This window comes from Artemia sp. Qi Xiang Cuo, chromosome 5 (genome assembly GCF_049724085.1).
Source record: "Artemia sp. Qi Xiang Cuo chromosome 5, ASM4972408v1, whole genome shotgun sequence".
Taxonomy (NCBI): Eukaryota; Metazoa; Arthropoda; class Branchiopoda; order Anostraca; family Artemiidae; genus Artemia; species Artemia sp. Qi Xiang Cuo.
The window spans coordinates 13,585,508-13,707,403 of NC_142798.1; the positions used below are offsets into that span (position 1 = coordinate 13,585,508).

Consider the following 121,896-nt stretch of genomic DNA (forward strand, 5'->3'; position numbering starts at 1 on the left):
CCCTACCCTATTCATTTTCTGTTCAATATATCAGGTAGGACTAATTTTTATATGGTTTCTTATGGACGAGGTGGTTGTATCATCTTTGAAGGAGGCTTATTTGATCGGAAATTAAAACTTCGAGTTCCCTTTTTAAAATTCTACAGTGATCGGAGGGTAACCAACCACCCCGCTCCCTCACACCCTTCAATCTTTAAATGCTTCTTATAATGATTTTTAGATAGCCATTTTGTTTAAAATAATTCAAAAGTCAAATAAACTATAACTCAGGGTTGGGCAATTCCAAAACAGCCTCCGTGCAAGAGCTGTCACTTAGGCAAGTTTCCCATTAATAACACATAATATCTTACTTATATAGGTATTATCCCGTCATCATCTATATAAATCTGTTTAATTTATTGTTACTTGTTATTTAAGGTCATTTAATAAAGACTGTCTTTAAAAAATGAAAAAAAATAGTTTGAACATGATTTGTTTGAACATGACATAGAAATAGGATTCATTTAAATCAAAATATAGTCTATGATCTAACTTCGTAGTGTTGAACATTGTAATATTTTTTGCTTTTACTTAGTAGTAGACAATAGAAAATTAAAAACCAAGCGGCTTCAATGTTTTCGTTTTCCTAAAGGTGCTTTAGAGGGAGAATTTCTGCTGAGGGGATTTTCTAGGGAGAAATTTCTCATGGGTGAAGGAATATTCTAGGGGATGACTCTTTAGCATAAATTTTATGCAGAGGGAATTTTCCAGAGTTCCTATACGATATTATTTTTGTTTGTCTTATTTCCCCTTTGCTGACCCAATTTTGTGTGTGGAGGTGTTAAAGGTAATTGTCCGAGGTAAATTTTCACTGGGGTTGAATTGTTTAGAAGATCTTACTCTGGGGAGGGGGACTTTTTCGTAGAGGTGGAGCAGGATATCCCGGAATTATTTAAAAAACGATCAAGAATTAAATTAAAAAAAGGTTTGCCAACTGAAAGTAAAAAGCAGCATTAAAACTTAAAACAGACAGAAATTATTACGTATATGAAAGGTGTTGCCCCCTCCTCTGCACCTGGTTCTTCTTGCTAAAGTTTGAATTTTGTTCCAATGCTTTAACATTGAATTCTGAAGCACAAAAGTCGTTTAATTGGAACAAGTCGAATTTTTGTTTGTTTTAAGTACTAAAAAACGTTAGTGTAATAGTAAGGGGCTGAAGAAGCGACAACCCCTTCATATGCGTAATTGTTTCTGTGTGTTTAAAGTTATAATGATGATCCTTGCTTTCAATTGAAATAAAAAAAAATTATTTAATACCATAACAAAGCGTCACATACCGCCTTAAAAATGTATTTTAGATGACTATTGTGACTTTTTGTCTGGTAAAGAGGGAGGGGGCTTCGGCCAACATAGATTTGCCTCAGGTTGTATATACCGCAATTAATTTTTTTTCTTTTTGGTTCAATAGGTCTAGCATGTAATGATTCCTCCATCACCCTGTATACACAGAAAAACGATTATTCTATCCATTCCTCTTATTGTTTATCTCCAGCAACGAAATTGCAAAAGACCTTTTAAATTTTGCTAAATAATTGAATAATAAAGATTTCACTAATAAATACACTTTTTTAGGCCACTTGAACTCTTTGTAAATCTGCCTTCTTATACTCCATATGCTGACATAGAACACAAGGACTTCGAAGAGACACACTTAATTGAACCCAGCATCAAGACTCCAGCCACTGCAGAGGGAAGATTTTTTCTACGAAGATCAACTATTACTTTAACAAGCACCATAGCAACCGTATGTGTCTGTTACCGATATTAACACAACTGTTTCTTACCTTCTTGGCATTTGGTTTTTTAAGTATAAAAAAAAACACTACTCTAAATTTTAATAAATGCAAATTTTTTAATTTTGTCTTGCAAGACAGTTTTCAATCCCACTTGTAAATTCTGCATATCAGCCAACTGGCCACCTGGTGTCTTTTTTTCAAAGATATGCAGAACTAGAATACCAAGAATATGAATAGAGTAATCCCATTCAACCTAGTATCGTGGGTCCAGCAGCTGTGCGAAAGATTTTCCCTGAAAGTACTCTGTTGCTCTGACAACTGACAAAACTAAGCATTACGGTAGTTATGTCAGTTGGTTATTATGTCAGTTGTCAGAGTAATGACCCTTACAGTAAATATCTGTTACTTTAAGGAATTATATAATAATGAAAATCTGATTTAAAAAAGAGCCACTGACAGAAGTTGAATCCAGACTCTACTGTGACTCATGGATATTCATAACGAATTTTTACTTTTTAATTTGAACCTTTCCCCTCATAATTATCAATAGAATTAGTCTACCAGAGTTTTAACTTATGCGCAAGAGTATTACAAAAGAATTAAGGAAATAATTTCCAGATTTATCTCAATTTACTGTTGAAATTATGAACCAATCTTAATGAAGTAATTAACGTAGCTGTAATTTTTAAATTTTTTTTACAAGTTATGTGTTCCACCTGCAGTGCACTAGAATAAAGCGCTTTATTCAGTCATTAGACTCTTCCAAATGACCTAAAATTAGGGGTTTGTCGTGTGGCAACGCAACAGCACTACCTAAATAAAGAGCGATGTGGGAATAGTTCTTTTTCGCCAAGGTAATTTCTATAGATGGGAGTGTCGTAGAGCACGATGGAAAATTAAAGGTTTCAGTGGTGTTTTTAAAGGCCAAAACTGATCAAAGGAAAATCAGCCTAACACATAACAGCCTCCGGGCCAGGGCTGTAAGTAATAAATGTGGCCCATTGTTTAAATATAGTATGCATTATTGGAAAAGAGGACATGTTTGGCCTTTAGTGTCCTAAAAAACAAATGCTATTCAATTGAAACTTTCATAGAATGTTGAGGAGGATGTTGAACTACACCAAAACACGGTTTGTGAATTTAGGTCGTCAGAAGCACATAACTCAGGAAAGACTGAGGGTATAAATTTGGAACTTTTAGGGAATAATGAAGAGGATGACCAACTGACCAAAAAGACAATATTTGCAGACTACTAATATTATTACTGCTTTTACTACTGCTACTAATATTTCTTATACTTATACTACCACTACAACTACTACTACCACTACTAATACTACTACTACTAATACAACACTGACGCTGCTACTGATATACTACTACTACTAGTACTGCTACTAGAACTGCTGCTACTACTACTAATACTACTAATACAACTGCTACTAAAACTACTAATACTACCACTGCTGCTATTACTACTACTACTACTACAACTACTACTGCTGCTTCTATAGCTAGGACTTTTATAGTGAGTACTGCTAAGGCTGAGGATATTGAGGTGGAAATTTAAGGAAATGTTAAGGGGAAAGTTGGCTAAGTCACTTCGGCCGGGAATAAATAGAGGTGAAGAGGTGACGTTATCAATCGAGTAGCTTTGCTTACCTAGGCAGGATTATTAGTAAACATAGTGAAAACAATCAAAATATATTATATTAATAAAGTTGATGAAAAGGGCGTAACTCAAGAGAGACTACGGTAAATGTATTGAGTTGGTACTTACAGGGAATAATGAAGAAGATCTCGAATTAACCAATATGACAACATTTACACGCTACTAATACTGCTTTTACTACTGCTACAGCTGCTATTCTTACTACAACTGCTGCTGCTACTACTAATACTACTACTACTACTACTACTGCTGCTACTACTACTACTACTACTACTACTACTAGTACTGCTACTACTACTACTACTACTACAACTACTACTACTAATACAACTGCTACTAAAACTACTAATACTACCACTGCTGCTATTACTACTACTACTACTACAACTACTACTGCTGCTTCTATAGCTAGGACTTTTATAGTGAGTACTGCTAAGGCTGAGGATATTGAGGTGGAAATTTAAGGAAATGTTAAGGGGAAAGTTGGCTAAGTCACTTCGGCCGGGAATAAATAGAGGTGAAGAGGTGACGTTATCAATCGAGTAGCTTTGCTTACCTAGGCAGGATTATTAGTAAACATAGTGAAAACAATCAAAATATATTATATTAATAAAGTTGATGAAAAGGGCGTAACTCAAGAGAGACTACGGTAAATGTATTGAGTTGGTACTTACAGGGAATAATGAAGAAGATCTCGAATTAACCAATATGACAACATTTACACGCTACTAATACTGCTTTTACTACTGCTACAGCTGCTATTCTTACTACAACTGCTGCTACTACTACTAATACTACTACTACTACTACTACTGCTACGACTACTACTACTACTAATACTATTACTACTACTACTACCACTGCCACTACTGCTACTAAAACTACTGCTTCTGCAGTGACCACCACTACGGCTGTGGATATTGAGGTGAAAATTTGAGGAAATGTAGATGGGAAAGCTGATTCACTCAGTAGGGCTAGGAATTAGTGAAGGGCAAGAGATGATGTTGTCGATCGAATGGATAGCTCTACATACATAGGCAGGACTATTAGTAAAGAAGGCATATAAAGTGAAGATTTTAAAAGTAGAACAGTCAAGACTCAAGGGGTTTTTCACAGTTGGGAAAAGTTTGGAAGAATAGTCTGAAAACCAAGATTAGATAATTTGAATCTACAGTGATAACAGTGGTAAAGTATGGCTGTGAAAGTTAGGTCCTTCAAAGTACAGAAGATGATGTGCTAGACTAGGAAAATGTGAATTTAATCTGTGTACAATTGATAGGTTTCATAATTGAAATGCCCTTCCCGATGATTTGGGGATCATCTTTCTCTGGAGACATTTTTTTCTATTTAACTTTAGTAAACTTCAGCAAAACACCTAACTCAAAATTGTATCTAGTGTCAAGAATGATATGGGAAAGGGGGACAAGTTAAAAGGATATATTATGGGATTGGCTTCCTAGCATTCATTTAAAATTTTCAAAGTATTAGCTAGGATTTTTAATTCCTGTTTTCACTCAAACTTTATCATTTCCTCTTCCGCTAGAATTTAACTGAACACATTCACTTCATGAATAAAAAGTTTTCTTTTTTCAATTCATTAGTTTTCTGTCTTTTTTGTTAATTAAAAGACTTACTTAGACGTCGACTTCCTGCCCCTCAAACGCCAGTTAGTGCATAAAGCAGCAAAGGTGCTTCTCAAAGACATCGTCTGAAGAGCTTACGGCCACAGGTGAAGTAAAGAAACACTTGTCAGTGTGATCTCCCTCTCTATGTATCAACCAAAGGAAGCTATATATAGTCCACGCCTTCTGATGCCGGGGGTAACCCAACACCAGAAATGATGAAGGTGCCTGCCATTGCCCATACGGACAAAATGGCCCCAGTACCACCATCTACTACTTCAAACTTTCTCAACTAGTAATGATTGCTCGGTTTTTTCACCTATGAAGCTGTTTGTAATCAAACCAGTGGATGCTCAGAATGTGCCGGAAGCAATTATTTTTGAAACTTTGCATTCGTTTTTGAAGCTGCTTTGTTAAAGCCCGTGTCTTGTAAATCTACCTTAGTAGCGTTATTAGTGGGTCAGATTTTGAGCTTTACAGAGTAGGCCTTTGTAGAATCTTTCCAGACTTTGCCTAGTTTAGTAAAAACATTGCTTGCACAAGTATTGTATGTAATGATCTCGTGGTTCAGGCTTCGACCAAAATTTATGACACTTCCAAAATATTCAAATTCTGAAACCTCCTCTAGTTCATCAGAACCGATCTTTAGTAGCTGGAATGGAGTTGATATGACTTTTGTTTTGCTCATGTCTTGTAACCATACCTTAGTAGTTTTATTTATGAGTTAGATTTTGAGCTTTAAAGAATAGGTAGAATTTGATGACAGCTGGTCTAGCTCATCAGGTTGCGTTTGCAAGCTCTGTGATGTTCTGCTGTAAGTTTTCTCTTAAATGAGAAAGGACCGCAATATCATCAGCAAAATCACCATCGAAGACAGTGTGGCTCTCATTCAACGGTATCCAACCAACAATGTGACATCTCCAGACTATGTAATCAACAAGTATCGTGAATAGAACAAGAGAGTTCGTTATATAGCGTAACAATTATGCTAATAATGTTATCCAGAAGCCTATAGTGTCGTAATTTTCTTTATAGAGATTTCCCTTGTGCCGAACTGAAGGCTTTTAAAAAAAAGTTAATAATGGCTACTAATATTTCAGTCTGCTATTCATTCAATTCAGCAATCAATATCATTAAACTGAATAATAGATTAGTACAAGACCTATTTCGTCAAGCCCATGTTTTTGATCTTTCAAGATTTCGCCGATACTCTTAGTTTTCGCCGATAACTCTTCGTTTACCGGATGGAACATAAGTTATTAATATCCCTTTTTCAGATTACAAGTACACAAGTGGCAGGAGCAACAGTGACAGATATTCTTCAATGCTTCCCCTCTGCTGGAATAAATGGACCTTTGTGCAGCCCCTCTGTTGCGGACCCTTGCCAATTAGATCCACAAGGTTTACAATGTCAATGCAAAGCTGTGAAAGTTGCTGATAAACCAGCCCAATGTCCACCGGCAGCCACAGATCCATCGCAAGAAATAAAGCTTTATTGTGAATGCCAAAATTATATCTTTTCAAACTATCTGTCGGGACGTCAATAAACGTGTGACCCTTTGTATTGGTTTTGGGAATAAAATGTTGCAATTCTGTTGAAATTTTGAGTGTTTAATTCAATTCCAAATTCAATTTCAAACATTTATCAATCAGGGGAATGGGACAAAGGACTGGTATGTCCTCTCCTCTTGTAAGCGTCCATGGTAGTTGTCCAGCTCACTGAAAGAAAATATGCGATACTTAGATACTCAGAAAAGACAAATTATTACATTCAAATAATTAGTTTGTACTACCAGTAATACAGTCTTTCTGTTGAAATTTCTTTTTTCATGCATGTAAAAGTTTTTCTTTTAGGTGCTTATATCGTTGCCAAGGGCGTATCAAGGATTTTTATTCGGGGGGGGGGGGGGCCAAATCTGCTACTTCCATCATAAACGCTCAATTTTCTTTTCTATAGTAATCCCCTTATATCTTGTTTCTCTCTGCCAAGTCTCTCTCCAATCATCTTCTATATAGTACCCATCCATTGCCTAAGTTCAAAGCTGTGAAAGTTGCTGATAAACCGGTCGACTGTCCACCGTTATCTTCAACTCTGGAAAGAGACCTTTATTGTGAATGCCGAGATTATATCTTTTCAAACTATCTGTCGGGACGTCAATAAACGTGTGACCCTTTGTATTGGTTTTGGGAATAAAATGTTGCAATTCTGTTGAAATTTTGGGTGTTTAATTTAATTCCAAATTTAGTCTTTTTCAAACATTTATCAATCAGGGGAATGGGACAAAGGACTGGTATGTCCTCTCCTCTTGTAAGCGTCCATGGAAGTTGTCCAGCCCACTGAAAGAAAATATGCGATACTTAGATACTCAGAAAAGACAAATTATTACATTCAAATAATTAGATTATACTACCAGTAATACAATCTTTCTTTGGAAATCTCTTTTTTCGTACATGCAAAAGTTTTTCTTTTACGTGCTTATATCGTTGCCAAGGGCATATCAAGGATTTTTATTCGGGGGGGGGGGGGCAAATCTACCACTTCCATCATACACGCTCAATTTTCTTTTCTATGGTAATCCCCTCATATCTTGTTTCTCTCTGTCAAGTCTCTCTCCAATCATCTTCCAAATAGTACCTATCCATTGCCTAAGTTCAGTCCCTTATTCTGAGCAAGTCCGTTCGCAGATACTTTTCACAGACACAGTCACTTGTTCACCTGTGAGTCCAAGGAAATGCTGTCCCCCTTCCCCTTTTGCATACTAGCCCAGTCAACATTTTCCGTCATGAATCAACCCAGATATATCCATCATTCCTAAAGTTCTATGACTATCTACCTTAGTTTTGTCCAAAGATGGATGGATGGATAATAAACTATCTATTACCAAGGGAAAATGACATCATTTTTATACATTCCTGAAAAATGTTTATGCCAGCGGTGCCTCTCGCTCAGAGTCTCAACTGATTTGGCTTTTTCTTCAATTAGGCACAAATGTTTTTACTTTTATAACTTTAATAAATCAAATAATATTAACATTTTGATTACTAAATATCAGTGTATATTAAATATATGTATATTAAACTGACAATGCACATTCATTCGTATTTTTCAGTAAAGTGCAAATTTTGTTCTGGCCTTGGGAAGGCATACGGGTCCTGCGCCCAACTTAAGTTAATTTCTGCTCGTTTTAGGTTTCATTTAGTTATCTATGCTGATTTGTGGTAGTTTCAAGCTTGGTAGATTATTTGATTTTATTTTTTCTAATTTTTTTTTAATGGAGATCTTTACTTTTCTTTGAAAAACTTATTTTGTGGAAAACTTTTTAAAAAATTAATTTCTGTTAAATTAATTTCGCAAATAAATCTGTTTACTTTCTTTGATAGCTTGTATACACTTACGATATTTTGATTTAATTAGATTCTCAAAGCAGAAATGGGAGGGTTGGTGGGGGAAGGTGGGAGTGAAAGGGCGATTAGTTGCTATCAAATCGCTTTCAACAATTAAAAAGGCCATTAGACCTTTCTATATACAATCGAATGAGCTCTTTTCGAAGTTCTCACGACAACTCCTTCGATTCAATGTGCCCTGGTCTAAACAAAAACAACAACAAAAAATAATACATTATACCCACTTCGATCTTTACTATAAAAATGTCAAGCCTTCCAATCACTTTCGACTATTAAAAAGAGCACTAGGGCTTTTGATTTCCAATCGAATAAGCCTTTTTGGAAACGACAACGCTTTCTATAAACACTTTATATGCCCCTGAGGCATAAATTAAAACCCTTACCCTAAGGTCTGTTAGGTTGGTTGTCATCCTCTAAGACCGAATTTCCAGAACTTTCAACTACGTTAAACAAAATGGCTATCTCAAAATTTTTATTGGATGTGTTTGGGGAAATGGTGGGCGTGAGAGGGGTGTTAGTCACCTTCCAATCACTTTCTACTATTAAAAAGGGCACAAGCCACTCCAATTTCCAATTGAATGAGCGCTTTTCGAAGTTTCTACCACAGCTTCTTCGATACGAAATGCCCTAATCTAAATGAAAAAATTAATAAGTAGCACATTGTGCCAACAGCGTTCTTATATGCCCCCAGGGCATAACTTAAAACCCTTGCCCTGAGGATTGTGGGGGAGTGTCCTCTTTACTTAGTCCCTGTTTCTTGTCTCATTCTCAAGTGTCCCCGTTCTTTAATTAGGCAGCGCGATGGTGCTGCCTGTGATTTATGCAATAACTTTCTATATAAACCTTATATGCCCCCAAGGCATAACTTACAACCCTTGCATTGAGGGCTCTGAGGGGGTTATCATCCTTAAAAACGTAATTTCCAGAACGTTCAACTACGTTGAACAAAATGGATATCTCAAAATTTTGATTGGATGTGTTTTGGAAACTGGTGGGCGTGAGAGGGGTGTTAGTTACCTTCCAATCACTTTCTACTATTAAAAAGGGCACAAGCCACTCCAATTTCCAATTTAATGAGCGCTTTTCGAAGTTTCTACGACAGCTTCTTCGATACGAAATGACCTACTCTAAAGGAAAAAATTAATAAGTAGTACATTGTGCCAACAGCGTTCTTATATGCCCCCAGGGCATAACTTAAAACCCTTGCCCTGAGGATTGTGGGGGAGTGTCTTCTTTACTTAGTGCCTGTTTCTTGTCTCATTCTCAAGTGTCCCCGTTCTTTAATTAGGCAGCGCGATAGTGCTGCCTGTGATTTATGCCATAACTTTCTATATAAACCTTATATGCCCCCAAGGCGTAACTTACAACCCTTGCATTGAGGGCTCTGAGGGGGTTATCATCCTTAAAAACGTAATTTCCAGAACGTTCATTTACGTGGAACAAAATGGGTATCTCAAAATTTTGATTGGATGTGTTTTGGAAAATGGTGGGCGTGAGAGGGGCGTTAGTCGCTATCCAATAACTTTCAACTATTATAAAAGGCACTAGCCCTTTCAATTTCCAATAGAATGAGTTCTTTTGAAGTTTCTACGACAAAGCTTTCAATAAAAACTATATATATTCCCCAGGGCATAACTTCCAACCATTGCCCTGAGGGCGGTAGGGGGAGGGGTTGTCATCCTTAAAGACTTAATTTCCAACACTTTCAACTACGTTGAATAAAATGGCTGTCTAAAAATTTTGATTGGATGTGTGTTGGGAAAAAGGTGGGTGTGAGAGGAGGGTAGTTGTGCTCAAATCACTTTCGACTATTAAAAAGGGTACTATCCCTTTGAAATTCAAATCAAATGAGACCTTTTTCAAGTTTCTACGACAAAGATTTCAATAAAAACCTTATATGCTCACAGGGCATAACTTATAATTCTTGCCCTGACGGTTGTGGGGGAGTGTCCTCAAAAATATATTTATATCTGGAAATCAGCTACGCTGAACACCATGACTTTCTCAAAATTTTAATGGATATGTTTGGGGAATGATGGGCGTTGGGAGGTGGGGGGGCTAGTTGCACTCCAATCACTTTCGACTATTAAAAAGGGCACTAGCCCTTTGAATTTCCAATCGAATGAACTTTTTTGAAGTTTCTACGACAACGTCTTCTTTAACAACCTTATATGCCCCCAGGGCATAACTTAAAACCCTTGCCCTGAGGGCTGTGGGAGAGTATCCTCCTCAAAAACGTATTTTCTGTCAGGAAATCAACTACGCAGAACAAAATGGCTAACTCAAAATTGTGATTGGATGTGTTTGGGGAAAAGATGGGCGTAGGGGGGGGGGTAGTTGCCCACAATCACTTTCGACAATTAAATGGGCACTAGCCCTTTGAATTTCCAATTGAATGAGCCTTTTTTGAAGCTTCTACGACAACACCTTCTATAAATACCTTATTTACCCCCAGGGCATAACTTAAAACCCATTCCCTGAGGGTTGTGGGAGAGTGTCCTCCTCTAAAACATATTTTCTGTATGGAAAAAAACTAAGCGGAACAAAATGGCGGTCTCCAAATTTTGCGTGGATGTGTTTGGGGACAGATGGGCGTGGGGGGGGGGCTAGGTGCCCGCCACTCACATCCGTCTATTAAAAAGGGGTTAACCCCTCGAATTTCCAATCGAATGAGCCTGTTTTGAAGTTTCTACGACAACGCCTTCTATAAAAACCTTATATGCCCCCAGGGCATAACTTAAAACCCATGCCCTGAGGGTTGTGGTGGAGTGTCCTCCTCAAAAACATATTTTCTATTTTGAAATTAACTAAGTTGAACAAAATGGCTATCTCACAATTTTGATTGGATGTGTTTGGGGGAATGATGGGCGTGGGGTGGGGGGGGGGGGCTAGTTGCTCTCCAATCACTTTCGACTATTAAAAAGGGCAATAGAACTCTCAATTTCCAATCGAATGAGCCCCTTTTGAAGTTTGTACGACGACCTCTTCCATATCAAGTGCCCTGCTCTAAAGGAAACAAACATTACATAGTACATTGTGCCAACATTGTTCTTATATGCCCTCAGGGCATAACTTAAAACCCTTGCCCCGAGAGTTGTTGGGGAGTGCCCTCCTCAAAAACATATTTTCTATCTGGAAATAAACTACGCTGAACAAAATGGCTATCTCAAAATTTGGAGGGGTTGTGTGGGGGGGATTGCGGGGCGTGGGGGGGGGGTAATTGCCCTCCAGGCCCTTTTGACTATTAAAAAGGGTACAGGCACTCCAAATTCCAATCAAATGAGCCCTTTTTTAAGTTTTTCGACAACTCCTTCGATACGAAGTGCCCGGCTGAAGAAAAAAAAACATTGTGCCCACATCAGTTTACATAGTTCGAAAGAAAAAAATATAGAGAAAACGGGTATTATATCTTTAAAAAAGGCAGTGGACAAAACAAAGATAGCAACATATTTAAATTAATTAAGAAATCCGAATATTTTACTTCACGTCGGGAAGCCTTTATGAATGGAAAAAGTGAATGAAGCAAAATAAAACAAAACATTTAGGGAAAAGAAAAACAATAAAATAAAGAAAACTCTTGAATTCCTTTTCTTCATTTATTTCATTAATTTAGACTAATTGATTTTATTGTTGATAAAGACTTCCGGAAATGAAGTCAAAATATTCGGATTTCTTTATTATTTAGTTTTTTCAGTTCACTGCTTGTTTTTAAAAATTATTCCCTTTTCCTCTATATTTTCAGTTGTGAAGCTCTTTAAATGGAAAAACAGTGTGGTTTACTATTATTTTATTATAGTCTATTTAATCTACTTTATTAAGTAAGTCTATTCATTTTCTTGCATAGTTTTTTTATCTTTTTTTTCTTTAGCTCTTTTCTCTTTGAGTAAGTAATATTTTTTTTCTCTGAGTAGGTTGCTTGTTTGTCTACCCCCTTCTTTATAGGTTAATGAGCCTTTGGCGCAATATTAAAATCCTTTGGGAGATTATTTTTTGAGAATTTAATGATGAATAAATCCTAGCATATCTTAGAAATTAGTAATGAAGTTTATTGTTACCCTTCAAAAGCTATTAATTGGGGAAATATTAAGACTTTAGTTTAAAAGTGAGGCTTTAAGAAGGGAAAGCGAATTTCTCTTCACTTTGTCTTAACGTTGGTTTGTGCTTTGACTTAAGTATTTTTTTATTTTATTTAACCAAATTGTGAGATCGGGATTTTAAAAGCCTTAAACTCTCTTTGTTCCCTCTCCTTTCTTTTTGGGAAGCCTACAACCTCCTACGGATGATATCTCAAGCCTAATAAAAACAAGTTGTATGTTATATTTTTTTTACGATCCACCCAAAAAACTTTTAAATACCCCAAAATAGTCATTTTCAATGAGTTGATAATTGTTCTCATTGTTTTTCAGTTGAATTCTAAACTCTCCCAGTCTAGTCTTTTATTTGCCGTTAATTTAATATCCATGATTCTACTTTTGTTTTGTAAGTCCTTGCTTCAAAGTCAGGTTAAGTAAATATTAATTCTTGTTTTGTTTTTTCAGGTTATGTTTAGCCTATGTTTTCCTTCTGCTTTTATTTCTTGTCTAATCAATAGGGTGTCTCCCAGTGAGGGAGTAACGACTCTTTTTGGATAATCCATTAAGAAGAAATCCTTACATCATAAATTTTGACGACTACAAAAGCAAAAAAAATCCAACCTGTTTCCAGCTTTACACTAACGAAATTCCTGTTTGTCAGAGATTGAAGAGACAGTTTTTTTTGGATAGTAATTCAATAAAAAGGAATTTTGGATATAGGCCAAAGTCTGCAGAGCTAAACGCCCTACTCCATATATTTACAGTTCAAATATTAGGTTTGACTAAATATTTGAAAACTTCTATAAGTGTTGAATGAGACTTTTTTGATTAAAAATTAGAAGTTTGAGTTATCTTTTAAGAGTCTAAAGTGATCGGAAGGTAGCCCTTCCTCCTCATTTTCTTCTATCCCCAGATGTTCCTGATCAAAATTTTAAGATAGCTATGTTATTTTAAATAGTTCAAAAATCAAATAACTGTAGCTCAGGGGCTGAAAAGCCCCCAACAACCGCTTGGCAAAAGCTGTCTCTTATACAAGTTTTTAATTGGTAACACATAACGTTTTTTTTATATAAAGGAAAGAGAACATATTTGATTCTAGATCTCTTGGATGGTCTGCATTTGTGCAGTTCATCCAAGATGAATCAGATAGGCTGCATTTGTGCAGCCATGCCAGCCCCGACCACCCCCTACCATAAACCCGACTCCCTAATATCTTCCCACTAGCAGCACTTGCGTATATGTTTGTGTGGGTCGGGTAGCAAAATATACTGTTTCTGCACAGTTTGTTTTTTCAGTTTGTTCAATTCATTGTCACTTGTTATCACTGGTCATATAATGATAGCTACTTTTGAGTAATGAAGGCAACTAGGCTACAATGCATCTATTGCAAGTAATTATAATTTGTTTGAATATTAAGTAGAAATAGGATTCATTTACGTCAAAATAACGCCTACGATCAAGCTTCAAAGAGTTGAACATTATAATATAATATTTCTTGTTTCACATTACAAAATAATATAGACTTCAATGTATTGTTTCATAGATGAGCTTCATATGAAGGGGTGGCTACACAAATTTTTGAATTGGTTCATTCAATTTTAAATCGATATTTCTTGTGTCTTTTGGGATGAAGCATATTTGATGGAAAAGTGAAAGTGTTATTTCCTTTTTAAGAGTAAAAAGTAACTGGAGGGCATCCAATCCCCCCTACGTTTTATTTTTCTCTATGTAAGCAATCGAACGTCAGAGATAACAAATATGTTAAAAATAGTCTAAAGACCAAATAACAGAGCTCTGGAGTTGACGCAACTCCCAGAACGGGCAAAGCTTCAAAAGTAAATGTAATAAGGTTTCAATGTTTTACTATTATTTTTAATTTATTTTTTACAGAAGCACTTCATATTGAAGGGGGGAAGTTTGAATTTCTTAGACAGCCATTTTGTCCAAAATAAACCAAGGATCATATAACATAGACTTCAAGGCTGTAACAACTCCCCATAGCCAAGGGGTAAGTTTCTTAAGCTATAGCCTGGGGGCATATAAAATTTTGTGGAATAAGTGGTCGTATATATTTCAAAGAGGACTCAGTGGGTTTGAAACTGAACACACTAATGCCCATTTTAAAAGTTAAAAGTGATCAAAGGGTAAGTATTCCCCCCAAACCCTATTAGCCAAAATGTATTCGATCAAGACTTTGAAATTGTTAATGTTCAAAATAATTCAAACATCATATAACAATGCCGCTGGGTAGACACATACCCTTATAAACCAAGAGCAAGGGTTATAAGTTATGCACCCTGGGGTATATAAATATCTTATTGAAAGGATACTCGTATATACTTTGGAGAAAGCTCATTTAATTAAAAATTGAAAATTGTAGTCCTTCATTTTAAGAGTTAAAAGTTATCGGAAGGCACCAGGCCACCCCCAATACCCTCTGTTTCCCAGATGCATCAAATCAGAACTTTTAGATAGCCATTTTCCTCTAAATAGTTTAAAGATTTGATAAGATGGCGTCCGAGATTGAAAAAAATACAGAGCAAGGGGGCAATAATATTAATTTCTGCATCGGGGAAAAATAAAGTTTTTATGGAAGAGGTGGTCATATAAACATTGGAGAGGACTCATTTGAATGAAAATTCTAAGTTATATTTCCGTTTTAAAGAGTCAAAATGGACCAGAGGGCAAATAACTCCCCATATCCTCTTTTTCCAATTTTATGGATAGAGGGGTCGTATAAACTATGCAGATGGATAGTTTGATTGAAAGTTGAAATTTTTGGTTTCTTTTAAAGATTCAAAAGTGATGAGAAGGCAACCAATCCCCCAAAGCCTTCCTTTTGTCGAATGCTTCCAATCAGAATTTTTTATAGCCATTTTGTTCAAAGTAGCCCATAACTTATATAACAGTGCTTCCAGGGCTTTTGAAAACCCTGCAGCCTGGAGACAAATTAGTTTCAGTCTCTCTCTTTATACCAATTTATTCTCACCAATTTAGTCGCAATTTCTCTCTTTAGACTCAAAATGCTCGTCTCTAGCAAGGCTATTCAAGATTTCAAATGTAGGAAAACGCGAATTATTTTCAATGCAACTCTTCACATACAAATCAGAAACAAGGTTCATTTCAAAATAAACACATACCTCCAAAATCACCTCCTGGCCACGCGGAGGAGGGTGTCGAGCTGTGACTATGGTACTACAAATGAATGATTCGGGTTGAAATTACCCGGATCCCTTTGAAGCTGCATGAATCATCCCTTTCTACATTTTCCAGGCTTGAACTAATTAGCGAATTCTTTCAAGACTTCTCGTAGTGAGACATTGGACTTGGGTTTATACATTGAAATTAAAAAGAAATAAACTTTAGTTTACAAAAAGGAAATTTTTTAAATAAAAAGGGTCAAAGGTCCCAAAACCTCCCTTCTAAGGAAAATGACTACCAAATAAACTCTATTTCATTTATATTTAATTTGAATAGTTAAACCATAGGCCAACCTATTACTTCAAGACGTGCTCAAAGAATCTGCTAATTAATTCAAAAGTGAAAAATGTAGACGGAAACGATTTCAAAGGGATCTGGGTGATTTAAATTTGAATCTTTCATTCACTGTGCCTTGGTCAGAGCTTGGCACCTGCCTCGCGGTTTGTTTTCCAGGCTACTGTTTCCTGCGTAATGCTTAGTTCATATAATCCATAAGTAAAATATTCGCGCGTTTACTCAGTTTACTTTCTCCTCCATCCCCAGTTATTTTCTTTTCGGAAATATATTTCACTCGTCGAAGACCGGTTCTTAGCAATATAGATTGTTATTCACTAATTAACTTTGAATATTCCGTAATTTATGAGATTAGATTTTTGAAGAGAGATTACCTCAATCGAGAAAGAAAATGTCCGTCTTCCGGAATCTAAAAGGTAAAATAGCTCTAAGACTGGTAGCTTCCACTCTAACCAAAATAAACAGAAATCTACCGTTTAAAAGGTTATACAGGAATGGAAAAAGAAAGAGCTGACCATAGAGAGGCAAATGAAAGGGCTAAAGAACCCCCTAAAAAGAGTGATAGAAAAGAAATAGAGAAAGAAGAATAGGTTGAGAAGGCCGTAGAGATGCAGATGAAGAGAGAGAGAACATTGAGAGTTTAAAACAACCATGGTAGGTCTAATAGAAGCCCGCTGAGGAATTCCATAGAGTGATATTCTATCAACAGTAACTTAGAAGAAATTGGATGATCAGAATAATTCGTCCAATGATCGATTGTGAAAAAATGATAAATATCCAACATTAAATGCAAAGACGAAAAATCATGCAACTTTGTTTACTAGGCTTGGAGGTTTACTGACCCAAAATACCAACTGGACGGCTAAGCTACCATGTCTGAAAAAAACGCAATGCTAGATATTCCAGTTTGAAATGATGATAATTCGTAAAATGTGTTAAACCAGAAAAATTTGCGAGAAATTGCCCCATTAAAGACGATGTTCAGTTTAGTTCAGTTCTGTTCATTTTATTTAACTACAAAAATACATTTAACTAATATTCCAATACCTGCCCCAAGAAAGATACAAAAAAGTACTTGCGACTGGGTGTGTACACACAAGTCATCTACTAACTAATTAATAACTATAAAAAATGGAACAACAAATAATAATAATAATAAAAAAAGCACTTGTGACTGGGTGGGTACATACAACTTATCCACTAACTAGTGTACCTAACTAGTGTAACTTCCAATACCTGCCCCAAGAAAGATACAAAAAAGTACTTGCGACTGGGTGGGTACAAACAACTCATCCACTAACTAATAATTAAACTATAAACAAAGGAACAACAATAATTAAAAAAAATATAATAATTAATAATTAAAAAAATATGAACCTTGACCTAAATAATAATTTTTTTAATTGTTTTTAAATAAACCAAGGTGAGCTGCCACCCGAATGCTCTCAGGAATAGAGTTCCACACATTAGGTCCGGAAAATCTAGTATGGAAGGTGGCCCTGATGCCACTTCTATTCGGAACAATGAAGTCACTAGCATGACGAGTTTTATAATAGTGCAAAGACCTATTGTCACAAAAATAATCCCAGAAAACCTCTGGACTAATAGCATTCTAGCAGTGATAGGCAAAAATTCCTATTTGGTAGTCTCGTGACTGGCCTATATTCAACACTTGCAACTTATTGAAGCAAGCGGAAGTGCTATGAATACATTTAATATACCCACTAATAAGACGCATTGCTTTATTTTGAAGAGTCTGCATACGTTTAAAATTCATATAAAAATTACGTGTCCATAACATACAGCCATACGAAGCATATGGGTGAATCAAAGCATGGTATAAAAGAAATAAAACTCTTTGGGGTAAAAAAAATTTTAAAACAACGAATCACTCCAAGGCCACGTGCTATTTTTGTTGCGACAACATCACTGTGGCGTTTTTACGAAAAATTACAATCAATATAAAAACCTAAGCACCGAATTTCCTGAACTAGAACTACGGGCTTATTATTAAACAGAATTCTACCATCAATATCACTGGGCTTGCCTACTCTAGAATATACAATAATTATTCTTAGTAGCATTTACTGATAACAAACTCAAACTAGTAAGCACATGGAACTTTCTCAGAACACAATTCACTTTCGACACAAGATTATCCAAACAACGACTAGAAAAAGTAACAGCAGTGTCATAGGAATTTGACGTCAAGCGACAATCGAAGTGAAGTTTTATGGAAGATAAAACCTCATACTATCCACATAAGCCAGATACAGAACTGGGTCAAGGACCGATCCCTGTGGCACACCACACGACACTTGACAAGGGGAAGAAAAAACATCATAAATCATGTCTTTAATAGACCACCCACACAAATAACTTTCAAACCACTTCAAATTTACTCCTTTAATACCTAAGCATTCTAATCTTTGCAATAAAATTTTAAAATCTACCGTGTCAAATGCTTTCCTTAAATCAAAAAATACTGTTAGTGGGATTCCACCATTTTCAAAACAATTGTCTAAAAAATCAGCAAGATGAATGGCAGCATGACTATTGGAATGACCTTTTCGAAACCCGAATTGGGTGTCACAGAGTAGGTTATATTTCATGAGATGGTCATATAGTCGGCGATGAATTTCTTTTTCCAAAATTTTTGACAATAAAGGCAGTATCGATATTGGTCTCCAGTTTCCGATTGCTGAACTGGAACCCCCTTTGTAAAGCAGGATAACTTTGGCTTGCTTTAACGCTTATGGAAAAGTCCCCGTTTCTATAGATAAGTTGATAACATGGAGAGCATATGGTAGTATATACGTTAAAACAGTTTTAAAAGTTCTTAGCTTCACCCTATCTATCCCAGCAGAATTCAATTTTATATTTTTCACTATTTCAATCATTTCATCACTTGTGCACTTTTCAAACTGGAATTCAACAGTATCTCCACGAGAGTCCACGATTTCCTCGCTAAGGAAATCTTCCCTGTCACACCTTACACTCTCTTGAACAGACAAGCCAACCTGAGAATAAAACTGGCCCAAAAAATCGTGACTACATTCTTATTACTCACATAACTTCCATTTATATCAATGCAAGGCGACTGACTACTTTTCCAATTTTCCATAAACTCATTAATAACCTGCCATGTGGCTTTGGTTCCTCCTTTACTATCAGAAAACTTTTCTTCAGAAATACTTCCTCTTTACTTGCCTTCTCATACTGTTCAATTTATTTCTCACTTGTTTGAATTCTGTAAAATCTGCGTCATCCTGACTATTAAGAGATTGCTCATATAACAAGTTCCTTTCTTCATCTTGTCTATTATTGCCTCTATAATCCACAGCTTGGGGAGATCATCCCTCTTGTCTTTTGTCAAACGGAAGGGGCATGTTTTCTCATAAATCGGTTGGAAAGTATACATGAACTGATTATACGTTAGAGAAGAATCACGAGAAATCTCCAAGACCGAGTCCTACTTGATACAGCTCAACTCTTCAGCAAAGCTACTCAAATTTTGTTTTTTCAGCTCACGTGTCAGTATTTTCTTAGCCGGGATACGGCGTTTTCTAAGATACGTTACATAAGCAATTACAGGGAGATGATCTGACCCTGGATATACTATCATATCTGAGTAGCTTTGGCTCAAATAGCTAGGTCCCACGAAAACGTTATCAGTTAAGGTCACAGAATGAGTAGAAATTCGGGTAGGTATACAAGTTAAAGGGTAAAGGTCACTTAAAACCATATAATAAAAATAAATCCAAATTTTCACTTGAAAGATCTAAAAGGTTATAATTAAAATCACCCATACAAAAAAAAATCCATTCTTGTAGACAAAACCAACCACATCAACTCATCAAAACCTGCTACAAACTCATCCAGGAGAAAATTGGGTGGCTTATACAGCAAACTAACTAAAACTTTCTTTTTTCCGAATTCAAATTCCAAACAAAAACTTTCAATCCTACCTTCTATCCATACACCCAAATGTTCCCTCACCATATACTTCATATTTTTTTAATCAAAAATCCCAGGCCTCCTCGGTTCATAGTTAATCGGTTCCTAGCTTCAAAATCATATCATGGAAAAGAAAAAGCCGAGAGAGATTGGTCAGAACTCAAAAAAGTTTTGCAAATAACCATTATATCAAATTTTGAAGAAGATATCTCAATCATCTGCAAAACATATAAATATCCTGTAGTGAGGTGGCAATTCCAAGTGCAGCGACACAGCGACATGTCTGAACTAACTTGCGACGGTAATATGTAAGAGCTCTGATGAATAGGCTTTGAATAAATAATAGGCAAATCCTCACTTCCAATTTTAGCCTCTAAATGATCTTCAATGCGGAGCTGATTACGAATAAATATATTCAATTAATAAATATCATTCATAATAAACAAATAAATTAACTAATTTCTATTTTATAAAAAAAAAAGGATAGAGATTACTACTAAAAAAAAATAACTAAAAAATAAAACAACAAGCAAACAATAAAACATAAATACTCAACTTTTATTAAGACACTAAAGGGTGTCAACAAGTGAGCGGATTCGTGCTGGGTGGCTATCACCCTGCTCATGTTTGTAAACACTGCCACGATCAGACCAAACGTTTCTTACACCATATCTGTCTCTTGAGCCTTCAAAAATCTCTTTTTCTATTTTTGTAAGACATTCCGTGAAAAATACGCCCGATTTTGCCACCTTTGATCTCACTCTGAAAACAGTATACGCCGTATCTTTAGTTGCAAATTTCACAATAACTGGCGCAACAGTCGCAGGTGTCTGGATATTCCGGGCAGCATTAAAAAGTCTAAGACGGTTCACAGACAACAACGGCTATTTCTGGACATTTACACCCATTTTCTTCACTATATCAAGAACATTACTACCCAGGTTATTTCCAGGGTCCTTATTCACTCAAAAAAAAAAAACAACTAAATAATCAAGTAAACTTTCTTTTTTTTAACCATCCAGCTTTTCCTAAATAGTATACACCCGAAGCTCTAATGACTGAATCTGGCTATCCAGTGATGAAAATATTTTTTCTATTTTCTTAAACTTTGTGTTGTATTCTAGAGTGATTGAATCATGTTTCCGAAACAATCAGTTCAGGGTTCAGAGCGGCGTGTTACAATGAGCCTGCTATTCCTGTCACAGAAACCACTTTTTCCTGAGATTTTTTTCTATTTCTTTTACTAGGCCAAATTTAAGCTTTGTAACTACATCTTGGGCTAAAGTATGCTGCTTTTGGATTGCAGATGATTTGCTCAAAGCAGTTAAATCAGTACACGCGCCTTTCGCAGTTTTCTTTTTCATAAACTGATAGTAAAGATCCAGAGAATATTCACATTCACAAAAAGCATTGTTAACGCCCTTAGCAGTTTTTTTTTCGAAGCTTCGGCATAATTTCCACTATAACAGAAGATGTTCTTCCACCACAATCTGAAAGTGATGGGAACTGTAGCAAAAAACAATGCATTTTGGCGTAGACTCCTTTGGTTTGTTATGTCAAAAATCTGGACTGGCCAGAGGGGATATCCCTTGAACTGAGCTACCGCTAAATCTCCCTTCTGAAACTGTACCATGATGAAAATAAAAATAAAAATCCAATAAATCGAAAATAGACTTATCTTTAGCGGACAGGGCCACGTAATGCAAAAGCAGACACCCTTATTGGAGGGGGACCAGTGGAACGTGGTAGCCTGTCAGTTTTTTTCCACCGTACTCCGACATCCCAAATTGTTGCATTCAAATTATCCAAATCAAATTATCCGTATTAAAAAGGAGGAACTGCCACTGCTATGACGTTATCTGGCAAACACTCCAATTGCACATCTTTTGTAATCACTGAATTAATTCAAGGTTAAAGAATAAGTTCAAACAATTCAAAAGTTCAAACAGGTGTATTCTCTTTCAGAGCTAGTTCAAGACTGAAATTCTTTATTATGAGATGTATTATTATGAGATGTAATATGAAAACGATGATGTAAAAGAAGTAATTGGGCTGTAGACCATAATAAAGGATGTATTTATGAATTTTCGAAATCATACAAAACTGAAGAGAATTTAACGGAAAATAAGGGCAAAATGGTAATTGACTTAGATAGTAAGCAAACTCTGATACTGCTAGTTCTTAGCTCAAATTAACACAATCAATAAGGCTAGCTGTCTTAACACCATGTAAATACTATGTTAACTTATGGGCTATTTAATGGCCAAATACTGTATTTGTCACAGCAGTTACACCTTATACCTTATTTCGTAGTTATACCTTAGTTATAACCTTGGTATAACTGTTACTATGTTTAATAATTAATGTTAGATATATGTGTTAAGAGCTTTGCCAGCACAATAACTCTAAAGCAGTTTGTTCCCATTGCTGTTTTTTTTCCTACACCAGACTTACGTAGTCTAAGATAGCATCAGTCTCGGTTTCTGCAGACCCGGACGTTAAAATCTCATAAGAAAATACCCTGTCTATTTTTGCATTTAACTGAAAGTAAAATTCATCTGAGCCACTACTTTTTTTTTCTTTTTTTTTTCCGGGTGTTTTTTTCGTACTCCTGAAAATAAAATAAAAAATTAGTCACATTTATTTCGTTTTTTACTTCTACCTTTCTAATTCCTCACATACCTAATTTTTTATCTCCCCATACATTTTATCCACTTTTTTCCTTAAAATATTTTTTTTTAGCAATTTCTCCATTAATACGAATCTCCATCCATTAATTTACGATACAATATTTTAAAAATTCACATTCTAGCTGCCCCCGACGGCAAGAGGCTGCTCCCGTTCATTAGGCCTATAACATTAACATTAAAACACAAATTTACAATACATATTTATTTTGAACTTTAAAATGCTTTCACTTTTGGTAAAACACTTTAAAACACTTTTCACTACATTTACTTAAATAAAAAAAAAACGAAAAAACACAACACCTTTTTTCGATACATCACATTTCATCATATTCTACTTTCACTGGATCTTGCGTTACTGGGTAGCTACAACAATCCTCGAATAAATTTCCAAAAAATCAAACATTTCAAAATCCAGGCGAATCGTATACCCCTCAATATATAAAATAAATTATATAAATACATAATTAACTCAATACATAAATTAACTCAAATCTTTCAGTCTACTAGTCATGCCGCTATTCACTTTGTTGATTTTATAAATAAATGTCTAGAAAGGGGTAAAAATCCTCTAATAGCATTCTTTAATTTTAAAAAAGCTTCTGATACAGTACATTTTAGTGTTTTATTGCACAGATTGGACTACATAGGCACAAAAGGATCATACTTAAATGGTTTGAAAATTATTTGAATGGTTTATTAATGTTATGATTGATGATGTCGCTTCTGCCCCATTTCCTGTGGCTTTTGGAGTCCCACAAGGCTCGGTGCTTGGTCCTCTACTGTATTTGGTATATTTTGATACGATGAGATTTTATCTGTCAGGTTCTTGTCTCATCTCGTTTGCTGATGACACTGCATTAACAATTTTCTAGTCTGTGTTTACATAGTTTGATTTTGAAGGTTAATCACGTTTTAAAAAGTTTCCATATTTTTGATAGCTTAAGCTTACTTTCTGTTAATATTGGGAAAACTAGTTTTATCTTATAGAGTATGTGAGCCCTAGGACATTAATGGAAAAATTTTATTTGCGAAGCAGCCAGTGAAACAAGTGCACAAAACACGATACCTTGGTTTCTACCTGGATTACAATCTTTCGTAGATACGACATAGTGATGTTGTTGCAACGCAACTCGCACAAGGAGTTGGAGCAATTCGACATTTGTAGAATTTTTTTACCACGACAAATTTTATTACTTTTATATAATGCTTTAGTCTACCCATACATTTCATATGGATATGTGTTGTGGTTAAGCACCTTTTACTCACATTTTAAACGAGTACACATTCTTCAGAACAAAGCTATACGACTTATTGGTGGATACTTAGAAAAAGTCAACGACACTGAGGCATGATATAATAAACTTAAAATACTCAATTTCGGGCAACTTCCTGACTACCAAGCAAGAATATTCTCGCATCAGTGTTGAAATTCTATCATTCCTGAGGTATTTCATGGTTTTTGCAAGGGAAATAAATTAATTTATAGTTATAGTACCGGCAATACTGACAATCTAGTCACTGAATACAGAAGTAGGACTAGAGTAGGTTTTAATGTCAGATATATAGGTCCCAAGGTTTGGAATTTTCGTCCAGTGAGCATTCGGGTGGTTTGCTTAAAAGAATAATGAAAATTTTATTTTGGGTCTTGGTTCATAGATATTTTTTTATGATTAGACATTCGTCATAATTTGGTTCTTTATTTATTATTATTTATTTCCATTTTTTGTTTTGTTCGTTTGTTAAGAGTTTTGTTTGTTATTTGTTTGTTATATATGTGATCGCCCAGTATCAAGTGCTTTTATGTCTTTCTTTGGGCAGCCACTTGGATTAATGTTATGTGTTATATCATGCTGTAATAAACAGAATTGAATTGAAAATCTAACTCTTCAAATGTAAGATTTCATATTTAAACACTATAATCTAGGTCTCAAAGACTTGAAATCTTAACTCTATAATTTTTTTTAATCATACAAAATTCTATATTATTTTTATATTCCCAAAAAGTAAATTAAATCCTAGACCCCATACATTCTAAATATTCAATTACATTTCAATCTTACTGAATATATAAACTTAAAATATAATGAACAAATCTTGAAGCTAACTATTATAATTGAAAAATTCTAATCGAACTATAAAATCAAACACTTCATTAAAAGTTTGAAATATCTAACTTAAATTCTAAAACTATTCCATAAATATGTATTCCGTGTTTATGTATACCAAAAAAAGCTCCCTTTTCTAATCTTCTACCTAAATTCTTACCACAAATTAAAAAAACTAAAATTATACAAATATAAAACCTTAAACCATTGAAACCCTATAATTTTTTCTCAACCTTTCTTTTATTTGTTTTATTTTTAAAAACACATCCTTTCCCACCATGACACAAAAACTATTCCCTTCTACTTTAATCCAAACACTTCCTCAATTTTCTTACACTTCATATTCCTTATCGTTTTCCATTCTGTTTCCACACGATTTATCACATCATAATCTTCCTTCTGCTTTTCTTTTCACCACCATGTGTAATAACAAAAAAACATTACTGTATACACTATTGTCCTTATATAGACCTCATCGTCTACTTTTAGAAACAATTTCTTTAAATTAACTTCATCTTTTTTACCTGTAACAATTGCTAGTAAATTCCTCAGTCCTGCTACATTTGTTTCTTGTTTTTGATATTCTAACATTACATGACATTGCGTTTCCAGTTTTTTCTTCCATAGCTTACATAGTTCATTACTACCACTCATATTCATCTTTACTTTCGACTCTTCTGTGGGTAACAAATTGTGCATAAATAAAAACATATGTTCTTTAACTTTTGGCGGCAACAAGCAACTTTCTAGTATATGAAACTTTGGTTCACCTCTTCTTCACTATAACTACCATTTTCAATGATTTTTAGTGAAGGAAGTTGTTCCTTTTATAAATAATTAATTAAAAAAAAACTTTCTGAAAAACAATTTTTTCAAAGAAAAGTAAAGGCAATTTTAAACTTAATCCCAGTTGATACTAATACCTGTTAAAATTCAAACTCAAAACTACCAGAAATTACTATTAAAGAATAAATTAAACCTAACATGAACATAAATTAGATAAAAAATCGTAACAAAAAACATAAAACAAGTAATAATATAAATGAATTAATAGATTTTAAAGCGAATAATGCTTAGATTGAAGATGAAAATCAAACTTAAAATGAAAAAAAATGTTTGCTATTAAAGCGAACAGAAATTAAATAAACAATCAATGCTAACAAACATACAATATATATTAATGTAAATGAATAAATAAATCTTAAAACGAGTGAAAGTTAAATAGAATATGCAAATCAAGTTTGAATCGAATAAAAATAACTACAAACAAGAGTTTGGGTATCGCTTCACTGCAGAAGCCTAAAACCTACTGCATCATTGGCGCTTTACTGAAAACGAATTATATTACAGATGTTTTCTTTTGTACTTAATATTGAAAATAAATATTAGAATTACAGTAAAATTTTGAACTGATGAGTTTTTAGCAATTAATATCATTATGCATCAAATATTGACCCTGGTCAAGTACCCTTATAATGCAATCCAAAAGCTGTGTAGTATTCTCCTCAAAATATATTTTCTATCTGGAAATCAACTACGCTGAACAAAATGGCTATCTCAAAATTTTGATTGGATGTGTTTGGCGGAATGATGGGAGTGGGGGGGGGGAGTTGCCCTCCGATCATTTTTGACTATTAAAAAGGGCACTAGCCCTTTAATTTCCAATCGATTGAGCCTGTTTTGAAGTTTCTACGACAACGCCTTCTATAAGAACCTTATATGCCCCCAGGGCATAACTTAAAACCCATGCCCTGAGGGTTGTAGGGAAGTGTCCTCCTGAAAAATATATTTTCTATCTGGAAATCAACTACCCTGAACAAAATAGCTATCTCAAAATTTTGATTGGATGTGTTTGGGGGAATAATGGGCGTAGGGGGGGGGGAGCCAGTTACACTCCAATCACTTTCGACTATTAAAAGGGGCACTAGCTTTTTGAATTTCCAATCGAATGAGCCTGTTTTGAAGTTTCTACGACAACGCCTTCTATAAAAACCTTATATTCCCCCAGGGCATAATTTAAAACCCTTGCCCTGAGGGTTGTGGGGGAGTATCCTCCTCAAAAATAACTTTCTATCTTAAAATCAACTACGTTGAACAAAATGGCTATCTCGAAATTCTGATTGGATGTGTTTGGGGGAATAATGGGCGTGGGGAGGGGGGGGCTAGTTGTCCTCCAATCATTTTCGACTATTAAAAAGGGCATTAGAACTCTAGATTTCCAATCGAATGAGCCTGTTTTGAAGTTTCTACGACAACACCTTCTATACAAACTTATATGCCCCTAGGGCATAACTTAAAACTCTTGCCTCGCGGGGTGTGGGAGAGTTCCCTCGTAAAAAATAAATTTTCTTTGTAGAAATCAACTATACAGAACAAAATGGCTATCTAAAAATTTCGATTGGATGTGTTTAGAGTACTAATGGGCGTGGGAGGGGGGCTAGTTTCCCTCCTATAACTTTCGACTATTAAAAAGGGCACTAGCTTTTTGAATTTACAATCGAATGAGCCTTTTTTGAAGTTTCTACGACAACGCCTTCTATAAAAAAACTTATATGGCCCCAGGGTATGACTTAAAAACCCTTGCCCGGAGGGCTGTGGGGGGGTGTCCTCCTCAAAAATATATTCTCTATCTGGAAATAAACTAAGCTGAACAAAATGGCTATCTCAAAATTTTTATTGGATGGGTTTGGTTAAAGGGGGGGCGTGGGGGGAGGGGGCTAGTTACACTCTAATAACGTTTGACTAATAAAAAGGGCACTAGCCCTTTAATTTCCAATCGATTGAGCCTGTTTTGAAGTTTCTACGACAACGCCTTCTATAAAACCTTATATGGCCCCAGGGCATAACTTAAAAACCCTTGCCCTGAGGGTTGTGGGGGAGTGTCCTCCTCAAAAATATATTTTCTATCTGGAAATCAACTATGCTGAACAAAATGGCTATCTCAAAATTTTGATTGGATGTGTTTGGGGGAATGGTGGGCGCTAGTTGCCTTCCAATCATTTTTAAGTATTAAAAAGGGCACTAGCATTTTGAATTTCCAATCGAATGAGCCTTTTTTGAAGTTTCTACGACAACGCCTATAAAAAAAAACCTTATATAAAAAAACCTTATATGCCCCCAGGGCATAACTTAAAACCCTTGCCATGAGGGCTGTGGGGGAGTGTCCTCCTCAAAAATATATTTTCTATCTATAAACCCTTAGAAGCCAGTTTTGTGACAAACATGGTGTGATGCAAATCCTGAAGGTTAGTATCAGCTTTAGACCCATAAACAAGCAGTGTGAGCTTTTCGCCTTGATAATGTTATAACAACCCAAAGCAAACCGTAGAAACAATTATAATACATCCAAGAAAGCTGCCTAAGACCCAAGGAACCGCCCAAGGAAACCATTGATTAGACCTAAGATGGAACCGGGGAGGAACAAAAGCTTTAAGTTTGATGTCCTTCGTACTTTAAGATTGGATCAGATATAGCCCTTTGGTTCAGACATAGTCATCCACACTCTTATAATGTTAAACATTAAGGAATACATTTTTTTTGTATGAAAATGTGAACCAGAAGCAATGCGATTAAACACAATTTTACAACAGAGAGAAGCGGCTACAAAACGTTTATTGAGTTACTCTAACTTTCCCTGTCAATGGCACAAGACCTCAGTGTACTTTTGCGTTATCCCCCTCAATGAAATCCGTATAATATTATGAAAACATATGACGCAGTATTAAAACATTTTTTATTTAGGAACTTCGATAGAAAGATAGAAATAAATAGCGATAAGAAAAAAATGTTTTATTTTGCTCATTAGTTAGAGTATTTAATTTTTTTATGACATTATATCATCTCAGAATGCGACAGTTCTTACTGCTTCTCCTAGATTTTACTTCCTTAAATTTCAAATCAGATGTATTTTACGTTAAAAAGAAATAAAATGAAAATCTGTATTATGAAAATTTCTGTCTCTACGCCCTAATGCCAAAATACATATTACTAGAAGAAAAAACAATAAACAGAAAACATTTAATTAATCACTTTACAATTTAGTCCTTGTTGTCTATGGGTTACTTCAGAAACATTCTGCAAAATAAAATGTATATTTTGGGGAGAGAGGGTTTTAGTTTCCATTAAAGCTCCCGTCTTTGCCTAAGTAAAAGTATATGAAAACATCAGTAGTTAATTTTTTTGAGATAGTTATAGATTAGTTGCTTGGGCTAAAGATCAATAGAAAATTTGAGAATAATTATGATTACAAATGTTCTGGTAATTGATTCTCCTTCAAAACGAACCACAAATTTTATTGTTTAAAACATACGAATAACAAAAAGTCCTATTGGAAAAAACAAACTACCATAATTAGGTTAGAGGTTTGTAATCATGACCCTTTTCATTTACAGTACAATTCCTGTTCATTTATGTTTTGATGACCGTCGTTTATTTCATTCAAAAATCCACTCCGTTATATTGCATTCAGACTTTTACCTTATGCTATATTTAGTTTCTTATACTATTGAAGCGATTAATTAATTAATAACAATATTTTCAGGACATAGGGATTCAGAAAGATCCTAGAAGATTACTGGAAAGAATGAATGAAGAACGAAATAATGCATAATAATGGCTGAAGGTTTAGAAGGATTGTAGTGAAATTTTATAAGTTGCACATTTTTTTAATAATGTCCTTTGCTTAGCAAAGGACTATAAAGAAGCTGTGGCGTTTTTTTTTGGCTTTTTTATTTTTTGTAAATATCTATTTTAGTTTTGACTTATTATGTTAAAGATTAACTTTAAAAACGGACAATAAAATTAGGTAATTATATGTTCAAAATAAATATATTTTTCATATTAATAAAAGTAAATTCGTTCAATGGAATAGGTTGGTTTCATGCTTTGTAAAAGATGCCATCTAAAAGGGTTATTTTTCAAATATAAACACTTTTTTGGAACACATTCAGATTAGGAATCATAGGTTGAAACAAAGCAATTTAGTCCATATTTTTGCGTTTTAATTCTTGTCACATTGTGGGAATTAAAAAGAAAATATATTTTTGTATATCCCCAGTATTTAATAAAATTTACATCTGACAAAAAATTTGTTGCATTCAATAGAAATAGCCTTTTTATAAGGTAATGACGTTGGATGCCAAATTAAATGTTCAAAAATAAGTGTTCAAAAAAAAAAACAGAATATTTTTTTTTGTCCTGTACTTAATTTCTCTTAATATTATTCCTTTAAATTAAAAATACATAGTTGTGACTAATTAGGCAAAGCAGACACAAATTTTATCGTAATATTACTACTCAAATCGATATTTTCTGACTTACAAAAATTCTCCGCACAATTTTTCTATATTTTTGTGTTAAATAAATAAATTATTTATGAAGAAAATGAACAAGCAAGGACATGCTCTTTGGATGAAATTAACTTTAGAAACTAGTTGATAACAGCAACAATTAGCTATAAATCAGCTAAAACAGTATAATGATTCGAACCTACTGTTTTTATGTTATAAAATACCAAATTGCTAAAGATAGCTTTAAAACAGCTGTGGCAAAGGATAAGCGAGGTTTTAGCTTCACAATTAAAATTTATAAATGACTCGTTTTTATTTTTATAAATGATTTTTCCATTTTATTAACTATCAGAATAACAGAGCAAAACTTCTTTAACTAAGCTAGTACAAGAACTTAAACATTTGAAAACCATCTATGATATTAAATGCCAAAAATGTGTTGAGAAGATTATAGTTGTAACGTTGTGAATTTGAGAATGTAAGATGTAACGTTGAGAATACGATTAAAAATTTTCTGATAATTGATTCTCCTCCAAACAAACCAGGAATTTTATTGTTTAAAACCGATACGAATAACAAAAAGTCTTAATGGAAAAAACAAACTAGCATAAAAAACTTCGAGGTTTGTAACTATGACCCTTTTCATTTGCAGGACAATTCTGGTTCATTTATGTTTTGATAACCGTTGTTTATTTCATTCAAAAATCCACTTCGTTATATTCTATTCAGACTTTTACCTTATATTATATTTAGTTTTTTTTTTTACTTTATTCAAACTTATGATGACAAATATTTTGGTTTTAAAGAAGCTTATTTCTTCCACTTAAAAAACTCAGTTTTCCCATTTTATATAATTTAATTATTTGAAAAAAACTACGTTTTCTAAAGAGTTAAAGAGGCTGAGTTACAAGGTTGAACCTTAAAACGTACAGGGATTAGGAGGCACAGTTGGGGGCTGCCGCCCCCAAACCCTCCGCTTTCGCAGCCTTTAAATAAAAAAAAAGTTTTTTAAACTGAAAATAAGGAGCGACATTAAATCTTAAAACGAACAGAAATTATTCCGTATATGAAAGGGGCTGTGCCCTCCTCAACGCCTCGCTCTTTACGCTAAGGTTTGACGTTCTCACAACTCTTTTTTTAAACAATAAAAACTTTAGCGTAAAGAGCGAGGCGTTGAGGAGGGCACAGCCCCATTCATATACGGAATAATTTCTGTTCGTTTTAAGATTTAATGTCGCTCCTTACTTTCAGTTTAAAAAACTTTTTTTTTATTTATAGGCTCCGAAAGCGGGGGTTTGGGGGGCGGCAGCCCCCCAACTGTGCCTCCTAATACCTGTACGTTTTAAGGTTTAACCTTGTAACTCAGCCTCTTTAACTCTTTAGAAAACGTAGTTTTTTTCAAATAATTTCTGCACGTTTTTGTACAGTTTATTACTTATTATTGCTTGACTAACTGTTTGATAATCGTGTCAGGAGTTATTTAAAAAAGAAACTGAGTTTCTTTTTTAAACTGTAAATTCAGTATATAAAAAAATTTTCTCTGACGGTGAATCGAACCCGGGTTTTCCGCCTGACAGTCAGGAGTCTTGACCGCTGGACTAAAGAGACACAATTATAATTTTTTTTAGTAAACGGAATCTATTTTATTAAGCAAGCAAATCCCCATAAAACTTGATATTTGGTTTTTGGAAAACAGGGAAGGAGTGACCAGATTGAGCTGAAATTTCGAGGATAAACTCCCAGGCCCCAGGAAAAGTTATCCTCTGAATTTCAGCCAAATCAGACAACGTTAACGGGGGGTTGTGGTGGGAAAAATTAACATGGGCTATTATAGGAAACCGAGGTTTTTCGTAAATGTAAATTCGGGGGATTATTTTTTCGGTCTGAAAATATCAAAAGGCCCTAACAGGTCGAATTCTGCTTCGAATGAGTCCTCATTCACCCGGATCAGCTGCCAACTGTGGCCTGTAGACATGGATAACAAAAAAAAGAGAAATGAATTTTAAGTGGCTATATTTGGTTTTTTGAAAACAGGGAAGGAGTGATCGGATTGAGCTGAAATTTCGAGGACAAGCTCCCGGGCTCTAGGAAAGCTTAACCTCTAAATTTCAGCCGAATCGGACAACGTCAAAGGGGGGGTGTGGTGGGAGGGTCGAAACTTCCGGCCCAGTTTACCTCATGAAGAAAAAGTCGGAGGAGGATGAAATTTAGCACGTTTTTTTGTTTGAGCTTGGGCTACAAAATGCGATCACTGCCGTCTCAATGCGGCCTCTAGGACATGACATCGCTTAACATGGTGGTGGGTCGCCTATTTATAGAGGCACAAGTGTGCCTCCTTGATAAAGTCGGAGGGGGGGGTGAAATTTTGCACGTTTCTTAGTTTGAGCTTGGGCTACAAAATGCGATTACCGCTGTCTCTCTGCGACCGCTAGGACTGGAAATCGCTTGCGGGCTCTTATAGGAAAACAAACCCGCGTTTTCGCGGGCTAGCCCGCTTATAGCGGGTTCTTATAGGAAAACGAGGTTTTTCGTAAATGTAAATTCGGGGGATAATTTTTTCGGTCTGAAAATATCAAAAGGCTCTAACAGGTCGAATTCTGCTTCGAATGAGTCCTCATTCACCCGGATCAGTTGCCAACTGTGGCCTGTAGGCGTGGATAAGAAAAAACAAAAGAGAAAAGAATTTTAAATGGCTATATTTGGTATTTTGAAAACAGGGAAGGAGTGATCAGATTGAGCTGAAATTTCGAGGATAAGCGCCCAGGACCTAGGAAAGCTTAACCTCTAAATTTCAGCCCAATCGGACAACGTTAAAGGGGGGCTGTGGTGGGAGGTTCGAAACTTCCGGCCCAGTTTACCCCATGAAGATAATGTCGGAGGAGGATAAAATTTTGCACGTTTCTTAGTTTGAGCTTGGGCTACAAAATGCGATTTCCGCCGTCTCTCTGCGACCTCTAGGATCTGAAATCGCTTAACATTGTGGTGGGTCGCCTCTTTATAGAGGCACAAGTGTGCCTCCTTGATATCATTATTAATACTTTATTTAGGGTTGTCCTAAAATAACAGATATCTCTCCTCCCTCAATATACCAATATTTACTAATAATTTGAGAACAAAGACTTACTTAAGGTTATAACAAAAATTGAACTTTTTTTAATTATCCGTTTCAGCCTTCAAGGATAATGTGTTCCACAATTTCTGACACACTGCAGCTTTTAAAAACACAAGGACAGAAAGTAAGATTCAGCGAGCCTTGTACTACTCTTAGTCACCCCCCCTGTCTACGATTACTATTCATCTGAAACATCTCAAATAGGCAAATTTAATCATGTGGCACCATTGACGGCTCAGGTACTATACCTTCAAATTTGGAATCCACACCACTTCACGTTATAATTTTGCATCAGTAACCAGTTGATTTTATTGAATAAACAAATAAAAAGACAACTTTTTTCAACTGACAATAAAGAGCAAGGTTTAAACTTAAAATCATCAGAAGCTATTCCGTTACAGCCGCATTCTCAATCCTCGCTCTTTACTCTAAAAAGCAAGTTATTTAAAAATACTTCAAATTCGACAGCCCTTGTGTTCTATGACTCATTCCGAAAGGAACGAGTCATAGAACGAAAACGGAAACTAACTAGCGTAAACAGCTAGGGTTGAGAAATGAGCCGCTCCACTCATATTTAAAATGGCTCTTGTTTCTCTTAAGCTTAAAACTTGGTTTTATAAATGGAATTTCTGATTGTTTTTCAAATTTTGACAAGAAATCCTATCCTGCTTTCTGTGTAAAATTTGCCACAGAAATTTTCTTGAATCTTACCATGCAAAATTATTCCCCCGGAAGGGCTTTATACCACTCAAGGACCCCCTTCCCACCAAAAAATACCACTTCTCATTATAATTTTTTTCCTATTCTGCAATGAGAAATACTATATGTGAACGGTGGGAAAACTGCGTAACGTGTAGTTCCTTCTTCTGGGACTATAAGGGATCATTTCCTCCCCAAAGATAAATTATTGGACCTTTCTACTGTTTAAATCAAATTAATAATGCCAAATTTTGATATGTCATTATATGGGTAAAAAGAGGCGTGGAACAATTGCTAGCTACCCTCCAATCTTTGGTTATTCTCAAAGGTCAGTAATATTTATGATTCACGATCAAATAAGCCCTCTTCTAATCTTCTAGGTTTGGTTTGCTACAATTGGGCATGGGGAACAAAACATATAAACCCGTATCTCTTCTGGTAAAAAGTACACAATTCAAGATTTTAGATAGAAAAGAGGAGTTAAAAACTTCTACACTTACGCTCTCTAGTATGCTGAATATTAACGTGCTTTACCTTTCGATGCTGTTTCCTCCATTGTCAAAAATCAAGGGAATTTCATCAGTCTCGTAGATTCTGAGGAATAAATTTTATTTTTTATTTTGATTGTTGTTGGACCGAGTCGCTGTTTCCATAAAGATCACAAACACCAAAAAATTTATATTTAAATAAGTTATAATAACACACAGGCTAAACATGACATATTAAACTCAGAGAGGAAACAAAATAAAAAAATGAAAAATAAAATCAAAACAGCTGAGAAAACAAGGATTTTGTCAGCCAGTGGCAAGCCATGATGACGAAGAAACAAGCAAATATTTCTACAAGGACCTCCCTCAAGTCGTCCTCAGTGCTAAACAAAAAAGAAAGAAAAAAAAAACAACGACAATTTAGCTTTTCGAAGTTTACCCGACAACGACAAAACAGACACTCAAAGTGTCTATGGATTTGACAGTGGAAGAAGAAACAACCATGTATTTTGTAAGATAATCTCTTATTTAAAATAAAGTATTTATCGATTCAATGTTTCTTGTAATTTTTTTCTATATGAATGAATACTAGATAGGAATGACACAAAAGGCTAAGTAGAAACAGAGTTGAAGGTATAGAGTGAAAGGATATAAGGATAAAACAATAGCTCCAGAGGGAGCTATTTAGAGGGTTAGAATCACCCCTTTCCAATGAACATGGCCATTTAAATCCGTTTTAACAAGAGTCCCACTTGATATGAAACCAGTGATAAACAAAATTTCTTATTTTAACGAAAACCATTAAAAAGTTTTAACTAAATGTTTTATACAATCTCCTTCCAAAAAATATAATTTATACATAAAGGAAACAAATATATTTGCAAATAAAATGTCTACTTTTATTTTTGTACATTCTATACCTTAGAAGTAGGTATTTATAAATCCTAAGTTGAAAAGACATCCCTTTTTTAAAAAGGGGTTTATCTCTTACTGCCATCTTTATTTCAAAGTACTTACTCTACCACTGAATTCCAGCAATCCCTTAATTATTCAATGCAAATGAACTTTTGCCATTGGTTTCATATTAGCTTATAGAACAAAAACCAGTTTTTTGACATGATGCCTATACGTGCCACATTTCGATAGAGTCGTTGTTGGTTTAGAATTGGCATGCCATCACCTTCGTATTAGTTTAAGAAACAAAACAAGTCTTGTGACGTCAGCTCTTAAACATGCCCCTTTTCGACAAGAATTCATTTTTGTTTCTATGCGGCCATGCCACATAAAACCTGTTTCAAACATGCCACAAAGCGGCTGATCCTGTTTTCGACCGACCCCAAAGAAAGAAATATTTTGAGTTAGACTAGGTAAAAGAATATACTCAAACACCTTGCTAATATTGCAAGAAACTCTTTTTAAAATTGAAGTCACGCTGCCACACAAAAAGCTTTCCGGGACGAAAGAAGACGCCAAGCACTTTTGAAACAAAAGTGCAAGATGTGACACAAGTTCAGCACATTGAGGAGTTGATGATTTTTAGAGATACCATCAGCATCAATAGATTTCGACTTAAGATGATTCAAAGCATTCAAAACTTCACAACGCGCTATAGGCAGAACAAAACGCTGACTTAGAAATCTAGGGACAGTTTTAACAATCGCTTCGCCAAACTTTCTATGAACATAATAATTCAAAACGGAGAATATCTTCCAATAATGTGCATGCCCACACCCCACACCAGATCTGAAGCCAAGTTGATTTCCACCAAAGAAAGAAATATTTTGAGTTAGACTAGGTAAAAGAATATACACGAAGACTTTGCTAATATTGCAAGAAACAGAAATTGGACGGTAGGAAGAGCAATCTGTTGGCGGTTTACCTCTTTTAAATTGAAGTCACGCTGCCACACAAAAAGCTTTCCGAGACGACAGAAGACGCCAAGCACATTTGAAACAAAAGCGCAAGATGTGACACAAGTTCAGCACATTGGGGAGTTAGATGCTTTTTAGAGATACTATCAGCATCAATAGATTTTAACTTAAGATGATTCAAAGCATTCAAAACTTCACAACGCGATATAGGCAGAACAAAGCGCTGACTTAGAAATCTCGTGACAGTTTTAACAAACGCTTCGCCGAGCTTTCTATGAACAGAATAATTCAAAACGGAGAATATCTTCAAATAATATGCATGCCAAGAACTTGGTGGAATAGCATCACTACTCACATAAGAATCGTCTGTTTTACTTGAATTAATTAGTTTCCTCCATTCTTTAGGCGAAGAGGCAGAAGATAGAGGCTACTAAAAATGTGTAACAATGCTTGAAAAAACACTCGGGTATCATAATTTACACAACTCCAAACATTGAATTAGTTCTTCTTTCCGAAAGTTTTCACTGTAATTTGCTCTTTAGCTTGTTTTTCCACCCCTCAAGGCACTGGACCCCTCTAGCCCGCTATATCCGACTCTCGTTTCTAGGATGATAAATATTGTTGATTCCGAATATTGGGGCACACTGGCTTACAACACTGTAAAATTGATCTATTTCTGCCTACATTCCAAAAATTGGCCAAAAGAACATAATTTCACAGCTTATTTTCTAAACCTCGAAAATTGAAAAAGAAATATGACTAACTAAATATACTACTTTCCAGAGCAAGAGCTGTAAGTTAGGCAGTTCGTTCATTGTTTACAAAGAGTACATGTTATTGAGAAATGTGTGCATGTTTGAACTTTCCTTTCTAAAAGACGAAAGGCATATATATATATATATATACTCTTTTATATACATATATATATATATATATATATATATATATATATATATATATATATATATATATATATATATATATATATATATATATATATATATATATATATATATATATATATATATATATATATATATATATATATATATATATATATATATATATATATATATATATATATATATATATTGGAGAAAGTGCATAAGTACCAAGGGCACTAAAAATGAAATATGAAATGTGATTCTTTTAATTGGTCAAGTGGAAACTTGCACAACTATGGACGTCTTTAAACATTAGAATTCTTACAATGCAGCTCAATGAAAAAACAAATGAAAGAAACCTAATAGACATTTAAACTTCTAAACGAATTGCTTAATGAATCGTCAGGTTTTGATCAGTATATTAGTTTATTCTGATTTTAAGGTTGTTTTAGGATATCTAAACATAAACTTAAAGAAAATGATATAGATAAGTTTTCAAAAACCCCACCCCACAACCCGGCTTGTTAAGTACTTTTAAATAACTGGAGAGTATCTCAATATTTAACTCGAAATACGAATTTATTGTGATTAAATTCTAAATGAAATCAAATCTGATTTTAATGAATTTTAATATTGTTATTACAGGAAAATCTTAATGACGTTGGTGTTTTTGAGACGTTAGGGAACCAGCAGAATCCAGACGTAGTGAACCTTAAACCGGGTGTTACTTCTCTATCAGAGGAAGATTCTCTAACTAAGTCTATTAGTGTTAACATTGATGATAGTAAGTTTTTTCATTGCTTTGTATTTCTTTTTTGTATATAAATAAAAATGACAATCTCATAAATTGTTTATTTCTGATCGAAGAGTGGCGAAATCCAGTTGGCTCTGCCATCCAAAAGGATCAGATTGCGTTCTGACCTGAAGACCTATTTGTTCTGATCCTGTCTTGTTCAGTAAGGACCATGAGACCTTTGTATACCTTCTGATTCCAACCAAAGGAAATTCAGCTTAGTTAACGTGGTCCACACATGCCACGGTCATTTTCAGGAGATAAACCCCCCAGTATTGCTATTTTGGACCAGTGCGCTGTCGCAATGTCAGTGCTTATACACATATATGGCGGGTGCTAGGAACTGTACCAGAAGTCCTAAATTCGAACCAGAAGGATCGTGCATTTGATTGCATGAAAGTGGTCCTATGACATCACTTTCAATCAATCAAATGGGTTTTCCACTAACGTAAAGTTATTTAAAGGGGAAATGATATTTTAAGCCTTTAGTCAAAGTGCCATTGACAGGCAATGAGAATCACACTTACTCGAGTAAAATCCAAATTCCCAGCTGCTGTTAGTTAAAATTTGAGACAGATGGCCAAAATATATTTTGATACTCGGGGGATATGCAAATGAGATTGACAGACAAGGTTTATCACTCTCAATCTTGTCGGCTGTCCTCTCTCAAAATCTAGCATTTGCATTTTTTACGTTTTGAATGATCTACTGAACGTAGATACTAATCTGTGTCATTTTAATGTGTCTGTTCTAAGTATTCGCTATGGGTAATTAGTGAAACCCGTTTTTATCTCCTTCAGATTCCAGCCCCAATCTCAGGACATATAGTAGATAAAATAAATTCTGACTCTTCTTTCGGATTCGCCGTGCTAAGATCAGTGGAAGTCCATCCTTTATTCAAAATATAATTTTTGTGTAGATACCGGGTAGAGGAATGCCAATGTTTGCCGTATGGGGCATTTAGTATTCCCTCATTCAGCCATTCTTTAGTACATTATCTAGGAAAATACAAAAATGTAGGAAGAAATGACTATGGAAATCCTATAACTCTTAATTTAATGTTTTTAAATTTATATTACTAGTAGATGTATGTCAAATGTTATGTAGGAAATGTTTATATTCTTCATTTGACCGTGTAACAAGTGTTGTTGAGTATTATTTTACCAATCAGTGATGTTAAGTTTTGAGACTTCGAATGGAAACTGAATAGTTTTGCGAGTCATTCATAATTGTCCTGAAGTTAACATTTAGCGAAGTTCGTTTGGGTTGGTTTATTTTTTTTAAGTATTGCTAAAATAATAGAAAGTGTGTTGTCACCAAAATTGTCATCTCTGGTTCTAATATACCATTGGACATACTTTTATGGGCTTCTCAAGTATTCATCGATACAAAATGAATTTTTCTATGCCTGCAAATAGATGTTACTCACGTGGATAACAGAAATTTAAATTCTATTTCAGTATACCCAAGGCTGTATCCAGGAGGAGGGTACGGGGTTTGACCCCCACCCTCCCCCTTGCGGAATTTTTGTCCAGCTCGTGAAAACGTAACAAAAATTCATATAAATAAATTTTGTATGCGCTTTTAAAAGTTTTTACTGTACCCCCCCCCCCTCTGGACAGAAATCCTGGATGCGCCCTTGATTATGTGGTTGTCTTTTTTATGAATATAGTGATACTGAAAATTTTAGTTGTATGGGTTTTTACTTTTCAAGTTTAATGTTAAATATTTAATTGAAATATTAAATTCTAATTTTATCTGCTATAGTGTTGACGAAAAGGTTTTCCAGGTGGCAATATTGAATATGATAAGTCATTTCTTTGAGTTAGTCGCTTTAAGTTGTGTGACATCATGTTAATTTGTATAAAAAGTTTTTCTATATATTAATGAATTCAAAAAACGCAGGAAAATAACTTTTTGTTTCTCCCCCTTTTTTATCCCCCCGTCATATTAGCCTATAATTCTTCGACTTTTATGCTAATGGAAATATTCAACCTTCTCTTTTTACGTATCAGGCCTTTTAAAAATGAATTTCAGCAACCGTTCCATCAACCAGTATTTCGGATCTAAAAAAATAAAATAAACAGATTTTTTTATGGAGGCATTTGAAAGCATTTCGTTGCGCTTAATTCAGGCTTTCAATCTGTGGTAAAGCTTTCTAATTTAGTTAGTTATTAATTTAGTAAAAATATATATGACGCAAATATGAAGTTTTGATATACCACTTTTTTATTAAGAAAAGGAACATATCCTGCTAATTTCTGTTTAACGGGAAATTGAGAAATTGCTATATCCTAGCGAATACGTGGGAAGGTGTGGTTGATAAAAATGTATAAAAGATACATTTTATCGAAAGGGAAAATTTTATACTAACTATATGCCGGACTGACCTCTGGTCCTTTTTTTTAGAAATACTTTGGAATTTTGTCTTATCCTTGTAAGTGTCTAAGTATCTTATTATATATTATTGTTCTTTTTGAGACTTGTGGTCTACTTGGGACAGCCAGTCCCAGTAGACAGAATATATCCGATTATATTATATGTTAAATGAATAAAAGTATTGTATTTTAGACAACCTTTCTACGATCTACTTTTAGCCTCTCGAACATCCCCAGTCGGTACGCCTCATTAGTTCGGTCATAGCCTAAGGCACGCTACCAAAGTTTAATTACCTTAGGGCCAGAGTTTATCTCCCCTATAAAGGGAGAATAAAGGCATCTACGACTACAACCCCCAAATAACAACAAATAACGCTTCACAACAACTGGTGGTCGCTAGAAAAACTGGGTCGAGAAGGCTATATAAAAAATAGTAAATTGAAATAAAATGGCTTTACCAGAGGAAAAAATGATTTCCCTATCAACAGTACTTGAAATTGCAAAAATTGTACCAGAATACGCGGGAAATTCAGATATAGATGAGTTTATCGAAAAATTAAAAATTTTCGACGAACTAACAGAATTGTTTGAAGATAAGGTCAAAGAGCAATGCGTTGCAGCCAGATTAAAGGGAAGCGCCCTTAAACATTTTGAGGCAATCAAGGAAAGAGAGCCCAAGGACATCAGTACTCTAATTGAATCTTTTAAAACAAGATTCATAGAGACAAGCATCACCGAGAGGCTAAGAACAGAGGTAGTCACATTCGATACCTCAACTAGTATCAGGGAATATACAGAAAAAGTTTCTAGATCCGTGTGTTCACAATTAGACAAAGCTGGAAATGACGAGACAATAGAGAGTATACAACTACATACTTTTACCCAAGGGTTGCCAAAAAAGTTATTAAGACTAATGTTATCGCGAAAACCTGAAAATTTAGAGCAGGCTATAATACTAGTCGAAACAGAAGTAAAAATTGACGAGGCTATGAAAAAGTTTGACCAAATGTCAACAAATAACACATGAGACCAAGAAAGTTAAACATATGAAAGGTGAGGAAAAAGGGTGAGTATAGAGGAGCCATCTTGTAAACCAAAAAGACACAATGGGGGCCGAAGGTCACCATCTAGGAATACAACTGAAACATTACACAACCTTGAGAAACTAGCAGCTAAAACTATAGAAAAAATGGGCACCCTCCCCCACTAACGACAGATAGTTTGGGAGCCAACAAGAATAGATAAAAAACATATAGAAATAACCAAGAAACAAACCAACAAATTAAGATAAAATTTTATTGATATTATTGTAGCAAACCAAACCACTATGCAGCAGATTGCTGGCATAGAACACGAAAAGAAGGCCAGACGTACAAGATAAGACACCAATTCAGAACGCAGGGGGACAGAAATTTAGGAAGACAAGGAACAAATAATACTTGGCAAACACCTAATAATATTCCTGAATTTAGGCCTAGAAGGCAAACAGTTAACAATACCCAGGGTCAAAGTAGCAGCGCTGAAGAAAACTGGGATAATCCCAGAAATTTTTGGCCAAACAGTGGGCATTTGAACGGAGAAACCAGCCTGTAAGGGTCGGCAGAGCTGTTTCCTTACAGAGACCCCTATATAGTTTAGAATGTTATGATACAAATGCAAATAGTAATAATCTACCAATTCTGCGTTGTTTTAAAATTGAGTGTTTTCAAAATTTACCATGTTTACTAGATACAGGCGCATCTAAATCCTTAATTCGAGAGGAAGTCTTTAGTAGATTTCCTCCTAGTGTCAAAAATCAAGTAACCAGATGCCAAAATACCCTAACATCAGTGACAGGGCACAAGCTGACAATTTTGGGAGAATGTCCACTAAAATTTAGTGCAGGGGATAAAGAAATAACAGTAACAGTAATAATATGCAAGCAGCTACCTTTTCCTTGTATTCTAGGAGTAGATGAAATCAGAAAATATGGGATTGTATGGGAACCCATATCCAATACAATCACAATAAACCAGGCAAATGAAAGTAATAAGCAAATTTGCGTAACAACAAATAAAGAAAGTGAAGATTCGATTTATAACCTAAAAATAAGCGGAAAAATCACAATAGAAGGGGGAACGACAACTCAAGTTCTATCTACACTAAATCAAAAAGATTGAGAGGTTAAAACAATGGATGCAGTGATAGGGGGGTACAACATAAAAGAATACTCAATGATTTTCGCGGAAAATAAAGTTATAAAAATTAAAAATTGTAGAAAATAATTAAAACTATGAAATCTATTTGATGATAAAATAAAACTGAACCAGGTAGAACTTGGATCAGTAGAAAAGATTTCAAATTCAAAAATAAAATCTCTAAACAGTCCAGAATTAAGCGTAAACTTCACTTCTAGCCACGAACATTTATCCTCATTAAAACCGCAACCACAAGAAGAGTATGCAATGGCTAAACGGATTTTTGCAACAATTTTATTTAAAACATTTACCGGAAAACGTAAAAACTAGGGTGGAAAATATTCTTTGGGATTTTAAATGGACTTTTGCAAGACACAAATCAGATTACGGATTAACTCACTTAATCAACCACAAGATATCAACAGACGGCCCTCCAATCAAAAAGTCACCGTATAAAACACCTTCTAATTTAAAGCCATGGCTAGAAAGACAAATAAAAGAAATAGAAGATCAGGTTATAATTAAAGAAATCATTAGTGATTGGTGCTTTCCATTAGAAATAGTCAGAAAAAAATATAACACTTGGAGACTATGTATAGACTTTAGTTCACAAAACGCCGTCACGATTAAAGACGTGATGAAGTTACCAAGAATTGATTCGATTTTAGATTCCCTAGGGGGTTCAAAATATTACACTAGTTTTGATTTAATAGCAGGATATTGGCAAATCGCTTTAGATGCAGAAACTAAGCATAAAGCTACAGTAATCTTCGAGGATGGGAGAACATTCACATTTGAACGGATGCCATTTGGCTTATCATTTAGTACAAATTGTTTCAGTAGGCTAATGAATTTGGTGTTAAAAGATATCGAACCAGGGAGGAAAAAAGATACCTTGAATTATTTAGATGATGTAATTCTGTTTAATGAAAACTTGGAAGACCACTTGGTCTGACTTAGAAAAAAATTGGAAAAGTTTTAAAAAGTAGGGATAAAATTAGAACGATAAAAGTTAAAAATAGTGGTACCAAAATTAGTATTTCTTGGACACCTGATAAACCAAGGTACTATTTCACCAAAACCAGAAAAATATACAGTCATAGAAAATTTACAGCCTCCTAAAGATAAAAAAAGCTGCAGATCAGTTTGTGGGTTATTAAGCTATTTCAGACGATATATTAAAAATTATGCCACAATAGCACAACCTTTGACGAACCTTTTAAAGAAATCAGGTAAATTCGAATGTCCAGAGGACGCAAAACAAGCGCTAAATGAAATAAAAAGGCAATTATTACTGGCACCAATACTAAAACTGCCAGATTTGTCACAAGACTTCTGTTTGCAAACAGATGCTTCGGGGTACGGTATAGGGGCCATATTATTAAACATTAATTCTGAAGGAGTAGAATCAATAGTTCAATACGCCAGTAGGTCACTGACGGAAGCAGAAAAAAAATACTCGACAGTTGAAAGGGAGTGTTTATCAGTGGTAGTATTTACAGAATATTCTCGAAAATTTTTACTTGGAAAAAAAATTATTTTAAGAGTAGACCAAAAATCATTAGTTTGGCTACATACGATGCAAAATACTTCAGCCCGGCTGACACGCTGGATACTGCGTCTGCAAGCATATTCATATACTCCAATATATATAAAGGGCCGTACAAATATTTTACCAGACTATTTTTCACGAAATCCAGATAAGAAAGAAAATGTGATAGCAATCATCCATAACGGACTGGAAGGAGTAGAAATACTGTCTAATGAAAATATTTCGAAGCATCAAAATAAAGATGATTTTTGTTTAGCAATGAAATCCTTTTTATCAAAAGGAACGGAACTGCCAGAGCACTTTAAAGATTTTTTAAAGGACTTAGATAATTTTGATCTGGACGAAAGTAAAAATCTTCTAGTAAGATACCATAGACCATCGCAAGAATATAGAAAAAATGAATTAAAAATTATTCCAGTAATTCCAAAATCTCTGGAAGGAGAAGTTTTACAGATGGCACATACAACGATTGGCTATCACATGGGAGAAGCAAAAACTATGGGGAGACTGAAGGGAAATTTTTATTTTCCAAAAATGTACTCAAAAGTAAAAGCTTTCATACAAAGCTGCCAAGAGTGCGCCAAACAAAAGTCACCACCAAAGACCCCTAGGGCTGAATTAGGTCAATACCCCACCCCTTCAGGGGTAGGAGAAATAATTTCAATAGACGTTTGGGGATCCGGGGGAAGTTTACCAGTTTCCAGGAAAGGAAAAAGGTGTGTACTAACCATAGTAGACAATTTTAATTCATATTTATACCCTTTTCCAAATAAAGATGAAAAAATAAAACCATTGCGAAATTTTTGGTCAATCGCCTATTTTTGGAACACGGGGTTTTCCCTAGTTTTACTTAGCGACAATGGGCCATGTTTTAGAGCCAAATTATTAGACGAAATCACAGAATATCTGAGGGTTAGACGATGGTTTACCTCGTCTTACCTTGCAGCAGCTAATGGGAAGGGTGAACGTAAGCATTGAGAATTAGCTTACATGCTTGGAATACATGCAAGAGAGGAAAATGAAGATGGGATGAAGATTTACCATTTATAGTCTTTGAAATAAATACGGCTTTTTCACATGCCTTAAAAGAAACGTCATTTTTTTTCAACATATGAGAGATCCCAGAATTTGTTTAAATGAAATAGCAAATGACAGAATATATTACAACTTAGACCAATATAAGCAAGAGATGGTGATGCGAATGAAAAAAGGTATGGAACAAGTTAAAGACAATCTGGAAGATGCGAAAACAGAACAAAAAGAAAAATATGACAGAACAAGCAAAAATAAAACGAGTTACTGTTTAGGAGATTTGGTTTATGTTTACAAAATGAATCTGGAAGGAACAAAAAAGTTAAAACCAAAATGGGATGGACCGTATATGATTACAAAAATTCTACCAAATAACTTAACATATGTTCTAAAACATCAGCATAAGGAAAAGGAAGAAGTAATACACCATAATAGAATGAAAAAGGGATATTTTTCAAAACCGTAGAAAACAGAGCCTTTACTTTCAGAAGAAGAAATAGAAGAAACGATCTCACCAGTATATATCAGAAGACCATATGAATTTTATGACCTTTTTAACGACCACAACAGTTGGGTGAAGCGGAAGGAATATTTAGCTCAGACTTTGCTGCGAACTTTCCACAACAAACAAGAGAAAAAAAGAAAAGTTCAATATTCATTGGATACAGGCGATGAAAATGACATAGAAGAGCCTCAAACACAACATACTGGTTTATGACATAATAAACCAGAGGTTAGGTCCAAAGAGGAAGAAAAATTGAAAGAAACTAAAGAAGTATTGTATTTTAATATCCTCGACTCACCTATAGTCCTAGCACAAAAAGGCTCTTGGAACAAACGCCATCGACCAAACGCAAGCTAGAAGAGTCTGACACTGAAAATTCATGGACAAAAACCGATATAGATAGACCTGGGCCATCGTCAAGAAAAGCGTCTTTGAGAGAAAAATTATAGAGATCAGTAAAAAAACAACAGGAGCAGAAATAAATTCTTTTGTGAGCCGCACAAGTCGCTAAATCGCTTATGAAAAAGGCCATACATTAAGAGAAACAAAGATCGGATATATTTGACGAGGCAACCAAAAAACACTCGGACTCAGAGCCTTGTAAGCCACACTTTAGAAGCCACGGAAAAACTTGCCAATATTATAAAGAAAAAAGGCAAAAATTTGGAGTCCAGAACTCGGACCAGGAAACGGAGAAAGGCAGAACAAGCCCAGCCCCCAGCAGATTAATATTTGAATAAAACAATAATAAAAAAATATAAATATTAAATAAAAATCAAACGAGTATAAAAGCCACTAATGAAATATCTATATTTTCTTTTTTAATCGATACATAGATAACATCAAGTTTTCCTTCAAATATATATTTGAAGGGGGGGATAATAAAAAAAGAACAAAAAAAACGAAGAAGGTTAGTTTACTGAAATAGGGTCATTGGAAGCTAGCAAATTTAGAGTTGAGCTCAATCACTGCTGGTCTCTAGTTGTTAAGTACATGCAATGCATCTACTGACCTTTGACTCTCTGAGGTGACACTTTCAGTCGAATTTGAAAAAAATTATTTTGAAGAAATTTAAAAATAGTTATAATGGGAAAGGCAGCGAGAGTTTACATGAATCGCGACATGTACAAGCTAGCTGTAATCTTATTAAAATTAGTTATAGTCTAATAAGATATTTTTTTATTAGTTACATATGGTAAAAAGAAAACAAAAAGAAATCTTAAAGAAGCGCTATAAAGGGCTAAGCAACACTTAGAGTAAGCTTAGAAAGCAAAACGAGTGGAAAGCGATATAAAAATAAATTATAACCTAAAAACTTACCAGGAGGTAAAAGCCAACGACAAATCCATTAAAAATCAGTCTATAATTAACCCCATTATCACAAGCAAACCACAGTTCATAGTTCAAGATAATAATTTTAACTCTAGCGATGTATTGGATCTGAGAAAGCGAATTGGCACAGGAGATCCCTAGTTTAAACAATTGGTTTTCACCTGTGCCAACCCAAACACCCAAATCCCAAGCCTCAAACCCTAACAGAAACTAAACGTATCCACATTTTATTTGAAAATAAAATATAACCTTTCACAACAAAAAAACTCACAGTAATGAACATATTGAACATAAATTCATTCTTGTAATTCTCCCAGACTCAAGCTTATCAGTAAACCGCAGATACGGAGCACCGAATTCAAAGTTGTTTAGCCTTACAATGGAATTATTGCCTCTCTTTCTTTGGCAAATAAAATAGTAATTAAAGCTAGGATAAAATTGGCAACCAATATATCATAAAAAACTTGCATTTTAGGGAAGAAATGAGAACTAGCAAATGCAAGGCAAAACTTAATTAAAAGTATTCAAAAAAAAATTTATTAGCTGAAAAAATTTAGTGCTTTTCTAACACAAAAACTTTAGAAGAAAAAATTTGAAGAATTTCAAACAAATACAGGTTGCAAAAATTAGACAGCTACTGTCTAAAAAAGGTCATCTACTGACCTTTGACTCTCTCAGGTGACACTTTCAGTGGAATTTGAAAAAATTATTTTGAAGAAATTTAAAAATAGTTATAATGGGAAAGGCAGTGAGAGTTTACATGAATCGCGACATGTACAGGCTAGCTGTAATCTTATTATAATTAGTTATAGTCTAATAAGATATTTTTTTTATTAGTTACAAATGGTAAAAAGAAAAAAAAAAGAAATCTTAAAGAAGCGCTATAAAGGGCTAAGCAACACTTAGAATAAGCTTAGAAAGCAAAACGAGAGGAAAGCGATATAAAAATAAATTATAACCTAAAAACTTACCAGGAAGTAAAAGGCAATGACAAATCCATTAAAAATCAGCCTATAATTAACCCCATTAGCACAAGCAAACCACAGTACATAGTTCAATATAATAATTTTAACTCTAGCTATGTATTGGATCTGAGAAAACGAATTGGCACAGGAGCTCCTTAGTTTAAACAATTGGAGTTTACCTCTGCCAATCCAAACACCCATATCCCAAGCCGTCGAACCCTAACAGAAAATAAACGTATCCACATTTCATTTGAAAACAAAATATAACCTGTCACAATAAAAAAACTCACCGTAATAAACATAATGAACATAAATTCATTCTTGTAATTCTCCCAGACTCAAGCTTATCAGTAAACCGCAGATACGGAGCACCGAATTTAAAGTTATTTAGCCTTGCAATGGAATTATTGCCTCTCTTTCTTTGGCAAACAAAATAGTAATTTAAACTAGGATAAAATTGGCAACCAATATATCGTAAAAAAATTGCATTTTAGGGAAGAAATGAGAACTAGCAAATGCAAGGCAAAACTTAATTAAAAGTGTTCAAAAAAAAATTATTAGCTGAAAAACTTCAGTGCTTTTCTAACACAAAAACTTTAGAAGAAAAAATTTGAATAATTTCAAAAAAATACAGGTTGCAAAAATTAGACGCCCCCCCCCACCTCTTAAAAATATGGAGATAATGAATTTGATCATAAAGGGCAATCAGCATAAAAACTTGTTAAGGTTATTAAAAAAGAACATGGAATATATAAATATAGGCTTTAAAAAAAAGAAAAAAAAAACATATTTTACTGAAAAAGCGGGATTCACCAGATTTGTAAAATCTGGTGAAAATCTTGAGGGGACAAAATCTGATATAATAAGGATTGTAAATTAAGTATTTTATTACTAAGAACGTATCTTCTGGATCTATGGTCGTTTAAAATTTGTGTTAAAGTTTTGAAACCCATTCTCTGAATAAATGGGCCTACAGATAGTGTGCCTAAATGTAGGTTGTAACCTAAAGAAGGTGGACGAATTCGGTGTTTTTTACAGGTTTCTGAGAAATTAAACTGACAAATAAGATTTGCATGTTTCTTAACACAATTTAAAAAAATCTAAAACAATATTGGTCCAATGCTCCCCGTAAGCTTGACACAAATACATTCTCAGACCACACTGGCTATACATGACAAACGAAACTCAGAGAGGAGAGAAAGTAACAAAATGAAAAATATAATCAAAAAGGGTGAAAAAACGAGGATTTTGTCAGCCAGCGAACCATTAACATCACAAAATATAAGCAAATATTTCCACAAGGACCTCCGCCAAGTCGTCCTAAATGCTAAAAAAAAAAAAAAAAAAAAAAAAAAAAAAAAAAAACGAAAATCTAACCTTTCGAAGCTTAATATACAAACACATAACAGACACAGAATAAAAAACAAGGCAGGAATCAATTAAAATGAATTTACCAAGATGATTGGGCAAAGATCTTTCGTCTTGCAATAATTTTAGCTGGTCTACAATTTCGGTTTTTATTAGATATGCAAATAGGTTCGTTTAAGTTTTTTCGGGTGAAAATATTGATTGAGTCCTTCAAGATTAAACTGTCGTAAATTGGGCTTAATGAAATATCTCCAGTATCTCTATTTATTGCTAAATTTTGGTTCATATATTTTTTTATCTCAATTACCTCCTTAAAAGTTTGTGGTATGCCATTAACAGTTGATATTAAGGTTGCCTCGTCAAACAGAACTAGATGGGTCGGGTTTACGAAAATATGCGAAGCCAATGCCGAATCAAAGTTGTCATTGTTATTTTTTAATCTCAGGGACTTATCTATTGAAATTTTGTGCTCATGCAAACGCTCACCTAGTTGTTGATGGGTCCTACCAATGTAAGACTTTCCACAAGAACTCGGGATTCTTTAGACACCACTACCCAGTACAGAGTCTGTTTTATCCTTTCCTGAGTTAAAATAATGTTTAACCTTTTGTTCAGTTTTGAAAGTAACAAAGAGATTATGTTTATTTAAAATTTTTCCAAGTTTATCGCCAGGTTTCGGGATGTATGGTAAAACGATGAAAGTTTTTTTTCTCAATTGCCGGTGTAACTGAATCACGGAGGATAAGCTCCCTATTTTGTTCTTTTATCTTTTTTAATAGTCTATCTATTATATTTACAATGAGTTTGATTGGGTAACCATTGGAAAAAAGAATATCCTTGACATAATTTAGTTCAGAATTTATATGATTACGGGAACAAATTTTTAAAACTCTGTCGACTAAAGAGATTACTACCCCTCTTTTCACAGAAGGAGGGTGATGGGAAGAGAAATGTAGATATCGATCATTATGAGTCGGCTTTCTATATATAGAAAATTCAAGACTAGGATTAGTTTTTATAATCAAAGCATCCAAGAAAGGCAGCTTACCTGAATCTTTGAATTCCTTTTTAAACCGAAGATTCAAATCAAAACAGTTCAAATATACCGAAAAATCTTTTAGAGAGTCTTTTTCATGTTCCCAAACAGAAGAGGTACCATCAACGAAATAAAACCAGCCTGAGTGCTATTAGTGGAAACTATTTAAGGCAGACTGTTCTATGAAGTCCATGTAAAAATTTGCCAAATAAGGAGACAAGACAGTGCCCATGGATAAGCCCATTGTTTGAAGAAAAAATTTGTTTCGGAATTTAAAATGCGAGGAGTACTTGTTGCAAAGACGGACAAGGGTTATTATTGTATCAATTTCCAAAGTTTTGTAATCCGACCAAGCTGAATTTTCCTCTAATTTTCTTTGTAAAGCCTGCTCACATTTATGAACATCGCATGAAGTGTACATAGAAACTGCATCAAAACTAGATAAAACGGTTTTTCTGTTGAACTTCGATTTTTTTAACTTCTCAACAAAAACTAGGGAGTTTTTAATATAGGATTTCTTTGTGCTTAAAAGAGGCTTAAAAAATGGTGGCTAAGAAACTTCCTATACCCTTAGTTGGCGAACTATAACATAATACAATAGGACGTAACAGAATATCTTTCTTATGGATTTTAGGCAGACCATAAAACTTAGGGGCTGAACAACCTTTGGGATAAAATTTTCTGTACATTTGAGGGGTAATTAGTCTAGTATCTTTTAAAATTCCTAGTTCATTTCTCAACTTCTGTGTGTATTTGTCCGTGGGATCAAATTTTATTTCTTTGTAAATATTTTTATCCATTAAAAGGGTGTTAGCACTGAGGACGACTTGGCGGAGGTCCTTGTCGAAATATTTGCTTATATTTTGTCATCTTCATGGTTCGCTGGCTGACACAATCCTCGTTTTTCACCCTTTTTGATTTAATTTTTCATTTTGTTACTTTCTCTCCTCTCTGAGTTTCGTTTGTCATGTATAGCCAGTGTGGTCTAAGAATGTATTTGCGTCAAGCTTACGGGGAGCATTGGACCAATATTGTTTTAGATTTTTTTTAAATTGTGTTAAGAAACATGCAAATCTTATTTGTCAGTTTAATTTCTTAGAAACTCGTGAAAGACATCGAATTCTTCCACCTTCTTTACGTTTCAACCTACATTTAGGCACACATTCTGAAGACCGATTTATTCAGAGAATGGGTTTCAAAACTTTAACACATATTTTAAAAGACCATAGATCCAGAAGATACGTCCTTAGTAATAAAATACTTAATTTAAAATATTTATTATATCAGATTTTGTCCCCTCGATATTTTCACCAGCTTTTACAAATCTCACAAAGGTTTTCCAGATACATATTCCATTTAGCAAAAACTCGTTTATCGGAAAAATTCTCAAAACTGGAATTTCAACAGTTTCAACAAACACGGATTTTCCTTCCTAGATTTTGTCCTGGTCCTCTGGAAAATTTATCCTCTAAGGTATTTACATCCAAGGAACTAAGTATTCTTTCAAAAGGACCAAAATTTGCAATGGCTCAAACACACGTAAATACTTCAGAAATTATTACGGGCGTGGAGTCTGCTATTTTTAGCTCTCATGGTGAAGTCGAAAATCCAGACCTACTCAGAGGTGAAATTGTAAGGAGTATTCTTGATTATAGGCCATCTTTGTCACTTTCAACTCAATCAAAGGAAGAAATTAAAATCCTCCGAAATTTAAAAAAAGACAAAAACACAGTAATTACGAAAGCGGACAAGGGAAACACAGTTGTAATTATGAATTCTGCAGATTATGAATTAAAAGTTAACACCTTTTTAATGGGTAAAAATTTTTATAAAGAAATAAAATTTGATCCCATGGAAAAATACAAACAGAAGTTGAGAAATGAACTAGGAATTTTAAAAGATACTAGACTAATTACCCCTCAAATGTACAGAAAATTTTATCCCAAAGGTTGTTCAGCCCCTAAGTTTTATGGTCTGCCTAAAATCCAGAAGAAAGATATCCCGTTACGTCCTATTGGAGCATGTTATAGTTCTCCAGCTACAGGTATAGGAAACTTCTTAGCCACAATTTTTAAGCCTCTTTTAAGCACACAGAAATCTTATATAAAAAATTCCATAGATCTTGTTGAGAAGTTAAAAAATCAAAGTACAACAGAAAAAACCGTTGTATCTAGTTTTGATGGAGTTTCTATGTAGGCTTCATGCGTTGTTCATAAATGTGAGTAGGCTTTACCACGAAAATTAGAGAAAAATTCAGCTTGGTCGGATTGTAAAACTTTGGAAATTGATACAATAATGACCCTTGTCCGTCTTTGCAACAAGTTCTCCTCGTATTTTAAATTCCGAAACAAATTTTTTCTTCAAATAATGGGCTTATCCATGGGCACTGTCTTGTCTCCTTATTTGGCAAATTTTGACTTGGATTTCATAAAACAGTCTGCTTTGAATACTTTCCACTTAAAACACTCTATCTGGTTTCGTTTTGTTGATGATATCCTTTCTGTTTGGGAACATGGACAAGACTCTCTAAGAGATTTTTTGGCACATTTGAACTCTTTTGATTCGAATCTCCAGTTCACAATGGAACTCGAAGATTCAGGTAAGCTGCCTTTCTTAGATGTTTTGATTATAAAAACTAATCCTAGTCTTGAATTTTCTATATATAGAAAGCCGACTCATAATGATCGATATCTACATTTCTCTTCCCATCACCCTCCTTCTGTGGAAAGAGGGTTAATAATCTCTTTATTCGACAGAGTTTTAAAAATTTGTTCCTGTAATCATATAAATTCTGAACTGAACTATGTCAAGAATATTTCTTTTTTGCAATGCTTACCCAATCAAACTCATTGAAAATATAATAGATAGACGATTAAAAAAGATAAAAGAACAAAATAGGGAGCTTGTCCCCCTTGATTCAGTTACACCGGCAATTGAGAAAAAAACTTTCATCGTTTTACCATACATCCCGAAACTTTGCGATAAACTTGGAAAAATTTTAAATAAACATAATCTCTCTGTTTCTTTCAAAACCGAACAAAAGGTTGAACATTATTTTAACTCAGGAAAGGATAAAACAGACTCTGTACTGGGTAGTGGTGTCTAAAGAATCCCGAGTTCTTGTGGAAAGTCTTACATTGGTAGGACCCATCAACAACTAGGTGAGCGTTTGCATGAGCACAAAATTTCAATAGATAAGTCCCTGAGATTAAAAAATAACAATGACAACTTTGATTTGGCATTGGCTTCGCATATTTTCGTAAACCCGACCCATCTAGTTCTGTTTGACGAGGCAACCCTAATATCAACTGTTAACGGCGTACCACAAACTTTTAAGGAGGTAATTGAGATAATAAAATATATGAACCAAAATTTAGCAATAAATAGAGATACTGGAGATATTTCATTAAGCCCAATTTACGACGATTTAATCTTGAAGGACTCATTCAATATTTTTACCCGAAAAAACTTAAAAGAACCTATTTGCATATCTAATGAAAACCGAAATTGTAGACCAGCTAAAGTTATAGCAAGACGAAAGATCTTTGCCCAATCATCTTGGTAAATTCATTTTCATTGATTCCTGCCTGGTTTTTTATTCAGTGTCTGTTCTGTCTTTGTATAGTAAGCTTCGAAAGGTTAGATTTTCTTTTTTTTTTTAGCACTGAGGACGACTTGGCGGAGGTCCTTGTCGAAATATTTGCTTAAATTTTGTCATCTTCATTGTTCACTGGCTGACGATATCCTAGTTTTTTCACCTTTTTTGATTTTATTTTTTATTTTGCTACTTACTTTCTTTTCTGAGTTTCGTTTGTCATGTATATTAAGTGTTGTCTAAGAATTTATTTGCGTAAAGCTTAAGTGTAGCATTAAACTAATTTTTTTTTATATTTTGTAAATTGTGTTAAGAAACATGCAAATATTATTTGTCAGTTTAATTTCATAGAAACTTGTAAAAAACATCGAATTCTTCCACCTTCTTTACGTTTCAACCTACATTTAGGCACACATTCTGAAGGCCCATTTATTCAGAGAATGGGTTTCAAAACTTTGACACATATTTTAAAAGACCATAGATCCAGAAGATACGTCCTTAGTACTAAAATACTTAATTTAAAATCCATATTATATCAGATTTTGTCCCCTCAAGATTTTCTCCAGATTTTACAAATCTCACATAGGTCTTTCAGACACATTATCCATTCATAAAAAACTCGTTTATTGGAAAAATTCTCAAAACTGGAATTTCAACAGTTTCAACGAACATTAATTTTCCTTCCTAGATTTTGTCCTGGTCCTCCTTTGGAAAATTTATCCTCTAAGGTATTTACATCCAAGGAGCTAAGTATTCTTTCAAAAGGACCAAAATTTGCAATGGCTCAAACACACGTAAATACTTCAGATATGTTATCAAGGCACAGCCCATTAAACATTTTATTTTTCTCCCTATTATTTATGTTATCAAGGCACAGCCCATCCGATGTTTTTCTGTTTTTCGCCACTGCAAGCCGAATCTCCAAATTTTGTCTCTTTTTTACACTCCTCTTTTCGTCTCTACTTTTCTCAATTTTGTCATTCGCGCAAAATAATAAATCATCGTTAAATCTGATTTGGACTCCAGTGTCCACCATCTTTGACTGCATCACTTCATTGTAGCTCTGTTTAATATGTCTTTTCTCTCTGTTACTTCTCTTTACTTTTACCGCAGAAACAAATATTTTGTTATCAAATGGGAACTGAATTCCGACATTTGGTTTTTCATATTGTACTAAAATTTTCCCAATTTTGCGAGGAAATCGCGTACAAAAAATTTCGTCTCCTTTTTCTTTGGTACAATCAGTGTTTCATTTTGGCAATTTTTTTTTGGCGTCTCGCACTCATTAAAGGTGTTCTCAATTTTTCCATTATCTGCAAATTTTCATGAAAAATCATTTTCGCGCGTCTTATTTTCAATATTATGTTTTCTGTTAACTTCTGCATCCCAAATCTGTGGATTATCAATATTTCGAACACGCGTATCAAGTATTTCGCTATTCCGACAGGGTGGCAGAGCCTCCCAATTTGTTTTATGGGCCGGTCCTCCTCCCCGCCTTGTCAACAAAGTAGCATGATTTTCCGTTTTAGTATTTAATGTGTAATAAATGTCTGATAATCTCTCACTCATTGACATTCCCTTACGGGCTTCAATTTTTTCCATATGAGCCTGATGAAGTATTTTATTGGCTTGTCTATCTTTTTCAATTTTATCCATACGGGCCTGATGAAGTATTATATTGGCTTCACTATCTTTTTCAATTTTATCCATACGGGCCTGATGAATTATTTCCTTGGCTTGACTATCTTTTTCAATTTGATCTATCTCATCCTGTAACTTTTTCATATATTCTAGGTGCTTTCTTTCGTCCACCTCTTTTCTTTGTTTCCTTTCTTTTTCTCTTTCTTGTCTATCTCTCTCCCTTTCTTGTCTATCTCTCTCTCTTTCTTTTCTATCTTCCACCTCTTTGGCTATTCTTTCTTCCTTTCTCTCTTTCATGTAATTTAATAAATATTGTGTCATATCTACATGAGTACTTTTTCGTGAACCCCTAATGGATCGCTAATCAAAACTGCTTCTTTTATTTGGACTACTTTGATTCCGTCTGTCATTCTTTCTTCTTAATTCATTTTCTTTATCTGTTCGTTCTCTATCCGTATTGTATCTTTCTTTATAGAGTACTCTAGCCCCTTCGCACTCTTTTCCATTCTTTCTAATTTCATCTTTCTCAATCTGAATTTTTTTCTTATATTCTCGGTGCTCTCCCTTAATAGCCTCCCTCCATTATATCCTTTATTTGTATTTTCTTACTCTTTCTACTGGCTTCAATCACCCTTCTCGGTCTTGAGTCAATCTCATCTCTGTCCGACATAATTTCAAAATTCTGTTAACTTCAAATTACCTCTTCAGTCTAAATGAAAATTCTTTTATCCATGTAACTTCCGGTTTCTCGCAAAAAGTTACTGCGTTTCAATTCGCCTTATATTTTGCACACTAATTAGTTAGGCGATATATTGATTCGTAAATTTTTCAATTATGATCTAACAAGGCACAGCCCATTATAGATCATCTTCATAATTCTATTAACTGATTCCGTATTTTTTTCTCTTTATATGTAATCACAATAGGCTACTCTTGTAGGCTAAATTACTTGTCTCTTCGAAAACACGGAATTCTTTTACTATCAGGTTTACTGATAGGACCTTTTCTGGCTGCCACCATTTATTGGAGTGTAAGGTACGGGGGTCGCCACTTATTGGCGCAAAAAGGTTGCTATGCCACTTACTCGAGGAGGAAAACCCCTTGTTGGCCCAAATGTTAGTGGGATTCCCGCTCTTACCCCAACGGTCCCGTATCTATCGGGTATGTGAGTGTCCGATTTACAGTATACCCTGTCCTATGGTATGATAACGTGATCAAGTGGTCACTTTCTAATGCTAAATGTACCCGCCTTGGGTTACGGCTAGAAAATCTCTAACTCTCTCCTTGGATGTAACAAACCCCCCTGTCAATATAATAATGACGGTATCTCGTAACTCTATTCCTACCCTGCCTGGGTTATGGAAACTAGTACACAGTTTGTAGAAAATACCTTACTTGTATTCTTCCAAACGGTCACAATAATAACACAAAAATATGTTACCCCGAACGGGGTCTAAACGCAGACTAAATCAAAAATAAAATTCTGTACACAACTGTTCATAGGGGTGGACCTTCGCTTGGCCCAGCCAATCATCTCAATCCCCATTCATAACCAATTCTACCTTCCCAGCCCTATTATTCAATGACTCAAACCAGGAAGTACAAAAATAGAATTTACTTAAAAGCTTACTTACTGCAGCAAAACTATAGCTTAGCAACGAGACTTTTAAATTGTCATTAAAATTATACTATAAGCAAGTCTAAGGCAATGTAAATAGAACGAAAAAAGGTCATTCATCTGAAAGGAAAAGAAACAGCGGTGGAACCCCAACACCTCCTATCCCCCCCCCCACCCTCTAAGCAATAAAATACAATTTTTTATATAAATCATATTTTTGGGGTCACTTCCGTTTCAATTTTCGATTCCCCAATCTTGTACATAGTCTATAGCTTAATTTTGTCTCAATAGAAGTTTTTTTTTTTGGGGGGGGGGGGGGTGCAATTTTTTCGTTAAGAAGATTACAATTTATTTAATCTATCAGGCGTTCATTAATTGTGTATTAAACATTAAGAAAATGTATCTAAAAATAGAAAAAAAACAAAATTCTACCAACTTACGAGTCAGCTGTTACAAAAAGTTGTAGACAATCAATTTCATTATCCAGCTTAAACTGCATAATGTATGACTTCTGGTTAGCGAAATAACAAAATTTTCGAGTATGTATAATGTAAGAATCTTATAGCAGTTAGAAAGGTGCATATGAAATGGTTTAATCTCATCAAACAGTTTTTTGTGACGAACTGTATGTAAGGAGCGACCCGGCTCAATAGTAACCGAACCTCTAAAAAACAGATACCAACTTTGATGCCAATAGCTACATCAAAAGAATTGGATTTTTATGCTGGTATTAAGTATATAGATTTCATCAAGTTTAGTTTTACCCATCAAAATTTACGAGCGCGAGACTAGTTGCCTCATATTTGGAAAAGCGCCCCCTAAAAATCACACAATCTTAATGAAATTCACATTATCAGGTTCAGCATATCAGATAATATTAATGAGGAGATTTAAAGCTCCTATATGCAAAAATATGGAATTTTGTTGTGTTTTTTCTGCCAGAAGAAACATCACGGATGCGTGTTTATTTGTTTGTTGTTTTTTTTTCTTCCCAGGGGTGATCGTATCAACCCAGTGACCCAAAATATCGCGAGAGGACTTATTCGAACGAAAATCAAAAGTTGTAGTGCCCTTTTTAAGTGACCAAAAAAACTGGAGGGCACCTAGCCCCCTCCCACGCTCATATATTTCCCACAGTCACCGGATCAAAATTTTGAGATAGTCATTGTGTTCAGCACAGTCGAAAAATCTAATAACTGTCTTTAGGTATAAAATGACCCGCCACAATCCCCGGGGGAAGGGCTGCAAGTTGTGAACTTTGCCCATTGTTTACATATAGTATTTGTTATTGGGAAGTATACAAGCATTTTTATTTTTATTTTGTGAGGGGCGGGGGGCTGTGATTGGGGTGGATTTCTAAGGGGAGGATCTTCCTTTGGGAGGGAAACTTCTGATGAGTGAATATTCTAGGGGAAATGTTACACTGGTGAGATTTGACAGAATTATCATACGAATTTTTTTTTAATTATCTCACGTTCTCTTTGCCAAATCTTCCGTATGGATATGTTCTGGTGGACTTATCCAGGGTCTTTTTCCGCGTGTTTTGTTTTCTAAGAAATAATTTTCACGCAAAGGGACATTTATTGAATGATCGAGAAACAGAATAAAGATTAAAGTCTTATTCCAATGAAATAATGCTAAGGATAATTTTTCAGGGTGAATCGTTCACAAGCAATTGTATAGAGAGGGGGATTCTCAGCGAGGAAGGAACTGTCTCGAGGGAATTTGAAGGGGGGGGGTGCACTTTACGTTGGATGAAACTTCCCCGGAGGAGTTTTCCAGGAGAGGAAGGGGTATATTTCATAGAGGGTGTGTCAGATTTACCGGCATTATTTGAAAAACGAACAGAAATTATGCCATATATGAAGGGTTGGCCCCTCCTCAATACCATATTCTTTAAGCTAAAGTTTGACTGTTTACTAAAATTGAAACACATGGGCTGTTTGATTAAAAAAAGGAAGCTTTATTAAAAGTGCTAACAGCTTTAGCGTAAAGAGCAAGTTATTGAAGAGGGGGCGACCCTTCATATCCGGAATAGATCTACCAAAATTAATATAAAATTGTGTTTTAATTTTTTATGCACGGTGAGCCAAAATCGAACCTACATTAGTTGAAAAACGTTCAAAAATTAAATAAAAAGCAAGTTGTTTTTTTTCTAACTGAAAGTAAGGACTGACATTCAGTATTTATTCCGTCCGTATATGAAAAGGACTGTCCCCTCCTCAACGCCTCGCTCTTTACACTAAAGTTTGACTCTTTTTCACCACTCCACTTTTTAAAACAATAAAAGCTTCAGCATAAAAAGCGAGGCGTTGAGGAGGGCACAGCCCCTTTCATATACGGAATAGTTGTTGTTTGTTTGAAGTTTTAATGTCGCTCTTTACTTTTAGTTAAAAAAAAAAAACTTGTTTTTTTTATTTGATTTCATAAAGACGACACTTTTGTCAACATATGAAGAACAGTGTATATGCAATTGTACGAGTATATGTCTGGTTTATATGCAGAGTTAACACAAGAGACGAAAATTAACGAACAAGAGAGTAGTGAAGTATTATGGTATAAAAAGTAATATTTGGCAGGAATAGTCACTAGTGATGAATCACTAAGGGTGGCACAGTGATTAGGTGATTTTCGGGGATTCGGTGAACCAATTTTCTTTCGGGGTGACACATAGATTTTCGGAGAAATCCCCGAAAATTTGGGGATAATGCAAGCCCTGCTTGATTCCTAATCAGGAAAACCGAAATATTTAACCATACGAGAAAAGAAAAGCTCTGACTTTGCGGTTGACGTACTAAAGAATTGCCACAAAATTAATTCAAAGTCAACCGAATTTCGCCGCGCGTGCGGTGCGCCGGCGGCGTTGCGACACTTCGGTGGTGGTCAACCCGGCCTCTCGTTGGCGGTGTTCGGTCGATGCGCTGGCGTGGCGCCGGGGTCTAGTTGGGTTTATTGGTTTTAATTCGTTTATTTTTTATTCTACCTGTTATTTTCTTCTACGTTGTTAGCTTTTTAATTCCTTTAATTTTTGTTTTGTTTCATTTTGATCTCCACTTTGTTTTTTGTCATTTTTTATCTAGTCTATCATTCGCATTTTCGCTTATAAAATTAACTTGATTCTTTGAGACTTTCTCTAATATTGTCGAAGAAAGGAAGTAGTAGTCTTCTCGATAGACCCCAGCGCCGCGCCGGCGGATCGACCGAACGCCACCGACGGGAGGCCCGGTTGAACTCCGCTGAAGTGTTGTAACGCCACCGGTGTGCCACAGGCGTGCCGCCGCCGGCAGAGGCAACGGCTTTCGGTCGACTTTAAATTAATTTTGCGGCAATTCTTTATTGTGTCAACCGCAAAGTCGGAGCTTTTCCTTTTCGTGTGGTTTGGTATTTCGATTTTCCTGATTAGAAATCAAGCAGGGCTTGCAGTATCCCCCAATTTTTGGGTATTTCCCCGAAAATGTATGCGTCACGCCGAAAAAAAATTTGGTTCCCCGAATCCCCGAAAATCACGTATTCACGGTGCCACCCCTAGCGATTTATCACCAATGACTTCCCTGCCAAATATTACTTTGCATACCAAAATTCTTCACTTCTATATTGTTCATTAATTTTCGTCCCTTTTGTTACTTTGCATAAAAACCAGACAGATGCAATATGCAATTGCAAATATTTCAATATACACAGTTCTTCATATGTTGACAAAAAAAATACCGTCTTTATGAAACGAGTTTATGTAATTTCGAATCGAGTTTCCCAATCGCTATTTCTAACATCATTCGTAGTCAAGAATTTCATTTTCAAGTTGAATAGAATTATAGAACGCAGTCACTACTATGCAGTTTCAGCCTTCAGTTGGATTTTGAAATTGACAACCGACAGATTGTTTCTACAGCTGAATTGTAAGTTTGCATATTTTTTTTTTTTTTTTTGCTATTTTTAGATAATATTTTATTAATTTTTTATAAAAAATTTTTTAAAGTCTTATAGTAAATAAAATATTAATTCTTAAACATTTTTACCCCCCCCCCCCCAAAAAAAAACCTTCTATTGAGACAAAATTTAGATATAGACTAAGCTATGTACAAGGTTGAGGAATTAAAGATTGAACCGGAAGTTACCCAAAAAATATGATTCATAAATAAATTGTAAATTACTGCCTATAGGGGGGGGGGGGATAGGGGGCTATCATTTTTAAATGATAATACCTCATTTTTTTTTATTGAAAGCAGGGATGCCAAAAAGATAATTATTTTTTTCATTTAAAGTGGAGACAGAAGAAAATGATATCAAATTCCCTGGGAAACCATTGAAATATTTTGATAGACCCAGGGCCCCCCATTAGGACTTATTCATTGTCTTGGGTATTTTGCGATTTCTCATATGGTACTGGCCTAATTTTGCTTTTGTTTGTGCTCCCTTTTAATTAGATTCTTTGGATCTTATTAAATGCCACGGTGAATCTATGACTCAGTTTTCCAATAATTTGAGGTATATCTGAATAATTTCGACATTTTTGTTGTTGTCTTTGTACCCCTTTACTCATGCCCTCAATTCTTTTTCAAGGAAGACTAAGCTGTTTAACGTTATTCTGCGCGTTTGTTTGAACCATATAGTGTTGAACCAACTAGTTGTTTGAACTAGTTAATTATTAATTAAATTATTTTTCTAATGAAACCTGAGACGGTATTCTATCAAGTTGGTATCCAGAGGGGGGGGGGGTTGGGAGGTATTACATTTAAATGATAATATCTCGAAAAATTTTTATTGAAAGCAGGGATCCCAAAAAGTTAATTCTTTTTTAATTTAAAGCAGAGACGGCATCCCATCAAGGTGGTATCCAGAGGTGGGGGGGGGGGGGGGTAGTGAGCTATCATATTTAAATGGTAATACCTCGATTTCTTTTTGAAAGCAGGGGTGCCAATAAGTTAATTTTTTTTTTTTAATTAAAGTAGAGACTGTATTCTATCAAGTTGGTATCCAGAGGGGGAGGGCATAGTGTTATTATATTTAAGTGATAGTACCTTGATTCTTTTTTTATTGAAAGCAGGGATGCCAAAAAGTTGACAAAAATGAACAAGATTTTCGTGAGTTATACTTGATACAGCACTTGCATGGTTTTTTCGTCCAAAGGGAAAGGGACATATGTGTCCAACCCGTTTTTTTTCCTTATTGATGAAACGGGTTTACTTTGAAAACATTCATTCATAAGTACCAGGCAGATTCACACTAAAACGAATTGGTGTGACGAAAGCGATACCAACATCCCCACCTAACGTTGCGCTCGAGTGGCAATGGCGCCCTTTGTCCAGTGGCCAAGTTACATTAAAAGGCCAGGTCATAATAAAAGCTTTCAATTTGGGAGGTTCAAGGAGGAGTCCTTGACAATCTTTTGACCTCAGGGTACTAGATGTTGCAAAGTTCTTAAGTATCTACAGTGGTTTAAAAAAATCGATCGCCCCACAAATGATTACCAAAAATATGCACAAATATAACAAATGTAACATTTGGAATATTATAACACTTTTTCAAAGCTTTGAAGAAAAGGAAAAAAGGCTAAATACCCCTAACTACGCTTAAAAGCTATTTTAAAAAGAAACTCTTTGGAGATTTCCATGGAAATGACCATAGCAGAAGCTTTGAGCCTCGGTGGGGATCAAAGAGAAGTCTTTGAGTATTTTGACCACATGTGACTTATTGTTGCGACTTTCTTAAATTTGGTAATTTTTGTGAGCATTTGGAAATCAAAGCTTAAACTCAATAACTGATATTAAGTGTCCTAACATTTTGCTTGGATTAAAAGTGTCGAACTAGGATGAAAATCCCAACATCTTCCTGCAGTCTGCATATTATTTCATTTAATTACATTTAAAACGGATGAGCTTTTCATTTTTTACCTAAGAAAACAGATGACGCTTCATTTTTCTTCATACCGAATAAACCATTAAGTGTTTTTTGTTTCATTGTAATTGAAATGCTCTCATGTGAAGTCTTCATCATGTATATTTCAATTTGATAAATTTAGTCCTTTTAGATGCAGTTTATAATTTGACTGATATTAGGTATTTACAAGTTTATAATTTGGAATGAATCCCCAAAAGGAAAAATGAATAATATCCAATTGAGCAGCCAAAACCAATAAAAAAGCAGCAGTTGAGCCTTAACCAACATGACATATATTCTATAAAGAAGCCAAAAAAAACTTTAAAATGCATTTTTTTTAATTGTTATTAAAAACCAGTTTTTAATACAAGAAGGCTTTTTAGGAATCCAAAAGAGCAAAAAAAAACAATCAATATCAAAGTCGCCCATTTCAACTTTTTTAAAGGTGACAAAACAGATATAGGCAAAGGGCATTATGAAAAAATTAAGCTTCTAAGTTCAAAGTTATTACCCAGATAACTGACGAATTTTGTGATACGGTATTTGAAGTTTTGTATGCAGTAATGCTCAATGAAAAAAACTACTAATTTTGATAATTATTTATGTTAAGAATACATAGCTAATAGATACTTCAAGTACTCATATTATGCAAGGGTTCTGAAACGTCACATCCATTTTGTTTCTACCAGATTTCTACTTCTCTTGATGAATTACGAAGAAGACCAGCTTCCAGCCAGCAATTTGTGAATTTTTGAACTCATGGATAGGGTCGAATCTGCTGTGAATTTAAGCTGTGATTTGAGAAAGACTGATGAAAACATTAATGTTTGCGGTCAACATTGATCGCACCGGCGGCGCGCCACCGACATCTTACCGGCGGTACGTCGCCCAAATCTGATCAGCAGCATAGCGGGGTGCACTGTTTTTGGCCTAGCCGCCACCGGTCTTCCCTTATCGGCGTGGTGCCGTGGTCTAGCTACAGTGTCTTTAAGAAATTATTATTCTAGTGTAACAGCCCTTGTGTTTCAGCAGTTTTTGAAAGAATCTTCAAATAAATAAAGAATTAGTTCTAAGGGAGAGACGAGGAGAAGGGTTGAGGCAGAAATAAATATATAATCCTTAGCGCCGCATCCAGAATTTTTTTTTGGGGAGGCAGGGGGGCTTAAGAGCAGGCACTGCCATCTGAGTCTGAAGGAGAGGAACTAGATTTGCCAGAAGGCTGTGAAAGTGAACTGAGTGTTCTGCTATTATGATTCAGTACTTAGTTATGCAAAGTGATACAAACCACTTTTTTACTTGTATTCAGTGCTTTTATAAATAAATGAAAAGTAACATGGATATGCTATGAGAAATGTGGCTGAATATGACTATTTAAATATGCAAGGCTGCTAAAGTAACATTTCTTAAGTTTAATGTAAAAAAAATTGCTAATAAGGTTATATTTCCAAACAATTTTTTTTATACAAAACCGATGTTTGAAATCAAGCAATGCCCAAGTGCTGAGGTATTACCCTAGGCATATGCTTACTAAAGGGATAAACTAGACTGTTAATTAAATTGATGAAATTCTAGAAGAAGAGTTATTACCGTTTTAAGCCCAGGAAAATCAGAATCACTAAAAATTTCCTTAAAAGTTGAAAGTGAGGCTTAAAAAGAAATGCTGAACTGGTCTTATGGCTAACAGGCTACTCTAAAAGACCAATTTTGCCCTATATTTTCTAAGGGAGTACCTTATTTTATCAATTTTACTTACCAAATTTTTATTTTACGGCAATTTTACAACACTAGCGTAAGGTCTTTGGCTATTTCCTACAGCTAGCGTTCTATTATCCAAGAGGATAACCTAATGTGCTCACAAAAACAATAAGATAGAAAAACATATTTGCTTCCTAAAAATAAAAAATTGAGAACTTTTCAAATATGACATAAATTGAATATGAAATTGTCAGCTTTCACTACTCTTGAGATAGGAGGGTATCGGCCTGGGCTCTAATGGTGCTCGTATCACTGGAACTTCCTCATATGTTTCTTTTGCAACTTGCAATATTGATATGAGAACTGGCTCCTAGAAATTAATTGAATCAGGAAACACAATTTATAGGTTAATCCAAAGAGTATGGGTATAACTTATAAGAGTAACTGACGCTAGAGTCGACAAACAAAAACGATCAACGCCATCTAGTGTTTGGCGACACTTTACATTTTTTCAGTGTAATAATAAGAATAGCGTGATTGTTAAAATTAGGGTAGTAATAAGTATGTAATCTCAGTCCCTGACGGAAAAATGATTACGGAGCTTGAAAAAATGCCACATGCTATATAGCCCCACTTTTATAAGTTATACCCATACTCTTTGGATTGAACAATGAAAGTTTTTATAAAACGCATGAAATGTTCACACAGACACTCAAAGTTGGGCTGCCTCTTTCACAACTCAAGTAACTTACAAATCATCATCACGTCAAAGTTCAGTATCATTTTAACAAAGAACCAGTAAAAATTTGTTTTCATCGGCACAACTGCCACTCAAAAATGACTCAAGGGCCTCAGAAGCCCCATAACTTGTTGATAAATAATACAGCCGCACAAACTTTTATCAAGGAGGCACACTTGTGCCTCTATAAAGAGGCGACCCACCACAATGTTAAGCGATTTCCGGTCCTAGCGGTCGCAGAGAGACAGCGGTAATCGCATTTTGTAGCCCAAGCTCAAACTAAGAAACACGCAAATTTTCTTCCTCCTCCGACTGTATCTTCATGGGTGAGAGTGGGCCGGAAGCTTTGACCCTCCGACCACCGCCCCCCCTTAACGTTGTCCGGTTGTGTTGATATTTAGAGTTTGATCTTTCCTCGGGACCGGGAGCTTATCCTCGAAATTTCAGCTCAGTCCGATGTTTTCCAAAAACCAAATATAGCCACTTAAAGTTCAAATTTTTTTTTTTCTTAGCCACACCTACAGGCCTGAGTTGGCAACTGATCCGGGTGAATGAGGACTCATTCGAAGCAGAATTCAACTTATTAGGGCCTTTGATATTTTCAGATTGAACAAGCTATCCCCCGAATTTACATTTACGAAAAACCTCATTTTTCTATAAGAGCCCGCTATACGCGGGCTCTCACCATTTTCCTATAGAAGCCCGCGAATACGTGGGCTCGTTGTCCTATAAGAGCCCGCAAGGCCCCAAGCTGTCAAATCAGCTAACAGTTAGTCAAGCAATAATAAGTAATAAACTGTACAAAAACGTGCAGAAATTATTTGAAAAAAACTACGTTTTCTAAAGAGTTAAAGAGGCTGAGTTACAAGGTCGAACCTTAAAACGTACAGTGATTAGGAGGCACAGTTGGGGCTGCCGCCCCCAAACCCCGCTTTCGCAGCCTTTAAATAAAAAAAGTGTTTTAAACTGAAAGTAAGGAGCGACATTAAATCTTAAAACGAACAGAAATTATTCCGTATATGAAAGGGGCTGTGCCCTCCTCAACGCCTCGCTCTTTACGCTAAAGTTTGACTTTCTCACAACTCTTTTTGTTAAACAATAAAAACTTTAGCGTGAAGAGCGAGGCGTGAAGAGGGCACAGCCCCTTTCATATACGGAATAATTTCTGTTCGTTTTAAGATTTAATGTCGCTCATGACTTTCATTTTAAAACAATTTTTATTTATTTAAAGGCTGCTTGGGGGCGGCAGCCCCCCCAACTGTGCCTCCTAATCCCTGTACGTTTTAAGGTTCGACCTTGTAACTCAGCCTCTTTAACTCTTTAGAAAACGTAGTTTTTTTCAAATAATCGGAAATTACAAAATCCAGAACCTTCTAAAAACTAAAATTGCTTCCATGAACGCTTAGTCATTTAATAATGACAGTATATTATAAGCTAATATTATATAAAATGGCATGTTATATGTTATTTATGTGTTCTTTTTTGTTAATAAATTCTTCCCTATCAAAAATAGCATGTCAACAATGAAGTAATTGACAAATATGGTAAATTATTGATTTTTTCCACCTATAAATATTTGAAATGAAACCGTAGATCACCTTAAATCACTTTTGAGCAAACCGTATAATAAAGTGAGTAGTTTTGGGATAATCTCTCTTTGTATTTTTGTCCGCTTTTGGTTTCATCGTTGGTCTAATCTTTTCAGAAAATGGCGACCACTAGACAGAAAGCCGCCTAGATGATGTGATCTTTTCTATACTACATTGCTGCCACGTCAAATGATTAAACGTGATGCCCAGTCATACCATAGTCACTTTTTTAATGTTTATTTCGCCATTTTTTTGGGTCAGAATAAATTTGTACTTGTGTTTTTTTATTTGGCTTATTCCCTTTTAATCCAGCTAGTTTCAATTCTTTTGAACATTTTTTTCATTTTGAGTTTTTTTTTTCATGACTAGCCCTATTATATTTTGCTTCTTTTTTTTAATATTGAAAAGAAAGTAGGAATTCGACCCATCTGGGTTTCCGATAGAAAATTTTAGAAATTAAATTTTATCATGCATTTACACTTAGGTATTCTGTTTTTGCTTGCTTATTTTGTGTTTTAAATAAAACACACCAGTTGGTTTGTGTTTTGTGTGTAAGTTGCAGTAAGTTGAAATGGTAAGAACAAGTTGAAATGGTAAGGTTTGAAAATCGTATATCAGCACTCATTTGTTCCCACGTATTGTTTATAATACTGTGTCTTTGTATCTTTCGCCAGAGTCATACAACAGATTGGGAAAATACTATCATAAGCAACTTCTAATTAAGCAAATCATTTTAGGTCTGAAAATATAATATGCATACTAATTCTCGATCTTGAAGGAAATATAATGACTAGCCTATACGTCAACAAAAATCTAAATGAATGCTATTATAACTGGATACTATCATGATAGTGTAAGGTTTTTTGACATTACAGCATTTGGAATTAACAAATAAATAATACATGAAACAACTACTACAATGATGCCACAAATAAAAACTAAAAAAGCTCAAAGCAACTACTTGCAATTTCAATCATGTTAATTTTTGCCCTGTGGCAGCTAGTGCCGACAAGTTGTGCAGTTATGCTCATAGTGTTGGAAACTTGTTATTAATTATTAAACCAATTAAAAGTGTCTTTTAATTATTTTGACCACGTGACTCGTTTTAATCATTTTAGCCGTGATCAAACATTTTGGATTCTAGTATGCCAAGCCATAGCCTGACGATGCTTCAAGCAATAATCCCTGACCCGAGCCGGTGCCAAAAACTTGACGAGACGAGGGGGGCAACGTCATAAAGAAAGATTTAAAGGAAATGGGAACTTCGTGGGCGGGTGTAAAAAGGGAGGCTTTGAATACATTGGGGTGAAGGAGGAGCAAGCGTAGCTGTGTTGGCCTTAGGCGGCTTGGTGCTGCGGTGAGTTGTTAGTAGTAGTAGTAGTACATCATGTAACTGGATCCCTTCTTCGCAGTCACCGTGGGTTACACACCGTGGATTCTTTCTCCAGTCCCCTTTGCAACTCCCCTTCTTCCTCTTTCCCCATCGATCCTATCCCAATCCCTTGATCTCTCCTTCCGAAAGTATCAAACTCCCGTGTTTCGACCAAAGCTACACCGTCCCCCTTCGTAACAAGTTTTCGCCATTAGAAGAAATTGATCCTGCGGAATCGCTGGAACACCAGAGAACTGTCTGCCCAAGGACTAAGGTGAAAACCAAGGTAAAAGAATACTCTTCTGATATTTTTGCTAAAGTTTAAATACGGATAAGACTATTGAGCTGGAGAATTTAGCTCATGCAATTGGGCTTTAATAGTAGCGGTTACAGAGGTTCATATCCTGATCTACTTGGTTCAAAATCCAGATGTTCAAAATCCTGATCCAGAAGTTCAAATCCAGAGATCAGAGGTTCAAAATCCTGATCTACTTGTTTATCTGGTTATAAACAAGTGATAAAGCTACACCCAGATGACCACTCGCTTGGAAAAAAGGAGGAGGTCTTGCAATTTATATCAATGAGAAAATTCCAGCTTCAAAGACAGAGGCACCTGCGGTTGATGATTATGACGAGATTTGTTGGGTATTTGCCAAGCACAAACGCCTGCCCTCCTATTATAATGATATTGATATTTGTGTTTTTAATTATTCGCCTGGACAAGATGTCAGTTCTCAAAAAGCTTTCCGGGAAAAACTTCAATTAAGCGCTGACTACGTACAAGGTAAATACCCCACGAACGGTATGCTCTTGCTTGGTGACGCTAACGAACTAAGACTTGAATCTTTGGAAGAAGAATTAGGTCTAAAAGAGTGAGTTACTTGCCCAACAGTAAAAAGTGAAATGGCTCTGGACCGCATAGCTACTAATATTCTTAGTTCTATAGGAAACCATCACCAGGCCCCCTAATAGAAGACAGCTACCATTTCAACCCCAAGCAACACCTACACCTACACCATTGATTGGTCTCGGTAATTGGCTCACAACTGAAAACTGGGACGGCATAAATTCTATGGCAAATGGGCACTGCTTTTCAAAAAAAACTTCTCGGAATTTCTGTTTCTATGCTACCATTTCTATTTTTTTTTTAAGTAACAGACGCTTTTCAGGAGACCATCTAGACGTTACACAATGAGTCAAAGCCCTAAGTAGGAAAATGAGACAACTTTACAGAAATAAAACACAAAGAAGCGACTACGCTGAAGAATAAAATCAGAGGAATTACCTGTCAGGCTGCGGTAGGGTACTACCAGGGGCGTAATTTGCTATAAGACAGGTGGAGGAGGAACTGTACCTCCAGACGTCAGCCTCCCTCACCCTCCAACCGCAGTTTGACCCCCCCCCCCCCCAGGCTGAAATTTGGTTTCTTCAAAATCTGTGTCAAAACTAAGATAAGCGTGTGTAATTCAAGTATCTACAGAAACGAACAGTTTTTTTTAGAATATCTTTACCTTTATGGTGCTATATGGCTCATTTTCAGTTTTCACTAACATTTTCACTTGATTTGGAAAAATTGGCTCCAACTTTGCCCCCATCCCCCGGATTTTGACGAAATTACGGCAGTGGGTACTACCGAAAGGAAGCTCTCAATTATTGGATTCTAAGCCTAGACAGTTGTACAAAAGGATAAAACAAATCACAGGCAAAACACAGAATGGACTGGAATTTTGGCTATGATGATCGAGGTAAAGAAACTGCACATTGCCTAAATACTCACCTGGCAGCGATTGTTCAGTCATTTCCACCGCTAAAATCAAAGAATTTTTTGGCTCCATCTCCAGATTGCATGGATTACCAAATCATAACGGAATGTGAAGTTCACCTCAAATTGAAGAAAATACAGAGGACCAGTATTACACCACTCGGTATTCCAGTATTAAGATATGGCTATCGATATCCACTGGATATCGATATTCAGATTTTTCTGGCTCCATCTACGGATTGTATGGATTTCCCAATCATAACGGAATATGAAGTTCGCCTCAAATTGAAGAAAATGCAGAGGACCAGAACTACATCACTCGGTATTCCGGTATTGAGATATTGCTATCGATATCCACTGGATATCGATATTCAGATTTTTCCGGTTCCATCTCCGGATTGTATGGATTACCCAATCATCTCGGAATATGAAGTTTGCCTGAAATTGAAGAAAATACAGAGGACCAGTGTTACACCACTCGGTATTCCAGTATTGAGATATCGCTATCGATTATCCACTGGATATCGATATTCAAATTTTTCCGGCTCTATCTCCGGATTGTACGGATTACCTAATCATAACGGAATATGAAGTTCACCACAATTTGAAGAAAACGCAGAGGACCAGAATTATACCACTCAGTATTCCAGTATTGAGATATCGCTATCGATATCCACTGGCTATCAATATTCAGATTTTTCCAACCCGATCTCCGGATTGTATGAATAACCGAATCATAACGGAATATGAAGTTCGCCTCAAATTGAAGAAAATGCAGAGGACCAGTTTTACACCACTCGGTATTTCAGTATTGAGATATCGCTATCGATATCCACTGGATATCGATATTCAGATTTTTCCGGCTCCATTTCCGGATTGTATGGATTACCCTATCGTAACGGAATATGAAGTTCGCCTTAAATTGAAGAAAATGCAGAGGACCAGTATTACACCACTCGGTATTCCAATATTGAGATATCGCTATCGATATCCACTGGACATGGGCGCCCATAAGCTGAATCCCAGGGGGGGGGGGGCAAACCTCGTCTAATTGGCACTTTTAATGATATATAATAGAAATCTCAGAACAAAAATATAAAAATAAGGCAGCATCATTCAGCAAGAGGGGGCATGTGCCCCCCCCCCCCTTATGGGAGCCCATGCCACTGGATATCGATATTCAGATTTTTCCGGCTCCATCTCCAGAATGTATGGATTACTCAATCACAACGGAATATGAAGTTCGCCACAAATTGAAAAAAACGCAGAGGACCAGAATTACACCACTCGATATTCCAGTATTGAGATATTACCATCGATATCCATTAGATATGGATATTCAGATTTTCCAGCTCCATCTCCAGATGGTATGGACTACCCAGTCATCACGGAATCTGAAGTTCACCTCAAATTGAAGAAACTACAGAGGAACAGTCGATATTCCATTTGATCTCATTAAGACTTTCCCCGAATTTTGAGTGCTCTGTTAAATTTAATATTCAACAAGATTACGATATCAGGCCAGTACACGCCAAATTGGAAAAAGAGATTTCCCTGATGTGCGCCCAATTACGATGACCCCTATTTTTAGCAAGATATATGAAAGTTTCATCACTGGGTGGCTGAAAACTTTTATTCTGGATAAAATGGACCCTTGACAATTTAGGATTATTCCAAAAAGTTCGAAAAACCATTATTTAGTAGGTTTGCTTGATAATATTTTAAAGCATCTAGATGAACCAGAACGCTGGGTCATACTTGACCCAAAGAAAGCATTCGATTTGATCTGCCATAATACCCTTATTCACAAGCTATTGAAAAGTTTTAATGTTGATGTATATTTGGTAAGAATAGTTGGATATTTTCTTTCAGATAGAAACAAAACAACTAAGCACAAATCACCCTATTCTGACCCCCAGCAAATCTAGTATGGAGTTCCTCAGGGAACAATTTTAAGCCCTCTACTTTTATTAGTTATGGAAAATGAGTTGGCAAATGATGAGTCGGATTGCTTTAAGTTAGTTGATGATTTATCAGCGCTGGATCCGGGTTAAAAGTTTTTCAAGCGCCACAGATAGAATCATGGTGGGTTTATCACGCCAAACGGAGGAGGGCAAAATGGTCGTCAATCAGAAAGAAAATCACTCATATTAAGTTTTTCTTTTCTTAGTTCTTGCTTAACTGAATGTTTCAGGTTTCAGCATCGCAGACATCAAACTCTTAGATATATCTCACAGTAACCTAAAGTGACAAAAAATAACACAGGAGATGATCAAACGGGCAAAACTGGGCATCCAATCTTTAAAACTCCTTGCTCCCCTCCCCCCCATTTCTTGCATATTTCCCTTACGTTTATCTGACCACTGGTAGAATGTGCTTGTCCCGTTTTTAATTATGACCTGACTTCGGATCAGAAGAACCTCCTGGAAAGAATCCAATACCGAGCTCTTCTGGCAGTTTCTGAATCCCCTAAAGTCCTTCATTGCTCCATTTTAAAACAATTTTCCCTTACAACTCTTTTGGCACGCCGTGATGAATTTGGCGTAGATATTTTGGCAAATCCACGGCTTCGTGAAATACTTCCACCTGAGCATCTCCATTTGCGCCAACGGCTCCAGTAACAAGTAGCCGCACTGCTACCTAAAATTCAGCCGGTAACAGCATGGCGCGTGCGTTACGCAAGCAGTTTCGTTCCCTCGTTCAATCAAGGTTTTTAATGCTACACTCGTTCGTCAATAATTCTACATATATATCTGTTTTAGTTCATTTTCTTTTTATTCGTTGTTGATTTTGAGGGTTTCTTTTTAAATTTGAACTTAAATTTATTTCAATTTCTTTTTTTCAGAAAGTTGGATACTCAAATGTTTTAAGGTTTTACTTTGACTCTGTTTGTGTCATTTCGAGCTTGCATATACATTTGTATGATGATGGCTGTAATTTATTATATATTAAGTAAGTGTCTTACCTTCTATTGTTACAAGAACTGCCACTGGTGGGCATGACCGTGTAAGGCGTTTGACAACTAAATGCGTTTGAGTAGTATAGCCTGAAATGACCTATAATATTAATTATTATAATATTATAAATTATGATATTAATCATTATGATACCAGCTTTATGATACCAGCCCGAAAGTAGTTGTCTTAATACTCGAAATTATCAACTACCAGTACAAAAACTTACTATTCTAACTTTCCATGCTTTGTACTGTTTATCGTATTCGATCTTCATCTCCAAATATCGTCGACTATATTCCTTCTTCTTTTCTTCAGGGAGTGCATAGTAATCATCTACCGAATCCTTCATGGGTCCACCCTAGACAAAAAAGGAAAAAAATTGAAAACAATGAGATCAATATGCTTAGTCCACTAACAAATAAATTAAAGATAAAAAACCAGAGTATTTCATCCTTAACTTTTGAATTCTAAATAACCTAGATATTTAATAATCTAATGAACAAAATCCAAGAAAAACAAAGTACGCTAGATCTATTAAATGCAAGTAAAACAAGTTATTCCACCTGTGCCACTTGGAGCCAGGCCAGGCGTTTCACGAGAATTTATTAAGTTTACGAGTCTCTTCCACGTTGGTCCAACGACAGCTGGGGATGAACCCCAATAGGTCCAAGCAGATGGGCTTGGCCAAAAGGGCCGAGCAGAGGTCAATCTATTGCACAACCGCAGGTCAAGATTAGATCTACAACAGAATATGACAGACAACACAATAAGATTAAAGATAAAATGGAGTAGAATTATTGATGTTGATCTAACAAACAAATATTTGAATAAATAATGTTGGTTTGTTAATAATGTTGAGGAAACTCGAGAGCATCAAATCTACTTCTACTGTACCTGGTAGAAGTCGAAAGCCTACTCAACTTAATTTCTATTGATCTCCAAAAAGCATTTGACCTTGTCTGTAAGAATATATTAGTCCAGAAACTTTTCACTGAATTCAACATTGACTTTTCCTGGTGAAATTCGTTGCCTCTTTCTTATAAATAGATCACAGATTGTCAAATACCAGACTGATTAATCCAATCCCCTCCTTGTTCATAATGGAGTACCTCAGGGTACTCTTCTAGGTTTACTTCTTTTTTTCACGTAATGATCTCGCTAAAGAATTCCTTGACAGATGAATATTTGTTGATGACCTTGCGGTTGCTGAAAACTATTATAGCAATTTCAAGAGTAACCCTATGCCGTATTCTCAACGACATTACTCATGATGCCTTGGAATTAGATACGAGAGTAATCCTGTCTCCATCCACGATACTTCTAATTCATTTCCTTAAAAAAAAATCCCCCTTCTTCTTAATTCAATCCCTCCTGTAATTTCTGCGTTTCCCTTGAAATTACTTGGTGTCATATTTTCTTCTACTCTAAAGTGGGATACCCATATTAACTATATTATCCCAAAAGCTGATGCATTTATCTCCTTCCTTAATCTTTTGAACAAATTTTGGGTCCCCCTTTCCCGTTCTTTAAGGATTTATACCTTCTTTGTCCCTCCGAACCTTACGTATGTTTATGCGGTTTGGCACTCTTGGATTTTGCGGGAAAAGTTGGATAAAACTGAATCTATACATTCAAGGAACTTGCAAATAGCTTTAAAAGAATGCAAAGTTCCATACTCTTTTCTTCAAAAAAAGCTAGGTTAGAAACACGTGGGTGCAGTAGAGTCAAGTTGTGCCCCCGTTTTTCAAGTAATGCAATGCAAAACGCTCACAGGGGAAAAAATTCCCCAAAAAGACACTCCCCACCAAAGCTCACTCAACCCGGGCCGTCCCTCAGTCTGTTCCTATCTTGTCCCCTATTGGCACCTTGAATTCAAGATATGAAAAGACACTTGTCCCTTTTATTACGGATATTTGTTGTTTTTTTTTTGTTCACTAATCTCCTCCTTTTTATGCTTTTATTGACCCTTTTTAATTTTCTATTTTAATTTGTTTAATTTTTTTACACGACATGGCCTATAAATGTATATACATATTTTTTTATTGATTTGTTTGTTGTTCTTTTTTGATAATTTTGATAAAACGACAGTGATAATTTTGCTAGTTTTATGTGTATCTTTTTAAACCTTTTTTGATGTTATACTGTTTTTTTTTGTTTTTTTTTTAATCCAAAAAACGAATTCGGCCCAGCTGTGCTTGTGATTGTTAATTTTTTTTTTGATCTTATAGTTATATTTATACAGTTATACTTATAGCTATACTATAACTATAGTTATATATTTATACAGTTATATTAAATACAATCCTTATTTTTTCAACCTTATCTTATCGTATAAGAACAAAAAACCTGCACAAGTGACATGTTTGAATATCACATCCCATATCTCCTAATTACAGTTAGTCTCTCTTTTCTTCACAATCAACACTTGTTCTGCAGTTATTACGGCTAGTTTACGTGACAAAAGACAGATTCTATGAGTAAGGTATAAAAAATGCGTCTTCCTAAAACAATGTGAATCCTTAGTATTTTGAAAATGCTTTGAATGTATTATATCCATTTAAATTTAATATGAACTTTCAACAAAAATCAAATGATATTTTCAAGAAGGAAAACACAAATTTTTCTTTTAAATTCTAGGCTATTACGTGTGCAATGGCTCTTTTCTCAAAAGCTCTGTTCACTTTAAAAAAAAAAAACTCCAAATTAGAAATAATTCCTTCAACCAAGCATTAGTCCAAAAATAAAGTGACCAGAAAAACAAATTGTACATGGGTACATCTAACTCGAAACTTTTTTTTACCGGAAGTTTTTTATTTAGTTTTTTACCGGAAGTTTTTCTTTATAGAAGTTTTTTTTTACCAAAAATTCTAATAATAGAAATTATACACAGTTGGTCGTAGTTTACATGGTAGTATTACTCCGAAAGTGATACATTCATTTAAATTTGACAGATTTTTTAGTGGAGTTTATTTTACAAATAATAACGTATCTAACTTATACTGAAATGGAATAGTGGAGCCGGGAAAACAAATCGTGCCTGAAAATTATGAATCACATTCCTCATTATATAACTCATTATACATCTAATTTACACTTATATCAATATAATTAACTTTGAAGACAAATCTTACGTTAAAAACATAAAACATCTTCCTAAAAGTTAAATAAGTATTCTTGTTTAACGAATTTTTTTTTACAACTGCCTCTCAAATATCTCGCAATTACCCTGAAAGTGATATATCATTTACATTTGACGAAGTTTACAGTGAAATTCATTATATAACTTGTGTGTAGGCTATATCAATGTAAGTAACTATGAAAACAAATCATGGATGAAAAGCACCAATCACATTCCTTATTATATAATTTATAATGTACCTAATTTATCTTTTTATTAAAATCTTTCAATACGAAGATAATTTTAATGAATAGCACATTAAAAATCCGTGTTCCTAAAACAGAAACGACTGTTCTTCTCATCATTTAAGAAACAAGATACAATTCTGCTAATAATATTTACCAATTGTTTTGAAAATCATATTTTTAGTGGAGTTTCATGGAATTTTCAGTGGCAATAATGGAAATTCTTTGTGTATTTTCCCTGGCTCTAAGTTGGGCTATGAGTCCGCTCCGTAAAATACTGTTGAACTACAATCACTTTTCGGTAGCAAGGGCCTCTACATGAAAAAAGTATATATCAAAACATGCTTTTTGCACGGAACGTGCAAAACGGCAATAAGCTCATGGGGGGGGGGCGATTAAAATTTATCCCACCTATACTTATACAACTCATACAATACAGTTCATATGGATTAAATATTTTTAATTAAATAAATTTTAATTAAATAAATATTACATATTTTGCAGACCACTGATATTGAAATTAATTTATTACGTCATTCATCAACTTGTATACGAAGATAGTTTTAAAAAAAACATAATTTTATTTTAAATATCGCGTTTTATTAATAACAAAAGTATGTAGATGTAGCAATTTCCTTTAAATGAGCCCTTAAATAGCTCTGTATGAAGTTCCAGTGCCCTGCTAGCTGCGGAGAAAAAAAAAGAAAAAAAGAAAAAAGAGGACACAGTACTACCCATGCATAAAAGCGATTTTCCTTCCTGTTCAAGCCAGGGGACTGTCAGCTTCCTGTAAAGAGTTTTCGGCCATGGCAATTTCAATGGTGTACCTTTGTTTATTCTTTTTTATTCGCATCATTTGCCAAACTTTACCCATTTTTTTCTAAATACTTTGCAATTACTCTGATTATGATAGTTTCAGTGAAATTTCCTATATCTCTCGGTGAAATTTCGCTTAAGTTTTCAGTGAAAAATTCAATATCCATATTACATCCAAGACTCCAACTTGATTATGTGCACATTATTGGAAGTTGCACTCACTCATCAACAAACCACTTAAACATTTTTACAACAAAAAAGCCCCTCAACAAGACACTTACTCAGCAAGAACCTAAAACCAGTAAAAATAGACGATAGTCATACATCCATGGTTCATCGTCCATGTACGGTCCATGTTCCATCATATATGGTCCATGTAGCACAAAACATGCTTTATTAAGACAAACAATGCATTATGCATTCTTAATATATTATAAATGTACAGTAATTTATTTAACTATGAAGATAAAACTTTACGTTTCGAGTCACAAGAAATATCCATAAAAAAAAGAAAACAAATTTTCTTCTCATTATTTATCCAAATCAGATACACACTGAATTTTTTCTTACATTCTTCTTATTAAAATCCAAGTAACAAAAAATATCTTTGAAAAGTTTCAAAATTTTATATTTAGTCTCATGTAAAATTGCAAAAACATGAGATACATCCCCTTTGCTTGGGTTATAACCCTATGGGTTATATATAATTATAGTGTCAGTGAGTAGGATCAAAAAAGATAACGATAAACACATACGCGAGCAGAAGACATAATTTTTGTCTGAGATAAATCCCCAACAAACAAGGCATAAGGCTTAGCTGGACGTTTCGGCGCTCCTAAAGCTTTTTCTAATGCCTGGAAATAGAGAATATTTGGGTTAGTGCCAAGTTTCAACAACGGTCTAATCTGTTATAACTAACTGATAAGATCTTTGACGGTAGTGAACGGTAACTAAAGGGTGTTTGATGCTTTTGGTAGCAGAAACACTAAAATTTGAAGTCTGAAGACAATCACAAATTAAAATAAGTTCACATAAGAAAAATTTAGTTTTAGAACAAGGAGAAAAACACCCACTTGCGAAAATATCTATTTTAAGGTATTAAACCAAAAACGCACCCACAAAAGGCCAGTCTTAGTAAACCTAGCACAATCAAAATCAACATGCCTGATAAGTCTAGAGCAGGCGATTATGCCATCTATGTAAAGAAGTTTTAGACTTATTTTTATTGATAGGTATGGCTAGAAATGCGCTTTTTTTCAGGGTCAAGTGATAGTAGGAAATCGGGAAAGGGCTAAAACAAACAGAAACTTTTCCAATACTTTTTTTCAGTAAGAAAAGAAATAGAACTGTGAGAAAGTCCTATTTTCAACTATTTCTTACAAAAAAACGAAACCTTTGCCCAAATACAGCCAAAACACCGGCAATCGACAGTTATGAGATAGTTGATTATTTCAAAATTTTCAAAACTTCCCGAACAAAGTGTCCCAGTTTCCTATAGCCTACTGCCAAGCGAGAGTGTTTTTCGTCCCTATAAGTGTAGAATACACATAAAAACCGTGGACCATCCCGAGTGAATACTTATGAATAAAACCTTTCCGTTTTCAATATTATACCCCAACATGAGAGTACATTTCGTCCCAAGAAATGCAAGGAATCTATATCAAAAGCTGCGGACCACCCTTACTAAATATTTACTTATAAAACCTATCCATTTCCAACAGCATCTTGTCTCGCGAGGGTACACTTTGCCCTTAAGAGTGCAAGTAGTCAATAAAATCGTGGATAACCTATAGTGAATATATATGTATAGAAACATCTTCGTTTCCAGTAGCCTACTGCAACACGAGAGTATTTTTAACCTATAAGATGCAAGAATATATATATAGCCTACTACTACTAGTAACAACTGTACCATCAAGCCACCTGAGACCAAGACAGCTAAGCATGCTCTTCCTCCATCCTAAGCTATTTAAAGCCTCCCTCTTTACACCATCCCCAGAAGTTCCAATTTCTCTTATATCTTACCTTACGACGGCCTATTGTCCCTTTTGGGGATAACCTTCTTTTCGTTTTTCCCTAGATGGTTGGCCCACAAGGAAGATCTTTGGCAATTTCCCCCCTTCATCCGCGGATCGTGTACTAGCCATCTCAACCTTTCTTTGACTATAGCCCTAGAAAGTGGGATTGAATCACATTTTTCGTAAAGTTTACTGTTTGAAATACGGTCAGTCAGATGAGTATTCAAAGTAATCCGTTGAAAGGGCTAGTGCCCTTTTTAATAGTCGAAATTGATTGGAGGTCAACTAAACCCCCTCTCACGCCCACCATTTCCCCAAACACATCCAATCAAAATTTTGAGATAGCCATTTTGTTCAACGTAGTTGAAAGTTTTGGAAATTATGTCTTTGAGGATGACGAACCCCCACACCCCTCAGGGGAAGGGTCGTAATTTATGCTCTAAGGGCATAGAAGGTTTTTATAGATAGTGTTGACGTAGAAACTTCAAAGAGCTCATTCAATTGGAGACTGAAAGGGATACTAACCTTTTTAATAGTAGAAATGGATTGGAGGGCAACTAACCCCCCTCTCACGCCCATCGTCTCCCCAAACACATCAAATCAAAATTTTGAGATAGCTATTTTGTTCAGCGTAGTTGAAAGTTCTGTAAATTAGGTCTTTGAGGATGACACCCCCCCCCCACAGCCCTCACGGCAAGAGCTGTAAGTTATGCCCTGGGGGCATAAAAGGTTTTTATAGAAAGGGTTGTAGTAAAATTTCAAAAAGGGATCATTTAATTGGAAATTGAAAGGGCTAGTGCCCTTTTTAATTGTCGAAAGTGATAGGAGGGCAACTAACCCCCATCACACGCCCTCCATTTCCCCGAACAGTTCCGATACACATTTTGATGCAGCCATTTTGTTGAATGTAGTTGAAGGGTCTGGAATTTATGGCTTTTAGTAGGCTATGACACCACCCCCCCCCACAGCCCTCAGGGCTAAGGTTGTTATTTATGCCCTGGGGGCATATAAGGTTTTTATAGAAAGTGTTGCTGTAAAAACTTCTAATAGGGCCCTGGCGATTGAAAATTCAGAGGGCCCTTGCCTTTTTAATAGTCGAAAGTCATTGGAGTGAGAATGTTCTAATTTTGGTTTGACTTACTTTCTTATTTGTCCAAAGTCTGAAAAATAGCCTGGGCCTTTTCTATTCTACTTTTAACATCTTCACTACATTTACCATCTTTACTAATAATAATACACAGGTAAGTAAAGTTGTCCACTCGATTGATCTTCTTGTTTTTCAGTGCCACCTCTTCACCTTCGTTTATTCCTAGTCTTAATGACTTAGTCCTCTTCATATTAATTCCAAATCTATTCTTATATCCTGAACTCTCACCCCCCCCCCCCACAAAAAAATAATTTACTTTGCTAACCTTTTCATCTAGGGCACTCAAATCATCAGTCTAATGATGCGGACTTATATTTCCACATTTGATTCTGTGTTCTCCCATTGCCCTTGCTGTACTGCTTAGGACAAAGTCCATATAAATGAGGACAGAACATAACCCTTCTTAACTCCTGATTCAAGAGGTGAGATTAGATTTGGCATTCCTTTAACGTACATATATGACCTAGGGCTTACAGGGGTTGGGTTAACAACCCCTGCCTCAAACAATTTCAATAGCTCAGGATGGTTTCTTCACTTGACCTAAGGCAGCAATGAGCTAAATTCCAAATCACTCCCCTTTGCCAAGATTAGCCTAAAACTTAAAAGGAAGAAGATCAACATTTAATTCGTACGCTATGGGATAGGAGAATTTTAGCAGAAAAATTTAAAATTCTTCTTCCGAAAATGTGCACGGAAATAATTGTTATCCTGTGGTGGCTCAGTAGGTTTGATCTTAGCTTGGTAATACAGGACCCAGAGATCGAGTCCGGCTGTAGCAACGCACTACAGGGCCGACGCAGGGACCTCAGTAGTAAAAAAGCATCGTCAATCCGATTACTTACTTAAGCCTCGTCTTGATTGACATCATTTACCCTGCCAGCAGAATTTTTGTAGGCGGATCATTTTTGAACAGGCTGCTGTGGTTGGACAGTCAATATAACTGCCGAGCCTTCGAATATTCTGACGACTATGATTGGCTGTCCAGTCGAAGCTAACCCTACAGCTGTCAGGGTGAATGATGTCAATCAAGACGAGGCTTTACTTATACGGAAATCCTAATTTTAACTTTGGCCTCGATCAGAATCATACAGGCTGGATAAAATGCGGCCACTAGCAACCAAAACTCACCTTGTAATCTTGCACACAGTTTCACCCAAACATATCATGCTGGAAGTTTGTTGCTGGCTGGAAAAGTTTTAGAAATACCCTAATCAATAAAATTAAAAAAAAATAACTGAAAATAAAGGATATTGCAACAGTTCAGGAATACTTACTTAATTACACAAGACAAGACACACGCCGTTCCACCCGGGCATCAAAAGGCTGCTGGAGAAAATGGTTCCATTGGTTTCTGTCTTTTGTGTATGGTCGATTAAACTCAAAACCAAGCCTTGTCAAATTTATAAATATACTTCCGGAATCCCCCCAGTGATTCGACATCACTTCTCACGATATTACGCAAGAATTTTATCAGGCCACCTGTTTTTCTTAGACGAAGAAGGGGGGTGTTCTAGCAGAATATGTTACTTTGGGGTCACTTCTGGTAACCTCATTACTTAACATAGCCACTTGAGACATCTTTATTTGATCATGGCGGAAATGGCTTCAGGTTAGTTGAAATCATGTAGACAGTTCATAGGTTTTGATATGTTTGCCAAGTGTACACAGGAGGATTCTGGTTGTCTATTTTCTATGTATTTTTATACTGTCGAGAATATCCGGTGTTTTCAAATATTAATTTGAAAAACTTTTTCCACAAGACAAGTTTTTACAAAAAAAGTAAAGAACTCCATTAAACCAAAAATGAACAAAAGTAGAATCAAATAATCTACCAAGCATACAACTACCACGAAACAGCATCAATAAATAAATGAAACCCAAAACAAACAGAAATTAAAATAAATAACCGAGTCAAATTCAAAACGAGCAGAAATTAATGTGATTAGGTTCTAAATTCCTATGCTTCCTAAAAGCCAGAATATAATTTCCACTTTACTGAAAAGATTCCAATGAATTTACTGGAAAAAATGCGCATTGTCAGTTTAATATACACATCCTGATATTTATTGCTTAAAATCTTAATTAATTTTTGATTTCTTAAAGTTTTGATAACATTTAAAAAGATTTTTTTTCGGTGAAGTATAAATTATGTTCTGGCCTTTAGAAAGCATAGGGGTTTAGAACCCTACTCATATTAATTTCAGCTATTTTTGAATTTAACTCTTTATTTATTTTGATTTCTGATTTTTTAATGTCTTAGTCTATATCAAAAGCTATCAAAAAGGTTTTCAGCGGCTGTTGTGGTCCGCAGGTGGGAGCTTCTGTTGATTATCAAAAGCACTTACGTTCAAGTACTACTCACAGCTAGCTTTTCTAGCATTTTTCTTCTATTCATAAGCACAAAAAGGCTTTGTATAAGCCTTTGTACAGAAGTTCTTTGACGAGACTGGAGGAAAGGCAAATCCGAAAGAAAAAGTAAAAATATAGAAGACTCGGACAACAACATTTTACGTTTTAAATCTACATAAAACAAAATTCTTCCTTTTGACGACTTCTGAAAACCTGGGCCTGCACCTCTTCTGATGTGTGCCAATATTCGTTTTATATCGAGGGTGCTGATGGGTAATAATTACTTAGATCTATTTTAGACCATGAAATTGCCCCCACACTGAAACAGTATTACTGTATAATACACAGCGGTCTTATGAAAAAAAGAAAAAATAAAACATTAACAATTTGGTGCAAATCAAGGGGTACATCCCACGAATCCTCACTCTGTTACAACTATGTCTATGGGCATAGCCATTAAGGCTTTTTTAGCAGTCTAATTCATCCCACATACTACTACTACTAACAACTCACCGCAGCATCAAGCCACCATATGCCAACACAGCTACGCACTCTCATCCATCCAAATCTATTCAAAGCTTCCCTCTTAACACCCTCCCAGGAACTTCCCATTTTCTTTAACTCTTTCTTTATGACATTCTCCCACTCCAACCACGGACGAACTGCTTTCCGTTTAGCCCTAGACTGTCGGCCAAAAAAGATCCCATAACTAATAGCAGTATAAAATTGTTTCTCTTTTGAGTACTTGCCCTGTCAACAACTTACAGAAAATAGACCTCTTCTTCCACTGATTTCATAATTTCCCCCATAGTCATACTTGCAATTGCTCCATTAATTTCAATCTGGAGTACGAGTGGCAAAGGGCCTAAGTGAAATATTTTCGAATTAAGAGGGTGAAACTTATAATATTTTTAGTTGTCACGTCGTTTTTGCTAGTGACCTATAACTGTTTCAAAATAAATTTCCAGTGGTTTAGTTTTGGTTGCATTAGGATTCTTGGAAAACAAGAATTTGGATGCCAAGTTTCCCATGATTTCAAAAACACATCTAAGAAACTAAACCACATTCCCCCTCCCTTTTTATAACAGTTCGATTTTCAAAGGGCACTTTGAAGCTTGGATTAATTAGCAATAGTAATGATAATAATTTATTTTTAACCCACTAATAAACACAAGAGAAAAAGGAAGTACAAGAGAAAAAAGAAAGGGAAAAACACGAAATTATGCACAAATACAAAAACTCGACAAATGAACAAAAAACGGATGAGTCCGTGGTGCTGCCCAAGCTTGCCAGAGGCTGACTTCAACAACTTAAAGTGAAGTAATTCAAGCTTATTTCTCACATCGGATGCACTAAAATTTTGAATAAGTTTTGGCTCCCAGTTTATGAAGGCAAATAAAGAATGAACTTAAGATATCGAAAGTAATACGAGCGCAGGCGACTAACATTCTGACAATGCATAATCTACCTTTACACTTTTGATTAAAAATGGGAAGGATCTCCAGGTTCTTCTTATCCTTTTGAAATACTGACCAAGAGCACTGAATTTAACAAATATACCATAGAATCAGTAGAAAAATGAAATTTTGGAGAATAGCTTAAAGGTCATGAGAATGCAGGCTAGGCTATAAAGATCCTAGAATCAGTAGAAAAATGAAATTTTGGAGAATAGCTTAAAAGTCATGAGAACGCAGTCCAAGCCACAAAAATCGGAGATCTGATATCATGATAAAATGCCTGCGAGGACCAAAGGCCAAAACTGCCGACCATAGGGGGGAGTTGGCATTTGGCCGTATTTGCGATTGCCAAAAGCTCCAGCCCATTGTTTATGATCGTATGCCCTTACAAGCGTTCTAAGGTGGAAGGCTCGAGCTTCCAGTCGTAGCGAACGAAAACGAGAAGAAGGAGGATGGTCAGGCTATATTTTTGAGGATCGAGGGCACGAAAGAGCAGAGTAAAGTGACAAAAACCTGGTGATGAAGTTCCAAGCCAGAAGTTTTGATGCTGGTTAGAAGTTTTTCTAGAAAGCGCCTTCATACTATTCTCGAGAAAATGATCTGATCACACTTAAAGCTTAAAGCAAACATTCATATAATTCTTCTTACATTCGTCAAAAGTCTCTAGCAGATAGTCCATAGGGCTCCAATCCCAGTTGTGAGCAGAACAATGCTATAACAAAAACTAAGAATAGCTGCAAAAATACCTAATTATCATTGTTTGCAGCCTTTTTATATTCAAAAATTTTGCGGGTATTTTGTTTGTAATAGCCAAATATTTATGGCTATATTTGCGATTATGAAAGGCCTGACATCGTTTTTGTAGAACTTCAGCTAGACCCCGGAGCCGCGTCGATGAGGGAAGACCGGCGGCGGCGGTGCCAAAACAGCGCGCTGCCGCCGGTAAGATGTCGGCGGCGCACCGCGATCAATGTTGACTACAAAGATTAATGTTTTCATCAGTCTTTCTCAAATCACAGCTTAAATTTACAACAGATTCGAGCCTATTCACAAGTTCAAAAATTCACAAGTCGCTGGCTGGAAACTGGTCTTCTTCGTTATTCATCAAGAGAAGTAGAAATCTGGTAGAAACAAAATGGCTGAGGTGTTTCAGAACCCTTGCATAATACGAGATGTTGAAGTATCTATTAGCTATGTGTTCTTAACATAAATAATCACAAAAATTAGTAGTAGTTCTTTTCATAGGATAATATTGCATACAAGACCTTAAAAACCGCATCACAAAATTTGTGGGGCAACTGGATAAAAACTTTGAATAGAAGTTTGAAATTAGAACATTCATTTTTTCATAATGCTTTTTTTCTATATCTACTTTGTACTCTTTGAATAAATTTAAATACATGAATTTTATATTGATTGTTTTTTTTTTTTTTGCTGTTTTGGATTCCTAAAAAGCCTTCTTGTATTAAAAACTGGTTTTTAATAACAATTAAAAAGAATACGTTTTAAAGTTTTTTTTGGCTTCTTTATAGAATATATGTCATGTGGGCTAAGGCGGAACTGCTGCTTTTTTATTGCTTTTGGCTGCTCTTTTGGATATTATTCATTTTTTCTTTTGTGGATGCATTCCAAATTATAAACTCATAAATACCTAATATCAGTCAAATTAGAAACTGCATCTAAAAGGAGTAAATTTATCAAATTGAAAAATACATGATGAAGACCTCACATCAGAACACTTCAACTACAATGAAACAAAAACACTTAATGGTTTATTTGGTATGAAGAAAAATTAAGTGCCAGCTATTTTCTTAGGTAAAAAATGAAAAGCTCATCTGTTTTAAATATAATTTAATGAAATAATATGCAGACTGAAGTAGCTCCAGGAAGATGTTGAGATTGTCTTCCTAGTTCATCACTTTTAATCCAAGAAAAGTGTTAGGACACTTAGTATCAGTTATTGAGTTTAAGCTTTGATTTCCAAATGCTCACAAAAATTACCAAATTTAAGAAAGTCACCTGTGGGCAAAATACTCAAAGACTCCTCTTTGATCCCCACCCAGGCTCAAAGCTTCGCTATGATCATATCCATGGAAATCTCTAAAGATTTTCTTTTTGAAATAGCTTTCAAGCGTAGTTAGGGGTATTTAGCCTTTTTTGCTTTTCTTCAAAGCTTTGAAAAAAGTGTAATAACATTCCAGATATTTTATGTGGCGCATTTGTGAATATTTTTGGTAATAATTTGAGGGGGGACTAAAATTCTTCAACCACTGTAGACACATAAGAACGTTGTAACATCTTGTACCCTGAGGTCATATGACTATCAAAGATTCCTCCTTGAACCTCCTAAATTGAAATCTTTTATTATGACATGGCCTTTTAATGTAACATGGGCACTGGACCAAGGGCGCCATTGTCACTCGAGCGCAACGTTAGGTGGGGATGTCGATATCACTTTCGTCACACCAATGCGTGAATCTGCCTGGTTCTTATAAAAAGATGTTTTGAAAGTAAACCCGCTTCATCAATAAGAGCCGCGTTTTCAGGCTCAGCGGGTTCGATCACGGGTGGTTCTCGTCTAGTTTCAAGTTTCTAGTTTTACGTCAAGTTTCGTCTAGTTTCAGCGGGTTCGAAGTTTTAACTCTGTGTTTGATGCATTAGATGCACTGATGCACAACGCTTGGTGCACTAGACGAGAACAACCCGTCTTCGAAGACGGGTTGTTCACGGCTCAGCGGGTTCGAACACGGGTTGTTCTCGTCTAGTGCATCAAGCGTTGTGCATCAGTGCATATAGTGCATCAAACACGGGATTGAAACCTCGAACCCACTGAAACTAGACGAGAAACTTGAAACTAGACGAGAACAACCCATGTTTGAACCCGCTGAGCCTGAAAACGCGGCTAAGAATAAAACACGGGTTGGACGCATATGTCCCTTTCCCTTTGGACGATAAAACTATACAATTGCTGTATCAAGTATAACTCACGAAAATCTTGTTAATGTTTGTCAACTTTTTGGCATCCCTGCTTTCAAAAAAAAAATCAAGGTACTACCACTTAAATATTATAACTCCCTATCCCCCCTCCCTCTGGACACCATCTTGATAGGATGCCGTCTCTGCTTTATATTTAAAAAAATAACTTTTTGGCATCCCTGCTTTCAATAAAAAAATTTCGAGATATTATCAATTAAATGCAATACCTTCCTACCCCCCACCTCTGGATACCACCTTGATAGGATACCGTCTCAGCTTTACATTAGAAAAATAATTTACTTAATAATTAACTAGGTCACTATATGATTCAAGCAAACGCGCGAAATTACGTTACGCCGCTTAGTGTTCCTTGAAAAAAAAATTTAGGGTATAAGTAAAGGGGTACAAAGACAACAACAAAAATGTCAAAATTATTCAGGCATGATGGTTCATTCAGGTCGAATTATTCAGGTATGATGCATAGATTCGCCGTGGCATTCAATGGGGGTAAAAATGTTTCAGAAAGAAGATTGTATTTTCTATCAGTCGTTCAACAATTGAGTATTAAACATTAAGAAAATCTTATCTAAAAACAGCAAAAGAAAAAAAACAATTCTGCAAACTTAAAATTCAGCTGTAGAAACCAGCTGTCGGCTGTCATTTTCAAAATCCAACTGAAGGCTGAAGCTGTATAGTAGTGAATGCGTTCTATATTTCTATTCAACTTGAAAATAAATTCTTGACTACGAATGATGTAAGAAATAGCGACTGGGAAACTGCATTCGAAATGATTTAAACTCCTTTCATAAAGACGATACTTTTTTTTATCAACATATGAATAACTGTGGATATTGCAATATTTGCAATTGCATACTGCATCTGTCTGGTTTTTATGCAAAGTAACAAAAGAGACGAAAATTAACGAACAAGAGAGTAGTGAAGAATTATGGTATGCAAAGTAATATTTGCCAGGGAAAGTCACTGGTGACAGATCGCTAGGGGTAGCACCGTGATTGCGGGATTTTCGGGGATTTGGGGAACCTAATTTTTTTTTCCGGGTGACGCATAGATTTTCGGGGAAATACCCGAAAATTCGGAGATAGTGCAAGCCCTGCTTGATTTCTAATCAGGAAAATCGGAATACTAAACCACACGAGAAGGAAAAACTCCGACTTTGCGGTTGACGCAATAAAGAATTCCCGCAAAATTTATTTTAAGTCGACTGAACGCGGCCACGTAGGCCGGCGGCGGCGTTGCGACACTTCGGTGGCGGTCGACTGGGGCTATCGTCGGCGGCGTTCGGTCGATCCACCGGCGCGGCGCCGGGGTGTAGTTTCAGCCCTTAAAGCATACAAGGGCAGAATACTCGCGCTTCCTTGTAGCGAGCAAAGTGAGCAGAGTGAGATGACAGTAGGCTATAATTGCAGTGGCCGAAGGCCCCGCAAGAAAAGTGATGCGATAAAAAGGCGGTAAAACACGTTCTTCCTTGCAAACCCTTTTTATAATAGCTTTTATTATCTGATTGATCAGCATCTTACATGACGAATCTGGATTTTTACGAGTACATTATATACAAATGAAAAAAAGGAGAACTTACGATTCTAGCATAATTTTCTTTGCAAACCCTTTTTATAATAACTTTTTCATCATCTGATAGTTCAGCTTCATAACTTTTTTGTCTGTCCCTATATTCTTTCAAATCTTGGAGGTATGATTTCACGTAGACCTCTTTTCGCTCCTTTGGTAATGCCTTCCATTCTTTTATCAAATAGCTTCTTCTTTCTACAACATAGAAGAAAACATTATTGACATAATAACGTTTCTCTCTGGTAAAAATAAAAACAAAAAGCAAAAAAGTAAAGGAGCTTTTACTTATGACGAAATAATCCAGCATCAAACACAGACAATTTTATATTGAATTAGAAATACAATCTTTCCCTCGGATCATCTTTTATCCAAACCATGTAGAAAACAAATAATCTACTCTTCACTTAGTAGAAAAAAAAACTAGCCATAAACAAAATCAGGCATCAATTTATGTTGAACGTTGCATGTCATCTGATAAAGTGAAGCAAAACATTTCTTTTTTACATCACTGAGCCCTGAACATCAGGATTTATGTTGTTGCATTGAAAGTCATCTGATAAAGTGAAGGAAAACATTTATTTTTTACATCACTGAGCACTGAACATCAGGCTTTATGTTATTGCATTGAAAGTCATCTGATAAAGTGAAAGAAAATATTTCTTTTATACATCACTGAGCACTGAACATCAGGCTTAATATGGGAACTTTTCCCAGGAGCTGTTTACGGTATCAAGTTGAAACTTCCAGTGTGTGTTGAGAGGGATATCGAAAAAAAAACGACAGAAGGTGCTATGTGCATACTACTAATAATGCTACTGCTACAACTATTGCTACTATTGAAGCAAAGGGTAATAAGGAGAAGCTTTAAGGGATGTTGAACTAAATCAAAGCACACTTTGCATGTAGATTGTCAAAAGGGTATACCGGGAATATCGCACTAAGAAAGAAAGGCAAAGAAGAGAGAAACGAAGATAATAACAGCCAGTAAAAAAACAAAAAAAAAAACGAAAAGGACTATGCAAACATTTCGGTCAAGACCTCCGCTTGACCACCTTCAGTGCAAATATTAAAAAATACAGATAAAAATCCAAAACATAAGTAAAAATCATACCAAAAAAAAAAATTGAAATAGGAAAGACCTTTTCAAAGCGACGGTGAAAGGGTATGAATTAAAAATACAATCCTGAATGACATTTCATATTTTAGTTTCTGTTTTTTTTTTAAGGTTTGGTTTTTATTTCATGTTTTGGATTTTTTATCTTTGTTTTTTTTTATTATTTGCACTGAAGACAGTCAAGCGAACGTCTTGACCGAAAAACCTACATTGTCCTCTAGTTTTTTTTCGCTGGCTGTTATTATCCTCGTTTCTCTTGGACGTAAAATCAAATTCGACAACCATACTGTGATAGAAATTTTAAAATAAATTTCCATTCTATTCTTCTTTACGTTTCTTTAGTCTTATCATTATTACATGGTCTCAGAAATCACTTAAGAATATCAAAGGAACTGCTTAAATTATTAAGCTGAAACTTTCGGAATATGTTGAGCCGGGGCGCAGCTAAGACAGGGGGACTCCTCCCAAAGTTCTTGGAACTTTTGGCGTCTTAATTTAGCTTTTGTGTCCGCATTTGTCAGCACACTAGATGATTTTGTTAGCACATTCTTTATACCCCCCCCCCCCTCCACATTCAAAACCCTAGCTTCACCCCTTATGTTAAGGAGACACTTAAACTAACCAAAGGCATAATGTACATACTGCAACCACTAGTATGATTATTGCAACTAGTGAGGCTAATGTTATTAAGGTGAAACTTTCAGGGAATGTTTAATGGGAACTAAACCCAAAAAACTTTCAAAGCGAACTAAACTCACTAAATTAATACAAACTAAAGCAACTAAATGCATGCTGCTTTTCAAAAGGGTCTATAAGCAATAGCTTAGGAGTGGCTTAGAGCATTCAGTTGAAAGTTTTAGGGCATGTTGACCAGGATGCTGAACTAGCCAAAAGACACTATTTGCATGTTATCATTATTACTACTACTACGACTTTCACATCTACTTAGGCAAAATAAATTAACGGGAAACCGTCAGGGAATGTTTAGGGGGGGTGCTAAACTAAACCAAAATACACTGTGTGCTTTCGGGTTGTCAAAAGATGTATGAGCACTTTCTCAGGAACAGCTTAGAATGTTTACTTAAAACTTTGACTTTGTTGAGAGGGATGCTGAACTAACAAAAGGCACTTTGTACATACTGCTACTACTACTACTACTACTATTAAGGCTAAGGGTAGGACGGTGAAATTTTCAGGTAGTGTTTAGAGCGATCTTAAACTGCATCAAAACAGACTCTGTGAATGCAGGTGGTCAAAAGGGCATTACAGCAATGTCAAAGAAATAGTTTGAGGATTAAGTTGAAACTTTCAGGGTATGTTAAGGGGGACGTTGAACTCACAAAAGGCACTATGTTCATACTACTACTACTACTACTCTCTCTTTGATCGTGCCCTAAACATTAGTTCTGATTCCCACATCACAGCAGAGCTAAACTTTATCATTGACACACTTTTTGGAAATGTCTATCCTATTTTACTTATTAATAATACAATTAACCGTAGACCGAACAAAACTCCCGTAAAATCAATGGTAGTTTACCTTGTGAAAATTCCGATAATCCCTGAAATATAATTTACCTCCCATACATCCCAAAAATCACTACGCATCTTAAAAAGCTTGCACACAAAAAAACCTGAATGTAGTATTTACTAATAATTTCAAAATCATAAATTTCCTTAAATTCTGGTAAAGATAAAACCCCAGTTACTCGTCAAACAGAGGTCTATCAAATACCATGCGATTGTGGCAAATACTATGTAGGTAAAACTCACCAGAATTTAGAGAAACGGCTACAACAACATAAAGATAATGTCACCAAAGCTCTAAACTCTAATATTGTTAATGTTTCTTTTTGATTTTGCCTTAAGCAGCCATATATTTGAAAACCATAGCCACAAAATACTTTTTGAAGAATCCACCCTTATAAGCAATGACCTAGGCATAAAGCAGGTTGTTCGAGAAGCAACTGAAATCAGACTTAAGATTCATAATAACATTTCCTTAAATAGGGACTAGGGGGAATATTTACTAAATGCTCTATATACAAATTTAGTTAAAAACGATCTTACAAAATATTAAAAAAAAAAACCAGTAGACATTAACACAGAACCAGTTATAAAAAGACCTTTGATGTTAGCTGCTAAAAAGGCAAGATTAGCAATGAAAACCTTAAGAGATTTTGGAAGTATGCTTCAGCTTGGAAACCAGGGAGATACTCAGTTACAGAACTGCTTGTAAATGGCAATACGGTTAGTACCCCGATAGATATAGCAGCTGAATTGAGTAGTCAATTTAAGTCAGTGTTCACGCCTCCAGACGATGTCCCCTTACCAGAGGCACCAGAATATTCTGTTGAGGAACCCATACAAAAGATAACTGTGGTTGCCTCTGATGTGAAGAGTCGACTATTGCTGCTTCATCCTAACAAATCCGTTGGCCCTGATAAAGTTCACCCACAAGTATTGAAAGAAGTTCATGCAGAAATAGCTCTTCCTCTTACGAACATGTTTCAGAAGTCTCTTGATGATAAGCAGATTCCTCAGGATTGGCGGAATGCTAACGTTATACATGTACACAAAGGGGGTAGCCGCAACTGTGTTTCCAATTATCGACCCATTAGTCTTACATCTGTAGCTGGTAAAATCTTAGAAGGAATCGTGAATACTCATATTGTCGGAGACCTGACCACTAATGAGCTGCTCAGTGATAGTCAGCATGGCTTCAGACGTGGATGCTCGGTTGAGACTAACTTGATTGATGCGTATGATTGTATTACTGAGCATTTAGATCGATCAATCCCTGTCGACTTGGTTCAATTGGATTTTGCGAAAGCCTTCGATAAAGCATGTCACCGTAGACTAAGGACCAAGTTATTTGCAATTGGAATATATAATGAAGTCGTAGAATGGGTGCTTCAGTTTCTTTCCGGGAGGAAGCAAAGGGTGAAAATATCTTAAAAAAAATGGACAGGTATTCTTTTCAGAAGAAGTGAATGTGTTAATTGGAGTGCCCCAGGGAACCATCTTGTGACCAACACTATGCAACATTTATATTAATGATGAACCAACCACCATCAAAAATTAAATAAGTCTTTATGTTGGCGACTCCAAACTCATTGGACCTGTTGTTACACCCGATAAGAGAGTCTCTATGCAGAATTACCTATGGATACTTTCCCAGTGGGCAGGGAAGTCCAAAGGTATTTTGGACATTCACCAGTGAATGTCGACATTCAAGATTTTTGGACATTCAAGGTAACATGTATACATATATATATATATATATATATATATATATATATATATATATATATATATATATATATATATATATATATATATATATATATATATATTTCTTCTGGTAAAGAAATAAGAATTTTTACCCTGACATAGAAATAAGGAAAAGACACAAATAAAACAGAAACCATACATAAAATAGAAAGCAACTAAATCTAAAATAATCCATGAGAGGCTATCTGACCCCTCGGTCCACTATTAAGTGTTAAAAAAATATATTGAAAACATATATGACTCAGATTGGTTAAGAGTCAAAATAGGAATGTTGAATTGCAGTGGAGCGGGGACTGCAATGCAAAATCAGAATTGAGAATAGTTTCAGCATTATGGAAGACATTAACATGATAAAACTAGCCCAATAACTTTAAAAAAGCAGATTGGAATTCCATAGATAAAAAATTACAAGATAACAGGTGAATGGTTTACTTGAGTGGTTAACACAAGTCATGTGAAGCTGACTACTTCACACAAAAAAAAATCGGACACGGCGTTATGGTTTTTGTCACTTAACTATAATTTGATCTGGTTGCTTTATTAATTATATTGTTTAATGTTATTACTGATTAATGTTCCTGTTGGTTTTCTTTTTTGTGTCCAATTTGTTTTCTAAAGTGTTTATTCTACTATTTATCTTTTGATGTAAGGGGTTATACATATATATATATTATTATTACATTTTCATTTTGTGTTTTAACAGAGAAAATAGGATTTGCTAGTTGGTTTTCCCTATCTTTATTTTGTCAAATAAATAAAGGTCAAAGTTATATTTGGCCTTTAAATTGGCTTAAATTATCAAGGGTATACTGATGGCAAGGTGTTGAGGGCTAGAATCGTTATCTGTTATCAGGGTTATGCTGAGACCAAGAAGGGGAATATGCTATAAAACTCAAAAGGCTTGATTCACTCAAAAAGATATAATAGCTGTTAAAAAAATAAACAGCTTCTGAAAAATTTCTGGGATTGATAATTGACCTACTTGGTGACAGCTGTAGTTTATATTACACTCCCAATACTCTTAGTCACTATTATGTTTACAAATCAAGCCCCCTTCTCGTTTTGATGCATGCAATAATTAGTTTTTTTTATTAATTGTTATTGTTAATATAACTGGACATGGGGGATGGTTACAGGGAATTATCCCCCGAAATTGGTCAAAATAATTGTCCACACAAAATAGTCTAAAATGCACCTTTTTATGCTTCCAACCATCCTATTTAAAAATAAAATTCTTTTACTCCTCCCCCTTTGAGCAATACATATGAGCAATAACCTAGACCTGTGAGTCTCAATATGAACTCCATTGTGGGCTTTCCTTAAGGAGTCTAAGGGATACTATCTCTGAAAATGTTGCTCTTGAAAAGGAAAAAAAATCATACCAAGTCCTTACCTTTGAAAGTAAAATTTGGAAACTTTTCTTTCATTTCTTCACTTTTATCCACAGCATACCTTAGGAACAGTGGTATCGGTTTCTTTGGTTTTTCCAACAACATCTGAGCTATTTTTGGGCCATAGGATTGACGGACCTTTAGGAAAGAGACTCCACTATTGTGGAAGGAGCGATAGCAAACTTGCCTGAAATCCAGATTAGTAAAATGTAGCAATTGAGGAAAAAAGTATCTTTAAAGACAAAAAGAGGAAAATCTTGAGAAAAAAACGAGTCTATGACCAGTACGGTAGAAAGAAAAGATGACAATCACAATGGATATTTTCCTTGGATAAAACTAGGAATCTTCAGCGCTAAAAACAGAAATAGCCTTGGACATAACCAATTAAAAGAGAAAAGATTAAATAAAATCTAAAATTAATCTTGCAATTTTTCTCTCCAGAAGATTTCAGTGTACCCAGTTCCCTGGTCCTGAACTGCCTGAACTTTAAGATGAACAATTTTCGGATTTGTCTGCAGTTAATATATATATATATATATATATATATATATATATATATATATATATATATATATATATATATATATATATATATATATATATATATATATATATATATATATATATATATATATATATATATATATATATATATATATATATATATATATATATATATATATATATATATATATATATATATATATATATATATATATATATATATATATATATATATATATATATATATATATATATATATATATATATATATATATATATATATATATATATATATATATATATATATATATATATATATATATATATATATATATATATATATATATATATATATATATATATATATATATATATATATATATATATATATATATATATATATATATATATATATATGTGTGTGTGTGTGTGTATATATAGCTCCTCTAGATCTCTAAAAATACCCTTCGTTAGTATTTTCCTTATACCTTTCGTCAGTATTTTTCCTTAAAAAATAGCCCCTTCACCTCTCTAGACTTGCAAAACATCTTCTTTTTTATTCCCTTGAAAATGAAAAATCTCTACCCCCTACATTTTTGTAAATTGGTGCCTCTGATTAAGTTATTGTCAGTGAATAATCGCACCTGCCCTTTCAAGATTAATTGCCTTTCCAGGCTTTCCTAGGGAATATATGTATTTTTTTCGATATATATGTCCTAATTAATAAAAGAAATATGGACAACCACAGAAAGCACTGGTAGTTAAATTCCCTAAAAGCTTTAAACACTTTTGCTGATTACAACAATGTTAGGTGAACTACAAAATTGCTTAGATCCTATTTAATGATGCATCTGATCATTGTGTTATTATCCCATTTTCTCTGGATGAGGAATAAAACGTGAAAAGAGAACAAGTAAAAGTCACTAAGGGATAATTAAACCAAAAAGATAGAGAAGGTGAATATAAGAATAGGATATATATGTTACCATGAATGTCCAAAATTCTTGAATGTAGACATTCACCAGAGAATGTCCAAAATAAGTTTTTTCTCCTTGGGTTTAGTCAGCATTGCCAGTCAATTTTTCAGTTTAATGTAAGGATTAATGATGGCAGGCTAAATTCGATTAGATTGGGCTAGGTTAGGTTTTTAACCCATTTCTGATATTTATAGCCAAATTCAACCTAACATAAATTAACACAGCCCAATTTTAACTTTTACCATCATAGCTTGCAAGACTGAAAAAGCTGACTCACAAAGCTAATTGAATCCAAGCAGAGAAAAAGGAATTTTGGACATTCACCTGTGAATGTCAACATCAACCAGATTTCTGACTTTCATGGTAGCATATAGATTGGAATAATGCCTTAAGTGTCAAAACTCAAATCAGTCAACTACTTTATTTTAATGTTTGATCAAGTTTGTCGTTTGGTGTTTCAGAAAAATACCTTGAGATATACCTTGAAAAATACCTTGATATACCTTGAAAAATACCTTAATATACCTTGAAAAATACCTTGATACACCTTGAAAAATACCTTGAGATATACCTTGAAAAATAACTTGCTATACCTTGAGATATACCTTGATATACCTTGATATACCTTGAGATATACCTTGATGAACTTGAAAAATACCTTGATATACCTTGATATACCTTGAGATATACCTTGAAAAATACCTTGATATATACCTTGATATACCTTGAGATATACCTTGAAAAATACCTTGATATACCTTGAGATATATCTTGCATGTCATGGGTCACTGAGAGCCTCCTGAAAAGTATATAGGAAAAACATATTGATCTAACATGGAGATCAAACTTACATCATTTTCATCTGTTAAATTAAAATCAGATTATCCGCCGACTGCTAATTTTCACTCCAAAGCCTAAAGATTGCAGAAAAATACAGTCCATTACAAAAAAAAACATAAACCAGGGATTGAATACAACCTTGTTTGATATCAGGAAGTATGTTAACAGAACGCGTGTGCCTAGTATCTGTTGCCCTTGCAGCATTCACTATCTTTATGAAGGGTCAATCTCAGTTTGATCAATTTCAAGGACATAAAATAAGGCCAAATTCCATACCCCTTCTTCATCAGACAGTAATGGCTGTGACTTGCTTTTACTTTCTAGGAAGCTGTAAATTTCCTTTCTTAATTCAAATATTCTACACAGAACTTTCTCACAACTTAGAAGAAATTTTCTTCTTGTTCTATGTTTTATGAATAAAACATTGAGAGGAAAACGATGCAAGAATTCAATTTGTGTTTTTTTACAGTATGTTATTGGAAAAGAGTAGGGAAGTGGGAGCCTTGAAAAATATAAAAGGGTAAAAACATACTGGGAAGAAACTACAGATGACACAAGATCTTCTGATATAGACTGCCCAAGCTACAAGCTTTAAAACCTGCAGATGTGAATAAAGAGCAACGTTTTGATTTTCTGAATGGTTTGAATAATCTTTTCTGTGAGGCTAAAAAAGGTATTTTAGTGTTAAGTTTAAGGAAGTTAAAGGCAACCCTTTGAAGACTTATAAATCTGCTGTGTTATATATCAGAGTCCTAATTTTTTACTGTCCGAGTTAACAGTAAATGAGGCCATAGCTGCAGATGGTTTTACAATATGTAGTGAATCTCAAAATAATTTTTCTTCAATAGGTCCAATAATAGCCAATAAAATTTCCCATTTCTAGACAATCCACTTTGCCATCCCCTATTGATGCATCATAGTATCTAAAGAAAATTACAATGGACAAGCTTGGGAAGCAGTTTCGTTACTAGCCAAAAAGTTTGGGGGGAGGGGAGTAAGAGATTTTACTGACTGGCTGGTCATTCTTACCAACCGTTTTTGTCAATAATTAGCATAATGTCCATTTCAAATACAAAATGTAAAATCACTGCACGAGTGGGTAAAACCGCTGCATTTACCAACCAAAATTTAGATTTCGGTACATATCGTGTCACTATTTTAATGTTGTTTATTTAACCAATGGAAAGTTGTGGCACCATCTATAAAATCACGACAGGATTTGGTAAAACTACTGCGTCAACCAACCAAGTTCGAAATTTCTGTAGATGACATGTATTTTCGTGGTCTTTATTTAACAGAATAAAAATCGTGGCGCAAAGCGCCACGATTTTACCAAATTATTTTTTTTACCAAGTGACCAAAAACATTGGGGGGTGCCTTCCCCCCATACGTGATGGCCCTGTTGGGGAGACCATGTCCACAATAAAATAACAGTTTGTGTGGTAGCAACCTGGTGAGCCTAAAAATTCTGAAATACGTTTTCCAATATATATCTAGTATTCTAACATCAATAATTAATGATTGTTTCCAACATAGTAAGTTTCCAGATTGCTTAAATGCAAGAGTCACCTGCATTTATAAGGATGGTGATAGAAATAATGTTGGCAATTATTGCCCAATGCCAGTTTTAACAGTTATTTTGCATCTTGTTGAGACATGTTTTAGCACTCAGTTAACACATTTTCTTGAAAAATTTAATTTGTTGAATACTAATCAGTTGGGGTTTCAAAATAATAGGAAGATAGAAGATGTATTGATATTTTTGACTAGTGCAGTTAATGCAGATTTAGACAAACAATTTAAGGCTAGTGCAGTGTTTCAATGAAATATTGTCATTATTTGCTAATGCCACTGCATACACCACCACTACAAAGACAAAAGAGTTACTCCTGACACTGACAAAAGGTATGATTCATAAGTTACATTCTTGGTTGAGGGCAACTAGGGTTAGGGTTGATATGGGTAAGTCAAATTCTGTCATTTTTCCCGGTTCTCCTGTTTTTGTTCAGTTGGAAGTACTTCAATCAGAATATAATAATTCTTAGTGGTATTCCTTCATTCAAGAGTGCAGCTAAATAATTATTTTTTAGTTAGTGTGCATTTTAGTTATTTTTTGGACAGGGAGGGGGGGGGGGTAGTCAATTTTTTTCTGGCAAATTTTTACTCTGAGTGATAAGCGTAGCCTTTGAGCTACATATTATAGCTTTGCAAAGTTTTTGCTGCGGGTGCCCCTGTGGATGAGTAATCGGTACATGTCTAGGAGGTTTAATATAATTGACTCAGAGGATGGTATAGGAGCGCAAATCCGGCGTTTTAATTTGTGTATTTGCGGCCTGCCATGGGCTGAATTGCTACAACAGTAATGGACTCAAATTTTTTCTCGTTTACTTTGTATGGCTTTTTTTATTTGTGTTATCTATTTTGAACTGGTATTATCTTTTGTTTTCGTTTTGTTTTGCTCCATCCGCCTGTGTTTTGATGGGTTAATAAACCATATATATATATATATATATATATATATATATATATATATATATATATATATATATATATATATATATATATATATATATATATATATATATATATATATATATATATATATATATATATATATATATATATATATATATATACAGGCTCAATATTTAAGGTTTATTATTAAGTCATTGTATATATGATGTCATATATACAATGACACCACAATAAAACTTAAATCCTGAGTCTGATGCCCATGCCACATCATAGTCACATCTACCAATAAGAAAACCCAAATATCATGAACGACAAGGGAATTTTCTTGATTTTAGCATCACACTTGTATTTAAAAAGCAAAAATTAAAATTGCAAGAAATTAGTTTAAAGAGTTTGCACCAATAGTAATTTGTGTCCATCTGTTCTCTACTAATACTAAGTCTTCTTAACTTTTGTCAGATTCCTCTCCCAGATAGAAAAACTTCCATTCTAAGTTTCCATCTTTTCTAGTTTTAAAAATTATGCCTTAAACCTTGACTCTGGTTTAAGGCAGAGTCAATCTGAATCTGTGTGATAATGATCCTCAATGACGAGGTTCAGGAAAAGTGTTAAATTAGCTGACGTAAGTGTAACTGACGAGAATAAGTCTCGTGACCTTCAACAAACTAAAGATGAACTGCTAATAGTTTTCGAAAAAATAGTTCAACAAAAAGTTACGTGCAAGTCGTTAACCAATAAAGAATTTAATATTATATGCAGGTTTTTCAAGAGTGGTTTTTGTACGAAAAAGAATTGTTGTCAGTATTTACATGTTTGTAGGCATTTTATCTCAGGATGTTGCAAAAATAATACCTGTTCTTTTGATCATCTTAATTTATGTGCAGATTTATGATGTGTCAACAGTGCTTGTAATTTGGCCCATGCTTCAAAATCTTTGATCCCACTTCAGAATTTAGATTCATCAAAACACAGAAAAGCTACCCTGGCCGTGGGCCAGGCTACGTCCCCATTGGTCCCATGCCACTGTCAAGTGCCCTTGGGGCTAAACTTTCCAAGTCAACCCCTGAGTCGGTTCCCTGGACAGTCCTGGTACAAAAACTTCCCTAGGCCTATTTCGGCAGCTTCATTTCAGTCTAGTAATCAACACCAACCTAGTGATTGTTTTTTATTGAACGTACAAAAATGAAATTGCAACAGAAACTGGCACTGGCACAAGAAGCCCAGTTTACCCCTATCATCGCCAACCAGTAGCTCTTGACTCCTTTTCGAGATTACCCCTGCCGTCTCTTTTCCCCAGATTCCCCCCCCCCAATATTCTATTGCCATAAAGAAGACCCTACTTCCATCCATTCGTATGGAGGCATCGAATTATGTGACTCTAGCGTAAACCAGTGTTTTATTTCTAACTCATGTCCCTCCAAACCTTCCTCCTCAACTGCTGAAAATGGTGCCTCAATACCATCCTCTTACCCTCAGTATCCTTCTCATAAACTTCATCCCCAAATAACTCCATCCCAAATTGAAAAAAAATCCAGTACCCGAATCGTTTTAAATTTCCAGTTTTCCTACTTACCAATGCTGAGAGCCCGAATTTTGACAAGATTGCCGAACTTGAGAGCGTCTCTGAAATTCATAAAATTTATGTTATAGCCGTGACAGAGGTTCAGTACCAGATTTCCTAAAAATCAGCAATTATACTCAGTTTATAAAGCTTCACCCTCCCAATCACCCTCTTGGGAAAAAAAGGGGGTGGTATGTTATTTTTTGTCCAAGATAACCTCCAACCTAAACTCATTCCCACCCCAACTTATTAGATTACAATGAAATCCTATGGCTGAGCCTTAGACCAAAAGTACTTCCTGTTCTTTCAATTTAATTGTAACCGCCATCTTTTATCACTCCCCTAACCAAAGTATTGACCAGAAACGCAAATTTATGCAACAATTCCTGATAAGTGCAGACTTTGTGTTATCAAAGTATCCAAACGTTGGTATTTTCTTACTTGGCAATGCAAATGACCTGAGGATGGACTCTATCTGTAGCCTACCTCTCTTAATATTAAACAACTTGTTAAAATATCTACAACAAAAGCTAACACCTCTCTGGATGTTATTTGCTCAAACATGAGTAAGTATTACAGCCCCCCCCCCCCCCAAAAGCACTGCCACCATTAGGAGGCAGTTACCACTACTGTCTTCTTTTTTCTCCTTCTTCAGCCATTGAACATTCCTTTACTACCTCCATTGGGGTTTGTCGTCCCCTCAGTGACACAGGCCTTTTTTCTTTTGGTTCATGGCTGACCAGTGAAAGTTGGTCAGACCTTTATAATTCTAATAACCTTGATGATAAAATTTATATTTTTCACACAAAAAAACTAATTGATTCCTACTCAATATGGTTCCCAGAAAAAAAAATTCAGAAAATACTCCAGTGATAAACCTTATATAAATAATCACATAAAAATGCTAATCCGCACAAAAATAAACTTATTTAAAAGGGGTAATTTAGCTGAAGCAAATAAATTAAGAAAGGAATTAAAAGGTCAAATTAGAAAAGTTGCCCAAGCCAACTATAAAAATAAAATTAAAAACTAGTGCCATGATAAACCAAAGAATTGGTAATCTGAAATTAAAAAACTTACTGGCAAGAGTCAAGAACAACTAAGTTTTAATTTAAATGAACCTCCAAAGACCATAGCTAATGACCTCAATAAGTTTCTGGCTTCTATTGTCCAGAGTCTCCCACCACTATCTTACATATTTCCATATATTCCTGATCCCTTTTCATTCCCCCACTTGATGTTGTAAAAAATTGAAAAACTAAAACAATCGAAAAACTAAAACTAAAAGCATTTGCCCCTTAGATATTCCTGTTCCTCTTATTAAAGCTTTCAGTGATTACCTTTTAAAGCCTCTATCCACCCTGTTTAATGAAATTACTGAATCTGGACAGTTCCCTCAATATTGGAAACAAGGCTTTATTACCCCAATAAAAAAGAAAAATGGGAAGCCTGGCTTTGATGGCATTTGTCCTATTACCCTCAACTCAATTTTTTCAAAATTGTATGAAAGTTTTCTTGCAGACTGGCTTAAGATTAAAGTCCTCCCCCTCATTGATATTAACAAATCCACGTCAACCTCCCATTACCTGGTCCATCTTGTTGATACCATGAGTAAATCATAGGCAGCGCGCTAGCGCTGCCTATGTAAAGAACGATGTGGGCACAAGGTGTGGTTGTTTTTTTTTTCGGTCAGGCACTTTGTATTGAAGGAGTTGTCATAGAAACTTCAAAAATGGCTCATTCGATTGGAAATTGGAGTGGCTAGTGCCCTTTTTAATAGTTGAAGACGGCATTAAGACGGCAACTAGCCCCCCCCCCACGCTCATCATTCCCCCAAACACATCCAATCAAAATTTTGATTGCCATTTTGTTCAGTTTAGTTGATTTCCAGATAGAAAATATGTTTGTGAGGAGGACACTCCCCCACAACCCTCAGGGCAAGGGTTTTAAGTTATGCCCTGGGGGCATATAAGGTTTTTATAGAAGGAGTTCCTGTAGAAACTTCAAAAATGGCTCATTCGATTGGAAATTCGCAGGGCTAGTTCCCTTTTTAATAGTCTAAAGTGATTGGAGGGCAACTAGCCCCCACCACGCCCATCAGTCCCCCAAACACATCCAATCAAAAGTTTGAGATAACCATTTTGTTCAGCGTAGTTAATTTCCAAATAGAAAATATGTTTTTGAGGAGGACACTCCGCCAGAGCCCTCAGGGCAAGCGTTTTAAGTTATGCCCTGGGGGCATATAAGGTTTTTAAAGAAGGCGTTGTTGTAGAAACTTCAAAAAAGGCTCATTCGATTGGAAATTCAAAGGGCTAGTGCCCTTTTTAATAGTCGAAAGTGATTGGAGGGCAACTAGCCCCCCTGCCCCACGCCCATCATTCCCCAAAACACATCCAATAAAAATTTTGAGATACTGGTAGCCATTTTGTTCAGAATAGTTGATTTCCAGATAGAAAATATATTTTTCAGGAGGACACTCCCCCACAACCCTGAGGGCAAGGATTATAAGTTATGCCCTGGGGGTATATAAGTTTTTTTTTTTATTGAAATCTTTGTTGTAGAAACTTGAAAAAGGGCTCATTCGATTTCAAATTCAAAGAGCTCATAGCCTACCGTTTTTAATAGTCGAGAGTGATTTGAGGGCAACTGACCCCCCTCTCACGCCCACCTTTTCACAAAACACATACAATCAAAATTTTTAGATAGCCATTTTATTCAACGTAGTTGGAAGTTATGGTAATTAGGTCTTTAAGGATGACAACCCCTCCCCCCACAGCCCTCATGGCAAGGTTTGTAAGTTATAACCTGGGGGCATATAAAGTTTTCAATGAAAGGCAACTAGTCCCCCCCCCCTCGCCCATCATTCCCCCAAGCACATCCAATCAAAATTTTGAGATAGCCATTTTGTTCAGCGTAGTTGATTTCCAAATAGAAAAAATATTTTTGAGGAGGACACTCCCCCAAAACCCTCAGGGCAAGGGTTTTAAGTTATGCCCTGGGGGCATATAAGGTTTTTATAGAAGGTGTTGTCATAGAAACTTCAAAAGGGGCTCATTTGATTGGAAATTCAAAGGGCTAGTGCCCTTTTTAATAGTTTAAAGTGATTGGAGGGCAACTAGCCCTTCCCCCCCCCACGCTCATGATTCCCATATTTTTGAGGAGGACACTAACCCACAACCCTCAGGGCAAGGGTTTCAAGTTATGCCCTGGTGGCATATTAGGTTTTTATAGAAGGTGTTGTCGTAAAAACTTCAAAAGGGGCTCATTTGATTGGAAATTCAAAGGGCTAGTGCTATTTTTAATAGTCAAAAGTGATTGGAGGGCAACTAGCCCCTCATAAAGAAAGAAAAACGAGCAAAAATGGGGTTTTTATAGGCCAAATGAAAATACTGAAAAAACAAAGCGAATATTTCGAGAGGACAAACGCCTCTCTTCTTCAGCGCGAAACGAAATAATGTATCCAAGGAAAGTGCCGAAAAAAAAAAAAAAAAAAAAAAAAAAAAAAAAAAAAATGCGGAAAGTCAATGTTAAAAGAACCAAAAAACCAAAGAAAAAACCAAAAACTTAAAAGATGAATAAAACTCAATAAAAGCCAAAAATTAAAATAATTAAAACCAAATAGAATTAACAACCATAAAAGCGAGTTATTCCCCAATATCCGCAATTTGCACAAACTCCAAAAAAATATGAACTGCCATCGACGGATACTAGCGAACAACTGACAAAGAAAAGGAAACAATTCATTCACTCAAAAAACAAAACGAACCAGCAATTAAATAAGTTGGAGAACTATATCATTTGGTTTCTGATTTTAATAATTGCATTCCTTGCAGACACTCTTTGAGACCTAAGGTGTTGTTCACGTGTTTGATTATATGATTGGAAAGTGGTTCAAGGTTTATTTCAGGGATTACTAAAGTATCGGCTTCTCTTTTGAGAAAAATTAAATATGACTCGTTTATTATTAAATCACCGGAATCTATGTTCAAAGCTACTCAGGAATCAGAGATAGAGAGGCGTCTTCCTTTCTTAGATGTTCTGGTGCACCGAAATGATTCATGTTTTGAGTTTGGTGTCTATAGAAAACCCACACATAATGACCGTTACTTAAGTTATTCCTCTAATCATTCTCCTGCTGTGAAAAGAGGAGTTGTCACTTCTCTAGTTGATAGAGCATTGAAAGTTTGTTCATCACGTTTCTTGGATTTAGAGCTCAACCACCTTAGAGATATTTTATTTGGGAATGGTTATACAATTAGTTTAATAAATTATGTAATTGCAATATGCATTACAAGATTATCAGATAGTTACACAGTAAACAAAAATCAAAGGGAGAATCCAGTTTATCTCGGTCTCCCGTACGGTAAAGTGGTTTCAGACACAAATTAAAAACATCTCAGAGAAAATAACATTTAAACTTACTATTGACCCAGAAAAAATATCATGTCCCAAAATTATCAAGGTAAAGACCCTATCCCGATAGGTGAAAACTCCGGTGTCTACAGAATTCCTTGTTCGTGTGGTCTTTGGTATATCGGTAGAACTGATCAGCAACTAACGGATAGATTAACTCAGCACTCTAGTTCAATTAATAATACACTTAAAAAGCGGAAAAAACCAGAAAATTTTGACTCTGCCCTTGCAGAGCACATTTTGGAAAAACCAGACCATACTATTTTGTTTAATCAAGCTAGCCTTATTTTGCATGACAAAGGTATTGTCCAGCACTACAGAGAAGTTGTTGAAATTTATAAATACCAACATTTAGGTCTAGCTTTAAACAGAGATTCCGGTGATTTAAGAATAAACAAGTCATATTTCGGTTTTCTCAAAAGAGAAGCCGATACTTTAGTAATCCCTGAAATAAACCTTGAACCACTTTCCCAGTCATCTAATCAAACACGTGAACAACCCCTTAGGTCTCAAACTGTGCAAGAAGTGTAATGATTAAAATCAGAAATCAAGTGACCTAGTTCTTCCAACTTATTTAATTGCTGGTTCGTTTTGTTTTTTGAGTGAATGAATTGTTTCCTTTTCTTTGTCAGTTGTTTGCTAGTATCCGTCGATGGCAGTTCATAGTTTTTTGGATTTTGTGCAAATTGCGGATATTGGCGAATACATTGCTTTTATGGTTGTTAGGTATTTGGTTTTAATTCTTTTAATTTTTGGCTTTTATTGAATTTTATTCATCTTTTAAGTTTTTGGTTTTTTCTTTGGTTTATTGGTTCTTTTCACATTGACTTTCTGCGTTTTTTTTTTTTTTTTTTTTTGGCACTTTCCTTGGTTACATTATTTCGTTTCGCGCTGAAGAAGAGAGGCGTTTGTCCTCTCGAAATATTTGATTTGTTTTTTTAGTATTTTCATTTGGCCTATAAAAACCCCATTTTTGCTCGTTTTTCTTTCTTCATGTGATGTCAGGCCAATGTGGTTTAAAAAATTATCAACTAGCCCCTCCCCCCCCCCCCCGCGCTCATCATTCCCCCAAACACATCCAATCAAAATTTTGAGATAGCCATTTTGTTCAGCATAGTTGATTTCCCGATATAATATATATTTTTGATGAGGACAATCCTTCACATCCCTCGGGGTAAGGGTTTTAAATTATGCCCTGGGGGCATATAAGGCTTTTTATATAATGCGTTGTTGTAGAAACTTCAAAACAGGGTCATTCGATGGTAAATTAAAAGGCTAATACCCTTATTTATAGTCAAAAGTGATTGGAGGGCACCTAGCCGCCCCCCCCCCCAAGCCCATCATTCCCCCAAACACATCGAATCAAAATTTTGAGATAGCCATTTTGTTCAGCGTAGTTGATTTCCGAATATAAAATATGTTTTTGAGGAGGACACTCCCCAACAACCCACAGGGCAAGGGTTTTCAGTTATGCCCTTGGGGCATATAAGGTTTTTATAGAAGGTGTTGTTGTAGAAACTTCAAAACAGGCTCATTCGATTGGAAATTTCAAAGGGGTAGTGCCCTTTTTAATAGTTGAAAGTGATTGGAGGGCAACTGGCCCCCTCCCCCCACGCCCCTCATTCCCCCAAACACATTCAATCAAAATTTTGAGATAGCCATTTTATTTGGATAAGGATAGTTTATTTCCAGATAGAAAATATGTTTTTGAGGAGGACACTCCCCAACAACCCTCAGGCCACGGGTTTTAAGTTATGCCCTGGGGGAATATAAGGTTTTTATAGAAGTCGTTGTCGTAGAAACTTCAGAAAAGGCTCATTCGATTGGAAATTTAAAGGGCTAGTGCCCTTTTTAATATTCGAAAGTGATTGGAGGACAACTAGCCCCCCCCCCCACACCCATCATTCCCCCAAACATATCCACTCAAAATTTTGAGATAGCCATTTTGTTCAGCATAGTTGATTTCCACATAGAAAATATGTTTTTGAAAAGGACACTCCCCCACAACCCTCAGGGCAAGGGTTTTAAGTTATGCCCTGGGGGCACATAAGGTTTTTGTAGAAAGCATTGTCGTAGAAACTTCAAAAAAAGCTCATTCAATTGGAAATTCCAATACTAGTGCCCTTTTTAATAAGGCACAATACTAGTGCTTTTCGCAAAACCCCTATGCCTTCCCAAGGCCAGAACAAAATTTGCCCTTTACTGAAAAAATATATATGAATGTGCATTGTCAGTTTAATATACATATACTGATATTTAGTAATCAAATGTTAATATTATCTGATTTATTGAAGTTATAAAAGTAAAAACATTTATATTTTTTTCAGTAAAGTGCAAATTTTGTTCTGGCCTTGGGAAGGCATAGGGGTTTTGTGCCCAACTTCTGTTACTTTCTGCTTGTTTTGAGTTTGACTTGGTTATTTGTTGTAATTTCTGTTCGTTTTGGGTTTCATTCATTTATCAATGCTGATTTGTGGTAGTTTCATGCTTGGTAGATTATTTGATTTTATTTTTGCTCATTTTTGGTTTAATGGAGCTTTTTACCTCTCTTTGAAAAACTTATTTTGTGGAAAATGTTATTTAAATTAATTACTTGAAAAAACCTAACACTTGGCTCTATTGATCTTCAAAAAGCTTTTGATTTGATTAACCACAATTTACTCATAGATAAACTTATAAATGAATTTCACATTGAAACTTTCCTGGTTAAGCTTGTAGCCTCTTTTCTCTCTAATAGATCTCAAGCAATTAAATATCTTAATTGTTTCTCAGATCACCTCCCCATATTTAATGGTATTTCTATGGTGACTATTCTAGGCCCTCTCCTTTTTTCTCTTAGGATTAACACCTTTTCAACCCTTTATGACAATAGGTGAAAATTTTGTTGACAACTTGACAGTTTTAGAGATATGTCATAAAAACATGTTAAGCAACCCAATGGGCATACTCCAAGATATTGCCTGTGAGGCCTCTTCCCCTGACATGACAGTTAACCCCTCTAAATCTGCAACAGTTTCAGTAAGTTTCCTTATATCCCCTCCTTTTTTTCTTATTCCTATTCCTCCTGAAACTTCTGTCACATCTCTTAGGCTCCTTGGTGTTAAAATTTCTTCCAATTTGAAATGGGACACCCATATAAATAATATCCTATGACAAGTAAACTTCTCACTTTCCCTCCTTAAACTTTTAAATCAATTTAGTTGACCCCAATCACATTTATTACAAGTATACATTTCTTTTGTGCATCCCATATTAGAGTATGCTTGTCCTGTGTGGCACCCTGGCCTCTCAAATGAAGCAACAAGAAAGATTGAAAATGTCCAAAAGAGATCTCTAAGAATCATTTTTAAAGAGGGCAAGGTACCATATTTGCATTTGTTAAATATTTCAAAACTAGAGACCCTTGAGCACAGAAGAAATAATTTGTGCCTCTGTTTTGGCAAGTTGGCAACTCTGAATCCCTGTACCACAAACCTTTTCCCTGAACACCATGTACCTGATAGAAATTGTCCTCTAAAAACTGTGTCCCAGCCTATCCCCATCTTATCTCCCATTCATTGTACTACCTTGCAATATAAAAATCTTTTATCCCTTTTTTTACTGATATAATAAATAGTTGTTAATTTAATAAATCTTATCTTACCTGACAATGACTGTTTCTGAGCCCATTTCTATCTTGTCCCCCATTTGTTGCTCTGCCTTCAGATTAAAAAAAAAAAAACTTTGTCCCCTTCCTTACAGATAAAATAAACAGCTAGTTTTTCTTTCATTCATTTACTTGTTTTGTTCCCTCCCCCCTTTTTTATGTTTCTTTTTTAAACCTTTTTGAATGTATATATTATTTAACTTTTTTGGTTTAATCAGTTCTTATTTTTTTAACTTATGTTTTTAATATTTTTGACTAAGGAATGAAACATCATTCCGACACTTTTGTTTTGGCATTGTTTGTCAGTTTTTTTTTTATTTGTTGCACTTTTTTATGATTTTCTGGCTTATTTGATTTTTATGGACTCCGAAATTCGAATTCGGCCCTTCGGGGCTTGTGATAGTAATTTTTCAAAATAAATATCTTATCTCTCTGATTGGTCAGTCAAGAAATTTATGTTTGAAAGTTGAACAATGTTCAACTCAAGAAATTACAAACAGCAAACATAATTGGCACTGCAGTCATGTGTAATTTTGATTTTATTGACAAGTGTGACTATAATGGGACACAGGCATGAATCAAACACCTCATAGAACTAAAGTTAAAAAGTACAATCAGACATTAAGATCTTACATAAATGCAAGATGTCTGGTGGTTAGGAACTTCAGTCATCCATTTCCATAAACACTGAGCAAGGCATGTCAGTCAATCAAATACAGGGGAAATAAACTTCGGTACTTGTGCATTATACCCACTCTTTTATATATGTCAAATGAGACACAGCAGTTACTAGGACAGATGCGGGAGAACAAACCCGCTTTACTGGATGATTCAACACACTGCTGTAGATGTATAGCGTGGTTTTAATTATGTATACAATATTTAAAGTGTTGTTTTATTGGGTTTGGGGGGGGAGGTACCTAGGTTAGGTCATGTATTTAATATATGCTATGCTTTACCCCCCACCCCCCCGAGTGTGCAAATATATAGCCCAAATTAGTTTCTAAACTATTCTATATTCATCCTATTGTATTTCATTAGCATTAGTCAAACTAGCAGTATATAAAAGAGTGGGTATAATGCACAAGTACCTAAACTTAATCTAGTTGGCCTATTTGATGATGCAGTTATTTATTTTTTTCAAGATTGCATGTTATTTTAATATTATGTTAACCTACCAAAAAAGTATTTTGATAGAGAGCCAAATGGGTAAATAAAGGCAATTTATATTACTGACCTGCATATAGTGTGAATATGCCAAACAATACCTTTTTTATGCTCTTTTCAAATATAATAATTGCTTTACTTGGAAATTCAATTTTAAGTCCTTTAAAAACCCTCAAAGATGATTCCCTTTTCTCTTATTTTAGATACCACTTATATGCTGCTGTCAATAACCCAACATTGCTTTTGTTTAAACTGGTTTACCCACAAATTGAATAGACTGAGACAAAACTGAGAACCAGAAACACATGGGAAATACATAATTTGGACTATATATTTACATGTTATGGGGGGAGGAGGATAAAGTCTAGTGGATCTCCAGCTGAAATATGTTAAGCACAATTATTCCACATATAATGAAGTAAGAATTGTTGTATTTAACTCTTTTATATAGCAAAAATAAGAGAAAAACGTATCATCTTTCAAGGTCCATAAAGGGCTTAAAAATTGAATTTCTAATTAAAGTGACTATTATATTTGGAAAAAGGCATTGACTAGTATGTTCACCTTATTTGTTAATCAGTAATATAAACCACCAAAAATTTACCTCAAAATGCACCTTTCTGTTCTTCAGGCATTGTAAAAAAAAAAAAACAAGTTTTACCCCTGCATAGTTGAGCATTCACTCTTGGAGCATTGAAAGCAATACTCAAAATTCAGTGTAAGGAGTGGGGTTTTGTGAAGGAGTATTATAGGATACTGTGTATAGTTAGTCTGAGGGTAAATTTGTAGTTTACAACATTATTCAGCTAGTATGAAAGTGAATATATCACTTGATACCTTTCTTTATTCTCTTTCATAATCCAAGAATTTCTTCTAGGCAAAATCCATTTTATCCCCTTAAAAAGCTCAAAACACCCCACAGTAACCAAAATTTTAAAAATATGTTTCTAAATAAACTGGCTTGTGAGAAAAAACTGCCATTTGCAGCTGATTGAGTAATAGTAATTATCATTTTCTTTAGTCTTAACAGAAAAATGTTATTTAAAAAATAAATTTGCAGAATTTTTTTTAAAGAGCTAGAAACCCTCTCAAAAATGACATCAGCTTTACTATGACATGATTTTTTAGGGGTTTTCACTCTTTTTAATCAATTCTACAAATTTGTTTTCTTAATAACATTTTACTATTAACATTAAGGAAAATAATAATTATTATTCCTGAATCAGCTGCAAATGGCAATTTATTTCACTAGACAGTTTTTTTTAATATATTTTTAAACTTTTGGTAACTAGGCCATGTACTTTTTTGGCAGACCCATTAAAGGCTCAATAGAGAATTTGCGCCAGAAATAGTTATTGAACTAAGAAAGAGCACAGGAAAAGGCATCAAATGATTTATTTATGGTGTAAGCCCATGGTTTAAGCAATACATAAGGAAACATGTTAAGAAAACAATTCTTACTTCATAATATACAAAATAATCCTAGTTAACACATTTTGCAAGAGGAGAACCTTCACTATTTTCCTAGTATTTCCAGTTTTTCTACCACATTTTTAAATATTTGTGTCATTTCTTGAAGTCATGAAAATTATACAGGCTATAAACAAACACCCAACTGCCATCTAACTAATCTAACCCAACTTAACCTAACTAATCAGTATTTGTCTATTAATACTTTTTGTGAGAAATTATTAGATGGCACTGATGGTTTTTAATTGCATATATAGATAATTTGAAAACAGAAAAATGTAGTTGAATCCATATTTATTTTCAAAATTTTACTAAAAAAAATATACAACAGCAAAAGAAGTGAAGATAAAGGTCCTCCCCATGAAAAATATGTTAACAAGGATTATTCTGCACATTATGAAGTAAGAATTAATTTCTTAACATGTGTCCTTATATATTGCTTGAACCCTAGACTTATACAGTATTCACTTTCATCATAGATAAGTTATGTTGTAAGATGCAAATTTAAACAAAATAATTAATGTATGTTTTATGAAGACCATGATCTCTTTATTTCCACTGAAAAACTTTTTTTTTCTAACATCATACCCAGGAATACTCTAAATATGAGGGAGGTACTAGAAAATATATAGTGAGGCAGGGGTGTCCTGAGGCTCATTTTATTGGGGGGGGGGGGTAATCTTTGTAAATTTTACCAAATTACTACCTGATTTATGCCAAATTTTCTCAGAAATCATGAATTTTGCTAAACTTCAGCCAGTTTTGCAAAATTTTTGCCTTCAGCAAAATTTTACCTAATGCCAAAATAATTGGGGGGGCGCCACTCCACCTCCCCCCCCCCGCCGGACGCCCCTGGTGATAGGCCTACTTCTTTGTTATCATAGTATTTTATGACAACAAGAGTTATAGAATTCAGGAACAACAAGAGTACAGGGAAATAGATTTAAAAGGTACAATATGCTATAGGACTAGGCTATGTCAATCTTCTAGATATTAATTTAATCAAGCATCAATAAATTTACCACAAATGCTTGTTTTAAATCAAATGAATATCCACCATATGGCTAAGGTGCTCCCACTGAAAAATATGTTAACTAGGATAATTTTTTATATTAAGATGTAAGAATTGTTTTCTTAACATGGCTCCTAATGACCTGGAATGCAGGGGTGGATCCAGGACATTTTTCCGGGGGGGGGGGCAAAATAGGTTGATCTGACAAACTTGCATTAGGAGCAACTTTAATTAACACAAACTTGCATTAATTAAGTAAATTACACTACTTTAGACAATGTTAGGGGGTACACACCTCCCTTGGCCCCCCCCCTGGATCTACCACTGCTGGAATTGTTGTAAATTTATACCCAAAGAAATTCATTAATTTCTTTAAAAAACTGGAAAAACAGAAAAACAGGCCTGGTAAATATTTACCAAATCATATTATTGATTTACAAATAACGTGAATGCCTTTTTTTATGCTCTTTACAAATAGAATAATCATTTTTGTCAGAAATGAATTTTACCCCCACCCATATTTATACAATTCAGGATATATATTTGCACATTAGGGTGGTGGGGTAAATTTTGTTTCTGATGTAAATGAGAGGCAAGTTTAAACTTTCCCCTCACCCTTCTAATGTGCAAATATATACCCTGAATTGGTATATATAGAGGTGGGGGCTAAAATTAATTAAAAAAAAAAATGATTATTATATTTGTAAAGAGCATAAAAAAACGCATTGAGTGGTATATTCACAGTTAATTTTTACCAAATCATATTATTGAGGTAGGAATAAAGTGAATACACTATTCAATGCCTTTTTTTATGCTGATTACAAATATAATAATTATTTCTATTGGAAATGATTTTCAGCCCCTCCCCCCTAACCCAACCCCCACCCCCATATTTGCAAATATATATCCAGAATTTACATATATAGGGGGGGGGGGGCTAAAATTATTTTATGATATAAATGATTTTTATATTAATAATCAGCATAAAAAAAAGGCATCAAGTGGTATATTAACTTTATTTGAAACTCAATAATATGACTTGGTAAAAATTTACCATATTCACTTTATTCCTAACTCAATAATATGATTTGGTAAATTTTTACCAAAGGCCCCCCCCCCAGCAAAATGTGTTAACTATGATTATTGTGCATATTATGGAGTGATAATTATTTTCTTATCATGTTTCCTTAGCTTCAGCTGGGCTCATAGGCTTATAATACTGGTTGGTTAATTTAAAGATTGTATAAATATATGGTAAAATTCTACTTTAGCTGGGCCTACTTTTGGCTATCTTGGAATGGGGTTAGGTTAGGAAAATGAAACTTTCAGGGATGGATCTACAGCCTATAGTATATCCCGGAAAAGTATTTAAATACCTACATCCTTCCTATCTTCCTCAAGGGGGTCCTGAAATTTTACTACATGACAGGTCTATACCTATTGAAATTTTGACAAAACAACATTTTACCTTAATTTTCAGTTAGCCTATCAGTTTCTTTTTCTCTGGCTTTAGCTCTGAAAATGCAATTTCAGTTATTTGAGCAGAATTTTTAGCCATATCGATGTTTTATTCCCAAAATTTTGGAAATGTATTTGTATATCTTTAAAACCTTATAAATTAGGAGTGAGCAAAGTTGTGAAGCTGAAAACAATTTTGTTATACTTCATTTAAGCAGAAGATCTATTTTGCAAGGTTTCACTTCTATAACTCACAGATTTTTAAAGGTCATCAAAGGTCAAGACCCTCTAGAGGGAGAAGGAGGGAGGTAGGTAGGCTACTTCAAAATAGGCCTATCTTCCCTGGACATACTTTAGCCTGTAGACCCATCCCTGAAAGTTTCATTTTCCTAGCCTAACCCCTTCCTAAGATAGTCAAAAGTATAATTTTACCAAATATATATATAGACACTGTCAAATTAGCCATCTGGTGGTAGCCTAGGCCTATCCCAAAGCAAAGCCTAAAATTTGTTTATACAAAGGGCCAGTAATATAACAGGCCTAGCCTACTCAAGTTTCCAACCTAGCAACACCATAAAAATTCAAAGACATCGCTTAGAATATCATTAGATACAGAAATGACAACAGATGGGTGATAAAGTGTTTTCGCTGCTTTTTTCCGCGTGTTGAATTATTGAATTTCCTTTTTTCATCCATGCATGTTTGTCAACGTTTTATACTTCAATTATTTAAAATTTTTGGCATAAATTAGCAACAGGGCGTTTCCCTCATGCAGCGTTTTTGCACTGGATTAACGTCTGACCGTAAACTCTTTTAAAGTTTAATCGGGTCACTCAGAATCTTATTGCTTACTGGTCAAAAGTTAAAAAACTGTATTTTTTTACTATATCCATAAAGGACCTAATTCAATGCATACGATGTATACTTAATGAAACCTGTAGAACGGTGATTTTTCACCAAATCAAATATTAAACCTACTCGCAGTCCCCAGTGCCACGTCAGTTTTTTTTATGGCAAATAGTTTATTAGGGAAAAGTGTGGTGCACTGTGGCTAGCCGCCGAAAAATTTCGGCACGCCGCCACTTTTTCTCATTAGGAAGGAGATTTAAGTTTGTTCAAAACACCCAGAATGATCTATTTTTTGAACCCGAATAAATAGACGAGTCCGTTAAATCTTTTTAGAACTCCAAAGACACGAAATACATGATGATACGTGTAAATTCGAGGAAAGTGTGACACAAGCAACAACGTCTTGCAAATGCCTCTTAACATTTAAATTGGACCCATTGTGGAAGCCTTAACTAGAACAAAATTTGAACAATAGAAGTCGCAATGCATCCTCAAGCAAGTGAATGTTGCTCTCTATTTTCATTCTAGCTGGCAGGAGCGGCGAAACGGAAAGGGGACAGCAGTCCAAACTTCTTAAGATTAAAGCAGAATAGCTATAAAGAATCTCAGGGAGTCCAAAATTTAAATCCAATTTCTATACTTATTCCAAGATCCGGTTGTGAAGGAAAGAAATTCAGAATTACAATTTATAAATTTTGCAAAGGAAATCTTGTAATGATATATTTAGCTATTAAATTGAGGTAAAGCCGAATCAAAATCTAAATGGCTCCAAAAGTTTGAAAAACTTGAGAATCCGGCTGAGTTTCGCACAAGATTTTAATCTTGTTTCTCGCTTTTTCCCAAAATATAAGTCAATTTTTTGAACAGATACGGTAAAATGCAAGATTCGTTAACTTTACATTTTTGTAGTTTCGCTAAATCGGTTTAATTTAAACTAAAAAAAAATAAAATCCGTTTCTTGCCTAAACTAGATCATTCTCTTATTAAATTTGCTGTCTTGGCATTGGTTTAACAAGAGTGATAGCTCCCAAATCTTTATTGGGGGAAGGGGTTCCACATACGGAGGCTGGGTAGCACGGAACATCTTTTAGAGGAAAGGGGGTGTTGGATAAGCTGTGAAAAATAAAAGGCTGAGTGTAAAAAATAAAAGGCTGAGTATAAAATTATTTTATACTGGACCCTCAACACCCAATGGAAACAAAGTAAAGGTAGAATGCGCCTGCCCTAAGTCTCCAATGGTGTGATTTTCTTCAAATGGTATTGAAGAAAAGTTACTATTTAGCCAAATTACTACTTGGCTAATTCAAAAACAAAACACAATACATAATAAATAATAGACACACATTATACAAACATAAAATTAAGCACTAGTTCTTGACTTTTACTTAAATTGTCAGCAATAAGTTTCTACAGACGACAGTAGTGTAATGTAAACAGGCTTTCAGGTAGGTGAGGTTGAATTTAATGTAAGTTCGCCTTTTTTCTGCCAGCGCCACCGCTAATATTAAAGTGCTTATCCCCCTTACACTTTCCTCAACTTCCACGCCCAGGACAGGTCGAGACCAAATCTCACAGTTGAATTATGCGTTATTCAAAACTACCGGTGCATTGCGTTACTCAGTAGCATACGACTTGAAATTGGAATCATAGCAAACCAAAAAATGCACACTTTGAATAGCTATCGTCGAAACCTTATGCACAAAGATTTAAACCCCCTCCTTAAACAAGAACGAAAATCACTTTTTTGCACGGACAGCCCTGATATGTTTTCTTTTTTTCCCTGCTTTCTTTCATTGTTCTTGTCCAGACACTGGAACATCACAAAAAGCTGTTTAAGGACCAATTTAAAAGCTATCTCTTATATCTGATCGCTTTTCATAAATTTGACTTGATAAAGCGATCATAACGTGCCATAAGGTACCCCAAAAGCTGAATTTGGGTAACATTTCTGAAAAGGAAAGGCTGGGTCTGAAATATTGACATCATAGAGAGCTACCTATGGGCTAATTTGTAATTTTTTTTATGTTTGATCGCTTTTTATATATCTGGTTTAACAAGGTAATCATTAAGTGATATATGGCACCCAACACTACAATTTCGGTTGTTTTTCCGTTTTTTAAGTGAAAATAACAAAAAAAGTCTTGTCAAATGAAAAAAACTCATTTTCCTGGAAGATCTCCCCCCACCCCTACGGAAATTCTCCTCCACTGAAATTTTGCCTCTGGAAGTTTTCCCCACATTTGAAATACCGATTGTCTTTTCAGTTTAAAACTTTTCGAAAAATAAAGTTAAATTTATTAACCTACCCATCGGGCATTGTTTCATAAAAAATATCCAGAAAATCTCAATAATTTTTGGAAGTACTATGGAAGAAACCTTTGATTAACTAAAACTTGCCAGGGACACCAATGGGAGGAGAAAAATTGACACCTAGAGTTTAAAAATTAGCTTTAACTTTGTATCTTTGTTTCAAAAAAACTAAACAGGGCTCAAAACCCCAATGCCTTCCCAAGGTCAACATTTTAACATTTTGATTACTAAATATCAGTAGATGTATATTAAAAAGTAAGTGAGTAAAGTAAGTATGACGGCACAAGATCCTTAAGGTCCAAAACGGCGGTGCTGATCTCCGTTTCGTAGCCCTCAGCCAGGAAGTGCAATGGAGGGATGGGGGCCAGCCATCCTGTGCTTTCGCACACCCTTCCTGCTTACCTTCACCAGATTTCTCCAGGTACCCATTTAGAGCTGGGTCGACCCTATGTATATTAAACTGACAATGAACATTCATTTGTATTTATTTCAGTAAAGTGCAAATTATGTTCCGGCCTTTGGAAGGCATAGGGGTATTGAGCCCTACTAATGATAATTTCTGCTCGTTTTGAGTTTGACTTGGCTATTTATTGTAATTTTTGTTCGTTTTGGGTTTCATTTATTTATCGGTGCTGATTTGAGGTAGTTTCGCGTTTGGTAGAATATTTGATTTAATTTTTACTCATTTTTGGTTTAATGGAATTATTTACCTTTCTTTTAAAAACTGGTTTTGTGGAAACAGTCTTTTTTAATTAATTTCTGTTCGTTTTATAATGACATAGTCTTTTCAGGGAAAAAGAAAATAATACTTTAAATCTTTTTGTTTTTTAAGACTTTATAGTTTGGCCAGCTATTTGTATGCTAGAGGAAAACTTTCAGCAATTTTAACAACATACACCCTTTTAAAAATCTGGACAGAAATAGTAGTGTTTAATTTACTTTTATACCTCATCTAGTTGACCTGAAATAGAAAACTTGATACCATTCGCAAAAAATATCTGTTTAATTTCTTTGATAGCTTGGATACACTTACGCTATTTTGATTTGGTTAAATTTTAAGAGCAGAAGTAGCCCCGAAAGTTTGAACATAATACCCTCAGTCGTTCTTGGGATACTGCTGAGATGCCTTATTGGAAATTAGCATTAACACAGTGCATTTTTATTTAATCTTAAGGCAACATCTAGTTTTTAAACATAATGTTCAAATGGGAGGGTGGGTATGGGAGGGGGACTAGTTGACCTCCAATCACTTTTGACTAATAAAAAGGGCACTAGCCATTTCAATTTCCAATCGGATGAGCCCTTTTTGAGTTTCTACGACAATGTTTTCTATAAACACCTTATATGCCCTAGGGCGTATATTACAACCCTTGCCCTGAGGGCTGTGAGGGGGTTGTCATCCTCAAAGACCTAATTTCCAGAACTTTCAAATACGTTAAACAAAACGACTATATCAGAATTTTGGTTGGATGTGTTTGGGGAAATGGTGGGCGTGAAAGGGGGGTTAGTTGCCCTCCAATCACTTTCTAATGTGAAAAAGGGCACTAGGCCTTTCAATTTCCAATCGAATGAGCCCTTTTTGAAGTTTCTACGACAAAGCTGTCTATAAACACCTTTAACGCCCCAGAGCATAATTTAATACCCTTGCCCTGAGGGCTGCGAGGGGGTTGTCATTTTCAAAGACATAATTTCCGCACCTTTAAACTACGTTGAAAAAACTGGTCATCTGAAAATTTTGATTGAATGTGTTTGGGGAAATGGTGGGCGTGAGAGGGGGGTTACTTGCCCTCCAATCACTTTCGACTATTAAAAAGGGCACTAGCCATTTCAATTTCCAATCGAATGATTCCTTTTTGAACTTACAACCCTTGCCCCGAGGGCACTGAGGGGGTTATCATCCTCAAAGACCTAATTTCTAAAACTTTTAACTACGTTGAACAAAATGGCTATCTCGTAAAATTTGATGGGATGTGTTTGGATAAATGGTGAGCGGGAGAGGGGGGTTAGTTACCCTCAAATCACTTTTGACTATTAAAAAGGGCACCAGCCCTTTGAATTTCCAATCGAATGAGCCGTTTTTGAAGTTTCTACAACAACACCTTCTATAAAAACCTTATATGCCCCCAGGGCATACCTTATGACCCTTGCCCTGAAGACTGTGGGGGGATTTTTCTGCTCAAAAGTATAATTTCCAGAGCTTTCAACCGCGTTGAACAAAATGGCTATCTCAAAATTTGGATCTGATGTGTCTTGGGAAATGGTGGGCATTGAAGGGGTGTTAGTTGCCTTCCAATCACTTTCGACTATTAAAATTGCACTAGCTATTTCAATTTCCAATCGAATGATCCCCTTTTTGAAGTTTCTATGACAACACTTTCTATCAAAACTTTAAATGTCCCATGGCCATAACTTACAACCCTTGTCCTGAGGGCTGTGGGGGGCGGGATTGTAATCCTCAAAGACCTAATTTCCAGAACTTTCAACTACGTTGAACAAAATGGCTATCTCAGATTTCGATTGGAGGTGTTTCGGGAAAAGGTGGGCGTAAGAGGGGGGTTAGTTGCCCTCCAATAGCTTTTTACTATAAAACGGGCACTAGCCCTTTGAATTTCACATTGACTGATTCTTTTTGAAGTTTCTACGACAACACTTTCTATAAAAAAAAACCTCATATATCCCCAGGGCATAACTTACAACTCTTGTCCTGAGGGCTGTGGGGGAGTGTCCTCCTCAAAAACATAATTTATATCTGGAAATCAACTACGCTGAACAATATAGCTATCTCAAAATGTTGATTGGATGTGTTTCGGGAAATGGTTGAATCGGAAGGGGCTGCAGTTGCCTTCTGATCACTTTCGACTATTAAAAAGGGCACAAGCCACTCCAATTTGCAGTTAAATGAGCCCTTTTCGAAGTTTCTACGACAACTTCTTCGATACAAAGTGCCCTGGTCTAAAGAAAAAAAACAATAGATAATACATTGTGCCATCATCGTTCTTATATACCCCCAGAGCAGAAAATAAAACCCTTGCCTTGAGGGCTGTGAGAGGACTGTCATCCTGAAAGACCTAATTTCTAGAACTTTCAACTACGTTAAACAGAACGGTTATCTCAAAATTTTGATTGGATGTGTTTGGGGAAATGGTGGGCGTGAGAGGAGCCTTAGTTACTCTCCAAACACTTTTAACTATTTAAAAAGGCACTAGCCATTTCAATTTCCAATCAAACGAGCCCGTTTGAAGTTTCTACGACAACTCTTTCAATATAAACCTTATATGCCCCCAGGGTATAACTAACAGCCCTTGCCCTGAGGGCTGTTGTGGAGTGCCCTCCTCAAAAACATAATTTCTATCTGGAAATCAACTACGCTGAACAAAATGGCTATCTAAAAATTTTGATTGGATACGTTTCGGAAAAAGGTGGGCGTGGAAGGGGTGTTAGTTGCCTTCCAATCACTTTCGACTATTAAAAAGGGCACAAGCCACTCCAATTTCCAATTGAACGACCCCTTTTTGAAGTTTCTGCGACAACTTCTTCGATACAAAGTGCCCTGGTCTAAATGAAAAAATAATAAATAATACATTGTGCCAACATCGTTCTTTTATGCCCCCAAGCATAACTTAAACCCTTGCCCTGAGGGTTGTGGCGGAGTGTCCTCCCCAAAATCATATATTCTATGTGTAAATCAATCACGCTGAACAAAATAGCTATCTCAAAATTTTGATTGGATGTGTTTGGGGAAATGGTGGGCGTGGAAGGGGTGTTAGTTGCCTTCCAAACACTTTCGACTATTAAAAAGGGCACTAGCCGTTCCAATTTCCAATCGAATGAACTCTTTTCCAAGTTTCTGAGACGACTCCTTCTATACGAAGTGCCCTGGTATGAAAAAAATAATAATAATCCATTGTGCCAACATCGTTCCTTACTTAGGCAGCGCGATTGCCCTGCCTACGATTAAGAGCACTTAAGAACAAACTAGTAAAACTTGGGGACTCTGTGAAAAGGCGTATGGTTTATCACTATTGTTTTTTGGAAACCTGTCTTCGTAAAAAAATGAAGCAGCGCTACGAGAAAAACCTATAAACAAAAGAACATCATACTCTCTAGGACGAAAAACAGTAAATAAAAAAAAATACACACAAAAAAGAAGAACACAGGTACCTGTAATAAAAGTGAGAAGGAAGAGCTATGACAATGTAACTAGTGTAAAAGAAGTTGCTTCCAAGTTTGGTCACGCTTTTTAATTAAGTCAAATTTGGAATTTAGAAAAAAAACATTAAGACGCAAATACAAAGTTTCGAAATACCACTTTTTATTAAGATAAAGGTACACATCCTGGAATGTGTAAGCTTGAAAGGAACTTGCTCAATATCCAATTTCCTGGCTAAGTACGTCAATGAGCCGGATTAATTCGGTTGATATTTTATATATATACTCAGATTTTTGAGACTGAAGGAACTCTCTTTGACTTGCAGGGTGAACCTCTCCCCGTTTGTTATCTTATTATAAATACCTTGGAATATTGTCGGATTATTGTAAGTGTCTAAGTATCTTATTGTATTATATCTTATTGTACATTTCTG

General features: G+C 35.2%; 2 protein-coding genes across 5 annotated transcripts in view; one reads left to right on the forward strand and one right to left on the reverse strand.

Moving 5' to 3' along the window:
* The window catches only part of LOC148951833 (uncharacterized), a 6,953-nt gene extending 283 nt beyond the window's left edge, over positions 1-6,670 (forward strand). The window contains exons 1-3 of the mRNA XM_089088734.1: positions 1-34; positions 1,612-1,783; positions 6,347-6,670. The exon at positions 1-34 is cut by the window's left edge and continues 283 nt beyond it. Of these exons, the coding sequence (XP_088944860.1) occupies positions 1-34; positions 1,612-1,783; positions 6,347-6,616 (476 nt within the window). The 3' untranslated portion in view covers positions 6,617-6,670. The remainder of the gene's footprint in view (positions 35-1,611; positions 1,784-6,346) is intronic.
* Positions 6,671-64,721: 58,051 nt separating this feature from the next.
* Positions 64,722-114,829, reverse strand: LOC148951834 (transcription factor A, mitochondrial-like). 4 transcript variants are annotated; one of them, XM_089088736.1, is made up of 6 exons: positions 114,704-114,812; positions 94,634-94,818; positions 88,843-89,027; positions 78,054-78,152; positions 73,346-73,477; positions 64,739-65,070 (listed from the first exon to the last, which is right to left on the reverse strand). In XM_089088736.1, exons 1-6 carry the CDS (start codon positions 114,727-114,729, stop codon positions 64,951-64,953), a joined length of 747 nt encoding a protein of 248 aa, XP_088944862.1. In that variant the 5' UTR covers positions 114,730-114,812; the 3' UTR covers positions 64,739-64,950. The 4 variants fall into 4 exon arrangements, with proteins under 4 accessions (XP_088944863.1, XP_088944862.1, XP_088944864.1 ...); XM_089088738.1 differs by having other exon boundaries at positions 114,768-114,806; XM_089088735.1 differs by having other exon boundaries at positions 64,741-65,070; positions 114,717-114,829.
* Positions 114,830-121,896: the final 7,067 nt, after the last annotated feature.

Coding starts and splice junctions, on each gene's coding strand:
- LOC148951834 (XM_089088735.1), bottom strand. CDS start 114,745: ATGTCTTTGAATTTTTATGGTGTTGCTAG. Junction 94,819..114,716: donor AATTTTTATGGTGTTGCTAG/GTTGGAAACTTG, acceptor TCTGGATTTCAG/GCAAGTTTGCTATCGCTCCT. Junction 73,478..78,053: donor AAATTATGTCTTCTGCTCGC/GTATGTGTTTAT, acceptor TTTTTTGTCTAG/GGTGGACCCATGAAGGATTC.